The sequence below is a fragment of the Malus sylvestris genome, chromosome 14, assembly GCF_916048215.2.
Source record: "Malus sylvestris chromosome 14, drMalSylv7.2, whole genome shotgun sequence".
Taxonomy (NCBI): Eukaryota; Viridiplantae; Streptophyta; class Magnoliopsida; order Rosales; family Rosaceae; genus Malus; species Malus sylvestris.
In genome coordinates, this window is record NC_062273.1 from 2,151,615 (window position 1) to 2,290,729 (window position 139,115).

At 37.8% G+C, this 139,115-nt stretch overlaps 10 protein-coding genes and 1 pseudogene across 15 annotated transcripts; 5 read left to right on the forward strand and 6 right to left on the reverse strand.

The window, feature by feature from the left end:
• Positions 1-3,596: 3,596 nt before the first annotated feature.
• LOC126600715 (uncharacterized) lies at positions 3,597-4,979 on the reverse strand. Its single transcript, XM_050267349.1, has one exon. It carries the CDS (start codon positions 4,859-4,861, stop codon positions 3,989-3,991), a length of 873 nt encoding a protein of 290 aa, XP_050123306.1. The 5' UTR covers positions 4,862-4,979; the 3' UTR covers positions 3,597-3,988.
• Positions 4,980-7,766: 2,787 nt separating this feature from the next.
• Positions 7,767-8,690, reverse strand: LOC126600376 (uncharacterized). The gene is made up of 3 exons (XM_050266965.1): positions 8,466-8,690; positions 8,151-8,423; positions 7,767-8,093 (listed from the first exon to the last, which is right to left on the reverse strand). Exons 1-3 carry the CDS (start codon positions 8,688-8,690, stop codon positions 7,767-7,769), a joined length of 825 nt encoding a protein of 274 aa, XP_050122922.1.
• A 21,579-nt stretch (positions 8,691-30,269) lies between these two features.
• Positions 30,270-31,767, forward strand: LOC126600710 (uncharacterized). The gene has a single exon (XM_050267343.1). The coding sequence runs from the start codon at positions 30,394-30,396 to the stop codon at positions 31,582-31,584; it is 1,191 nt and encodes a 396-aa protein (XP_050123300.1). The 5' UTR covers positions 30,270-30,393; the 3' UTR covers positions 31,585-31,767.
• A 2,240-nt stretch (positions 31,768-34,007) lies between these two features.
• LOC126600712 (F-box/kelch-repeat protein At1g57790-like) lies at positions 34,008-36,998 on the forward strand. Its single transcript, XM_050267346.1, has 2 exons — positions 34,008-34,131; positions 35,675-36,998. The coding sequence occupies exons 1-2, from the start codon at positions 34,103-34,105 to the stop codon at positions 36,774-36,776; spliced, it is 1,131 nt and encodes a 376-aa protein (XP_050123303.1). The 5' UTR covers positions 34,008-34,102; the 3' UTR covers positions 36,777-36,998.
• Positions 36,999-37,227: 229 nt separating this feature from the next.
• Positions 37,228-49,361, reverse strand: LOC126600709 (heterogeneous nuclear ribonucleoprotein Q-like). 3 transcript variants are annotated; one of them, XM_050267342.1, is made up of 9 exons: positions 49,302-49,361; positions 40,080-40,548; positions 39,888-40,004; positions 39,533-39,673; positions 39,192-39,365; positions 38,463-38,670; positions 38,193-38,374; positions 37,808-37,893; positions 37,228-37,603 (listed from the first exon to the last, which is right to left on the reverse strand). In XM_050267342.1, the coding sequence occupies exons 2-9, from the start codon at positions 40,512-40,514 to the stop codon at positions 37,468-37,470; spliced, it is 1,479 nt and encodes a 492-aa protein (XP_050123299.1). In that variant the 5' UTR covers positions 40,515-40,548; positions 49,302-49,361; the 3' UTR covers positions 37,228-37,467. The 3 variants fall into 3 exon arrangements, with proteins under 3 accessions (XP_050123299.1, XP_050123297.1, XP_050123298.1); XM_050267340.1 differs by lacking the exon at positions 49,302-49,361 and adding an exon at positions 41,616-41,782; XM_050267341.1 differs by lacking the exon at positions 49,302-49,361 and adding an exon at positions 41,616-41,765 and having other exon boundaries at positions 40,080-40,663.
• On the reverse strand, positions 42,669-45,029 carry LOC126600719 (replication protein A 14 kDa subunit B-like). Its single transcript, XM_050267352.1, has 3 exons — positions 44,689-45,029; positions 43,547-43,805; positions 42,669-42,958 (listed from the first exon to the last, which is right to left on the reverse strand). The coding sequence occupies exons 2-3, from the start codon at positions 43,800-43,802 to the stop codon at positions 42,894-42,896; spliced, it is 321 nt and encodes a 106-aa protein (XP_050123309.1). The 5' UTR covers positions 43,803-43,805; positions 44,689-45,029; the 3' UTR covers positions 42,669-42,893.
• A 7,384-nt stretch (positions 49,362-56,745) lies between the features above and the next one.
• Positions 56,746-58,130, forward strand: LOC126600377 (F-box/LRR-repeat protein At3g58900-like; annotated as a pseudogene).
• Positions 58,131-58,770: 640 nt separating this feature from the next.
• LOC126600800 (putative F-box/LRR-repeat protein At3g59170) lies at positions 58,771-62,011 on the forward strand. The gene is made up of 4 exons (XM_050267457.1): positions 58,771-58,932; positions 59,604-60,664; positions 61,042-61,221; positions 61,605-62,011. Exons 2-4 carry the CDS (start codon positions 59,645-59,647, stop codon positions 61,899-61,901), a joined length of 1,497 nt encoding a protein of 498 aa, XP_050123414.1. The 5' UTR covers positions 58,771-58,932; positions 59,604-59,644; the 3' UTR covers positions 61,902-62,011.
• A 13,008-nt stretch (positions 62,012-75,019) lies between these two features.
• Positions 75,020-84,803, forward strand: LOC126600290 (E3 ubiquitin-protein ligase RGLG1-like). Of its 3 annotated transcripts, none has more exons than XM_050266875.1 (13): positions 75,020-75,358; positions 76,560-76,755; positions 76,875-76,959; positions 77,043-77,186; positions 77,278-77,391; positions 77,494-77,591; positions 77,746-77,792; positions 82,913-83,018; positions 83,122-83,249; positions 83,466-83,520; positions 84,120-84,176; positions 84,256-84,352; positions 84,529-84,803. In XM_050266875.1, the coding sequence occupies exons 2-12, from the start codon at positions 76,621-76,623 to the stop codon at positions 84,346-84,348; spliced, it is 1,062 nt and encodes a 353-aa protein (XP_050122832.1). In that variant the 5' UTR covers positions 75,020-75,358; positions 76,560-76,620; the 3' UTR covers positions 84,349-84,352; positions 84,529-84,803. The 3 variants fall into 3 exon arrangements, with proteins under 3 accessions (XP_050122832.1, XP_050122833.1, XP_050122831.1); XM_050266876.1 differs by lacking the exon at positions 75,020-75,358 and adding an exon at positions 75,373-75,431; XM_050266874.1 differs by lacking the exon at positions 75,020-75,358 and adding an exon at positions 75,803-75,929.
• Positions 84,804-93,207: 8,404 nt separating this feature from the next.
• On the reverse strand, positions 93,208-94,665 carry LOC126600378 (UPF0481 protein At3g47200-like). Its single transcript, XM_050266966.1, has one exon. It carries the CDS (start codon positions 94,663-94,665, stop codon positions 93,208-93,210), a length of 1,458 nt encoding a protein of 485 aa, XP_050122923.1.
• An 18,799-nt stretch (positions 94,666-113,464) lies between these two features.
• LOC126598783 (UPF0481 protein At3g47200-like) lies at positions 113,465-115,902 on the reverse strand. Of its 2 annotated transcripts, XM_050265139.1 has the most exons (3): positions 114,359-115,902; positions 114,043-114,264; positions 113,465-113,891 (listed from the first exon to the last, which is right to left on the reverse strand). In XM_050265139.1, the coding sequence occupies exon 1, from the start codon at positions 115,789-115,791 to the stop codon at positions 114,415-114,417; it is 1,377 nt and encodes a 458-aa protein (XP_050121096.1). In that variant the 5' UTR covers positions 115,792-115,902; the 3' UTR covers positions 113,465-113,891; positions 114,043-114,264; positions 114,359-114,414. The 2 variants fall into 2 exon arrangements, with proteins under 2 accessions (XP_050121096.1, XP_050121095.1); XM_050265138.1 differs by having other exon boundaries at positions 114,043-115,902.
• Between the last annotated feature and the right edge of the window lie 23,213 nt (positions 115,903-139,115).

Genomic DNA, 139,115 nt, shown 5'->3' on the forward strand with positions numbered 1-139,115 from the left:
AAAAATATTAGCCAAAATAAAAAATATTTGAGGCATTTAATCAAAGAAATTGATGAATACTTTATTCTATGATATACGAATTAAGACTTACAAATGATTTCGAATTGAATTTGATTTTTGTAAGGATGATATATGAATTAAGACTTACAAAATAGAGTGTTCAGATCCTTAAAATTCAATATAGAATGTGTCCTACAACTAGGAAAAGGATCCGGCACAATCGTGATCGTTCATCATACATTGTGTGGTCAGTTTTCGTTAGGTATTATTTATATTTATATTTAATTTTAAATTTTAAATTTTGAAATAATTTATAACCGCACAATATATGATGAACTATCATACATTGTGTGATCAGTTTTCGTTAGGTATTATTTACATTTATATTTAATTTTAAATTTTAAATTTTGAAATAATCTATAACCGCACAATATATGATGAACTATTACAATCGCTAGATTCCTAATATCCTTAAGAAAAAAATCAATCCTTAGAAAAAAGATCATCGATGATCCTTTTCCCTACAACTAATCCCTATTTTTTTGAATAAAATGAAAATCCCTTCCGAGTCCAGCGGTGGATTTTATGATTGGGTCAATTGACCATCCCTTTCGATTTGATTGCAAACAAGACGTGATGCAGTACTAATACGACTAACTGGGAATTCATCAAGCTGACGACGACTTATTTCATTCTTTTCCGGAATATACGCTTTAATTTTGTAATGAAATTAAGGAATTATAGATTCGTTAATCATCTGTATTTATCATTAAATTAGCATGCTTGCAAAAGATTAAATAATCAAAGAAAAACAGTTGATAATATAAACTGGTACTGTATTTTAGAACTAAACCCTAAACCCTAAACCATAAAAATAGCTGCCGTGGATGTTATAAAATTAAATTCTTTTGTTATTGGTACTCTTAAAATATGAGCTTAATTTTACTTTAAAAAGTTTGAAGGTTCTTTTATCCAAAATTGTCTCTGATATTGTTATAACTCTTTACTTTGGTCCTTAAGATTTAAAATTGATAAAAGTGTTCACTGAGATTTTTTGCCGTCAATCATGTTGGTCATTCTGTAAAAAAAAATCTCCGTTAAATTAAATAAGTCACCAGTTTAAGGGGAAGGGATGATTTAAAAAAAAATACACTTAATTTAACGGAGATTTCTAACATAATCAAAATGATTGACGGTGGACAATTTCAGGAACCACTCATATCAATTGTAAATCTCAATTACCAAAGTAAGGAATTATGTCAATCTCATGGATAATTTTGAATAAAAAAATAAAATTTGAAAATACCAACTAAAATCTACCGATACTTTTGTTCTTAGTCTTCAAATACATGCGAAGTCCGAATTTTCACTCTCTAATATATTAAATTAAATAAATAAAAACCTTATAAAACTGTGTTGCATAGCTGAGTTTTTAATTAGTTTTTGGATCAAGTTTTAATATTCAACAGGAATGTAATGCATTTGGCTATATAGGTTGCCGGGCAAGGTGGACATTTTCAATGAGAGTGATCAATCATCTAGTCAATGTTCCAAAGGATTCACATCATGGATCCTCTTTCAAAGTCAAGAACGCCTAATTCAACCGTAAAACAAAGACCTGATGATGCACATATCTAGTCTTTTTTTTTTTTAATTTCAAAATCATCAAAATTATATAACTTTCATGGTCAAACAAAAGGATTAGTGATATGTCTATAAATCTAAAATTTATGATCAACAAGATCCAACGTGTCACAAGAAACTGCATGATCATAACCTGAAAGCGATGCGGCGATTTAACTCTTGGATTTTCGTAAATTTCAAACTTGAGTCTTGTAGTTGTTAATTAAGATTTTACGATCAAACACCTGAATTTCAAAAGGGTGGTTATATTCACAAGCCATTTTTACTTTTCACACACTCCTCTCAATTTCGACCGTCGAATCAAATGAATTGAAGAATATCAAAATACAAAAATTAATAAGGGTTTGTGAGAGGTAAAGTGTTGAAATGTACTACCCTTTAAAGGACCAGGATCCTCTCCTGAGCTAAGGATGAGGATCCTCCTCATCAATGAGTGTGGGCCGTTGGATGAACATTCAACGGCTACAAACAGGAGGATCTCTTTAAAGTTATAATAATTGTAACCGTTGAATTTTCATCCAATGGCCCACATCACTTGATAAGGAGGATCCTCATCCTTAGCTCAGGAGAGGATCCTGGTCCCCCTTTAAAAAACCGAGCTAGATCTCATAAGATAAAGGCTACATATGTCATACAAATGTCACATAAGGAGCTATCGTCGTGCTACGAAAGCAAAAGCTTGTTTATGCAACTTTAAGCGTTTACCTGTCTATATTAGTGTTTGACAAAATGCTCATCAGACGTTTTCTCGAGTTTCTTTTCAATATTTCATTTTATGATGTTTTCCTTTAATTTGATGATAATGAGATGACATCAGTACAATGTTTGATTTTATGGCACTTGTAGGTTCCACTTCCCTATTTTTTTTCCTTCTTAAGGATTGGCTTGGTATTGTTGTGTTTTGAAAAAAAAAACTACTTTTACTATACTATGAGAATAAGCTTATTTTTGATGCTTTACGTTTTCAGCTTTTTTCACTCAAAACTATGAAAATAAACTGTTTTTAAGAGTTTACCAAACACATTTTTAAGCTCAACTTTTTTTATACCCATTTTTTTTTATAAAAGCACGTCAATAACAAACTAGTACTAAAAGGAGTGACCTTAGATTGATCCTCAATTATATTACATTTATTATTTTGAAAAGATGGTATACCAAATTCGGAAAAGTAAGAACTCCATTTCTACTGTGGTAGGCCAAAACTCGTTCTCCGCCGTCCACTGTCAAACCCCATGTGGTCAATGCATCGCTGCTCATGTTTGGATTTTTCCATGTGCCCTAATCTGTTAAATTACATGTAAAATCAAATTAATTAGCCGTAGCGAAAGTGTTTGGTTGGCTACAATGACATCTCCTGCCCAACTCACCAAAAGCAAGTGCATAACCACATTGACATGAGCGGATCGGATGTGTGTATGCAGGGGCGGAAGTATATTGGATCAAGGTTGTCCTAGAATTATTTGGAGTTAAAAAATATACAGGTAAAGGTCTTTTGAGGATCATCTGAATGTTTGGTACGAGGTCTTTTGAGGATCATCTGAATGTTTGGTACGAGTTTTTTTTTACCCATCAAGTGCTTGATTTAATGTTTATTGTTTGCTATGGTTGTCTTGACAGGTTATATCGACAATCCTCGACAAATACTCTCAATATTACTCATTAGGTTGTTTCGGGATATGACGATATCTGTGGATTTGTGTGTATAATGATTTAGCTAATGAAAACAAGCCCACTAAGTGTTTGTAGAAATGGGACAATGAATAAACTAAAAATTATTTTTGTTTGCGCCATGCTTTTATTTAGAAAACTTGGACCTTTAACCGTGCAACCCCCTAAAATTTGAATCTTGAATTCGCCACTATGCGTATGTACTCTTTCCTTTGCATTTGTGTTTATATTATCAGTTTGGGAAGAATATTGCATCGACTGTTTGACGATAGAAAATGCTAATATTGTACCCAAATTATGGTTCTCCAAAACATTATTATCCAAAATTACAAGCAAATTTACAACTGCTCACTCCAAAAACATATCTATTTACACAACCTCACATACTCTAGTGAAGTGGAAAAAAAAAAAAAAACACACACACACACACAAAAAGCGTTGTAGCAAAATGACTGTTTTACCTCTAACCCCGGTGCGGAGGGAAACCGTTATTCAACGTGCCACGTCATTTCAACCGCAATTTAAATAGGAGAAAGCGGGTCCCACTCAGACTACCAATCGCGACCGTAACACACTTGCTGCCTGCTTCCTCGTGACAGTGGGGCCCAGGGGATCCCCATCGGATCAAGAAACCACGATTCCTTTTTCCTTCAAGTTTTCCAAGACGCCCGCCAAATTACGCAACGTCGACACCGACTTCGCCCGCCCACGCCTCGGACCTCCGACCCGAAACGAACCTCTTCATGCCGCCCAAACCAGGCGGTTCGCTCTCCACGCTGTATCTCGGCGTCGAGTCGATAGACAGCGCGTCGAAATCGTCCGCCGCCGCCCTGTCCCGAGCTCTCGACGTCGACATCACACTGCTGTTTCTCGGCGGCGAGTCTTCCGCGAACGGCGATTTCGCCGATTTCTCCCGGTGTCCTCCGTGCCTAAAAATCGCCCGAAAACTCGCAAAGAAACCGAGTTTTCGTCTCTCCGCCACCGGCTTAACGGACTTCTCCATGGACGTCTCGGCCGACGATCCGTGCCGATTCCTGAACCGACGCTTTCTATCCCTCTTCGATCTCACCCTCCCCATACACGAGACCTTAGGAGACGATGGCTCGATCATCGGAGCGTCCGATTTCCCGACGGATCCAGTCCGTTTCGGGAACAGTCTCGTGTTTCCGGCCTTGGAGTGCCGCCGGTTCTTCTGGTCGGCGTAGTTGTGCTTCTGCGGCTTCGGAAGCCCGATGATCGCCGCCTTCGACTTCAAGTTCTTCGAAAACCTCTGTGAGTTCGAATTCGAGTGCGACGCGTTGGAGTTTCCTTTGGTGGAGTCTTTGCGCTCGTAGAAAGCGTTGCGGTCGAACCAGTCGTACTCTGCGTCTTTCGAGAGCCAGAAGGATTCCGGCGGTAAATCCGGCGCAACTTGCGGTTCATCGGCATCTTCTTCCGGCCGGTCGTGTCCAGCAGTGGCGGCGTCAGCCTGCGTCTCGCAGGCGATTTTCCGATCCATTGAGCCTCCCGCACACGCCGAAACTAGGGTTTCCAAATCGACTTGTGGCATATCGCAGAAAAAAAAAATGTTTATGAAAACTTACAGAGAGAAGGAGAGAGAGGGTGATGAGGAAGTTGTGAGAGGAGGAAGAAGGATTTATAAAGGTGTGTTGTTTATGGACCTCAAAGTCTTCGAAGTCTCCGATGAGAAGTAATATAATTTCCTTTTTATTATTTTTTATTTGTTATAATTTTTTTTACTATTCATTTATTTATTTTGTTTGACTCGTGCTGCGTGGTTTCGTTTTGAGAAAATTCGTTTTCGAAATGAGTCATGTTTTTTGTTTGAGCTATATTATCTACATTAAGGAGAAGTAAGAGATTTAATCTCATAATGAATTAGTAATAATGTCGTTTAAATTCGTTTCTGACAAGAATTGAACCTACAAATGAAGAGAAGTATCAATAGATAATTTTAATTTAAAGGTTTTAAATGTTAAACAACTTAAAAGAAAGCAAAATCATTTTATTTTTTATTTTTTATTAAGTTATCAAATATTTTTAATTGTTAAATATCAACATATATAAAATTATAACTAATATGTATTTGATTCTTACATGTCGAGGACATGAGATGAGCGGGGACTCTTTTGAAAAGGTAAAAAAGAATAAACTTTTCGTAGTTCGAAGACGGATGATACAAAACGCTGATTGCTTTACGCACTCGTTGATTATTTCTTTCTTTCGTTGGTGTCTCTCTAATTAATATTTGTTTTCCTTTCCTTTTGTTAGTTCTTTTTTACTCGGCTTTTACAACGGCTTGGCTTGCAATTTCACTATAAAACACTAGAAATTTCTACAAGTCCAAAAATCATATTTGTCAAAAGCAAAATATACACAGAAAATAACTGAAAGCGCTTTTTAAATTATCAAATACAAAATAATTTGAATTAGTGACTCCAAATTGGAATTTTCGTGTTTTTCTTTGACTCTAATTTGGATAAATACACTTTGTTCGCCATGTCATTCTACTGAAGCATTAGCCACTGTTTTATTGTTGGTATTTATCTATGTGACATTTTCATGTAAGCTCATAAGATATCTATTTGTTGTATGCATAGTGCTACCCATACACTCTTTTTTACTTCTCACACTCCTTTTAATTTTCGACCGTCAGATCGAATGAAGTGAAGAATATAAATAATAAAAAAATATCAAAGGTGTGTGAAATGTAAAAATGAGTATGTGAATAGTACTACCCTTGTTATATATGTCTTTTCACTTTTTGTGTTTTTTATTTGTATATGAACAACATATATTAGAAAACACGATAACAAATATGTCTGTTTGTAAGTTCAACTAACACCACTCGTTCTTATAATATATTAATTTCTCATAATCTAGTAATAAAATGAGAAATGACAAAAGAAATGCATCATATCGTAGACTTTATGTTCATTCGATAAAGTGACAAAAATTGAGAAGAACCACATTGTGGTTTGTAAACAAAGTTAAGATTAAGACTGATCGAGTATGAAGTGTTGCATCAATTTTAACCTATTATGAACACTTACTACAGAAATTTGGGTGGCCGAGAAAAATAATTGTAAGTTAGGAAGATAAAATTTCTCTAATAAAAAATAAAATAAAATAGATTTCTGTATGTCTCAACCTAATTGACGACCAAATCCAACAAGAAATACGCCCAAATCCAATTGAAAAGATCATATTATTCCATGACAACTTGCTGCGCTAATACTTTATTTGACTGCTCCCAATGATCCAGGTCAGGTGTCCCAATATGCATGCCGATCTCCGATAAATTGGTACCAAAGTTTTAAACGATCTCTAAATTAAATAATTTTTTTTATAAATATGATTTTTAAATGATAATAAAGAGAATTAACAATTTGATTATTGTCGATGTAAATTTTTGTTGTCTTCAGTTTTGACGAAAATGTACCTGTAAAACAATCAACACATTTGATCAAAGACCTAAGCCTCACGTGCCCACGAGGTGGGAGGTTAGGTTAACGGATCTCTGATGTCTAAATTAGTTTCTCTGAGAGAGTAAAGTGTTTAGGGCTCTCCAAAATTGGTAGAATATGAGGTATTTATAAGGCTAGGGCCGGCCATATAGTGTTTAATGGAGAGATATTCTCTAATTATTCCCAAGATATTAAATAGGAAATAATATCTTGAGATAATGGTGTAATTGATTGGAGTTATTCTTCAAGTAGGAATGCATTAAAGATATGATTTGGGTATTTAATCCTTATCTTTAATTCATTGCCAATGACAGGTGAGCTGTGAACAGTTGTATTCAACTGCTGAGTCCTTCAAGGATGTGAGCTGCATGTGGGAGCATTTGAGAAGCTTGCCCATTTATTGAGGGCAATCTTGTTTTTCTTTGAATAAAAGTCCACGTGTCGCCTCTAGAATATTTGAGATTATTTTAGGCTCCACAATTATAAAAGTTCTCTTGTCTTTCTTTCATGTGCAGGGGTCCTGCACTTAGCATCTTTTCCGGTTAGAGACCTGGGATCCCGCATAATTGAATCCTTTAGTTGGCTAAGTCTATTCTAGGGGAATGATTATCGTGGCCAATTCTGGGAGTCATCCGGCGCAGATAGTCGATGAATTTAGGAGGAACTAAGCAGTCGTAAAACCCATCCACGTCTAGATATTCCGGAGTAGCTTACCCTCTTATACTGGAGAGCATACCCGTATGGGTGTCGGGGAATTAGTTTACCCTCTCGTGCTGGAGAGCTAACCCAGATGAGTGTTAGGGAATTAGTTTACCCTCTTGCAATAGAGAGCATATCCATATGGGTGTCGGGGAATTAGTTTACCTTCTTGCGCTGGAGAGCTTACGCCATGTTTATAGGGCAGCGCGTCTTTTGCTTGTCATAAGAGTATGATAGTTTGTTTATGCATTTGGCCCAGGCAGCTAGACTGTCGACATACTGGTCACACTAGCCTTCCTTCACGAGCTGCTCAAGGTACCTCCTCCATGTAGTGCAGTCGTTGGTTATATGCCCAAGACCTCTGTGGAATATGCAATATTTGGTCCTGTCCATCTTATAGGTGTCGTCTTTTACGGGTGGCGGTGACTTAAACCATGGCTTGTCCTTGAGGTCGCGGAGGATCTGGTTGATTGTGACTGAGAACTTGGTGTATGTCTTGGGCACTTTGCCTCCATTCGCTGGGGATTGGTCCATGCGTCTGTCTACTGGCTTGCTTTTGTTATTGAGCGATTTATCGTTTGCCTTCTTCTGAGTCGGTTCCGCGTCTTTACGCGGCTGCTCAGACAGCTTCTAGTAGCGTTTTTCTTCATCCCAGAGGGAATGCTTTTTTACCAAAGCATAATAGTTTGTTAGGGACAGGTTTTCGCCCATAATCAATTCTCCGAAAAGCGGGTGATCTGTTGAGAGCCCCTTTCGGAAAGTTGAGCATACGATGCTGTTATCCCATCCGACAATCTTTGCCTTCTCCATCTTGAATCTTTTGCCGTAAGTGCGGAGTGACTCATTCTGGTCCTTCTTCATGTTGAAGAGGTGGTCAGATTTCTTTTTGATCGAATGGTAGGACGAATATTCCTTAGTGAAAGCCAAGGAAAGTTCGTTGAAGTTCTGAATTGAGCATGGCGGCAGGGTGTGGAACCAATCTTATGCCTTGCATTTGAGTATTGTGGCAAAGATCTTGCACATGAGAGCGTCATTGTTGGTGTAGAGGGCCATGACACTTTGGTAGTGCATCAAGTGTCTATCCGGATCTTCATCTCCATTGAACAAAGTGAAATGTGGCAGGTTGAACTTCCACGGTGGCTCCTTCTGCTCGATCTCGTATGTAAATGGTGACCTGCTCAGGTTGGCCACGTCTCCATCTACGGAGGGCATCGTTGGTAGTGTCAATGCGCTAGAATCTGCGTAGCTGGTTTGTTACGAGCCTTTGTACTTCCTCATGGATTTGAGCCTGGTAGGGCAGCGGAGCCTTCAGCTGCCTCCGGTGTTGACCTACCGGTCCACGTTGCTTTTCGACTCGTCCTGCTCATCTGTGTCGCCGTTGCGGTGCACGTGGTTCATGCTGCTGTGCTGTTCGTCCTCGTGCCTGGCAAGGGCTGCTAATAGAACTCGAGCTGGACTGCTTACGTGCTTTTCTCTGGGCGTCATGTAGCTGCCTATTCTGTTGCCTGGTAATATGATCTCCTTGTGGGCCTAGCCTCGTGTGGACCCTTCGCTTGGAATGTCCTGAGCGCTCATCGAAGTGTGGACCCAACCTCAAATGCACACTGACTCGTGAGCCGAGTCGGGAATAAACACTTCTTTACCCATCTAGGCTGTAGAAGACGTTTCCCCGAGGGCCCAAACGAAAGTGTACACTACCTGAATGCATGGTTCATGGTGGGATGAGCGATTCTTTGTTAGGACATAGCTGGAAAGAGTCACGTTCTTTTGCCATTGTTCTGCTTCAGGACACCTCGTATGGGGTGCGTTGCATCTCGATGCGCTCGAGGAGTTGGTTCACCAAGGTGGTTTGCTGCATGAGGGCGTTCGTCAAATTGGTGACTTGCTGGGGCAGATGGTGTTAGCCATTTGGATTAGAAGAGCTTGGATGATGGGCGTCTCCATTTGTGGTGGAAGTATAATGGATCGCAGGTACAAAATTAGGGCTTAAAGCTGGCATTCATGCAGAAAAATGGGGTGTAAGTAACCCTGAATCGATCGCGGGATCGGTGGTCCGATCTGGATTGCTAGAGGTGGCTTTGGAATGGATTGGGTTACAGGTTGGGTTATCAGAACGGGGTGCAGGGCGCGTTTGGCCAACGCCTGCTCGCCTTGGGCCTGCATTATCGTTGGCTCTCCTGGCCATTGAGCTGCTTGGCTGGCAGCAGCTGCTACGTTCTGGGCTCGGGTTTGGGCCTGCTGTGTAGTAAAGTCTGTCGCTACATTGGGCTATGCCTTCTGCTATGGGCCTGTCATGGCAGTTGCCAAGTTTTGGGCCTCCTACCCATGAGCTTGGAAGTGGACTTGGGCCTCCTACCTAGGGTTTGGTGGGAGTGGTGCCGTGGCTGTTGGGTCACGATAATGATGGTGGTGGAGCGGCTCCGCGATAGTAGGGCTCATCTTGCCGTCTCATTAAGCCTTGAGGATCTCTGTTGTGGGGCTATGTCATTGTCTCCACTCTCCGGTCCAAATCCTTCCATGTATGGGGTTCCGTTCGTCTTAGATTTCTGAATTTCCTACCATTGTATCCTTTCTCCATTGATCAAGAAATTTTTCTAGGAAAAATTAATTGATACGACATGTGAGAAATTCAATGTAACAGAAAATTCAAGAAACTAACGTGAGAGGCTTATACGAGTGTTTTGAATCAGCTCTCAATGAAAGCACCAATTTGTCGATGCATGTTTCTGCCGTCTTCAGTCTTGACGAAAATGCACCTGCAAAACAATCAACAACTTTGATCAGAGACCTAAGCCTTACGCACCCACGAGGTAGGGGGAGGGTTAGGTTTGTTGATGCACAAAACCGGAGGTTTTGGAACAACGAAAGTCCGACCGTGAATCTGCATGAAATGTAAATAACACAAGATGTATCATGGTTCACCCCAAGGTTTGGGCTACGTCCACACTGATTGTATTTCTTTGAGAGTATTTGCGAGGGATAGAGTGTGAGAGCTTTGCTCTAGATAGGAGAGGCTTCGAGTTTGTAAGGGTGAGAAAGCCCTTTTATAGAATAAGGGCTCCTTCCCTAATTACATATTTGCCCCTTCCTTTATTACATAATTACATTTAAGTCCTTCGAGTATTTATACGAGGTCTACATACGAGGCCCTGAATATGGTATAAACAGTAGTCCCCCAAGTCTTCAGTCAAGAGAGTCTTTTGGCTGGAGACTTGAAATTCAGTCCATGTGTGGGCCGAAGTAACTAGATGCTGTCTTGAACTGATGCTCGATATGAGGCAGTGCTCAATCTGAAATGACGCTCAATTAGAAGTAGCACACGCTGCGAGGCTGCTCAGCTCGTGCTTATGTTGCCTTGGTTGGCTCGGCTTGCGGCGTTTGAAGGTGAGGGAGTCCTTTTTATAGAATAAGGGCTCGCTCCTCAATACATGAATGATGGGCTAGAGTTGATGCTCACGGCAAGGCGGTTGCTCAGTAGACGACGATGCTCTCTAATGATGGTAAGGGAGACCCTTTTATAAAATAAGGGCTTGCTCCTCAGTATATGAATAATGGGTTAGGAGTGATGCTCGTGGCGAGGCGGTTGCTCAGCTGGCGGCAATGCTCTCTAACGAAGGTGAGGGAGTCCCTTTTATAGAGTAAGGGCTCGCTCCTCAATACATAAGTGATGGGTGTTTTCTAATGAAAGTGAAGGAGTCTCTTTTATAGAATAATGGCTCGTTCCTTAGTACATAAATAATGGACTAAGTCCCCCAAATATTTTTCATGAGGCCCAATATATGGTGTATAGTGTAGTCCCCCAAGTCTTCAATCAATAGAGTCTGTTGGCTGGAAACTTCAAATTGAATCCATGTATGGGCTGAAGTGGCGGTTGTTCGGAGGTGGTATTTGTATACCTTGCACTGCAGCTTTGTAAGTGAAACTTTGAAACTAGAGCTCTGTAAATGAAGCTTTTGAAGCTAGAGCTTTTGTAAATGAAGCTTTTGAAGCTAGAGCTCTATAAATGAAGCTTTTGAAGTTGATTGACATGAGTGGTACTCATGAATGTTTATGTTGATTGACATGAGTGATGCTCATGGATGTTGTCATGAGGGATGCTCATGAATGTTAACATGAGTGATGCTCATGTATGTTGACATGAATGATGGTCATGAATGTTTATGTATGATTGTCATGAGTGATGCTCATGAATGTTTATGTATGAATGACATGAGTAATGTTCATGTATAATTTGGAGTATTGGGCGTACTTTTGATTACCTGGTTGGTGGCATGAAGGAGAATACGAGGTTATACATTTCATCACCTGGTTGGTGGCATGAATGGCTAGTTGCCAAATGATATTAGAGTACGGGTTGTACATTTCATCACCTGGTTGGTGGTAATAGCGGCAGGTTGCCGAATAATTTTGGAGTACTGGGTGTACTTTTGATCACCTGGTTGGTGGTAATAGTGGTGGGTTGCCGAATATTTGTGGAGTATTGGGCGTACTTTTGATCACTTGGTTGGTGGTAATAATGGCGGGTTGCCGAATATTTGTGGAGTATTGGGCGTACTTTTGATGACCTGATTAGTGCGATTTCGGGCTTATAGGCCTTCGTCCTCTACACAACATTCCAGCCCATTTATTTTGGGCTTTGCCGTTTTTTTTAATTACCTTCTGAGGGGGTTTATACATATGTCTGCAAAAGATAAGAAAAATAAATTACATCATTCAAAAATAAATAAAGCAGTCATTGGGGATCAGACGTGCTGTCATCTATGTGCGGACCCCTTTCCAGTGAGACTGATGCCATTGCCTAAAATTTCAGAAACCCCACTTTACTCCACTGTTTCCGCCAATGTGGCTAAAAATCCTCATCCTTTTTCTTTTTCTTTTCCTCCTCCTTTTTTTTTTTTTTATTCTTTTCCTCCTCATTTTTCTTTTTCTTTAACATGGTTTTGTCTATGAAGAGTGGGAACATACACTCCTTCATGATGAGAGTCTTTATCTTTTTCAAAAGTTGATGCCTTTTTGAATGGTTCCAGCTACCACATTCGAGAGCATCTTCAGAGATTGTCATCAATTTTGGGGCTATATGAACGTGCCTGGTGGATGGATTATAAATCATGGTGGACATGTGGTTGCTGACAGTGACGAGTGGGACCCCGGTAGCTGTCATCGTCAGTAGCCATTGCAAGTGTAGGGGATCGTCCTATCCGTGGCCTTGGGTCCCAGGTTGGACAGAGAAATGGAGAGATCGCCGGAGAAATTGTTCGAAAATAGCATCGGCTTAAGGAGCTGACCATTCACATAGATATCCAGCGAAATGTTGCGGTTGAAGTTGTTTATGGAGACGTCTACCCATCCGAGCTTCGAGTTCTTCCCCAAGTTCTGGGGAAAGTTACCGTTGAAGGTTCTCGGGGAAGCTTACCAAGTTCATCATCAAGTGTAAGGTAGTAAGCTTTCAACTCACGGTCCGTTTCGTTGTTCATCCGCTGACCAGTCAGTAATGGCGCAGAAGCAGGAACCCCACCCACAGGAGGAGACGACCCAGGAGGCTGTCGAGACGGAAAAGATGAAGGCTAGCCAACGGGCGCTCGACGCTGCTACTGCCTCTTCACCTTCCACCCGCTTCTTGTTCTTCTTTATCGTCCATGCCTTAGGATCACGTGTTGTTCGCCGACTCAGCCGATGGAGCGTCGGCGGGAGCACCCCCTGGCGTCTCAGAAGGCGGTGCAGACTGAGTTAGCATCTGGGTTTTGCTGAAAATGTCAGTTTCAATCCTCACGGGCATGTTCTCACTATTGCTACTGCAGCCGTTTATTTTATTTTATTTTATTTATTTTTTTAGCCGTATCCTCCACTAGTCGCATTTTCTTTGCTTTGGGCTCCTCTGTTACCTCATCCTCTGATATAGTCATGTTGCCCACCGAAGGAGACCAGGGAAGGGGACAGTTTCAAAGGACACTTTATGGCGGAAGCAAAAAAATCGGTTTTGACAAATTGAAAGCTAAATGATTACCAAGAAAGAGCGGTTGACCCTTTCGATTTCAACGAAGCACGACAGACTCGAGCATGCCGGAGTTCTAACTTCTACCCGGAGATGATTCATGGCTGCGTAGAATGCTGTACACAAACATTTTACAAACTCCAAAAGCTTATTGAGACTGCATGTAACTTTGGAAGGAGACATGCATGCATATGTGTAGTAGTAATCAACCCTCATTCTTTTGCTTATTCTTCACAAATCCATGCTTCATTTTCCTCCGTGCCCTTGCCACAAACTCCTTCGTTACCGCCCTCGTCGGCCTTGCGCTCGGCTTTTGGTCCCTCGTAATCGCATGGGCTGCAGATCCCTTCCCGGCAAGATCACCGAAAGGTGAGGGTGGGGTCCATCTCATTCTTGACCTTGATGAGGGTGTCGAGCACCTTGGGCCCACACAACAGGGATCATCATCTTCATTGTCACCTTGGGCTTTGGCAGCCATGGCTGATCTCCGATCCATCAGAGATATTTTCTACCCAAAGACCCTATGTTGTAAGAGCTATATGGTGTAACTCGTGTTTGATTTTTTGGGTATTATATAGAAGTGTAGGTGTTTAGGAAAGCTAGCTAAAGCTTCTCCTTTATATTTAGACTAAAAATGAATTCTTTCTCTGCAGATGGATGGATTGGCTTTTTCTCAGCTTGGTTGTGTTTCTTTGAGAAAGAGAGAGCGACTGTGTTTCTTTAAGCTAGAGAAAGAGATCATGAGTAAAGAGAGAGTCTGCGAAGGTTTTCTGGAAAAGCCAAAGAGTGAGGTTTTTGGGTTGTGTAGATTCACGATGGACAGTAGTGAGGTTGTGAAGGTTTCACGATGGTGAGATGAAAAATTGAAAGAAAACAGACATAGCTTTTCGTGTCGATTTCCCACAGACGGCGCCAAATGTTGATGCACAAAACCAGAGATCTTGGAACAACGTAAATCTGACCGTGAATCTGCATGAAATGTAAATAGCACAAGATGTATCGTGGTTCACCCCAAGGTTTAGGCTACGTCCACACTGATTGTATTTCTCTGAGAGTATTTGCGAGGGAGAGAGTGTGAGAGCTTTGCTCTAGATAGGAGAAGCTTAGTGTTTGTGAGGGTGAAGAGGCCCTTTTATAGAATAAGGGCTCCTCCCCTAATTACATATTTGCCCCTTCCTTTATTACATAATTACATTTAAGTCCCTCGAGTATTTATACGAGGTCTAAATATGAGGCCCTAAATATGGTATAAACAAGGTTAACGGATATCCGATGCCTAAGTTAGTTTCTCTGAGAGAGTAAAGTGTTTAGGGCTTTTTTTAGGGTTGCAAAAAGCTCTCCAAAATTGGTAGAATATGGGGTATTTATAGGGCTAGGGCTGGCCATATAGTGTTTAATGGAGAGATATTCTCTAATTATTACCAAGATGTTAAATAGGAAATAATATCTTGAGATAATGATGTAATTATCCTAATTTAATTAAATTAGGATTATTTACTTGATTGGAGTTATTCTTCAAGTAGGAATGTATTAAAGATAGGATTTGGGTAATTAATCATTATCTTTAATTCCTTGCCAATGGTAGGTGAGTTGTGGGCAGTTGTGTTTAGTTGTTGAGTCCTCCAAGGATGTGAGCTGCGCGTGGGAGCATCTGAGAAGCCTGCCAATTTATTGAGGGCAATCGTGTTTCTTTGAATAAAAGTCCACGTGTCGCATCTAAAATATTTGAGATTATTTTAGGCTCCACAATTATGATGTTCGGAAAGTAATAGTTCATCAATCGTAAGTAGGGAGACAAGTAAGTCCCTATAAAAAAAACACAAGTATTACTTTATTTAAATACTAAAATACAGCCATCACACTGTAACGTAGTGTTTTATTTTATGATGACATGATATTACTACAATTTACGAACATAAAGTAATTAAGTAGTATGCTAAAAAGGTTGCCAATTGGTTACTCATTATTAAACTACCTTTAGAAAATACTACTTCATCGAGTGATATTATCTACACTAGAAGAGAGGGAGTGGCCGCTAAGCCTCATAGTAGGCTAGCAATAATATGGTTCAAAATTGTCTTTGGCAAAATCGGACTTATAACCTCTTACTTACAAGTAAAAAGAAATATCACTAAACTGTCGTATTAAGCGGCAGTTGGTCACTGAGTTTATACTAATAAAAAAATAAGAAAAACTAATGAAAATGGCTTGAAAATTTTGAATTTTAACGATAAGGACAAAATAAAGGGTTAAGTGAATAGTACCATGATTGACTTTTTAGTATAAAAATGTGGTTTTTCGTTAAAATGAACAGTACCGGGAGCTTTTAGTTAAAGTTTCCTAAAAAAATAACCAAAGTATACAATATTAGGGTTTAGGGCGAGAATCCGACCAAACTAACTGTTGCCACTAATATAGATTTACATAAGAATTTACAAATCACGTACTAACAAGAACTCCAAGTAGCGATTAGTCAACAAATTTAGAAAGAAGAGGAATAATGTCTGCACATTGTTTTTCACCTCTTGTATTTGTTTTTTTCTCTTTCCTCGTCTTTTTTCTTCCCCGTTTATGAGAACTGATTAAATAAGAAGCAAATATAACAAAAATATGCAAAAGGTAAAAACGAAGATGAAAAATCATTCCCGGCCATAGAAGTAATATCAATATTTACATCTATCTCATGGGATCATCAGCTAATTAATCGCTTTAGAAGATTGAGAGGCAGCTGGTTGGTCAATTTTGTGCCCTTGATTATATTTATATATTATGGCCTATATATATATTGGAAGACAAATGGCATGCTTCGATGTCCTTAAATCAGGGGAAACAAAATTATTAGTAGCATTAACTTGCAGGCATGCAGCAGCAATATGCGTGATTGCATGTGATATGATGGGTTGCTATGTCTCCTAACATGATTTGGCTTGCAATGTCAAAGATAAAGGATTGGTACAGAGGAAGAGGAAGAAGACAGAGAGAAGCAAGAGAGATTTTAGAGAAAGAGTTTAGAGAGAAATAGGTTTTGTATTGATTCCCTAAACGAAGATTACACATACTGTTTATATAGAAATCCTAACCACTTTAACCAAATACTAACTACCTAACTATATTACTAACTGTATTACATTTTTACCCTTAATACTCCCCCTCAATCTCAACTGAGGTAACCCAGTTTGAGATTGGAAGAACAACTGCAATTACTGTTTATGAAACCCAGAACAACTGCAACCAACTGCAACTTGATTCTGCAAATATGGAAATTATCTTGAGCCATGCTGAATAACTAGTTTGTTATAATTGCAGAGCAGCAGTGAACATCAATCTTCCCCAAATATATTCACTGACTCACTGCCCCAAACTCAATCTGCAAGCTCAGTAGGAAGCACATCCAAAAGTCTAATATTCCTCTACCTTGTGCAGGAGCTTCAATCAAAGAATAGCCTCTTATAAAATTGTAACACACCCTAAGGCCGGTTATAACAATTTCATACGGGATTACCCTTCGTGGGATTTACCGGCAACAACTTCATTTAACATTGGCTTCGGCCTTTTAAAAACAGACAAATAACAAACTATAGTGTGGCATCGGCCTTAACTATAGCACCACGGGATCGCCCTTTGTGGATTTTACCAAAAAACAACTTCTTTGAATAATGGCATCGGCCTTCACAATTTCAACAACTGAAAATCAACATCTATGTAGGATTACCCTTCATGGTATTTACCTACTCAAAACACGGGATTACCCTTCGTGGGATTTACCGTTAACAACTTCTTCAAACTTCATCTATAACCGGACTTACTGTAGATTCATGCTAACAATTGAGTTGGTTAGACTCGACATTATAGGCTGTGAAAAGAAATATACTGCACAAACTCCTGCACTTGGACAAGAATTATCCCCAGGTTGCCTGGCATTATCCATTGACAAGGATACTGAAGCAAAATTCTTAATTGATTCAATCATACCAGAGCAACTCAACAAATGCTACTCAATATACGTAACAAATTCACCAACTTTCTGACTTCGACCTTCTTCAATTATCAACTTCATAAAACTCATAAACTTCAACAATTTACAAATTTCTGAACAAGCAACTTCATAAATTTCTTCAATTCCCAACCACTGCAATCAGTCTTAATCATATACGCAAACCCCGAAACAGATCATATAAAATTCACTCCAACACTGCATAAAATTTCATTGACCTAAAAACACAAACACCTTCTGTGCAGAATTGAAAAACCAAAGAAATGTAACGACCTGATTCCAACAGTGCCACCAGAAAAGATTACAGCAAGAGTACCCATCCAAGAACAGCAACTAGACTCCAAGAACTTCAAGAACCATACCCAAATCCAATGCAAATTCAGTGAAACATTATGAAAGGAAGAAGCAAAGAACCATACCATAATCTGCAGAAAGAGCAGAGAGTGAGACCTTTCTGCTCAAACTAAAACTCTGAAAGCTGAATCGTTTCTTTCCCAAGAGAGACGGAGAGGTTTTGATTACGGACTCGTATCTTGTTCTTGCCCACAAAGTATTCCACGAAACCACATTCTTCTCAGGCATCAATCGAAACAAAGAATCCGCGGTTTCGAAAACGTTAATCCGGTCATAAGCCGATATCATAATATTCCAAGAAGCAACACTTCTCTCAGTCATTTCGTCGAACACGCACCGGGCAAGTCTCACAAACCCACACTGACAGTACACAAAAAACAACGAATTCTGCACATACAAATCACGATCGAACCCCAACTTCAAAACCCGGCAATGAATTTCCCAGAACTTCAACTCTCCCGAGCGCCAATCGACATATTCCTTCGGAACCATTCTTCAACTTTCCACTAGTCTCCATATCTCAAATCCTAACCGCACTAAAATGCACTGAGAACCTGAGACACCTTTTGGCTCAAAAGCCCAAATCAGAAAATCAAACCCAAAATTCCAAGACTCACAGAAAAACAAACCCATAAACAAATCAACCTAGAAGATGGACGGGAGCGGAGAGCTTCAGTTCTTGGAGGTGGCGTCGGTGGAGAATATCACAAATAACCAGCGCGAATGGCCTCTCTGTCTACAATCAGCAATCTGGTGTCGGAACGAGAGAAAAGTCATCGAGATCCCAACAATCGCAGAAAAATCAACACAAAAACAATCGCGGAAGCAACGAACATCTAATGAAGATTTGGAAAGAAACTAAGCTAGAAACAGATGAAAAATAATGAGAAATAGAACCACCAGAATCAAAGGCGTAAGCCTGATGGCTCTGATACCATGTTAACTACATTGCAAAGATAAAGGATTGGTACAGAGGAAGAGGAAGAAGACAGAGAGAAGCAAGAGAGATTTTAGAGAAAGAGTTTAGAGAGAAATAGGTTTTGTATTGACTCCCTAAATGAAGATTACACATACTGTTTATATAGAAATCCTAACCACTTTAACCAAATACTAACTACCTAACTATATTACTAATTGTATTACATTTTTACCCTTAATAGCAATGTCTCATATGATCACGCACTGACATATGAGAGTCCATCCATGCATGTCGCAGGCCGGCTCCTTAGTCGACATTCTCTCCGTATTTCTGTGTCCGTAATCTAAGGAATCAGAAATCTTGGTCGTTGAAGAGAGAGAAAGAGAGATCTGGTTGGGCCAGTGAAATGAACTAATAAGGATTGTATAATTGAAAATGAATGGTCCAGTTTTCTGTCAACTCCGGACACAAAGATCTGGAGAGGTCTTAGCCCCTTTTCTCTCACTACTGTAGATTCATTTTCTCTGTGTACATACCCACATACACACATACATACGTAAATACACATATATATATATATATTGCACATATGAATATATGTTTATATATATAATTTCGGAGAGAAAACAAGAATGGTGAAATAAGTCGAACACTAGCCTAACTGTGGAGATTAGTGCTTAATCTCATTAGTGTGGTACTGCTGGCTGAAAATTTTCTGATACTTAACTTAGCAAGGAGCGATTAAGATGTTAGTGAGCAGTGTCTTAAGGTAGTAAATGATGATTACCAACAAAAGGGAATCGTTGTTTCTATTTTATAAAGGGGAGGTGGGAGGACATTCTTAAACTTGGCCAATGTGAAATTTATGAGGTTCGCTAGGTTAGAGGAAAATCTCTCATTGGTTATGAGAATAGTCAATAGGTGTGGTTGCCACGTGTTGTGGCGCTCACTTGGTTGGGATTAATCTAAGTGTTTCAGCATGAATGCTCCTTAGACATGGTGCCTTAGCTAGGTAACATGCATTCGGATTGATCATATATATATATATATATGTGGTACAAACAATTGAAGATATACTATTCGCACCTAAAAGATTACGTGATATATATATATATATATATATATGTGGTACAAACAATTGAAGATATACTATTCGCACCTAAAAGATTACGTGATATATTTCTTTAGTTCATTTGATTACACAAATTTGAGAGAAAATATCCTTCGAAGATGATCTAATTTCTCGTTATAATAATAAAAAAAAAACTAAACAAATCTTAGGCATAGTCAAAACTCAAAAGTAAAGCACTAAACAGTTTCCCAAAAAAAAAGAAAAAAGTAAAGCACTAAACTGCACTTTTAAGGGTAGTGGCCATAAAAAGGTTTCTAGATGATCACATTGAAATTTGAAGATATGAATCCCATACCTTTCGAAAAGGACGGGAGAAAGAATTAAGGAAAGGAACATGCAAGCTGGCTGGAGCCTGGGACCTGCATGCGGTGCGAAACCTAGGCTAAGACTCGTGTGACATTTCGTTAACTACTTCGTCAACACAAGAAAATATATCATATAGCATCATTCTTACTTAAACAAAATAATTGACAAACCAAAAGGGAAAAACGATTGTGACCTCGATTGCTCAAATTCAATCATGCATGTTTCAAATTCATCATCTTGATTATGGTTGATGCACAAATGTGAACAAACTTAGATCTGATCGTAAAATCACACAAACATACAAAAACAAATATATATTGTGGGTCGCTCAAAGTTAGGCTACGTCCACATTGGTCCAGGTCCGTTTCCACTACATAATCGGGTTCATTGCATAAATGGTACATGGAGGCTTGAGCCTTTGAGAGGGTAAAATAGCTAGAATTTAGGCTACAATGAGAGAATCTCTCAAAATTGAGGATAAGGGAGTCCTTTTCTAGGACAATGGTTTCATGCTATTTAACATAGTTGATGGGCTAAGTAAATAGTGAGAGCCAATTATATGGCACAACAATTATTAAAGTTTTTTATTTTGATTTTTGGGACATCTCCAATACGCATAAAAAAAATTTGGCCTCAAGTCTTAAAAATTAAAACATTCTAATCGTCTAACATTTTAAGTCATTACATTGGTGAAGAAATCCAAAAACCCTACGTAATATTCCGATCTGACTTGTTTAATCTTTAATAGTTTGAGTTCGATAATTTTTACATGGTATTAAGATTTAAGAGTGCAGGGAATCCATCCATTTGTTAGGCAACACCTGAAACTGCATTTGCATTATGCTCAACATCTCTGAATTCTGGTGATTAATGAAGTTTAATTAATGGATAAACTTGGTTGAGAAATTTCACGACTTCTACACAAATTCCCTTTTTGTTTGGTGAACTGGAAGTGCATTATTAGAGAAAACGGCAAAGGTTAGAAACTTGTTAAATACTTAGCTAGATAAACACACACTTTATGCTTGTTTCATATTTTTTCATTATGTTCCAATACTTTATAATCTACATATCATTCTGTTTTGCAGTTTATATATCTCATTGAAATAATGTATTTTCTAAGTATAAACAGACATTTATTTATACAATACATAATAAATTTACTTAAATCAACATGGTTCGCCTAGGCCCTCGCCTATGACTTGTCTAGCCCGTCACTCAACTAGCCCCTAACGTCTTTTTAAACCTTGACTGCATTGACAAAGAAACTCTTTTATCTAATGGGTTAGTAGACATTTAAAGAGACAAAAGGTTGTAAATTGATACAATTCCAAAACCTCATAATGTGTTATTTGAGAAAATTGAAACCACATCACGTGTTCAAAAATTACTTTTATAACCTGAGTGTAAAATGTAGTTAGCCCTATAAATTTATACCGTAATACATAAGAGAGTGGATATTGTCGAACATTTTGTTTTGCTTTGATTTTTTTTAAGCATTGACATTGCTGGATTCATTTTGTCAACCCTAGAGAAAGTAACTTAATACATAGAAAACCAAAAGTAAAGCACTGGACAGCACTTTTAAGGGCAATGGTTAATCGCATCAAGCTTTATTTTAGTTGCCCTACCATAAAAAGGTTTCTAGATGATCAACTTGGAATTTGAAGATGTATATTTCATACCTTTTCGAAAAGGAGGGGAGAAAGAATTAAGGAAATGAACAAGAAGCTAGCAGCTGGAGCCTGGGACCTGCATGCAGTGAGAAACCTAAGCTAAGACTCGTGTGACATTTCGTTAACTCCTTTGCCCTCTTTGAACAATTAAAGTTAAAGTGTACTTAATCAACACAAGAAAATATATCATATAGCATCATTCTGCCTTAAACAAGATAATGGACAAACCAAAAGGGAAAACGATTGATTGTGACCTCGATTGCTCAAATTCAATCATGCATGTTTCAAGTTCACCACCTTGATTCTGGTTGATGCATAAATGTGAACTCCCTTAGATCTGATCGTAAAATTACACTAGTGTACAAAAACCCAATATACATCGTGATTCACTCGAAGTTGGGCTACATCCATGTTGGTTTAGTTATCATTTCCACTACATAATCGGGTTCATTACATGCGGTACATGGAGGCTGGAGCATTTGACAGGGTAATAGTTAGAGTTTAGGCTACAATGAGAGGATCTCCCTAAATTGAGGGTAAGGGGGTCCGCTAACCCTTTGTTTTTGTGCCCCCTTAAGGAGTTAGAAACAAGGTGTATGATTCCGGCGTTGAGGCATTCCTGTATCGGTAGCTTCGAGTATTTTCTCTTATATATGATCTCTTCCTTTGTAATCGCACTTTTAAATAATATTTGTTTCCCCATATTCTTGATTAGTGGTATGCTCTGAACATGCCCATGCATTCTCATATTTTTAATGTTTAAAGTTACATATTTATTTAGGTTTGATCTTTTTTCAGCATAAATTTGCATGCATGTTGTCAGTGGCAAAGCCATGAATTGTCAGGGGGAGGGGCGAAATTTAAAGGGTTTGAAGTCCTGAAAAAATGTGGACATCCATTCAAGGTCTAAGTCTAGGGTTTGCAAGGAAATTATGTGAACTAACTGGAATATTAGTAGGAGAATTTGCATTAACTGAATTATTCGAAGGAGGATTTGGACATGGCCTAACGCTTAGGCAAGGACTTAGGCGAACTAGGTGGATTTGAATAAATTTATTATATGTCGTATAAACAAGTGTCTATTTATTATATAGCATGTAATATCTAAAAACATTGACTATAAAACATATAATATATAAAAATATTGACAAATTTTCTTTATTACTTTGTTGTATTTGATGATTGGAGATAAAAATTCAAATGATTACAAGTTTGTAATACTTTACAAAATATTTTAAAAGTTCGTATGAATTTTTAGTGAATTTGAAGATAAATAATAGTGTCAATAAAGTGGCTAAAAAAATATTGAAAAAGTTGGCAAATTAATCAAAAAATCTCAAATATAAACCAACACATTAAGTAGCTAGCTATGTGGACCATACTGGTTACAATAGTTTAAAAAACAAATCAAAGTAGGTAATTTTGAAGGGAAAATTAATGAAAATGACTTGAAAACTTTGAGTTTTAATCATAATGACAAACAGGTGTTGTAAGTGAATAGTATCAGGAGTGACTTTTTAGAGTAAAAATGTCCTTAACGTTAAAAGTGAACAGTATCAAGATTGTTTCGTTAAGACTCTCAATTTTGAAATGGCATGTGGGGTGGGGTGGGGTGGGATGGGTGAGAGAGAGTCTCTCTTCTTCCTCTCTTTCTTCTTTGTTACTTTTTAGAAGCTGCAAAATGCAAGGCTTGGGTATTTTGAAAAAAGAAAAAGAAAAAAAAGAGTTTGCATGCACGAAACCCAGAAAACCATAGAGGTGGAACCACCATCCTGGGCTTGATGTGCGATGAGGGGAAGGGCGGCCGCCCCTCCTTGCCCCTATGTGGCTTCACCCATGCATGTTTTACATGTTGTTTGCATATGCATGGTAGGATGACTTTCGTCACCCTCGAGTGTCGGCCAGCTCGTGTCCATCCTGATGTCCAGATGACATTAGGATCGGGGCATGTTATCCTTTTATGACAATAGTTTTATGCTATTTTACATAGTTGATGGGCTAAATAGTGAGACCCATTTATATGGTACAACAATTATTAAAGTTTTAATTTTTAATTTTTAGGACATCTTCAATACGCACCAAAAAAATTTAGACTCAAGTCTTACAAATTAAAATACTCTAATCGTTTAAGATTGTAAGTCTTTGCATTGGTGAAGAAATCCAAAAAAAAAAAAACTCAACCTCACCACCTTAACTTTTTAAACTTAAGCACAAGAATATAAGTCTTGCATTAACTGGAGCTAGACCTTACTTTTTTGTCTTAGCTATTTTGTTACTATATATAGTATAGAATTCCAGATTGAGAATTTCTAAGCGTTACATTGAAGTACATAATATTCCAAACTTATTTGTTTAATAGTTTGAGTTCGAGAATTTTTACCTGGTGTTAAGAGAGCAGACAATCCATCCATGTGTTAGGCAACACCTGAAACTGCATTGCATGATGCTCAAACTCTCTGAATTTTGGTGATTTATGACGTTTAAGTAATGGATAAAATTGGTTGAAAATTTACACGAACTCTACACAGATTCTCCTTTTTTTTTAGTGAACTGGATGTGCATTACTCGGACAAACGCCGAGGGTTACAAAGAAAGTCCATACAAAGGAGTAACCAATGAGAAAAACCGACAATTCCTAGAGAGAAAAAACTATAAGGAGGATACCAGGACGTCTCTGAGGTTTTGGGGATCCTGTGCAAAATTTGTAAAAGGGGTCCTCCTTATGATAGTTTTAAGTTTTAAAAAAGTATAACAATATATTGATACTAGAAAACATTCACTTAAATTAAAACAAAATTAAAACAAAGTTACTTAGTACTACGGTTTAGTAGTATTCTTCTTCACTTGTAAGTGAGAGGTCTTATATTAAATTTTCGCCAAAGGCAAATTTAAACCACATTATTGTTAGCCTATTATCAATCTTAGCCCACTTCCCCACCCTTTTAGTGTATATAATATCATTTGTTTAAAAAGAAAAAAATCAAAACAAACTTTAGCACTCACTGATTGCATATTTACAAACGTCCTTAATGATAAGTAAAAAGAGCTACAAACATAACCTTCACTAAATAATCAATAGCAGTTTTATCTTAAACAACCAAACATGATGGAAAAAAAAACATCAAACCTTTAAAGTTTCATTTGAATGTATAATGTTGTTAGATAATAAAATTAAGAAACTACCGCTTTTCATGGTGTTATTATTGACACTCAAAATATCTCATTGTACTCCAAATTTTTACATTTAGAAAGAGAAAAAAAACTCTTATAAGGAGTGCACAATGAGATTTAAAGTGCTAATAAAAATAAATTTTTAAATATAAAACATTAGTACATGATGTTAGATGGCAAAAATTTAGGGACCTCTTCAAATTTAGAGCTGTGTGCGACTGCACCTTTCACTCTCCCTTAACACCACCTCTAAGGGATACAAGGAGATAGACGTTGTAGCTGCAACGTAGGCTGTCTCACCTCAGGCTCCACTATTTTTGCATTATGTTCCAATACTTTATAATCTACATATCATTATGTTTTGCAGTTTATATCTCTTATTGAAATTATGTATTTTCCAAATATAAGCAGACACTATGTATTTTCCAAATATAAGCAGACCCTTATTTATACAATACATAATAAATTTACTTAAATCAACATAGTTCGCCTAGGCCTTCGCCTATGACTTGTCTAGCCCGTCACTACACTAGCCCCTAACGTCTTTTTAAACCTTGACTGCATTGACAAAGAAACTCTATAATCTAATGGGTTAGTAGACATTTAAAGAGACAAAAAGTTGTAAATTGATACAATTCCAAAACCTCATAGTGTGTTATTTGAGAAAATTGAAACCACATAACGCGGTCCGAAAATTACTTTAATAAACTATGTGTAAAATGTCGTTAGCCCTATAAATTATACCGTAATACATAAGAGAGTGGATATTGTCGAACATTTTGTTTTGCTTTGATTTTTTTTAAGCATTGACATTGCCGGATTCATTTTGTCAACCCTAGAGAAAGTAACTTAATACATAGAAAACCAAAAGTAAAGCACTGGACAGCACTTTTAAGGGCAATGGTTAATCGCATCAAGCTTTATTTTAGTTGCCCTACCATAAAAAGGTTTCTAGATGATCAACTTGGAATTTGAAGATGTATATTTCATACCTTTTCAAAAAGGAGGGGAGAAAGAATTAAGGAAATGAACAAGAAGCTAGCAGCTGGAGCCTGGGACCTGCATGCAGTGAGAAACCTAAGCTAAGACTCGTGTGACATTTCGTTTACTCCTTTGCCCTCTTTAAACAATTAAAGTTAAAGTGTACTTAATCAACACAAGAAAATATATCATATAGCATCATTCTGCCTTAAACAAGATAATGGACAAACCAAAAGGGAAAACGATTGATTGTGACATCGATTGCTCAAATTCAATCATGCATGTTTCAAATTCACCACCTTGATTCTGGTTGATGCATAAATGTGAACTCCCTTAGATCTGATCGTAAAATTACACAAGTGTACAAAAACACAATATACATTGTGGTTCACTCGATGTTGGGCTACGTCCATGTTGGTTTAGTTATCATTTCCACTACATAATCGGGTTCATTACATACGGTACATGGAGGCTGGAGCATTTGACAGGGTAATAGTTAGAGTTTACGCTACAATGAGAGGATCTCCCTAAATTGAGGGTAAGCGGGTCCGCTCACCCTTTGTTTTTGCGCCTCCTTAAGGATTTAGAAATGAGTTGTACAATTCCGGCATTGAGGCATTCCTGTATCGGTAGCTTTGAGTCTTCTCTCTTATATTGGATCTCTTCCTTTGTAATTGCACTTTTAAAAATTATTCATTCCGCCGTATTCTTGATTAGTGGTATGCTCTAAACATGTCCCTGCATTCTCATATTTTTAATGTTTAAAGTTACATATTTTATTTAGGTTTGATCTTTTCGGCATAAATTTGCATGCATGTTTTCTGTGGCGAAGCTGTAACATCCCACATCGCCCAGGGGAGTGATCCTTAAATATATATTCTCATCCCTACCTAGCACGAGGCCTTTTGGGAGCTCACTGGCTTCGGGTTCTGTAGGAACTCCAAAGTTAAGCGAGAAGAGGCCAGAGCACTCCCAGGATGGGTGACCCACTGGGAAGTTGCTTGTGATTTCCCAAAAACAAAACCGTGAGAGAATGGTAAGCCCAAAGCGGACAATATCGTGCTACAATGGTGAAACGGGCTAGGGATGTGTGGTGGACCCGGGCCGGGATGTGACAGAAGCCATGTATTGTCAGGGGGAGTGAGGGGTGAAATTTAAAAGGTTTAAAGTACCAAAAATATGTGGACATCCATTTAAGGTCTAAGTCCAGGGTTTGCAAGGAAATTATGTGAACTACCCGGAATATTTGTAGGAGAATTTGCATTAATTGAAATATTCGAAGGAGGATTTGGACATGCACGAAATTTATTCAAATCCACCTAGCCTGCATAAATTTATTCAAATGCAAGGCTTGGGTATTTTGAAAAAAAAAAGAAAAAAAGAGTTTGCATGATCGAAACCTAGAAAACCATAGGGGCGGAACCACTGTCCTGGGCTTGATGTGCGATGAGGGGAAGGGCGGCCACCCCTCCTTGCCCCTATGTGGCTTCACCCATGCATGTTTTACATGTTGTTTGCATATGCATGGTAGGATGGCTTTCGGCATCCTCGAGTGTCGGCCAACTCGTGTCCATCCTGATGTCCAGATGACGTTAGGATCGGGGCATGTTATCCTTTTATGACAATAGTTTTATGCTATTTTACATAGTTGATGGGCTAAATAGCGAGACCCATTTATATGGTACAACAATTATTAAAGTTTTAATTTTTAATTTTTAGGAAATCTTCAATACGCACCAAAAAAATTTAGACTCAAGTCTTAAAAATTAAAATACTCTAATCGTTTAAGATTGTAAGTCTTTGCATTGGTGAATAAATACTCAACCTCACCACCTTAACTTTTTAAACTAAAGCACGAGACTATAAGTCTTGCATTAATTGGAGCTGGACCTTACTTTTTTTTTGTTAGCTATTTTGTTACTATAGATAGTATAGAATTCCAGATCGAGAATTTCTAAGCGCTACATTGTAGTACATAATATTCCGAACTGATTTGTTTAATAGTTTGAGTTCGAGAATTTTTAACTGGTGTTAAGAGAGCAGACAATCCATCCATGTGTTAGGCAACACCTGAAACTGCATTGCATGATGCTCAAACTCTCTGAATTCTGGTGATTTATGACGTTTAATTAATGGATAAAATTTGTTGAAAATTTACACGAACTCTACACAGATTCTCTTTTTTTTTTCAATGAACTGGATGCGCATTACCCGGACAAACGCCAAGGGTTACAAAGAAAGTCCATACAAAGGAGTAACCAATGAGAAAAATTGTAAGAAGGATACCAGATCGTCTCTGAGATTTTGGAGATCTTGTGTGAAATTTGTAAAAGGGGTCCTCCCTAAGATAGTTTTAAGTTTTAAAAAAGTAAAACAATATATTGATACGAGAAAACATTCACTTAAATTAAAACAAAGTCACTTAGTACTACGGTTTAACGGTATTCCTCTTCACTTGTAAGTGAAAGGTCTTATGTTAAATTCTCGCCAAATGCGAATTTGAATCATATTATTGTTAGCCCATTATCAAGCTTAGCCCACTCCCCCACCCTTTTAGAGTATATAATATTGTTTGTTCAAAAAAAAAAAAAAATCAAAACAAGCTTTAGCACTCAATGATTGCATATTTACAGATGTCCTTAATGATAAGTAAAAAGAGCTACAAACATAACCTTCACTAAATAATCAAAAGCAGTTTTATCTTAAATAGCCAAACATGAAGAAAAAAAATAATATCAAACCTCTAACTTTAAAGTTTCACTTGAATGTATAACGTTGTTATATAATAAAATTAAGAAACTACCGCTTTTCAGGGTGTTATTATTAACACTCAAAATATCTCATTGTACTCCAAGTTTTTATATTTAGAAAGAAAGAAAAAAAAAATACTCTTATAAGGAATGCACAATGCAATTTAAAATGCTAATAAAAACAATTTTTTAAATATATAACATTATTACATGATGTTAGATAACAAAAATTTAGAGGCCCTTCAAATTTAGAATCATGTGCGAATACACCCTTCGATCTCCCTTAACATCCCCTCTGAGGATACAAGGAGATAGACGCTGCAGCTGCAACGTAGGCTGTCTCCCCCATGGATACCCTAAAAAAACCTTAAATAATAAGAAAGCAAAGCAAGCCGTCCTTGTTGACGATGTGCACAAGCAAAGATGAGACCGTTCACCCAAGATATTTTTGTAAAATATACTCTACACTCCACTCCAGCTCCTAACTATGAATTCACCTCAGTGGCATTTTATCCAAATCTTTCAATTCCTAGACAATCTTACTAACTTTTTTTTTTTGGTAGGAAATCAATGTAACAACCCTCTAGGGAACAGTTTGGCTAATCACTCGCGTTAGTGGCTGTTTTTAATACAAACGATATGTGGGAAGAGAAATCAAACACAACATGTTGATTCACAAGTTATGCCACTTTGCTAGGGTAATATATATCTGTCCTTTTGTATTCAAGTTCAAATCACCATCTTGTTTACTTTTAAAAAATCACTCTCTCATTAAATTAGTATATTTCTAAAGAAAATATCATATTTCAAAGAAAAAAACTATGAAAATGTTGTGAAACTAATTATAAAAATGGGTAAGAGAGGGAGGAGACGACAGAGAGAAAGAAGGACTCAAGTGTATGAAGATAAATTTTCAAGGGCAAAATTAAGCGAAGCACGCCCCACTAAATTTGAACTTTGTTCTATTTACCCTCTAAACTTTCAATTTGGTTTTGAGGATAAACTTTTTGTTAGTTCCAATATTTCATCGCAACTGTTGATTTTTTGTCACAATTTTTTCGTTAATTCCATCACATGTAATGCATATGGTTAACTTTTAGGGTGTATATGTGAACATAATGTTAGTACATACTTGAAATTTTGATAACTGAGGTATGAGAACATATTAAGACGAATCGAAACTTAACATATCTGCAACAAATTTAAGGGTTCTACGTGTACAAAATAAAGAAAAATAACTTTCAATTTGAGGAAATATTTGATAAAGCTAATATGCGGTGAGACATTGGCATGAAATTAAAAGTTAAGAAGAAAAAGGTGCTGCAAGCAAAAACTTTGTGGGTCAAATACATAATTACACGAAATATAAGATATAAATTAGCAAATAACAAAAGATGACAAGGACTTACCTACAGAAATTCCTCGATGTCATTCGAATTTTCGGACCGTTGTGGCCCGTTGGCCGACAAGGTAGCCGTTGAGATTCAAAAACAACATCAAAAGAAAAACTCCCACTTCGCCTTGCCCGATCCTCAATCCAATACCCACAAACATCTTTTGCTTCAAATCGAAAGCAGAGAGACAGAGAAATCGCAGAGAGAGAGGGGGGGAGAGAGAGAGAGAGAGAGCCCCACTCGTCAATGGGCTGCGCTTCATCGAAACTGTTCAAGAAAGAAGATAACAATGGCGGCGGCGAATACGTCATCAACCACGTCGTCTCTCTCACTTCCAGCACTTACGGCGTTCTGAACCTCGAAAAAGGCCAACAACCCACCAAAGACGGCGTTGCGGAGAGCAAGAGGGCCGCGATGAAATCATCGCCGCCCCGGGAAGATCCGGAGGTTATCAACGCCTGGGAACTCATGGAGGGGCTCGAAGAAGGAATACCCATCTCGAATCCGACGAAGAAGAGCCCGAAATCGAGTGCGCTACTTCGAGGGTTTGCAGATTTCGGTTCGAGGACTCCGTTCAAGTTGTTGAGTCAGATCGGGTCGCCGATGAAATCGAAGCGATTTGGAGGGAAGGAGAATAATAAAGAGAGAGTGGTGAATGTTAATGTGTTGGGTTATAGCCCGAAACAGGTTCTGAAACCTAACAATGGCTGCGAAAATTCGTGTAAGAAGATGTTGAATTGGAGCCCTGGAGTAAAAGGGTCGCCCGTTGCGGTAAAAAGGCAGAGCTTTGGCAGCGATTTGTCGCGACGGAGGAGTTTAAGTCCCCTGTTTGATCCGGAACTGGTTGCATCTTACGAGAAGGAAATGTCTGAGGAGGAAGAGCAGATCAAGAGGATGGTTCCGCTGTCACCAAAGCCCCGTAAATTGAGAATTTCTTCCAAGGATTCGGAGTCTATGCTGCAATTATTCAAGAAAAAATGCCCACCGGGCGGCGAGAATGCAGTTGTTGTGTACACAACTACACTGAGAGGAATTAGGAAGACTTTTGAGGATTGCAACAATTTGAGGTCCATTGTGGAGTCACACCTCGTTCATGTTCTCGAGCGTGATATATCGATGGATTCTGGTTTTAAGGAGGAGATAAGGAGGCTAATGGGGACCAAGGAGGTTAAAGTTCCACTTGTATTTGTGAAGGGGAGGCTGATTGGTGGCGCCGACGAGGTGGTGAAGTTGGAGGAGGAAGGGAAGCTTGGGATTCTGTTTGATGGGATTCCGAGGGCGGTCATCGGATGCCAAGGCTGTGCCGGAATGAGATTTGTGATGTGCATGGTTTGCAATGGAAGCTGCAAAGTTTTGGATGAGGTGAAAAAGAAGATGGTGAAATGCGGCGAGTGCAATGAGAACGGTTTGATTCACTGTCCACTTTGTTGCTGCTAATTGTAATTCCACTGACAGATTTTGGTTTTTGGGTTTCGGGTTTATGAAATCTTTGGTATTCTGCCGGCAGAACAAAGATTTTTGTTTTGACTAGTGGGATTCTAAAGTATGTTTTAGGCCCCTTTTGCTGCTGGGTTTGTACTTAAAGATTTTTTTTAACTTAAAGACTGATGTGATTTTTTACACGCTTGTTTTAGAAGTTGAAATCCTGCTTTGTAAGTTTATTTCTTCTTTTGTTAATTTATGATAAATTGCATGAATTGTGTATAGCTTCCAGTTTTGTAAGTTGAAATCCTGCGGTGTTGGATTTTTCGGGTTGATTTCTACAGCAGCATAACTTGGAGTGATGAATTCAGTTGTCATGTTAGGAGTCCAATTCTCCTAAAAATATATATGAATTCCCTAATCCTTATTCCATAACAAGGTTTAGGAGAATTGGACTCTTGACATGATAAAATCCATCCTTCAAGTTATGCTGCCATAGACGAGAACCGAATATCTGCTTGGATAGAAATTAACCCTGTAACTTGCCTTTTTCACCCCACCAGAAAAATCCGACACCTCAGGCTCCACTACTACATCAACATTCGGAGGAGAATCCACGGAAACTTTGAATATCTGTAGGTCCTTTCGTCTGCCTTTGAAGGTCACCGTTAGATAAAATGACAAATGTCCGCTCATAGCTCCAATGCCGATGAACGGGTAGTTAAGAAAGCATGGAGGAACAGGTACATGACTGCAATGTCCTTTCGTCTGTCATATGGTGGTGCTTCAGTTTTACCAGACCGAACGCGAATGGTTTTCCGTTGTTGTCCTTGGTGTTTGCTGCATAAGAATCGAAAATTGATAACTTGTTAGACAACCGCTAGACAAGTAGACCGCAAAAGTTTGATTTGTTAGGAAATTGGCCAATAACTTTATCAAGGTAACGAACTTAACCTGTTGTCATTAAGGCGGAAAATATTTCTGCAGGGCTCGAATGCACACGCCATTGAAGCACCTGTTGAGCTTTTTAGAACTGCTGCAACCCCCGCGACATGAGAACACGCCATTGAAGTACCCCGAATGCACATTGTACGAAAGTGCATTGACCGCTTGATTTTTACTCGGTGGCGATGCTGCTAAAATGTTAAACTCCTGGTGCAGTGATGCCATGGCTGCATAAAGAGAGCAAATCCTCAAACCAAACTAAGAATTTCCAACAAAACTTGACAAAACAGTGTGTCACACACTATTACATATGAACCTAAGAAACGTGAAAAATAATTAAATTGCGAACCTTAAATTCAGATCCATGAACTGCATGTGACCCTTTACCACAATGTGGAAAGGTGTTGAGCCCTTGTATTATGGCATGGGTTCAAACTTCGTCGATGGCTAATTTAACAAAATTTATCGTTTGACAAAAAAAAAAAATCAGATTCATGAACTGAAGAAGCTAGGTAGTAGATCAAATATAGTATTTCTGCAAATTATGAAATATCCATAAAAGTAATCAAATGAAGTGAGTTTTTTTATTTTTTTTTACATAGCAATATATTTACATCACGTGGTAACGAAATAAAATATCTTCGAACTTACTATTTACAATATTTGACCTTAGATTTTTTTTTTTTTTTTTATAAACGATAGATTTTGTTAGATTAATCACCGATATGGTTTGAATTAGACGTTAGATTTTTCACTCACAACTTTTTAGTATAACAGAATATCATTAGGCAGTAGTACTACGTGACAAAAAAAAAGTGATTTTTAACTTTCATGAATTATGATTTTATACTGTGGAGTGAGAAACATAACACTAGCGTCATTCCATCTCTATAATAATGATGTCATTAATCACACGTCACTATCAGTCCAATGACGTAAACTAGGAGTGATTTATTACGTAGCTTAGTTCAAATTTTCGGAGTACGATTTTCCCCCTTCCAAACCCTCTCGCTTTCCTTCCCCATCTCTTTCTCTTTCCTCTTTGTCTTTCTCTTTATAAACAAAAGTTAAAATAAGATGTCGATATAGTTTAATCATGATCATTCACATAGAAGTGAAAAATTTAGAAAAAGAATCCTACTCCCAAATTTTCACCTTCTGCATGAAAAACGGTTGCAGTCAGTTTGTTGTGTAGTAAACTAATTCTGACAGTCAACAGCACCCAGACAAAAATGAACCGCACACGCACGCAAACAGTAACACGGCATCCGGTTCCAGTGATTACACTGCAGTTTCATTCACCTACAAACCCCTCCAAGTTACCTCACGAGCTACAGCCATTAGAAAACTGCCACACAATATATTTTTAAAAAAAATTCATCATTTCACTTGCTTATTCGCTGTATTCACTGTAAAGTTGTGGTGACGCATGCACTTGATTTGGCTTGACCGACCAGCTCACACGTGTTGTTTTCTATGCAAGTAGTGACGGGAGTGATAATATAACACCTCCGTCTCTCCTCCCTCAAACTCTCTCTCCCCTCTCTCTCTCTCTCTCTCTCTAAACAGCAGTGCAATTGGGTTCGCCATGGCCGGAAGAAAGAGGAAGCTGAAATCGTAAGATTTGTTTTCTCAATTCTCTTTTACTCAGTGAAAGCATTTCGTAATTTGCATGTTTCATTTCATTGTTTTTTCACTCTGGATTTAGGAAATGGGTGTGAGGATTTTAGGAATTTGGATCAATTTAGGGGTTATGATTGAAAAGCAATGATTTTCAAGTCAAGAATTAGGTTTAATTGTTGAGAATTGAAGTCAATTGTGAGAATTTTGATGGGGTTTTGGGGGAAGGGTTTTTGTGTGTGGCTAAAGTTTGTGAATTTAGGGTTTTGGAGAAATTAGGGTTTTATAGTAGAATGTCAATAAGCTCTTTGGATAGGAATTAGTTTGAATTTGTTTAAAATTGGATTCAAGAGTCAAAATTGAAAATTTCGACCGGGTTGTTAAATGGGTTAAAAGTTATAACCCTAGCCATTGCTAGATCATAGTGTCTTTTGGGAATGTAATACTATCAAGAAATAAAGGGTAGGCTTTAATTGTGGAAAAATGTTAAATTGGATGAATTCAGAGCAATCTCATGGTTTTCGGTTTCATGTTGTGCATATTTTAATTTCTTGATAACTTTGGGCATCCAAGGTAAGGGTTTTTAGTGGTTCTTGTGTGATCATATTTTCCTTTCTATATGAGCTCATTATGTCTTAGGTTCATTAATTGCTTGTTTGCCTATCTTGCTTAAGCAAAAGTACCAGTACGATCTTGTACGTTACCCAAAAAGAATGGGTAAAGAATATGATAGTTGATTAGTTACAACCAGGTTTATCTCTTGTTCTGTTGTGGTTATTGTGTGTTTAATTGTTGGATTCGCACGATCCGTACGTTACCCGAAAAAAAAGTGATGGTTAGTAACAACCAGGTTGTTACTCTTTGTTTTAATTGTCAAATTCGCACGATCTGTATGTTATCCGAAAAGTATGTGATCGTTGATTAGTTACAACCAGGTTTTTGTATTGTCTGATGTGGGAATTGTGTTTATTTGTCGGATTTGTACGTATGTTACCGGTAAATGAATATGGTAGTTGATTAGTTACAACCAGGTTTTTCTCTTGTCGTTTGTGGGGATTTTTTTTTATTTGTCGGATTCGTATGTTACCTGGAAATGAATATGATAGTGTTGACAAGAAACGGTAGCGGGGGAAATGAATATGATAGTTGATTAGTTACAATTATGTTTTTCTCTCAACGGTTGTGGGGGCCAGTACAACTATTGATTTCTTTTGTGTTTCTCGGTAGTACTTTTAACCATAATCATATGTTATCGAAGGGGTCCAATTTTTAGTAATTCCGAAATGACTTCATACTCTTTTGTTTTGGGATGGGTGTGAATGTGGTGTGTGGCTGTTTTGACGGGTTAGGGGGAAGGGTTGTGTTTCGCATTTGGTTTGGCGGTTACATGCCAAAGAATTCGGATTAATAATAGAATGTTGATTTATTGCTAGCTGTGTCTTACTTTTATGGAAATAATTATTTTTCCTTTAGCGTTTCCTTATAGCGTCTTAGCTCATATCTGTGTTTCGTTTAACTTATATGAATTTATGATGTATAGGTTAGCTGAAACAATCACAAATAGTAACAGAAAAGCAAGCAAGATGAAAAAGGATAAACTGGAGCTGCAGACTTGGTCTGACCTTCCTGCCGAACTTTTGGAACTCATTGTGTCTACTTTAACTCTGCGGGATAACATTCGCGTATCTGTTGTATGCAAGAGATGGCACTCAGCTGCCATTTCTGTGCGGGTGGTCAACCAATCACCACTGCTTATGTACTTTCCCAGATTTGGTGACCTATATGAATTCTATGATCCATCGCAGCGCAAAATCTACTCCTTGGAGTTACCTGAGCTGACTGGGTCTAGGATTTGCTACACTAAAGACGGTTGGCTACTGTTATACAGACCTAGATCTCACCGCGTGTTCTTCTTTAATCCCTTCAATCGCAAGATAATAAAGGTACCAAGATTCGAGTTGACTTATCAGATAGTTGCATTCTCTTGTGCCCCAACTTCTGCCAGCTGCATACTGTTTACGGTGAAACACATCAGCCCCACAGTTGTTGCTATTAGCACTTGTCGTCCTGGGGAAAGAGAGTGGACTACTGTTAATTTCCAAAACCGGTTGCCCTTTGTGAGTAGCATTTGGAACAAGCTTGTTTTCTGCAACGGACTCTTTTATTGTCTGAGCCTCACCGGTTGGCTAGGGGTATTCAACCCCGAAGAACGCACTTGGAGTGTTCTTGCCGTTCCTCCACCCAAGTGCCCGGAGAACTTTTTTGCCAAAAATTGGTGGAAAGGTAAGTTTATGGCTGAGCATGAGGGAAACATATTAGTTATATATACATGTTCAAGTGAAAACCCGATTATATTTAAGCTGGATCAGATGAACATGGTTTGGGAAGAAATGATGACCCTCGATGGCCTGACACTGTTTGCGAGTTTCTTGTCATCTCATTCAAGAATTGACCTGCCTGGAATCATGAGAAACAGCGTCTACTTCTCGAAAGTTCGTTTCTACGGAAGGTGTTGCATATCCTACTCCCTCGACTCTTGTAGATACCATCCTCGCAAGGAGTGTCATGACTGGGGAGAGCAAGATCCTTTTAAGAAGATTTGGATTGAAGCACCTCAAGACTTCTCAACCTTAAATTGGTGAAAGTTGTAGCGAATAATTCGCGTCTGCGCGATCAATTGGATGTTGTGCTATAGATACTTCATGTGTAACAAGTTGTTTATGGGGTCAATTATACTCCTTTAAGAACTCATTCAAATTTGAACTGTTCCTTTCTTTCTGTGTAAGTGATCCTTAAGTTACATGAACATATTCAGACAGTATGTACAAATGCTTCATTTTCTAAGTTCTTAAAACTTTAGCCTACCTCTATGTTTTAGGACGCCAGAATCCAGCAGGGAAACTGAGTTGCACAATGCTGAGTTCGGCAGGTGGGGTGCTCGTTTACTACCCTGAAGTTTTGTTTGACATGGTTTTCTTCGGAAGGTAAGCATCTAATCCAACCAGAAATTCGACAAGCTGGAGCTAGAATTCGAAAAGCAATCAAACCACGGTTGTCTTTGAAACCGCAGTTCTTTTACGCGAAAGTGCAACGAAATTCAACAGCACAAATTTCATAGTTTAACTAAACATAGTTTAAGCATACTGCACGGACATCGGTTCTAAGCAGTTATTTCTTTAACATGAATCAACTACATTTGATTTTGTTTTACAACTTATAACGAATTGCACAACCCCAATTGTGTACATTCCTTCACACGCCCAAAGTCCTGATTGTCAATCCGATATGCTGTCTTCTTTTCCATTCTGGAAACAAGAGGCAGAACTCAATAATTTAATACGGGTTGTAGCGATGACGGCCGCGGCTGTTCTCACCGCTTCGCCTTCCACCACTTGAGCTGCCACTGCCACCGCTTCTTCCACCTCTGGACTGCGGTGGAGGCGTCTGTGGTTGTACTCCGGGCTGTTGCCTAGAAAAAGAAATGCAGAAGTTCAACTTCGGAAGCAAAGTAAATATGAACTTGAAACAAACAGAGTACATTTCATATGGAAGAGACGCTGGATTGAAATGCAAGATCAGCAGGCAAACAATACAAGACTGATTTGTACAAGCCCGCAAATCGACTATGAGATGGTACATGCGGCGAACAAGTACCAAAAGAAACGTTACTTACAGGACATATCCAATCCTTCCATCAGGCAAAAGCATAGGCATCATTGCCATGCCAGCAGGAGTTGGTCCCCTACCATATATCAGTGGCTGCAAGAAATTGAGACCTATATCAGCGAACATATCCAGAGAGAGTTTGCTATAGACATAGGAAGTATCGTAGAAAGTTAAATGAGCAATTTTTAACTTTTTGAAGTTTGTCTCACAGGAGAGACGTGTAGTTTTTGTTGTCAAAATTGTTACATAAACAAAGATACTTTAAACTTGTGACTAACTTTATTACAAGACAAACGAAATATCCTTGTATGCTCAACATGTTATCAAGTTTACAGACAGACAGCCCTATTTGTTTATTTTATGCCATGATAACACTATAATTTAAATCTTACTTGTCCAAATCCCGGACCGCTGTATCCAGCACCTAAGCCACCACCGTATGGACTACCCCCTACCATGCCATACCCCAGACGTGGTGGGTAGGTTGGAAGTAAGGCCGACTTCTGATGATTTGATGATCCAGAAGACTTCTGATCTGATTGTGGCTTTGCAAGAGAACACTCCAAAACTTGACCTATGAAACAAAAGATTATGAATTAAGATTCTCTCCTGAAAATTTTGGTTTAACTATTGAGACTAGTAAAAGAGCATAAGAAAGCTACCATCAATTTCATATTTTTCAGTGTTCTTCAATGCCTTCATGGCACATGCCCTTTCCGCAAAGTGCACGAAACCAAATCTGCTCTTTTCCTGTCCCGCTTTGGCGGGCGGGAGAACCACCTTTGTTATCTTTCCATGATGTTCAAACAGATCCTTCAGCTGATCCTGAGTAATGTCTTTTGGTAAATTTTTGACATACACAGCCTTAACCTGTATCAATCAAAACAAAGATGTCATGACTTGAGCAACATCCACAAGTGCATGTAATAATACAAAGGGAAAAGAACTCTACACGTGTAATGTTGCACATAGAAGAAAGAGGTCTAGTGCAGTGGAGATCATGGATTGGAGTATTCAGATAGAAAAAGCAAAAGGAAGCCGAAAGGCAAGCATTATCAATTCAAAATTGTTTTCAATTTCAAACTGTAAAGGAGAACATGTAACAGTAATCTGAAGCCAATTAATCCCCATATACATCTAACTAAATATACTATATTCTTTTTCAAATAAAATTTAAAGGGGTCAACTCTAGGCACCCATGTATAAAGACCAAGCGAGCATATATACATCCGAGAAGCAACCTCCCACAACCAGGAAAGATATTTAGGAACCGTGATAAAATGTTGTGGGAAGAAAGTATATATATAAGAGCCTAAATAAAATATAAGAAAGCCAAAAACAGAACTATACAATAGCAGACTTGTGTGTGAAAAAAGGCAGCGACAGCTAACCTGAGAAGCAGCAGAGGATTCTGTATTTTTAGGATCAGCCCAGCTCACAGTTGGAGCATTTGTGTCAAGCTTAAATTTTGGGGTGGACATCTTTTGTCTTGAGTATTCTGCGCAGGCATGATTATAATACTCAATAAACGCGAATCCACGATTTCGGCTGGAATTCTGTGGGTCCTGTATAAAGAAGATTCAACGGAAAACTGAATTAGATCAAGAAACAAGGAAAATCATCAAGAAGACAGTTAGGATCTGGAAATGATAGGAAACTGGGGTTAACTAAAATGAAATATAGAACGAAACAAAAATAAGCAAAACAAAAGATTACAGAATATATCTCAAACCTTCAACAATTCCACAGAAATGACTCCTGGGCCAATATCTGTTACAGCCTTCTTCATATCTTCCTCTCCCCAACTTCTTGGAACATTTCCGATGAACAACCTATGCTTTGCTTGAGATGTTGAACATTTAATCCTTTTTCCCTAGAAAAGGAAGCCAGCAGAAAAGTTAGTGTTGCAAGAAACGTAAACCTTAGTTCCACTTTCCATTATAGGTAAGGAAACCAAGTAATTTATCTCAAAAAGAAAAGTGTGAAAGAAAGTGGATGCAGAAATTATTAGCACCACAAACCTGAGTTGATAATTTACAAAAGCAATGCTAGGGGAAAATAAGTGACCAAAAGTGAGTTCAGATTACCTTTAACTCTGAATTATTCAGTTCCTCGATGGCCTTAGAAGCCAATTCCTTGTTTCTGAAGGTTACAAAAGCATAACCTTTGGCCTCACCTGAATCTTTTCCCTTCATTATTCTAACCTGTGAACATAAATAGATTTCTATGAGCCTAAATGTACAAGATGCGCGCAGAGCTTTACAATCAACATGTCTTACCTCAGTCACTTCCCCAATAGATTCACAAAATCCCCTCAAATCCTCTTCGGATGCATCATGAGGAATGCCACCAAGATACACCTCTGACCCATGTGGAGGACGTGCAAGAAGCTCAGCATGCTTCGTTTTCTCCTCCTCATCCTCTGCACCAGCAACTGTCATCTCTTCATCACCATCTGAGCTTTTCTGTCCATCAGATTTTGTAGCAGGTTGCTTATTTTCTTCCTCTTCCTCAATCTCCTCTTCTGGATCTTCTTCTTCCTCTTCCTCCTCTTCTTCCACCTCAACTTCCTCCTCCTCCTCTACTTCTTCATACTCAACCTCCTCTTCTATTGTTTCCTCAGGATCATTGTCTCCATCCAGGTCCACCCGCTCATCAGATTCTACATGCCTTTCAGATGCATCCCCAGAAATATTTGTCCTTGTTTTCGGCATCTTATATATCTAGAATGACAAGCTTGCAAGGCAACTGTGAAGAAAGCACAGTAGCCAGAAGCATTCCCAGAAGAAAGAATACAGATATGGAAAGGTGGAAACAACATGAGAGGCCAAACGAAGTTGCAGAGAAAGAATTTCGAAAGAATCTGTGCCATGAGGTATGGGTTCAAGGACTTCCAAAGTCAATGATTTTCAATTAAGGGGTCATTATAAAGTAACAATAGTAATAGAGACAGGCAACAGAAGAATTCTGCATGATTTATCAAGGGGATGATGATGCTCAGCAGGCGAAATAAACAATGAAGCAGTGAATTTCTCGAATATTTAGATATCGACATTCGACAGTAAATGGATGGTGTAATTGTTTAAATATCTATCTGGAGAGTTTCATGCCCAAAGAGACAAAAAATAAAAAGGAAAAAATATGAATAAGAAATCAAACATATAGCAGAAATCATAGATATGATAACATATTGAACATCACAGCTGAAACAGTATGGGGCCGACATGTTACGAAGAATTGAAAATTTTCAAGCATTCGCTTTGATTAAAAACCGCATTTAGATATTAATAAAGCAAGATTATACTGAACTGAAGCTTGAGAAAAGGATGGAACCAAATCCCATCCCTTTTTTCATTCTATACAAGCGACATTAGGCGACCGGGGAATTCAACCCGGGACGTCAGGCTCAAGGGCGAATGCTATTAACCGACTGAACTACAGAGCCCCTTGCTCAATCCCATCCAATTAAAAACCAACTAAATGCCTCAAATTCTAGAACTTTTAAACAATACCAACCACCCCAAAAGTGACCCCAATTTCCCCAAACCTAGCCAACCAACCAAACATTTGATTCGTTTCGATTCCAACCCTTTCTCGGAAATTTTTTTACTTTCGGATTCCCCCTTTATATTTCTACACAAAATAACACTACCCAAGTGAACAAAAACCATTAATTTTCATTTCAGAGATCCATATTATGAAACTAGAACAGAAAATTGAACATTTCAACGAAAATAATCCCCAAAAATATAAAAAAAAAAATTGGAGAAAAAATCCAATGAAAAACAAAGTAAAATTGGAAAGAGAGGAAGTACCTGAGCCGGTGCTTCGAACAGTTAATTCAACTGTGGGACCAATTTGTTCAATCTCGGAAACCCTAATTCGGTGCTCTGAGCTTTTTTACTAGTCTCGAACCCAACCAACGAACACGAAAAAGGAATAGCTTTTGAGGTTTGCGTGTCGTCTTGCGAGCTACCGACGTAGATATTCAAAAGTTATTGGACTATGTGATCTTTTTGATATTGGGCCGCATTTTTGGGTTTCGGCCCGTAAATTTTGTGACATGAACAACTTTTGGGCTTCCAGCCCATTATTTCACAACGAAGCCTTCTTTCATCTCCCTTGCCAAGATCAATCATTACATTTGAATGATTAAACGATTTCTGATTGGAGGGATTATATTTTTTTAGGAATAAAAGTTACATGAAGATAAAGAAATTGAACGATGCAATTATATAATTTCTATAGTAAAGTCTAAAGATATGTTATACGCAAAAGGTGGGATAACATATTGTTCCATAGGAATGCAAATATTATCCATTTATTATTTGTTTTGCAGTTTAGATTGACAACAAATTAATAACACCCGTCCTACATGCACAAGGACATAGTCCAAGAGTTCGTTTGGAAGCGTTTTTAAAATAGTTGAAAACACTTCTCGTGAAGTATTTTTGGTACTAATTCTTAGTAAGAATACAATTGAATCTTGAAAAATACACATTCAGAAAACAATTCAAGTTTTCTAATTCCCAAAAACATTTTCGATAAAAACACTTTCAGTTATTTTAAAAACACATTCAAACGAGTCCTATTATGGTGTTAGAATTCCGGGCATATAATCCCCTCAACACGAATGGATCAGCCTAAATCATTTTCCATCAGAAATGATCACGGATTCACACATGAAATGAATAACACAGAAACTACCAAGTCCTCAATCAATTAGACAACCCAGCTCCCATTTTTCTGGCACAGATCAGGCAAATTTACCGCTCAAGGCATCAAAAAATATGAAGTCGAAGTAAAAAATGAAGAGTAAAAGCATTGGATCTGCAAAACATGAAATAAAAAACTCAAACACAGCAATCTCGCGGATAATGAGTCGCATGAACTTTGAAGGTTTAGCAAAATAGATTGCAGGTACATTCAAAAAGGTTTGAATATTTGAGACTTCTGCAAATGTCGAATAGCCAAGATCTTAATCACTTCACTGCCATAAAATTCGACAAACTGCCATAGATAGTACTAAAACTACGTGACCAACTACATTAAAAGGAAGCCCTTTCCCGCTTACAACGCAATCTTGTTGTAACTCAGATGAACAACTGTTTATATTCTCCATTTGCAAGCTGACAGAGCTGATTGTAAGAAGATGTGTCTGCCAGTAGGATAAGAAAAAATTGAATTATATCAGAACCAGCAAAAGAACATGGACTACTACCCAAACAATTAAGCACTAAATAGACCAATAAGATGAACACTGATATGAAAACCGAAGAAGGGTTACATTTCGGGTTTCTTATTGATATAACCAATTCTGAAGAATCTGAACGTAGTTCTCATTGCTTCCAAAAGATTAAACACCACAGTTTGATAACACACGGCTTTTGGGACGCTCAAGTAACGCAAGCATTCTATAGAAGTTTGAAGCAAAATAACCAGTTTGAAGATTTAACATAACCCGTGATTAAATTGGGAACTCACTTTTTATGGTTGACACGCAAGTTTAATTGCTACAGATTCAACTTAGGCAGAAACTGTATATTTCGGGTTCCTAAAAGTGCCAATAAAATGAACTGTTTTCTGGCAACTTTAAGCTGAAACCCCTTCCTACAGATTCAACTTCACCCAATCCCAAATCCAAGCAAAATAAACTTCTGACAGTAACAATTACAAAAGAGGTGCCATTACAAAATAGTGTGAACCATACGTAGAAATTGAAGAACATAGAGAAAAAAAGGCATACCAATTGTCTCTCCAAAGTTGTTCCATATCTCAGCATGGATGGACTTATCACTGTCAGCAATGCCTATGACCTCAACAAATTTTGTAAGAGGAACCGGCGGGTTGCCCTTCACAACTAGCTCCTTTCCATCAGTAGATTTTCCAATGACAGTTCCACCCTCAGTTCGCACCACCTGAATCAGTGCCCGAGCCCGCCTTCCAACATACAGTCGCAACAACTCTGCATTGAAAAAAACTGCCGGATTTGATGTATCCATATCCTGCAAATCAAATCAAAGGTTTATTTGCTCAGAAGACATGATGCAAAATCATCTCCAATTTTACAAAAAGCAAAAACCCTATCGTTGCAATTAGATGGTGCAGAGAAAACCCCTAAGCTGCTATAAAGTAGTTAAGGGGCTCGTTTGAGAGTAGGGGTGGGTTCGGTTCCGTTCGGTTCAGTTTTTGGCCGAAACCAGAAACCAAACCGAAGTTACTGTTTGGTTCAGTTTTTCCTTGGGTTTTTTGGGTTCGATTTTTTTGGGTTCGGTTTCAGTCCAGTTCGGTTTTTTCTATGAAATTTTTTTTTATTTTTTATTCAGAACATGAATCTTTTATCCAACACAACAAAAATAAACTAAAAACTTGGATTGAATCAGATGGAAAGAAACAAACACATAATCTGCAACCCATACTTTCTTTGGTCTCTGTCCAATTTATGTTCCTTCCGATTATCATTCTTCCAACATAGATTCACGCATAATCACATAAACGAATCAAAGCCACTAAAATTTATACAAATACATTCAGCCGTGATGGCTAACATGCTTGAAATCTATAAATTACATGATGCTATGAATCCAACACACAATTGACGCAAAATCAAAATAGTAAAATGAAATACTAATACATTTAACCTTTAAATACCATCAAGCTGATTCAACTTAATTGCTCTCTGCAGCACTCCAACCGATTTTGATCTTTGAGAAAAATACCCATGTTTCGGATCATATAATGTTGAATGAATGAAAACTCTATGGCATCTTCACGAATAGCACAAAATCTAAATATTGAAACTCATACACTAGCAGCAAATCAATAACCCAAAATCCCTAAATCTAGAAAACCCTAAGTTACTCTTCCTAAATCCCTAAAATTGAATACCTTTTGATTGAAGATTTGGCTTCGACAAGAACCGTTAGGTGGTGTCGGAGTTTAGAGAAGAAGCTGGTGGTGGTGGTCGGAGTCGACTTCACATGAGCTGAAGGAGGAAGCTCAGCTATCGAGATTCGAGAGGGAGTCTGAGAATCGACTGTGAATCGACGATCAAGATTTGAGAGGGAGGACTGAGTTGTGGTCGCGACGGCTGTGATGGGGTGACGATGGTGGTGAATCGATGATAGTCTCGTCTGGATTTGGCTATGTCGTCGAGGAAAGATGGGAAATTGGGGGAAAAGATGAGTTGAGTGGGACAGGAGGTTAGGTCAATACGGGAAGCAAATCCCTAGATGTAGATGGTAAGGTGTGGCACATTTGGGCTTAAAAGTTTAGAGTTGTTAAACAGTTAAAGGCCTTTTTTTTAATATTTTGGCAACACATTGGGCTTTAGCACATTTGGATTTAAAAAATAATACCCAAAACAGATAATTAAATAAATAAAATATAAAAAAAATTATTAATTTAATTAATTTGGTTTGGTCAATTTTTTTGTTCTTGGTTCGGTGTTTGTTTCGGTTTTCAGTTTTTTGAACCCACCCATATTGAGAGCACTTATCCTCGACGCTTTTGTTAGAAGTGTTTTTATTATAAACATATAAAAAAGAATTATTAAAAAACTAAGCAATTGGAAGTGCTTCCTTAAGAGCAGGTGTTCTTCAAAAACCACTAAAGAGTCGGAATTTTCCACCCAAAACGAAGTTAGAAGTGTTTTTGGCATCATAAAACATTGTTAGCCCTTTCGTACCAAAATCCCAAACAAGCCCAAAATCTTGTTGCAAAAATGCATGTTGTACATACATTTCTTATAACATTTCAAAAGAAAATTCATTTTAATTTGCTTTTCCGGCATTCTTCTTACTTCATCACTCTCATGTGGATGTTAAACTGAAATCATTTGAATATTTTCTTTTTTGGGTAAAATTTGCTTTCGATTTTGAAAAACAAAAAATCGTAAGTAAACCCTAATATAAACAGAATCAACATGAAATTATTTTAAACGAATTACTTAGATCAAGAACATCAACACACTACTCAATCAAATTTCATAAAAAGAAAAAGCAAAAAAAAAGAGCAAACTTAACGCAGCAAATCAGCACTTGAAACAACAATCAGAATCGAAATTGACAACAAAACAAAATTTACACTAAAAATTAATAGAAAATCGAACAAAATAAAAGCACATTTAAGCACTGCGTTTGGTTACTGAGAAACCAAATTGAAAGAGAAATTAACTTTCCCTTCTTGGCAGTTTCTCCGTAAAAGCAAAACAGTGCACTTTGCATTTGAGAGAGAGCTAGGGATTCAAGATCTTACTTGACAGTGGGAACGGATTGCCGGAGAATCACTTCGAAAGATAGAAGTAGGTTTGGAAGGTTGAGCGAAAAAAAGGGTGAGATTCCAAGCGCGGCAAAAGTGAAATGGCGAAAGGATTTTGGAGTGTGTGGGGGTTTTATTGAAGTGAGCCTGAGAAAATTTTCAATAGGTCAGGAACATGACTCAGTACATTTTTTACAGTTTCATGACCATGTGTCCACCCTTTAGGCCAACTCCAACCCATGGCCTAAAACCTATAATTTCCCTTACATTACCCCCAATCCATTCCAACCCAAGTTTTAATTTGGGTCTAAAACCTAAAACCTTAAAAAAAAAAAGCCAGAAACTGGCCAGGATTTAGCCCAAAAAATAGTGTGGACCCCACCAGCACGAGTGAAACTCGGCGCTGGAGCGACAGAAGCCCCCAAGAGACGCGTGCACGCGAGTGACATGCCAAGGCAGAGACCGTCATCCTCATCTTCTTCCACCTCAACTTCCTCATCCTCCTCTACCTTTTCATACTTAACCTCTTATTCTATTGTTTCCTCAGGATCATTGTCTCCATCCAGGTCCATCCGCTTATTAAATTCTACATGCCTTTCAGATGCATCCCCATAAATATTTGTCCTTGTTTTCGGCAACTTATATATCTACAATGACAAGCTTGCAAGGCAACTGTGAAGAAAGCACAGTAGCCAAAAGCATTCACTGAAGAAAGAATACAGATATGGAAAGTAGTGAATTTCTCGAATATTTAGATATCGACATTCGACAGTAAATGGATGGTGTAATTGTTTAAATATCTATCTGGAGAGTTTCATGCCCAAAGAGAAAAAAAAAATAAAAAGGAAAGAATATGAATAAGAAATCAAACAAAATATAGCAGAAATCATATATATGATAACATATTGAACATCACAACTGAAACAGTATGAGGCTGACATTTTACAAAACATTGAAAATTTTCAGTTCTAGCATTCCCTTCGATTAAAATCCGCACTTATATATTAACAAAGCAAGATTCTACCGAACTAAAGCTTGAGAAAATGATGAAACCAAATCTCAACCTTTTTTTTTTTTATTCCATACAAGCGATAGGCGACTGAGGCATTGAACTCGGGATCTTAGGCTCAATTGCGAATGCTATTAACCGACTGAGCTATAGAGCCCCTTACTCAATCCTATCCAATTAAAAACCAACTAAATGCCTTAAATTCTAGAACTTTTAAACAGTACCAACCACCTCAAAAGTGTCCCCAATTTCCCCAAACCTAGCCAACCAACCAAACAATTGATTCGTTTTGATTCCAACCCTTTCTCGGAATTTGTTTTACTTTCGGATACCCTCTTTATATTTGTTAACCTTAAAAACTACTAAGCCTACGTGGCGCGCAGCCCGAGTAGCTAATGAGCTAACTACGTCATTCGATTGTATGCGGGGCGTGCCAACTTGTCGGCCGAGGAGTGAAATATGTTGATGTTACGTTGAGCACACGGCTGACTTCTCAATCTTGCAACTGCGACCGAGGAAGGAACACTCTCAGCCTTTGGGTTCTAGAGCTTGAAGACAAAGCTACTAGTTCTGCAAAGTTCACAAAACGTCAGCACCGGATTTAGTCACAGTGATTATATTCGTTAAAGTATAAGCAAGGTATAAAATATCGATGATATCGAAAATATCGGTAGTCCAAAAACACGAAAATTTCGATAGAAATATCGGGATATTATCAATATCGATAAAAATTGAATAAAAACCACGGAAATTGTAAGAAAAACTTGGAAATTTTTATTGAAACTTTGCAGGATGTTTATTTAGTCAATTATCTATTAGTTTATCACAAAAAATTGGAAGGAAATGCATTGCATGATAGATATAGCTGATTTAAGTTGATTATATAGCGAGCTGGCAAACATTGTGAGTGTAGAAAATATGTAGTAATTAATGAAAGAAATTTAAACACACCATAATCATTTATATATAATGAATTAGTACAATATTTTACACGTGATACATTGCATGGTAAGATACATGAGTGACTTAGCAAGGTCTAAAATATCGATGATATCGGAAATATCGGTAGTCCAAAAAAATATCAGTAGTCCAAAAACACGGAAATTTCGATGGAAATATCGAGATATTATGGATATTTTAGACCATGAGTATAAGCACGCCGAATCGACACCAGACTATATGGGCACAAGTACTCAAAACAAATGTACATCTTGATTGTGAAAGTGGTTTGGCCATCAGAATGCCGAACTCTAAAACCTACTTGTGAATAACTAATCATAAATAACTCAACGTTTAATGTGCCGAGCCCAATAATTCGTAACACTTCACTTCGCCGAGAAGGCTAATGAAATGACATCTACCAATAAGAACTCGAAAATCCTTCTCGACCAAGACTTGGATAGATAACCTGTCGGCCTTGACGTAGTGCTGTTTATCCAAATTGAAGGTGCTCCACGGTCGGCTGATTTTACGGCAACAGTGTTGTTTATCCAAACTGAAGATGTTCACCGGTTATCTTCACAATATTGTTTATCCAAACTGAAGATGTTCACCGGTTATCTTTACAGTGTTGTTTATCCAAACTGAAGATGTGTCGGCGAAAAAAGAAAATAAAAATCTCAAGGTTGTTGAGAGGTTTCGCGAAAGCGAGGGTTTGCGCAGGGCAGTTTGTGTGTTGAATTTGATGGGGTTTTAATGATGTCCTCCTCCCTCTATTTATAGTAGTCAAACTGCTTCCGATCGAATCACAATCATACTCGGACTAGAACTCCTTTCCCCGATGTAACCTTATCTCGGCCACTCCTACTCTTACTAGGACTTTGAACTCAACCCCTTATCAGGCCGCATTCAATCCCAAACTTCTACATCATTATCCTGTCGAAACTCCTTCTCGTATCAGGATTCAACCACCCATGGACTTCTAATAGGACACGGCCGGCCTTGGCTATGTGGCCCATAAGCCGGATGACCCCCAATGACTCATAAGCACGGCCTCTGGGCCGAGAACAATTCTAAACTCAACCCAAACCAATATTTTGGGCCCAAACATATTTCTACACAAAATAACACTACCCAAGTGAACAAAAACCATTCATTTGCATTTTCAAGGATCCAAATTAGAAAACTAGAACAGAAAATTGAATATTTCAGCGAAAATAATCCCCAAAATATATATAAAAATTGGAGGAAAAATCTAATGAAAAACAATGTAAATTTGATAGAGAGGAAGTACCTGAGCCGGTGCTTCGAACAATTAATTCAACTGTGGAACCAATTTGTTCAATCTCGGAAACCCTAATTCGGAGCTCTGAGCTTTCTTACTTAGCTCGAACCCAACGAACGGAAACAAATAGGGAATAGCTTTTGAGGTTTAAGTGTCGTCTAGGGAACTTCCAACATAGATATTCAAAAGTTATTGGATCTCTGATATTGGGACGTAGTTTATCGATTTCGAAAAACAAACAATAAACCCTAATATAAACAGATTTAACATGAAATAATTTTAAAAGAATTACTGAGATTAAGAACATCAGCACCCTGCTCAATTGAGTTTCATAAAAAAAAAAAAAAGCAAAGGCAAACTCAACGCATCAAATCAGCACTTGAAACAACAATTGCAAGGGAAATTCACAACAAAACAAAATTTACACCGAAAATTAATAGAAAATCAAACAAAAATAAAAGCACATTTAATCGTTGCATTTGGTTACTGAGAAACCAAATTGAAGGAGAAATTAACTTTCCCTTATGGCAGTTTCTCTGTGAGAGCCAAACAATGCGCTTTGCATTCGAGAGATAGTTAGGGGTTTGAAATCTTACTTGACGGCGGCAACGGATCGGCTAGAGAATTGCGTCGAAAGAGAGAAGTAGATTTGGAAGGATGAGCAACAGAAAGGGCAGGATTCCAAGAACGGTAAAAGTGAAATGATGAAAGGGTTTGGGAATATGTGAGGGTTTTGTTGGAGTGAACCCGAGAAACTTTTCAATAAGTCGAAAACATGATCCAGGATACTTTTTACGGTCTCTTGACCATGCCTCGACCCTTAAGAGAAATTAGGTGGAAACTGGGACCGACACATATTTTAGTCTCACCCTACTTTGAGTCTTTGACTGTAGAAAAAAAACAAAAGAATTTTATTAATTAAAAAGGTAATAACACAACTTTCCCTTTTTAAAATTTTAAAAGATAATTATCTTCTCTCATTGTCATTTACCTTTTTACCTTTGATTCGTTTAGTTAATTGTCTTGGACATATCGAACTCTTATATATCATAATCCTGACTCATTTTGTCACCTTATTCATTACTTAAGATTCTTTTTCTTCTCAGCTTCGCAATGTGCTTCTGACTAAACTTCTGAAGTTTCTTGTGTTTTGCAAGTTTGAAATGAGGCGTTCGGTATTGAATAATCCTTGAGGTAAGCACATATATCCCTATCAAATTAGTCCTAATTACTTGATTTCATGAATCTTGTTTACCATTTTATTTTTAGTAATATCAAAAGATTTGAAATTTCATTTAGGAGTGTTCAAATTTTGAATCAATTCACTCAAACCCACAAATCAAATGCAATTCAATGTTATCTATTTTCTATCGGTTTTTATAGGCTTAAATCCCTACATTTGAAAACCGACATGATTAGATCAGATAATCAATTTCTTGAGAAAATCCAATCAACTGTGGAACCAATTTGTTCAATCTTGGAAACCCTAATTTATTTCCTCATAAGACATGATGCACAATCATCTCCAATTTTACAAAAAGCAAAAACCCTATCCTTGCAATTAGATGGTGCAGAGAAAACCCCTAAACTGCTATAAAGTAGTTAAAGGGCTTGATTGAGAGCACTTCTCCTCGACGCTTCTTTTAGAAGTGCTTTTATTATAAACATATAAAAAAAGAATTATTGAAAAACTAAGCACTTGGAAGTGCTTCCTCAAGAGCAAGTGATTCTTCAAAAAACCACTAAAGAGTCGGAAGGCGGTTTTCCACCCAAAACGAAGTTAGAAGTGCTTTTCGCATCATAGAACACTTTTAGCCATTCCGTAACAAAATCCCAAACAAGCCCGAAATCTTGTTGCAAAAATGCATGTTGTACATACATTACTTGTAACATTTCAAAAGAAAATTTATATTAATTTATTTTCCGGCATTCTTCTTACCTCATCACTTTCATGTGGATGTTAAATTGAAATCATTTGAATATTTTCTTTCTTTTTTGGGTAAAATTCGCTTTCGATTTCGAAAATAAAAAAAATCATAAGTAAACCCTAATATAAACAGAATCAACATGAAATTATTTTAAAAGAATTACTTAGATCAAGAACATCAACACCCTACTCAATCGAATTTCATAAAAAAATAAAAATAAAAAGAAGACGAAGAAAAAAAAAAGCTAACTCAGCGCAACAAATCAGCACTTGAAACAATAATCGCAATCAAAATTAACAACAAATCAAAATTTACACTAAAAATTAATAGAAAATCGAACAAAAATAAAAGCACATTTAATCGCTGCATTTGGTTGCTGAGAAACCAAATTGAAAGAGAAATTAAATTTCCCTTCCAGCAGTTTCTCCAGGAGAGCCAAACGGTGCGCTTTGCATTCGAGAGACAGTTAGGGATTCAAGATCTTACTTGACGGCGGGAACGGATTGGCCGGAGAATCGCATCGAAAGAGATAAGTAGGTTTGGAAGGTTGAGCGATAGAAAGGGTGGGATTCCAAGCGCGGCAAAAGTGAAATGACTAAAGGGTTTTGGAGTGTGTGAAGGTTTTAAGTCAGAAACACGGTCCATGACATTTTTTACTGTCTATTGACCATGCGTCCACCCTTAAGAGAAATTAGGTGGAAACTAGGACCGACACATACTGTAGTCTCACCCCACTTTGAGTCTTTGACTGTAGAAAAAAGCAAAATAATAACTGCTTGGGCGTGGGAGTTCCAGTATGGCTCGAGGGTAATTTTGTCATTTTCGCCCAAAAGTACATGTGTCACCTCCATAATTTTCTTGATTATTTTTAACTCCACAAGATCGGCCGGAGAATCACGTTGAAAGAGAGAAATAAGTTTGGAAGGTTGAGCGACATAAAGGGCTAGATTCCAAGCGCGGCAAAAGTGAAATGACGAAAGGGTTTGGGAGTGGAGTATCTATGAAATCTAGCTAAAATTTGACCTTAATTTCAAAAATATCATATATAGCCAAGAATGAACTTCAAAAGACTTAAATGCCCTCATCTTGTATGAGCTCCTAGAATTTGTCTCTCCGTACCCAGTCATGCAGATGCAATTTTTTATATTCTTTCAATTTTTTTCATGTCCTTTTTCATATTTAGGGTTTTGATTATTTCCATATATCTCAATCCAATAAGTAGAAAAAAAAATGGAAAAAGAACATGTCTACCTCAAAAAAAATTGAATTAGACATATGGAAATAATCAAAACCTTGAAAATGAATTAGACAAGTTGATTGCTCAATCTCTTTTTCAACTTAAATGCCCTCATCTTGTAAGCCATCAACTTGTCTAATTCATTTATTAATTGACAACACCTAAAACTGTATATTCTTGCATAATAATCAATTGATATTTTTTGAAAATTTCATAGACCTTCAACCTCTGCATATTTTCAAAATAGAATTTTTCATGTCTTCTTTTGGATGGAAATCTCTATTATATGGTTCTATGGTATTATGCATACATAATATTAATTTGGGGAACACACACTTTTGCATCAATCTAATTGTTGTTTCAATTGCTCCCCATAAATTCTAATAAAGCAATTTCTATTACAATATACTTATAATGTGTTCTAGTTTCACAATGATGCAGTCGACATACATTCATGGTGTTCGGCTTGTTCGACCAAGCATGCAATATCCCCATGTGCCACTCCCCTCTTCTTGAACAACGATGAATAAAATTTAAAAGATTGTTCGCTTTTAGTTTTAGTTGTAATTAGGTTTTAATTTTGAGGGCAATTGGATATATTTAAGTAGAATTTTGGATACATTAGAAATTCTTTATAAAAACTGATATTTATGAATTTAAAGGCTAAATTTTGGTTATTAATGATAAAAACTCTTTGGAGTGTGTGAGGGTTTAATTGGAGTGAGTCTGAAAAACTTTTAAGTAGGTTAGGAACACGACTCAGTTCAATTTTTACGATGTCATGACCATGCGTCCACCCTTTAGAGAAATGAGGTGGAAACTAGGACCGACACATATGGTTGTCTCACCCCACTTTGAGTCTTTGACTGTAGAAAAAAGAAAAAGAATAACTAGCAAAAGAATTTTACTAATTAAAAAGCTAATAACACAACTTTCCCTTTTTAAAATTTAAAAAAAAAAAAAAGTATCTTCTCTCATTGTCATTTACCTTTTTACCTTTTATTTGTTTGGTTAATTGTCTTGGACGTATCAAACTCTTATATATCATAATCCTGACTCATTTTGTCACCTTATTCATTACTTAAGATTCTTGTTCTTCTCAGCTTTGCAACGTTCTTCTAACTAAACTTCTGACGTTTCCTGTATTTTGCATGTTCGAAATGAGGCGTTTGGTGTTGAATAATCCTTGAGGTAAGCACATATATCCCTATCAAATTAGTCCTAATTACTTGATTTCATGAATCTTGTTTACCAATTTATTTTTAGTAATATCGGAAGATTTGAAATTTCATTTAGGAGTGTTCAAAATTTGAATCAATTCACACAAACCCACAAATCAAATGCAATGCAATTCAGTCTTATCTATTTTTATTGGTTTCTATAGGTTTAAATCCCTACATTTGAAAACCGACATGATTAGATCAGATGATCGATTTCTTGTGAAGATCCAATCAAATCTTTCCTTGTTCTTTTTAGGAAATGTGTTTTTGCTCTTATAAGTCTTTTTTTATTTGTTTGTAAAAACCCTTATAAGTCTTTCAAATATTTTCTTAGTATAGCGATAGCAACCAGGGTTGATGAGTTAGATAGTTATTTGTTAAGAGAGGGGAAATCAGTGAGGATCGAACCTGCACTAGGGTACTTAGGAATGATTGTTTTTCCATCATTGCGGTAAAACTTCATCCGCAATCTTTGAAATTGAATAAACTTGAATTATTAAGTCTTTGTGTGATTATGGTATGTTTACTTAACATGAATGAAAAAAAGTAAAAAATCGGGGAACTTAAGAATATGGGAAGTAAGGAAAAGGGAAGTAAGAAACCTACGCTTATCAATGATGGTCTATGATTCTAGCATTTGTAGCCTATGCCCATGCTCGTGACATTTCGTTTTACCTTATTATCATTTTTGTTGATCTTTCTATCTTTGTGGATTTTAGTTTCGTCCCCCGCGTGTATTTATTTTTTTTTTATTTTGTTGTGCTATTATTATTAATAAAAAAAGGGTGGGGGAGGGACGAACATGGGGTTTCTAGGTGATGGTCCTTACCCCTAGGGGCGAAGCCAGGATTTCTCGGGGGGAGGGGCGAACTTAAAAGAATGCAAGGTTAAAGAAAAATGGCAACAACTAAATCTTTTTATATAGTAATGTCTTCCATAATTAATCAATACAAACAAATTACAATTGTTGCTGGCGATGTTTTATGTCATGAAAACGTCGCATAATAGGCTCATTATCAATAAAAACAAATACATCTTTCTCAATGTAAATAAGCATGCTATCACTCAACCATTGATCTTCCATTGTGCCCCCCCATAAAAGCAGTGTCTCACTAATCATTAGATATTAATATTTTCAGGGCCATGGAAGGCAAGCTTAAATCCAGTGCCCTAGTGTGGAATCAAAGAGAGAGTGTAAACATTGGTCATTATAACCTTTTCTGCACAACTCACAAATGAAGCTTTATTGAACAAACAAGCCAACATGATTTTTCGATATGCTTAAACTTTCAGTAGCAAAATCCCAAGAAAAGCAAGTGGAACTTAGATGCATAGTATGTGTCTTTCCACTACTTGTCACACCATAAGCAAAAATGGTACCTGCATTTTCAATACTCAAGCCGTAAGAAATGGAAAATTAACAAGAGAATTGTACGTAACTTAATTTATTTGTTTTCAACTAAAGCTAATAGAATTTCCACCACCATCGATGTTTCATTATATAAATTATACACATTCTTACAGAAACAATATCAACGTTTCTCATTAGGCATTAACGAATTCTCCATTGTAGTCTACAAGAGAAGTATGTCATACCATTGACACCTTCCATGGCAGCTTTGACAACAGGTTTAGCGGCAACTTCGTACACCTCTTGCGAATTGGCATGTTGTCCAAAAACTCTATTTGCCACAACAAAACCATCCCCAAATCCAATCAGTTTTCAAAACCCTGTAACTACGTTAAATGCAAATTAATTCCAACACATTTTCTTTTGCATTTTCCATAAACTAACCGAAATCGAAATTAACTCCACATCAAAATTTCCAAATTCAAAATAACAATATATACTAACTAATATATTACCAAATGCATAGGGTGTAGCTGGATTATACTCATTCCTCACAATCTTATCGCCGTCTGCGTACCAAGTGACCTCATCCCCTCTCTAAAGTGAGTCTGTGAGACTGTGAGAGTAAACGGCGGCTCGGCTGGAGTGAGCCTGTGAGATGGCTCCGTTCCGTTCCGTCCGTTGGCTGCTGGGTTTGGGGGGGGGGGAGAGCTTTGCTGCTCTCTGTGTGTAATTGGCCTTGAGAAAGGCTGAGAGAGAAGAGAGGCTGAATGGGGGACACGCGGTCCCCCCACCACCATATATATACTTTTTTTCTTTCAAACAAACGAAAGACGTCGTTTCGTTTAAGTTAAATTTTTTTGTTACCTGGATTTAAAACAAAACAGAATGGTTCATCTCTGCTGCTGTGTAGCAGAACCAGTTTGAAGGAACAAAGACAGGGAGCTGGGTTTTCCGGCGGGAGGGGAGAGGCTAAACCAGCGTTGGGGCTGTGTTTTCCGGAGAGGGGAGTGGCGGCCGCCACTCCTTGCCCTCACTTGGCTTCGCCACTGCTTACCCATTCGAGAAAAGATAAGTGTCTCACACACAACCATTGCCAAAAAGCTAACATCGCCTTATCTTTCTCCATTTCACTTAAAAAAGATTAGATAATCTATAGATGTTTAACCAACAAGAACAATGAGAGAAGAATCAGGAAACTTAGGATTTAGGAATATAGGAAGAAAGGAAAGGGAGTCGGATCAACTAGTTTCCCTATTTTTTAACATATGATATAATCTACACTAAGGGGTGAGGGAGTGGACAAAGCCTCAAAAGGAACTAGTCATAATAATGTGTTGGATTTTACCTTTGGCGAGAATTGAATTTAGGAGTTGGTTGGGTTCATTTTAGTTTAGTTTTTAGCCAAAATCTAACACTAAACTGAAATTACTATTGAGTTTGGTTCATTTTGATAAAAGGGAAAACCGAACAGTTTCAATTCAGTTTTTTTCGATTTTGTCCACTTCAGTTTCGGTTTTTCCAATATTTTTTTTTAAAATTAAAAGTTAGAGAGAAAATGAAGAGAAAAAAAATCTAAGGAATTAAGAATTGGGCTTGGATTGAAATCAGGCCAACAGCTAGCTAACTTCGAATTGGGCTTGAAAAATGAATACTCTACATAAATAAATATACAAAATATAAAACAACTAAAATTTTCTAAATGCTTGCAGGATCGATGCTGTTAATGTCATATATTTACGTAACTTTGTTTCATGTGTTGCTTCTTGTAGGTAAGGTTACTGTTACACAAACAATGGAGCCACAGTATCATGGAACTCATCACTAAGTCATTGGCAACTGCAAGTATACTAGTTCTCCAGCTCAAGGAGCTTTTAATACTAAGAGATTAATGGACAGATTCAGTAATCTTCAAGAGGAAATGGTTCATCATATTCTATCCTTCCTCACTCAAAGAGACCTCGCTCGAGTGGGCTGTGTGTCCAATAGACGTAGACAGTTTCAGCTGTCAACTCCATCATTGAATTTCGACGCAATGCCCTATGCTCATTTTACGTGGGGTAGGTTGAGGTTGTTGAATTATTTTGACAGGTTCTTGATCCAACGCGGGAATAATCATATACAGCGCTTTCGTGTTTATTGGGTCTTTACAGGCCACTTGGTAGGCAACTGTGATGATTATTTTCGAGTCATCACTTGGATCCATAATGCTGCAAGGTGTAACGTTGAAGTGCTTGATCTTGACTTCCATATCCATGATGATAGGATAATAGCAGTAGAATTGCCAATCTGCTTCTTTCGTTGCCAATCTTTGAAGTCACTAATGGTGGACTTGAAGTTTAGCATTCTTAAAACCCCATCCCTGGCTTGTTCCACCACTCTCCGAAGCTTGAAGTTGAAAAATCTTACGATCAACGAGGAATTTTGTTAATGGATCTCATGTTCCTGTAAATGCCTCAAGGAATTATGGCTTGAACTTGTTCATGGGTCACAAATTATCACCATCAAAAGCTCGTCTTTGGAATCGTTGCATTTTTCATCCTGCTATTTTTACTATGGTTCTCAATATGTTGGCTGTGACATCTTATATCTTAGCCTCTCAGGTGAAAAGCTCGAAGACATACATTTGGAGTGGAAGGCTGTGTCCAGCAACCATTTGATAATATAGACGCTCCAAAACTTTCCGACCCTTGCTTCTTAGGATAGTGGAAGTTACCATGGTAAGTGAAACCACGTTTACTCACATTTACTTTTACCTCTCTCCCTCTCTCTCTCTCTCTAAGAAATTCTCATTTGGTTTGCATGCATGTTAACTTTCTTCAGGCAAGCGGGTTTAGTAGGAGATTCTGGAAATCCCAAAACCTGGCTTGTATTAATCAGCTTGAAGAGGTAACAATTGAGCTTCCTTATGGAGGCAATGAATTGGAGTTTGCAAGGTATACCTTTGAGGAAGCCAAGAATTTGAAGAAAATGGTCATACTTTATTTACCCAATCAATCAACTCTTATGAGGACGGTAAATGAAAGGGAGATGAATTCTGCAACAGTTGTCTTTAAGGAAAGGCAGGGAATGCCTGAACTCCGCCGTTTGGTTCTGCGTTAGCTGGGTTGAGTAAAGTGACCGGTAGAGATGCTTGGTTTAAATCTCATTTCACAAGGATTTATTTATGAGTTAATGTTGAAACCTAAGCCTTGATGTTGATATGTTGTATGACATTTTCTGTTCGTTGAAATTACTCAACTCTTGATAGATATTGGTCTTTGGGCTTCAACCCTCCTTGTCACTTAATAAAAAGAGTTTTCATTGGCCTTTGATAAGACTACAGTTCAAACCCAATACTTTGGAACCGAAGAAGAGCACCAAAAGAATTGCAATACCCAATTAGATAATGACAAGCGGATAGTTTAGGAAATTTTCTTTTAACCGAGCTTTTGATGTTCGTTTTTTATCTATACTACGTATTAATAGAACACAATTCGTTAGTAAAAACCAATGAAAATATCATTATAATAAAAGAAAGAAAATATCATAAACAAAACGTCATGTATATTAAGTAATTTCGTACAAAAATTTACTTTTTTTTTCTTTCTTCACTCATATGTCATCAAAGCATGCTTCTTACTTTAAAAAATTATTTAAAATACTTTAAAATTCTAATTTGACTATACTTTTCAAGTCTTTTAAAATTCTAATTTTAAAGTCTATTAATAAATTCTATCAAATTCTAATTTTATTTAAAATGTAAAGTGTATTCAACAATACCCGAACATTTTAAGGTTTTACTGTTTCTTTTACTTTTGAGCAAAACACCAAAATCAGATCGACTGGCGGGCCGCTGAGAGAGACGCCATTCTCCGCCGTCTGGAAACCACCCTCCGCCGTCTGGACGTCACCGGATGTGTAGGTACGAATTGATTTCCGATCCTTCAACCCCCAAAATTGCATGCCATTTTTTATTCCATTTCTCCGTTTTCGCTTTCGAAATTCTTCAGCTTTACTCATCCGAAGCTATTAAGTACTTCGATCAGGTTTTTTATTCTTTTATTGTCTTTTTTTTTTTAACAAATTTTTGTTGGTAATTGTTAATATTGGGAGATTTTGAATTCGAATGGGAAAAGATGCAATCTTTTGCTGAGAATTTTCTGGGTTCGTTAACCTACAGCAAACCCATGAGGGTTAGTTGCAGATAATTCAATTTTCATAAAATATATGTATATATAAAGTTTAACTCTTTGATATTGAATGTAACAGATGGTATGTCGGTCGTTTCCTAATGTATTGCAGTTTAGTTGTCGTAGCGGGTCTCATATTTACCACTCAAAGATACAATTTGAAAATTGATAAAATTATGTTCATGTTAGAAATAAATGTAGAGTTTAAATTAGCAGACGGAGTGGCAAAAAGAAATGATGCCTATGCACCTTGGTGCGAGTTTGATTCCCACTTATCCTCTCCCCTAACAACTAACTATTTAACCCACTAACGCTATCGTTCGTAAAATACAATGGTCTTAGTTTTGTACTGTTGATGTCGTATATTTACGTAGTTGTATTCTCATGTTCTTAATCCTTGCAGGTCTAAGTTATTATTAGAAAAGCGAAAGGAAAACAAGTATCATGGAACATAAGAGTAAGTTATTGGCAACTACAAGTTCAGAGGCTCAAGGAGCTTGTCCTGAGCGCACGAACGATAGATTTAGTAGTATGCCAGATGAAGTTGCACATCGAATTCTTTCATTACTCTCTATATTGGATCTCATTCGGTTTGGCACTGTATCCAAAAGATGTAGGGAACTTCATTTGTCAACACCCTCTTTGAACTTTGATGAATTTAACAACTGGAATAAATCATCTTACAGTAAGCAATTTAAGCTGTTGAATTCTTTGGATAGGTTCTTGGTTCTTCGTAGGGACAGTAAATTACAACAGTTTCGTATTCGTTGGAGTCTTGCTTATGGAAAAGGTGCAAGTCTATATAACGAGCTTTACCGAGTGGTCACATGGATTCATATGGCAGTAAGGTGCAATGTTGAAGTACTTGATCTTGAGTTGGGGATACCTGAGACGACTGAACTAGAGTTACCATCTTGCATCTTTCTTTGTGGATCTTTGAGGTCTTTATCGGTGCACTGCAATAAAATTCTTACAGTGCCCTCCTCGGTTCACTCCACCAATCTCCAATACTTAAGGTTGACAAATGTTACAATAGATGAGGGGTTTTGCAAATGGATCTCGTGTTCTTGCAAATCGATTAAGGAATTACACCTTGAACATGTCCGAGTAGAAAATATCACCATTGAAAGCTCGTCCTTGGAATCATTTAGTTTTGTGTTTTCCTCTCACAGTGACCTCTGTCATCTTAGTATCTCATGTGAGAAACTCGAAGCTATGCGTATAAACTGGAGATTTGATTCGCCTAGCAGCAGATCCTTCAAAGTTTTTGCTCCAAATCTTAAGTATTTGAAATGGACTGGGAGTTTGTTGAATAACCAAAATATTGGGAATTTTATGTGCTTAGAAACGGCTGAAATTTTTCTGAACCATGAGGCAGATAACAATGACTTTGGCAATGTACTTGAGCTTCTTTGCAGTATCCGCAGGGTTAAAGTCCTTCTTCTAAGCGGAGAGACAGCCAAGGTAAAACTTTAGAGAGATTCTTTTTTAGCTAAAACATGATGGTTTGCACTATGAATTTGTGTAGATTATGTCATTTTTGGATCTTTGAAAGGATGTTGCAAGGAATGTATCTTCACTATGATTCTATACCATGGAAATAGTAGGGATGTTTAGTTTATGTTTCTGAAACTTAGAAACCAAAACCAAGTGTGGCATAGTGGAATGAAAAATTATACTGGTGTGGAAAGTTTTATTTTTGAAATCAATGCATGAATTCTGGAAATGGGTCGCCCTTGGCTCAAGCCGCTCAACTTTGTTTGTCTTTTTTACTTATAGTGTTCTGGATGCTCTGCATTTTCTATTTCAAGACTCTGCCTCTCATGTTTATAATATTGCAGGTTCTGTTGAGGGAAGGTTCTATGCCTGCACTGTTTGATGATATATCTTACCTGGGTGTGCATATTGAGAGCTTGGTTGATGACATGGTCCCAACAATGGTCTCTCTTCTGAGAGGAATGCCCAATTTGAAAACTTTGTATGTAAAGTGTGACCCATCCTTTCTCATCCAGAAACCTAAAGTAAGTTATACTCTCTCTCTCTCTCTCTCTCTCTCTCTCTCTCTCTCTCTCTCTCATACACACACGAATACAACGTAGTTTACTATGTGATGTGTCCCAGCAATGGTAACTAAAATTAGTTGTTCCAAGGGTTTAGGATATTGGTCCATCGCAAAAATATTGATCTTGGTCTCTTCTAAGATTGTTTTTGTGATCTAAGTAATGTTATCTTTAGAGCTTCAATTATTGTTTCCAGAGCGATGTATAACCCTAATCATATGTAGGTAGTGCAGTTCAAGAGGAATGTCAAGTTATTTACTCAATATCTTTGTCACGCCTCATCTCGGGTTGGGGATGTAACAATCTATAATAAATTTTAATTTATTTGCTCGTTTCCGGTACAGGCATGTGGATTTAATAGGGAATTCTGGAAATCTCAAAACTTGGCTTTTATTGATCATCTTAAGGAGGCAACAATAGAGCTTTCTAGCGGGAACAATGGAATGGAGTTAGTGAGGTATATGCTCGAGGATGCTAAGAATTTGAAGGAAATGGTCATACTTCATTCGCCCGAGCATTCGACTCTTTTTCAGGTGGTAAATGAAAGTAAGCGGAAATCTGCTGCCAGAGTTGTCTTTCAGGAATACAAAGCAAATGAAAAGAGGGAATTAGGCAGGTTTAATATTTATGTAAAGAAATAATGTGTTGTGACTTCAAAACCATAGTCCGGATGTTGATGGATGCAGTTTGGTTGTAGTCTTACTGTGTTGTGCTTGTTAAGCTTAATAAGTACCAAGGTTTTTCGTTACTATTCCATGTATGTTATTGTATAATATTGCGATTATCTTTTACTAGGTTAACAATAGTTTTTTGGTTTCAACGGAGACCTATCGGTCGGCGATTAGGGGCGGAAACTCTCATACAGGCGATTGAGGAGAGAAAACGCTTGGCCTTTTGTTTTGGGATCTGTTGAAGGATCGATATTACACGAAACATATCTTGGCTATGGGATTATAACATGCCGATAACCGGAATAGCTAATTTGGTATTCTTAAAGTACAAAGTTGGTAATGCCCGTGTGCAGGGTAGGGTGGAGGGTAGATGGGCGGAGGATAGGGACGAACTTCGCGTATATGACAAATGAATTTCGAAGCATGATATGGGCTTGAATATATGAATAATTGATGATTATGCATGCTTCTTGGAAGGGTTTTAGGGTGGTCGTACTTTTTAAAGAATCGGCCTTTATAATATTGCAGGCTCTGTTCAAGGAAGTTTCCATGCCTGCGCCGGTCGATAACATTTCTTACTTGGGGTTTGCGCGTAACAAGCTTGAGTGATGGCCTAGTCTCAGTCAATGGCGGAGTCAAGAATTATTCGGTGGGTGAGCTAAGTTCAAATTATTTTTACAAAATCAAATGCTTAATTTTTTTTTTGTTCACTACATAAAGTTATGTAATAAACCTGAAACTCTATAGTTTTTATTCTAGACTTCTAGTCTTTAAAATTTCAAATGAATAAAGTAAAACAAGTATAGAAGTTTTAAGTTATTACTATTAAATTTAGTATTGGTTAAATTAATTTTATTTTATACTTACTAACACTAACAGCTCTTAGAATTAGGGCTGGTTTGGTATTGCTGTGCTTTGAAAAAAAGCTGCTGTGAGAATAAGCGGCTCTGCTGTGAGAATAAGCGGCTGTGAAATAAAGCCAGTAGAGTGTTTGGTAAACTTTTTTGGGAAAGTGCTTTTGGAAAAAAAAAAAGCAGGATGATAGTGTGTCTTTTCATTAAAGGAGCACTGTAGCTCCGTGTGCTTTGAAAAAACAGGTTTTTTTTTAAAGCAGCAAATAGCAGCTTCAGCTTTTCCTTTGATTTTCAGCTTATTCTAACAGCAGCTTCCAAAATAAACCCTTTTTTTTCAGTTTACCAAACACAAAAATGACCCTCAGTTTTTTTTCACAGTGGTTTTTTTTAAAATCACCTCAATCCCAAACGGGGCCTTAGACTTTTCATTTGATAGATGGGCTGCAACAATTAAAAATCATGAAATAGCCCAAATGATTAGTATTTTTTAAGCCTAAAGAACTAAAACTTTCCCTATGCTATAGTCCACCGGAGTCTTGTACTTGGTTCCGTCGGTGGTCCCAGCATTGGTATCACTTCTGACGGATCCTTTTTTTTGGGATCCGTGATCGTAGCTGTTCATCGTATATCGTGCGGTTAATTTTCGTTAGGTATTATTTATATTTAATTTTAAATTTTAAATTTTAAATAATTCCTGACCTCACGATGAATAATCACGATCACAGAATTTTCAAGATCCCTAGAAAATGGATCTGGGCGATGATACGTTTCTTTCTAATTTGAATGTATACATTGCACAGTCTACCCACCTCACTCTCACATAAACCTAAAGTTAAAAGTTGAAGTTGGTTCTCTCTCTCTTTCTCTCTCACACACGCACGTGCGCACACACCAAAACAAATGTAGACTGGTACAGTTCAGGGGACTAGCACTTTCTTGCTTTATAGCTTATATTCGTATTACTATTTTTCCGGTATTTTTGGAATGTTTTTTGTTCTGATGTTTTGGTTTTTGTGTTTTCAGACACGCGGATGTAATAGGAAATTCTGGAAATTCCAAAATTTGAATTTTACTGTTCAACCAAAGGAGGTAACAATAGAAAAGAGATTCTCTCCGGATCTCTTCCACCAAGGTCACCGGATCAAGTGATCTGTACCTTTGAAATTTCATCTAACGGTAAAAAATTATTATAGCTTTTAAGGGATCAAAACAGGTGGGTTGTTGATAAAAATTTAAAGGTTCGGATCACTTAATTCGGTGACCTTATTGGAAGAGATTTGGATAGGATATATTTCCGTAACAATAGAGCTTTCCAATGGGTTTAACGCCATGGAGTTAGCAAGGTATATTCTTGAGCAAGCTCATCGTTTGGAGAAAACGTTTATATTTTATATGATTGAGAATGAATCCTACATTGATGAGATGATGGACCTTGCATGGACTTATAATTAAGTTAGGCTGCTCCCTATATTGCTTATTGGTTTTATGGTGGAACCTCAACGTTCTTCATGGTATCAGAGTAGGTTGTTCTATGTGTGAAGCTCAACAACCACATGCGCTCCACGTCACCCGAGTTGTGTTGTTCACATGTTAGGCTTGAAAATTCGTTACACATGAGGGGCATGTTAAGAATGAATCTCACATTGATGAGATGATGGACGTCACCCAAATTGCGTTGCCCATGTTGATAAGCTCGTATTTATATATATATTACATCAAATTCACTTGTCTTTTCTTAGTTAGTTCCTTATATTTTTGAGCTATTTACTTTGTTTTTGTGTTTTGTGGGATTTGTCAAGCAAATAAAAGAAAAATAGCACAAGTAGGATTTTTAGTAACAAATTCGTCAAAACTGCCTGTGCAGATCAGCTGACTTTGGAAGCAAGTTGCGAACAACTCAAAATGAATTAGAGAATGAGCCTTATATTCTTGGAAACCTACGGATGTCTATTTTCTGGAGCATTTCGCAGATTATTAATATCATTTTTCTAAAACAAGTTATGGCCGTTTTAACATTGAAAGGTTACCAAGAGGCTGAGCAGTTTGTAACTGCAATGAAAACACCAACAGCCAAAACTAATGCAGCCAAGAACAAGTCAGCTGACACTTCTTCAAATATAAAAGGGAATGAAATTAAAGATGAGGATTAAGAGGGAATAATTGGCATAAAGGCTACCTAAAGTGTTACAATTGTTTTACCACATTTCCTCTCACTTATTGTCATCACTAAATGGCTATTAGTAGGTGAGTTAAGGAGAAGAAAATGATGCAGCAAGAATGGGTTTAAAAGTAGCATTGGGGAAGGAAGGAAGGGAGGAGGAGGCCTCGGTCGATTTCTTTCGGTTCTATCTTCTCAAACTCATGTCTATCTTTTGTTTTAACTTAAGGATTGTGCGTAACTAAATTTTTAGTAGTTAGGGGCTGTTTTGAAGCCCCGAATATGATTGCAATTTTATTATGACATTTTGTTGAATTACTTTTATGAATGGATGAAAATTGGTTCACTATTTGTCTCATTGATGAATTTTTTATTTGTTTTCTATGGATGCATACGTAGTAAGCATATCTAGGATTCTAATGCTATGAATATGTGTGTGCCTGCCCTTGTCGAATGAGGACCTACATATATTCTAGAGTAGTACTTGTTAATTGCGATTAACATGTGAACCAATTTCTAGGATAAGTAAGACAACGCCAGTACTTACGATGCCTTGTGATGACTCAAACTCTTTTCGTTCTTAATGATTTCTATTTGTTAAATCTATGAACACGTCATTCTAGATTGCATGCTAGGGACTAAGTTAAGTTGAAAACGTCATTCTCTTAACATACTACGTAAGAAAGAGTAATAGGTTGAGTTCTAACATTGAGCCAACTTGAGCATCTTCATCCGGAAATAAAAGGAATTTGAATGAAACATAACATGTTTGCATGATTATTTGGTGGTGGATAGCAATACCCCTAACTCGTTTTTCTTAATTTGTGAGCTACTTAATATCTGTTTCTGTCCTGTTTTTGTTCGATTTAATTTAAATAGAAAATCAACTCTAAAAATCCCAAAAATTTGTAGAAGTGTAGCTCTGTGTGCTAGTGTTTGCTTATAAAATTTCGTAGACTTTAGATTAGTGTAAGTCAGTCTAATAATTATTTTTCGGTGGCTGGTCAGTAGGGACAACAACCGGTTTTTTTGACATTTTAAGTAGTTAGATAAAACAATCTTCTGCGGGAAAGACCCTTATTTTCATATGCTACAATTGACAAATCTTAGCTTTAATAAGGAAAATCAATAGGACATTTGTGTGCTACTTTGTGGTGTGCTTTTAATCCTATCACATGTGTCAAGCTTGAAAATTCTCTCCACATGAGGGGGTGTGTTGAGAATGAATTCCACATTGATGAGAGGAATGACCTTGCATGAACTTATAAGTAAGTTGAACTATTCCCCATATTACTAATTGGTTTGATTGTGAAACCTCGATTTTTTTCACTATTCGCCCCTCTGGTCATGTCATAAAAAGATCAAAGCAAGAAAGTCTCCGCTACCAAAATTGCCTCACACTTAATGTGCAAAATATTCAAATTAGACATTCCTTCAAGAAGAGAGGTCACTCTGGAGAATAAGTTATTACTCAAGCTTGTAGTATGTGTAAGTAACAAAGGTAATGAAATAGTTTCCGCGATGAACTTTGCACCCTCCTAAATAATTGAGCCTGCAATATTAAAAACAGTAATGAAGTTGAAACTTGTTAAGAGTATCAATTTTATATTAGGGAAATGAGAGACTTTAGATGTGCTTATACGTAATTGGGATACTCCCCATATTGACAATTAGTTTTATGGTGAAACTTCGACTTTCTTCATTGTATAGAGCATATTGCGCCTCATGTGAAGCTCAACAACAGCATGTAAGGAGGCGTGTTTAAAGTGAATCCTACATCCTAGAAAAGTGGGGCCTTACTTGTGCTTATAAGTAAATTGACTACTCCCAACTTTTTTCATAACCTAAGAGCTACATTCTTGCGTTTGGTACACTTACAAATTTGATATCGAGTCGAAATTGATTTATCAAAACATAAATTGTGGTTTGACCCCCTGGACTCTTACTCCATTTGAAATTGACCTCCTGAACTATTTGTTTTGGTAAATTAACCCCTTGAAATATTTGACATAAGCTAATTAACCCTTTGTCATTAGATTCCGTGTATTATTCTGTCGAATTCAAGGGAAAAGTAGTCTTTTTATCATCAATCCTTACATGTCACTTATAACCACCAATAAAATTATGACATGTGGACTTAATAATGTGTAATGATAATATGAAATGGTCCTTATGTAAACATTTCGTTACTTTATGTTTCTTATTATGCTATAAGTTTTTGAATTATTCCGTGTCCACGTGTCATTATTTTATTGATAGTTATAATTGACAAGTAAGAATTGATGATGAAAAGACTAATTTGTCCTTGAATTTAACGGAATAATGGACGGAATCTGCTGCAATGGGTTAAGTGGCTGATTTTAAATAGTTCAGGGAGCTAATTTACCAAAAAAATAATTCAAGGGTCAATTTCAACTAGAGTGATAGTTTAGGAGGTTAAACTGCAATTTATCCTTTTATCAAATTATGCACATAGCAGTTGAGAAAAAGGGTGTGCAGTCTAGTCCTAGAAACCAAGTCAGGAATAGCTCTTGTTGTTGAATGCTGTCTTTTATTGGACAAAGGCTTAACTGTTAACAGGGAAGACATGTTTAATTAGGCCTCATTTGGCAGCTCGGACTGTACTGACTATTTATGTCGGATAGGATAAATAGCCACCGGATAGTACTGACTAAATTAGTCGGACGTTTGGTGCAGTATCGGATTAATGACCGTATTATTTATACTGTGTTTGGTTTTATACCGGATAGGCTAAATCAAACTTAAAATTAAATTAAACTTATAAAAATAAAAATAAAATCTGAAACCATCCATTCTTCTTCTCTGTTCTCTCCGTCGGACCCTTCAAACGCCCTCCCTCTCTCTCCCTTCTTCTTCCCCGCCTGCCTGCACATTTGGTGAGCAACCATGAGTCATCAGATCCACATCAACCCAAATCAAGATGCAACAAACGAAACAAACTAACGATTTGTTGACAAGGTTACCTCCTGCACTGCAGCATCGCAAGTGGAATGGACTGGCGGCGGTTTGACAGAGAGAATGAGAGTAGTTTGTTGGCGTTTTGAGAAGAGAGGTTTCCCAGACACCATGCCGGGCAAGAGAGTGCATGCTTCTTTGCAAGACCCAGTTGCAGGGGAGGACAACGACGTCAACGGGGAGGACGACGATGGCGACGGGGAGGACGACGATGGTGAGAGAAGGTGACGAGGGGGGGGGAGGACAACGACGCCTAGAGAGAGAGACAGAGAGAGAGAGAGAGAGAGAGGGGGCCGAGAGAAGGCGAGAGAAAGAAAGGGCCGACTAATAATCCCGGCCTTTTGGTTGGTTTTATTAGTCCGATGTATACCGTACTAAATAAGCACACCGGTTAATTTAATCCGGTGCTTATTTAGTACGAGTAAACGCCAAACACCCGCGTCCGTATAATTAGTCCTATCCGATCCTCTATCCGATCTGCCAAACAGGGCCTTAGGTGTTTATTTTTGTGCCTTTTGGTGGGATTGGATCCTCTCCGGATCCGAATGGAAGGATCCGGAAGATCCTTTAATCCTATTCATTCAAAATAAAATTGAACGGTCAGAAAACATCTAGGCAGCCTTGACGCCATTCCAATTGAGAAGCAATAGCTATGGCAGAGACGGCCATGGAATTCTCTGCACCGAGATGCAACGTCGATGGTGTTGATGGCAAGAGGCTTGAGAGGGTCGCCGATGTGGAGAAGGCAACGGTGTCGACGAGATCGTAGTTGGGATTAGGGATGAGCAAATACCCATTGGTTATGGGTAACCGCGGTTATCCGCCCATTTAAATTAAACGGTTACGGTTATGAGTAACCGTTTAGATAAATAAACGGTTATGGGTATAACCGTTTACCCGCGAAATTTAAATGGGCGGTTATGAGTATTAACCATGGTTATAAACGGGTAACCGTTTACCCATTTATTTTATATATGTAAAACTAACACAAACCATGTTCTCGATCTAATAATACTTAGCACCCAATAAATTAGCAAGGAATTCATCGGTCATTCTCTCAATAACACTACTACAGGAATGATGATTCTCATCATCAAGGAATTGGTCAAATTAATTTAAATTCCTTGCGGGTAACCGTGAAATTGACATAAATGCTTTGATAGAAATGTCTTCTAAACAATTTTTGTAACCCAATAATACTTAGCAAATATTATATTTACCTTCATTGGTAACAATTAAAAATATCGTCCGTAAACTATTATTTCAATTATTGGAATGGTATAAGGACTTAAAAAATTAAAATATGGAAATGTATGATGAATGTACTTATAACGGTGTTTAATTGTCAAAAAAAAATTTATGACAATTTTTTTTTAATTTTCAAGTTGTTAAAAAACATGTAGACGGGTGAAAAAAAGGTAATGGTAAAAAAAAAAGATAAACGGGTTAAAAAGGATAAATGGGTAAACGGGTATTAAACGGTTACGGTTAAATGTGTATGCGGTTATGGGTATGGTTAACCGTTTATAAACGGTTATGGGTATGAGTATAACCGTTTAGGCAATTACCCAACGGGTAAATGGTTATGCGGGTATGAGTATAAACGGTTATGGGTAAATTAACCGCGGTTACCCGCCCGCATAACCATTGCCCATCCCTAGTTGGGATCGATGACTTTGCGGTCCTATTTTGGAAGCAAGGTTGCGTACGTGGCTTTGTGGCCCTATTCGAGGAAGGGGAAGAAGCTGCGATGGCTCTGCTAGAGGCAAACCTTGCCAGCAATCTTTGGGATTCGGAGGATCCGGCGAGGATCATTTTCCCCTTTCGGTGACTAGTCACAAAAAGAATTTGAATCCTGAAATTCAACTGTTATTGATGTTAAAAAAAGAGAATTGTTATTAGCACTCTTAAAATCTCATTTGGTATTCTAAAATTTTTTATAATTAGAAAGAAAAAATATATTTATAAGGAATGTACAATGAGATTTTTGAAGTGCTAATAACAGTTTTCTAATAACAGTTTTCTAAAGAAAAAGTCGTTATGTGTAAAAAGCAGAAGGAAAATTTGTATGGAGATTAGTGTAACTGTGCAAGATGACATTTTGAAATGCAAGTAAAAATATTAATAAAGTTGCCTTGATTTTTAACCAAAATAAAAATAATAATTTGTTGAAAAAAGAGTATTTTACATTTATTAAAGAAAGGTTGGCTTTGTTCAAAGTGATTTTTTATTTTTTTTAAGAAAATAAAAAGTCATGAAAGTGGTGGCATCACTGCCGTGCTTGCCAACATCTACAATCCTTCTACTAAAAATAAAAAAACGAGGCAAAAGAAAATGTGTTTAGCATTTCTATTTGGTGTAAGAACTCTCTTCTTATTCATTTGTTCATTTGGATCAACTCACAAGAACCCAAAATGTTTTGTTGTTCGCTCGAAATTGGACTACGTCGATGTTTGATGTTGTTTTTGTTTGTGGGTTACATTTATATAGAGTTTAGAGAGTATATAATGTCACGCCCCAGACCTAGGATCAGTAAAAAAAGTAACCGTGTGCCCAGTGCGCAAATAAAAAAAATAACGAAAATAAAACTTGTCTTATATTAATAACTCCAAAACCCGTTACAGGGTTTACCAAGTAAAAAATAAAAAAAATAAAAATTTAAAACCCTTAATTTCCTCGTCTAGCATTTGTCTTGCCAAACAACTCATCAGGTGAGGAGCGAGCAACAACCACTGTTGCCCAATGAGTGCTTATATCAAATCATCATTTTACGTGTTAATTATATCCTTCATCAAATATGTAACTCACCACGTGACCTCTAATGACATTTCTACCCTAATCCCTGTGTGCAGTTTGCATTTATCAATCGGAATAACGCAATACTAAAGTTCTCATGCTCCATGAACATTTTCAAATAATCCACATATCACCATATATAATAACTCTAAAAACATTTCAACAAATCTAACATGCTTGACTTGAAAATAGATAAAGATCTGAAATAGAGAAACCCCACGATAGTTCGTGGTTTTCGTTTATCAGAAATAAGAAATTTTACAACACATTATATAAACCACTTACCTCGATCGATAGCAAGAACCTCGACAAAACAAACCCCACTAAAAATCTCCAATTAACATTAAACTCTCTAACCCTATACTCTCCTTCTTATTCTCCCCATCTTTTCGCTACGTAATGCATGCATTGCATGCTATCTTCATTGATAACCTAAAATAAATCATGATGATCCAATACAAAGTCTGCAAATCCCTTTTATTGTAGGAGAATGGCGACAACAGCATAATTCCTATTGGATGAATGTGGCGGCTCCAATCTCAACCAAGTTGCTCATCAAATTCTTTATTTAGCTTTCTTTCTATAGGATCACACTCTTGCCGTCTTGCCGCTCCTAACCGCAATGGTGTAGCCATGTTAAGGGCTACCTTGAGCTATAGCCCAGGTAGTTTTTCGTAAAAAATTAAAATTTTACATGTAATTTTTATTAATTTTTGAATGTAACTCATTATATATTTAGTAATTAATCTTAATCCATATAAAATTATATAATATAGTTTACAAATCATTTTTTTTTGTTACATTCTTTTTCTTATCGCTTCTTGTACATGTAAAAATGTGGATTTGTTTGAATTTTAACGTGGATTTGTTTAATAACGAAAATTCTCGGCTCACCTTGTGAAATTTTCTTAAGTTAGAGCATACTCTAAAAAATATAGTATCAAGCTTCTTTGTTTATAAAGATTAAATCTTTAAACTAGCCCATACGGTGAAAATTTCCTAGCTCTGCTATTGCCTAACCGGACCACGTTTTCCTATTATTTTTATGAGTGATGATGGACCCACCTTTTTAAAATTACCTGAGCTTGAATTTCTTTCTCCTCAATAAAAATGAAATGAAGGTCCATAATTGCTAGAGATAAAATGGCTGACATAAGGATTTTACAGATTCCTATTGCTAAAATGATCAAAATCAAATAATGACGACATCACACATCGATCAATTTCTCAAAATCAAATATCGATGACATCACACATTGATCAATCTATCTAATATTCACGAAATATCAACAAAATCTTGAAAAGTAATTATTTCAACCATTTGAATTTGTATTTTCATCATTTTCCAATTTCTCAAAAATATAACCTTAGGAAATAGAGAGCCCAAAACTGGAAAGAGATCATCTTCGGATCTTTTCCTCCAAAGTCCAAGGATCAAGTGATCCGGGCCTTTGAAATTTGATCAAACGACTAAAAATTATTATAGATTTTAAATTTTCTTTCTAACTTATCTGTTTTTCGCTGTTTGATCAAATTTTAAAATCCCGGATCACTTGATCCCTGGGTTTTGGAGAGAGAAATTCGGAGATGATCTCTTTCCTCCAAACACACAAGTTGTAGGCCCACCCAACCAATTTCTCCATCTTTGTTTGATGGGTGGGACTCACATAGTTTTTATAAAAAAGTTTAAATTATTTTAATCTTAAAGGAATTTTATTTTTTTCTCTTAAACTACGGATAAGTGATATTCCTCTTCACTTGCAAGTAAGATATTTTAGATTCGATTTTTGTCAAATGTAAATTTGAACCATATTATAGCTAGCTCATTGTGAGGTAAAACTCACCCCCTTCCCATTAGTGTAGATAATATTGATTGTTAATAAAAAAATATTATTTTATTTTATTAAAAAAAAGTTATTAACAAAAAAAAAAGGAATTTTTAATTTTTTTTTCTTTTTGCCTATGTGACGTATTTGTGACATACACTTCAACATAAATGTAGGTTTTAAGTTTGCCACATCACTATTTAAGGTCAAGTTAACGAATCCATTAATAGGTATACAACTAGGGGCGGGCAAACGAGCCTTATATTTAATACACGAAACGGATTGGGGTAGGGCGGGTCTAAGTATATGGTGGGGTGGGACGGTTCCAATTTCTGAGTATACACGAGCCCTCAGCCAGGACCGTATACACATGCATTCATTCATTCTTTCACACACACACACACACACACACACAGGGTCTCTGCAATTCCTCTTTCGGTTTCTCCGGTTCTCCTCTGTCCTCAATCGTCTTCGTTGATCTTGACCTTCTTCGTCAATTCTTAAACTTGGAGACTGTCCTCCTTCTCGATATCTCTCTCCCAGATCGTCTTCGTTGATTCTTAAACTCGGAGACTCTCCTCCTCTTGATCTATCTCTCCCATATCATCTTAATCGGTTCTTAAACTCAGAGACTTTCCTCCCTTTCGATCTCTCTCTCCTAGACTGACCAACTCTCGATCCCCCAGACTGACCAAATTCTCGATATCTGAGCTCCATCCTCAGCTCCTCTCAACTGCGACCACCATGACGATCCATCTCAAAGCCAAATCTTCAAACAAAAAGTATTCAAATATGACGATCCATCTTGAAATTTCCAGTGTGTAATACCTGCTGTTGTATAAAGCTCGCTCATATCAAAATTGAATTGTTTTGTTTATTTATTTATTTTTATCTAGGTTGAAGATTGCATTATTATGTATGTGTTTTTTGGGTTCTTGCTAATTTCGTAGTTGATTGGATTTATGGGTTGTTGTTTGCAAGAATTTGAGTTGAAACATGCGTATAGGGCCTTGGGAACTTGAAATTTCTTGAAGCTTCGTAGATCCGTTCGCTGCTTGTTGTAGGTTAAGAGAAAGCACAACAGGGAAAAGTACCCGTGGACTCGTAGGAATTGGCTTGTTTTAAACAGGCCGAGTTAGGTCCGATTCCAACTCTTATTTTATTTTACCCGGCTCGGTCCTTCCCGTTTCATTTTCCAACAGGTCCAGTCCGGTTTTTTCAATTTTGGGCCAGGCCCGGCTAGTGCCCACCTCTATATATGACATTGAAATGAAATAATAAATAAATGTATGAGATTGAAATGTTTTAAAATATTGTATAAAGTGCCGTTGAACACAAATCTCTACTAATTAATAAAACATTCATTGTCAATCAAAATCCTATGAAATTACCAGTTTAACCCTCTAATTAAACAAACATAAATAAGAACTATAGGGCATAAATGTCATTTCACACAACCAAATTTTGCTGTTTTTTTTTCCAAAGCCTCACCTACATATAATTTTAACATATCTCTAATTAAAAAAAAAAAAAAACTTCTCACTCTCACATTCTCTATCACTCTCTTCCTCTCTCTTTCTATTTTGAAAACAAAAAAAAAATATTTTCTCATACACTTTGTGTGCCCATATGCTAGTATAAAGAAGTAGAATGCACTCTACCTTATCTTTTTACTTATTTAATATATCTATATCCTAGATTTTTTTTGTCGTTAATTTTTTTTTTTTTTTTTTGAGAGGAAACACACTTCATTGAACAAGACAGGATCAACAAAGCAGCAGCATCAGGTGACCTACAACATCAGTTTTAACTACCTATATTATAAATATCATTTGCTTTTGATATACTCTTCAAAATTAATTGTATTGAGTTAACCTTTCTGTGCCGCCTTTCACAAAAAACAAAACAAACCTTTCTGTACCGCTTTTTTACCCGATAAGTAATGAACTTCCCTTTTTACCCCTCAAGACCAAAAACAGAAACGGCTGCCGCCGGCTCGGACAACCCGATTACTCCCCCTCGACTGATATGACTTCTCTCTCTCTCTCTCTCTCTCTCTCTCTCTCTCCCCTCTATCTCAGTTTCTCTCTCTATCTTCCAGGGCCGAAAGCACTTAAAGGAAAAATGAATCCCAGTTTATACTGAACCTGCCGCTTAATTACCCGTTGCCGAAGTATTTCTCTCTCCACTAATGCCTTGTCCTAGGAGGATAGAGAGAGAAACCGATCCGGAGGGCAGAAAGAGAGAGAAGGAGGGAGAAAAATTCCAGATCTGGGGATGTGGAGTGTGTTGCCGGAATCGGAGCTGACGCGGCCAAACCCCTCCCCCCGCCCTCCTGACCGCCACCCAATGCAGACAACAGAGCGAGAGCCAACAGAACGAGAGCCCCCTTCCTCTCTCTCTTTCGTTGGCGGAGGACATGAACGACAGCGTCGCAGGAAGGGAGGTGCCGCGGGGGAGGTGGGCACCGGCCGACGGTGAACTTCTTCGCAAAGGTTTTTCTTGTACGTGCTCTATATATTGGAATGCGTAATTTACGATGACAGGAATTTACACGTGTCATCATTTAAAAGGAAGGATAGTGGGCCCGAAGATCTGTCCCCTGCTTTTGCAACACCGTGAAAGCGTGCATATTGTCTACATTGCCCCGACGGACAAAAATTCGAAACCACGAAAGAGGACATAACAGGGTTTTGGGTTCAACTCTCATTACTTTTCCATTTCCACCCTTTTTCGTTTTTTTGGCGGGCGTGTTCGGTGTTCCATCACACTCGATCGTTAACTGCCGTTTTTGGCTGATTAGTCCAAGTGAAAAAGGTATATATTTATCGCTTCAAATTTTTCTACTTATAGAAATTAAGATTGAGCAAATCACAGATCGAAGATCGAGGTGATGAATTCTATGTTTTGATTTACTTGGGATACTGAAAGATCGATGTTCTTATAGGATATGTGATTGAATGATATGCTGTATATTCTGCAGTGATTTTGTTTTTTTTGGGAAGCTAAAGCTTACACTTATGCTGTTTCTTTATGATTTGTAATAAAAATTCAAACTTTTAAACCATAGATGAGGTTCTGTTGAAATTCGGACAGATCTTGACTTTGGTTCGCAGCTGTAGGCTACCCGGAAAACCGTCCTGGCTCCGACTTTGGCCACCTGGAAAAGCATCCTAACTGGCTTTATGATAAAGCCGCATCCTGACTGCCCTTATCTACAGGCCACGTAGTTCTGAGTCATCTCATCGGTTAAGTCGCTAATTGGAGATTACGTAACTGTGAAGGCACATGTTATGTCACCGAATAGAAAAAAACATGAATCAATCATATCCAACACTACCTTTGGTGTTTGGTTTGCAAGAAAATTACAAATTTTCAAGGAGATTTTGTAAGCTTCCTTTATCTGGAATTCCATATGATCAGTCTGTATGTGTGTGAGTGTGTTCTTGCAGTTTGGATTCAAGGGTTTTTGTTTTTTGGGGTTTTGTGGTGGGTTCTGCATTGTGAGGTGACGGGAAGGGTACTTCGTCTGAAATTGGAGTGTGTGTATACGTGACTTCTTGTTTGGATACAAGGTTTTCCTTTTCTTGGTTTTGTGGTGCGTTCTGCATTGTGAAGTGACAGGAAGAGTTTTCTAAAATTGGGGAATTTCTGTGAACATGTAAAGTTAATTGGGGGGGGGGGGGGGCATTTCAAGGCCACCGATACGGGGGCAAAATTCATTTCGTTCACAGGCTGGTTGACAGAGTAATCCTATACATGATCTTAGGATTATGGTACTTGGTTGTCTACTATGTTGCTAATTGGAGATTACTTAACTGAGAAGGACATGTCTGTCATTGAATAGAATCTGCAATTCAATATCCTTAGGAATCTGTCAATTTTTTGAAAATTTTGGGATCCAATCTTGAACATGTTTTAGCCTAAAATTAGTCAAATGTTCGTCAATGCTTGTGTTTGTGTGTATTGCAGCTTTTGATTCAAGTTTTTCATCTTTCTGGGTTTTGATTTGTGGTAGGTTCCTCCTGCATTGTGATTGCTGGTCTAGAATTGGAGAATTTCTGTTGAGAGTTGAGGTAATGGGTGGATGCATTTCAACAATGCAGGGGAGGGCGAAGTCGTCTCAATCAAGGCCTTCTTCAAAGAGTGGATATCCTCAAGCCCATTTGCCAGCTTCTGAAGAAACTCAGAGCTATTACAATTCCCTGATTGAGGTAAGACTGGCACTGTCATGCAGTATTTTCTGCAAGCTTTCCTTTGTCGTTGAGATTTCCTTACCTACCACAAATGTTCAGTTTTTCTGACTCAAATGTGTTTATTTTTCTGATTGCAGGTGACTCGGGCTCTTGAACATGCTGGTCTCGAGTCTTCCAATCTTATTGTGGGTATAGATTTCACAAAGAGCAATGAGTGGACAGGTTAAGCCTTCAATCTCTTGAAATATATGTACTATGCTGTGTGTTGCAGCAGTGAAACATGCTGAAATTTGTTCTGTAAATAGGTGGAAGGTCATTTAACACAAGAAGCTTGCACCACATTGGGGATTGTGGTCCAAATCCCTATGAACAGGCGATATCCACTATTGGAAAAATCTTGGCTGATTTCGATGAGGATAACTTAATTCCATGTTTTGGCTTTGGAGATGGTAATTATTAAATGATTACTTACCTTTTGTTTCTCAATGATTTTATTCTTTGGAACATCGGGTTGAGAAACACTGTTTTTCTAACTTTCAGAGACAACCCATGATGAAGATGTCTTCAGTTTTTATCCGGATGACAGACTTTGCAACGGATTTGAGGAAGTATTGACAACCTACAGGAAAATTGTTCCTTTTCTACAACTTGCAGGTTTTACTGTTGCATTGCATCCTAGGTATTTATTCTTCTTATTGTTCAAGAAGTCTTCATATTCTCTAATTAGTCATTCTTCGTAATTCTTATTTCTGGCAGGTCCAACTTCATTTGCACCTATAATTCAAATGGCCATGTCTATCGTTGAGAAGAGTGGTGGCCAATTCCATGTCCTGTTGATAATTACGAGCGGTCAGGTATTTTGCCTAAATATCGTTTTCTTTAGTTGAATATGCAACAAGAGGGCCAGTCATGCTACAAATCAACTTGTTTTTAGCTTCAAAACACATGCTTGCTTTCTGCATTTTATGATTTGTGACTAACTTGAAGTGTTGATAATATGTGACAAAGCTTGGTGTGCAGAAGCAGAAGACAATTGATGCCATTGTTGAAGCAAGGTGAGTAGTAAACTTTGTCTTAATAATAATTTTTTGTTCGCCCTGTTAGTGTGTAAATTGTGATCTGATGTGGCAGTTGGTTTCTAGCTCATATTGCTAGGATTGTGTGTATGCTTTCTTATTAAGTCTCATAGGTCTTAAACAAGTGAGTGTATATGTGTCTTTATCTCATAGGATGTAAGATGGATGGCTAGGATTGGTTGGATGTAATTTGAATACTGCCAAGTTTAAATTGTAATTGCAATTAAGAGGAGAGAGACTTTTCCTCTCTCACTCTCGGTGGAATGAAACAGTGAAAACATTTGCAGAGTCATATTCTCTGCACTCTTCATCTCTTTCTCTCACTGCATCATCTTCTTCATTGGTGTAAACAGGTTTTATTCCATAATACAGAACGTACATGTGAGTCACAGCTCACAGGGAAGGTTAAAATTCGTTTTAACACTAACATGGCCTCAGAGCCTTGTTAGGTCTGATTTATTGGGCGTAGATTTTATGAGGGTTTGTTCTAGCAACATTTCGTTGCAGAGAAAGTTAGTGAGAGTGAGATCTTAATCTAACATGGTTGGATCTGGTGGAGGAGAGCTTCGCGCTCCGATATTCAACATAGAGAACTTCGATTTCTGGCAAATTTGAATGAAAACAATTTTTCGATCTCACGAGATGTGGAGCATTGTTGAGATGGGTTTTCTACCTCCAGCGAAGGAGGAGGGTGAGATAGCAGAGGTGGAGATGAAATTGCATCGTGAAAATTTGGTCAAGGATGCGAGGGCTTTTGGAATCATTCAAGGAGCAGTGTCGGACCAAAATTTTCCACGGATTGCAACTCTAGAAACTGCGAAGGCAGCTTGGGATATTCTGAAGCAAGGGTTCGTAGGAGATAAACAGGTACGATCTGTGAAATTACAAGGTCTTCGTCGTGATTTTGAATATACTCGTATAGGTGAAAGTGAATCTCTAGCTGCATATTTAGCTAGGTTGTTTGATTTGATAAATCAGATGAAAAGTATGGTGAAGATCTTAGTAATCAAAGAATTGTGCAAAAGTTGTTGATCAGTTTATCTAAATCATATGATAGTATTGCTTCTGTTATTGAAAATACTAAAGATATTGATGTAATTGATGCACAAGATGTGGTTGCCATCCTGAAAGGGTATGAATTGAGATTAACTAGGCATGAAGAGAATAGCACTGAACGTGCATTTTCTAGCTTAGATATTTCATCTAAGAACAATAAAGTTGGTAATCAGTTTACCAATAATGGTGGATCGAAATCTCAGAAGAATTTCAAGTTCAAAGGGAAGCAGTGGACTAACAGGTTCACTCCGGGTGTCAGGAATGAAGCAAATAACTCTGGAGGTGCTTGTAAATATTGTAATAAACTTCACTATGGAGAATGTTGGTTAAAAGGGAAGATTAAATGTCACAAGTGTGGGAAACTTGGTCATATTGCCAGAGTTTGTAATCTCAACAAGAATGTCCAGCAAGGAAATTTTACAAACAAAGTGGTAGAACAAAAGAACTTTGCAAATAAGATGGGAGAACCTGGAAATCTGTTTATGGTTAAGCAATCAGCTGAAGTGAAGGCTGTGAGTGATGCCTGGTATATAGATAGTGCGTGCAGTAACCATATGACTTCCAGAGAGGAGTTACTTGTGGAAATTGATAGAAGTATTAAGGCAAAAGTGCAAGTTGGCATATGAGTTCTTGTTGATGTGAAAGGCAAAGGAACCTTAGTCATTGACACTGATAAAGGGAAAAGGTACATAAGATAAGTTATGTTGGTACCTGGAATTGCAGAGAACCTACTCAGTGTTGGGCAGATGACTGAACATGGGTATTTTCTGGTATTTGGTGATTATAAGGTGGATATTTTTTATGACAGAACTCTGACAAATTTAGTGGTTAGTGTGAAGCAAAAGGGGAATATATGCTTTCCATTTGTGTTCAAATCAAACAATCACTTGGTATTGAAAACCAATGTGCATCAGAGTAGTACAATGTGGCATAAACGGTTTGGTCACCTGAATTATAGGAGTCTGTAACAATTGCAGGAGCATGATATGGTTCTTGGGTTACCTGAAATGCATGACAGTGAAGGTGTATGTCAGGGATGTGCATTTGGTAAGAATCATAGAGTGTCATTTCCAAGGGAGTCAGTTTGGAGAGCAAGAATGCCATTGGAACTCATACACTCAGATGTGTGTGGCCCTATGCAAACACCAATCATGAGTGGAAATAGATAATTTTTTACATTCATTGATGATTATTTGAGGATGTGCTGGATATATCTCTTGAGACACAAGTCAGATGTCTTTCATGTATTCAAGAAATTCAAAGCTATGGTGGAACTTCAAAGTGGCTTTTCTGTGAAGAAATTGAGAATAGATAGAGGAGGAGAATTCATCTAAAATGAGTTTGAACAGTTTTGTGAAGCTTTGGGTTTGGAGAGGCAGCTTACTGTTGCATACTCTCCACAACAGAATGGAGTTGCAGAGAGGAAAAACAGAACTATAGTGGAGATGGCAAAGTGTATGCTTCATGAGAAAGGTCTTCCTTATAGTCTTTGGGGTGAAGTTGTGGTTACATCTGTCTATTTGCTCAACAGATGTCCTACAAAAGCATTGGAAAATGTGACACCTTTTGATAAATTCAGTGGAAGAAAACCTGGAATTTAACACTTGAGAGTGTTTGGCTCATTAGGTTATTATCTTATTCCAGGAAATCTGAGACATAAGTTGGATGAAACAAGTGTCATTGGTATTTTTATTGGATATGGCACTTGTGAAAAGGGGTACAGATTACTTAATCCTGAAACTTAGAAAGTAATCCTTTCAAGAGATGTTATTTTTGATGAAAATGGTAAATGGGATTGGGATAAACAGAAGATCAAAGAAGTGTACATTCCATTTGTTGCAAGTGAATCTCCAGAGATGAAAGAAGCTGATGAGGATTCTGATTTCATGGAACAAGTTGTTATTGAAGGTTCTCAGACTCAAATTACAAATTTTCCATTCATTGAGTCAGGAAGTGCTAGTGACTCAATTTCTACACGTCAGGTTGATCATACTCCTCTGAGATATAGAAATTTGAGTGAAATCTATGAAAGATGTCATGTGTGTATTGTTGAACCAGAATCCTATTATGAAGCTGCACAGGATGAAGCATGGAAGAAAGCCATGGAAGATGAAATTAGCATGATTGAGAAAAATAAGACTTGGGAATTAGTGAAAAGACCATTTGATAAACCTGTGATTGGTGTGAAATGGGTGTACAAAACTAAATTGAATCTGGATGGATCAGTTTGAAAGAACAAGGCTAGGCTTGTTGCAAAAGGCTATGCACAAAAGTCCGGAATTGATTATAATGAAACATTTGCACCTGTTGCAAGGTTGGATACAATCAGAACATTAATTGCACTGGCAGCAAAGAACAAATGGAAGCTGTTTCAATTGGATGTAAAATCGGCATTCTTGAATGGTGTGCTAGAAGAGGAAGTGTATATGGATCAACCAGATGGGTTTATTGTACAAGGAGAGCAAGATAAGGTCAACAGGTTACATAAAGCACTGTATGGTCTGAAGCAGGCACCAAGGGCCTGGTATGGTGAAATAGACTCATATCTTACACTCTGTGGGTTTAAGAAAAGCACCAGCGAAGCAACTTTGTATACCAAGTGGAGGAAAGATTCAGAAATGATTATAGTAACCATTTATGTTGATGATATAATATACACTGGAAGTTATCAGGAATTGATGGATGTTTTTAAATCTGATATGATGCTCAAATATGAGATGACTGACCTTGGACTCCTACATCACTTTCTTGGTATGGGAGTAATGCAAACTGAGGAATATATTTTCATTCATCAGAGAAAGTATGCTTCCTCTCTACTGAAGAAATTTGGACTTCAAGATTGTAAGTCAGTGAGTACTCCATTGGTTCCAGGTGATAAATTGAGAAAAGAAGATGGAAGTGGGACTGCAGATGAAGCTCAATATAGACAAATTGTAGGCAGTTTGCTGTATCTCACAGCAACTAAACCTGATATAATGTATGCTGCATGTCTGCTATCACGGTTTATGCACTGTCCAACCAACAAGCACTTTGGGACATCAAAGAGAGTACGAAGATATGTTCGAGGAACTCTTGATTTTGGCTTGGAATACAAGAAAGGTGAAAGGGCAATCGTAGTGGGATTTTGTGACAGTGACTGGAGCGGTTCTGAAAATGATATGAAAAGTACATATGGGTATGCCTTTATGTTTGGCAGTGGAGTTTTCTCTTGGTCTTCAGTCAAGAAACAATGTGTTGCGTTATCCACAGCTGAAGCAGAGTACATTAGTGCATCTGAAGCAACTGCACAGGCTACTTGGTTGAGATTTGTTTTGGAGGACTTTGGTGAAATGCAAACAGTTGCAACACCAATGAATTGTGACAATACTTCAGCCATAGCTATCACTAAAAATCCTATCTTTCATCAGAAGACAAAGCACATCAACAGGAGATACCATTTCATAAAGGAAGCACTGCAGCAAGGAGTAATTGAGCTGTTGCACTATCCTACGAAAGAGCAAATTGCTGATATTTTTACAAAGGCATTGGCAAGGGAACAATTCAATTATCTGAGGGAACTTCTTGGAGTTAAATCATTCCACAATTTAAAGGGGGCTGTTAGTGTGTAAATTGTGATCTGATGTGGCAGTTGGTTTCTAGCTCATATTGCTAGGATTATGTGTATGCTTTCTTATTATGTCTCATAGGTCTTAAACAAGTGAGTGTATATGTGTCTTCATCTCATAGGATGTAAGATGGATGGCTAGGATTGGTTGGATGTAATTTGAATATTGCCAAGTTTAAATTGTAATTGCAATTAAGAGGAGAGAGACTTTTCCTCTCTCACTCTCGGTGGAATGAAACAGTGAAAACATTTGCAGAGTCATATTCTCTGCACTCTTCATCTCTTTCTCTCACTGCATCATCTTCTTCATTGGTGTAAATAGGTTTTATTCCATAATACAGAATGTACCTGTGAGTCACAGCTCACAAGGAAGGTTAAAATTCGTTTTAACATTAACATGCCCAACCATTTTTGATTTGGTATGCTTCTTTTATCGCAGCAAGTTCCCTTTATCAATTATATTAGTTGGTGTTGGTGATGGACCCTGGGACATCATGAAGAGACTTGGTGACTCTACTCGTAGTCGGGCATTTGATAATCTCCATGTAAGAGCTTAGACTTTCATTAATTCTTGTTTCTTACTCATGATTTTGGCTTATTGATTATTGGAAAATACTGAATAGGAAAGCACATCTCTTTTGTTTGTAGTTTGTGAATTTTATGGACATTGTGACAAAGAATGTGCCACCTTCACAAAAGAAGGCCGAATTTACACAAGCAACTCTGATGAAAATTCCTTCTCAGTATAACGCAACAAGAAACTTATCTATGTCAGGGTACTAGTGTTCTCGATATTTCTCATCTGTTAAAACATTTGATTACCTGTTGACACCATTCTTCATGTGTAATTTCTTCTTTTAAAACAGGCAGTGGTTGGAATGGCAATTTTACCAAATGGTTGCCCTCGCAATGTCCTCTATATTTCTTATCGTGAAAAGCTGTTGATTACCTGTTGACATCATTTTCATATATATTTTCTTTTAAATGGACAGTGGTCAGACTTTTAAGAGGGCTCCACCTGCTGTAAATTCTACCAATGAGAATGAGGTATGCAGACTTTTAAGCTGACACATCTAAATTTTGTTCACAGTTCTTCTAAAGAAACTGGTACTGGTATTATCAAGGGAATTTGGATTCGGAGGTGAAAAACGTCATATTGCACATCAGAAGTTCATTTTAATATATGTAGATATATTTTGATGTATTTATGAAAGGGGTACTCATGAACAATAAAGTATAATAACCTAAACTTAAATGTGGTAACTGAGTATTTACTACGTAGATGTTTATAGTTTTGTGGTTGCTACTTTTGAGTTGAATTCAAAACCCTGTAAGACAGGCATCACATGAGATTAAGCTTAGGTCTATTGTTGCTGCCGGTCTTTTGTGTACGGCATAGTTTGACTGGTTTTTTTATTGTTCTGTTCTGTACAGTCCTTGTATTGTAACCTAAATTTGAAAGTGGTAACTAAGAGTATTTAGTGCTTTGATGATTGTAATTTTGTAATTGTGACTCTTGTGTTGAATTTGAAACCCTTGAAGCTTTTATGTGCATTTTTTATGGGTAATTTCGTGTGTTTGCAACTTTATGTTACGATGATTCTACGATTTATTACCAGAATAACATTTTGCATGGTCTTGTACAGGATTGTACATTGTGCGTCGGTAATTCAGTGAACATGGTCTTGTATTGCGGGCATCAGGTGCTTTTTTAGTTGAGTTTTCAGTACAGATATGTTGTGATTGCTGAGAAGACATTGATTTTTCTTCCCCTCGGTGCAGATATGTAGCAAATGCAAACCAAAGATTTATCATTGTCCATGGTGTCGGATTCCTGTGGGCACCGAAGATCACAAATTGATTTTAGGGATCTGAAAAGGTTTAATTGTCTACCATCTATTGTTATATGCATATGCAATTGCTTGCTTCTTTCTTTTACTTACTGTGTTTTCAAGTGTTCATTTACATGCTGTTGAACAGTTTTATTGGCTATATATTAATCGGCGAGAACATTGTTGCTATTATTTTCCTTATGCAAATCATCTTTTGGTGCAGACATGTTTCAAATGCAGGCGAGCCCTTCAGTTATTGCCAGTATGCAGAAGCAGCCATTTACAAGATCATTTTTTGTAATTGAATTGTTGCAGAAACTACACGAAAGTCAAATAGTATGTAGTTGGAGTCTTGGAGACCGATGCAAGAGGAATGTTTGTGTCGATAATAGACAACACCTTGTAACCTCCAAGATCGGATGTAATTTGGGTGTATAGAATCAAGTACATGGCAAATGATTTTACATAGAGATACAAAGCAGGGTTGGTTGCTATAAAGTATCATCAATATGATTGCTTGTTGCTATTTGATTGCTTCTGTCATTTCCTACCCAATTTGGCTGGTTTATTAATCAAATTTGAAATTGAAGAGATTGATCGTAAAAGAAACTGAAGAAGTTGAGGTTTCGTCATAAAACTAAATTTGGAACATAGCGAGTGGATCAACTTCTTATAAACATGTGTAAGGTTCCTTCCTTGATGTAGGACTCACTCTCAACATGCTTCGTCACGTGTAGCAGCCTAACATGTATACTGTGGTCGAGAAAGGTGTAACCTGTTAGGATATTATGGAAGAAGTTAAGGTTTCACTATAAAACAATTAACAATATAAAGAGTAGTCCAACTCAATATGACACGTAGACCCGGCAATTTCTGACACGACACGAAAATAACGGGTTTCGGTTCAACATGATAACTTATCGGGTCATTATCGGGTGACCCGTTAAGAATCCGTTAATAACGGGTATACACGCGGGTAACACGTGGGTAACCCGTTTCGACCCGTTAAGAAAAAATTTATTTTGATCATTTTAAAGTTTAATTACTAAAAGATTTATTATACAATAGCCATATTAATATGTACAATATATTCTATATTAAATATATAGTTTTGTATTATTATTCTATATAAGTTTTAAAAAAAGAGTTTTAGTCATTATTTATTTTTATTATGAGAGTTCCTTATTATCATTACTAAGATAAATTTTACTTAACATATTGTTGTCCAAAATTAAAATAAACTAATATAGTATTTGTATAGGCAAGAACTAAGAAGACATACATACAACAACAACAACAACAACAACAACAACAAAGCCTTTTCCCACTAAGTGGGGTCGGCTATATGAATCCTAGAACGCCATTGCGCTCGGTTTTGTGTCATGTCCTCCGTTAGATCCAAGTACTCTAAGTCTTTTCTTAGAGTCTCTTCCAAAGTTTTCCTAGGTCTTCCTCTACCCCTTCGGCCCTGAACCTCTGTCCCGTAGTCACATCTTCGAACCGGAGCGTCAGTCGGCCTTCTTTGCACATGTCCAAATCACCGGAGCTGATTTTCTCTCATCTTTCCTACAATTTCGGCTACTCCTACTTTACCTCGAATATCCTCATTCCCAATCTTATCCTTTCTCGTGTGCCCACACATCCCACGAAGCATCCTCATCTCCGCTACACCCATTTTGTGTACGTGTTGATGCTTCACCGCCCAACATTCTGTGCCATACAACATCGCTGGCCTTATTGCCGTCCTATAAAATTTTCCCTTGAGCTTCAGTGGCCTACGACGGTCACACAACACGCCGGATGCACTCTTACACTTCATCCATCCAACTCGTATTCTATGGTTGAGATCTCCATCTAATTCTCCGTTCTCTTGCAAGATAGATCCTAGGTAGCGAAAACGGTCGCTTTTTGTAATCTTCGCTAGATTGCTCCGGTCATTAGTGTGGATAAGTATATAAATGGATAGAGATAGGAAAGCAAACACAAGATGTACGTGGTTCACCCAGATTGGCTACGTCCACGGAATAGAAGAGTGCTCATTAATTGTGAAGGGTTTACACAAGTACATAGGTTCAAGCTCTACTTTAGTGAGTACAAGTGAATGATTTAGTACAAATGACATTAGGAAATATTGTGGGAGAATGATCTCGTAATCACGAAACTTCTAAGTATCGGAGTGTGGTGTTGTCTTGACTTGCCTTATCTGTCTCATAGGTAGATGTGGCATCTTCTCTGGAAGTACTCTTCCTCCATCCAGGGGTGGTATCTTTAACTGGTGGAGATGCACAAGGTAATGTATCAATTTCACTTGAAGCTTACTTGTAGTTCCAGGCTTGGTCAAGCGCGATACAAACCATGTAGTAGGAGTCCCCCAAGCTGAGCTAATGGGTCTGCTGAAAGAGGTGACAGACAAGGTAAGCAATCAGAGCTCCGACTGATTGTTCACCTTCTCCCCATCTTGCAGCAGCATGAAGGATAAAGAGAAGAAAAATGAGAAGAGATGATATGAGATACTTTTGCTTTTGAAGAAGTAACTTTCCACAGGCTTATTCTTGAACTGAGCTGGAGGGTTTTCTGGTTTCCTCCAGAGTATAAGGCCGACTGAAGAATTTGAGGGTCAAAACAAGTCCATCAAATCTAGAGTACGTTCCACCCTGCTGATATGGGATACTTTTGCTTTTGACAGAGTAATGGATGTATCGGCACGTGTGCTGTTACGCTTGTCTCCACATGCTTCCTTGTATCCTTCGCACTTGCCCTATCTGTTCCTCAAGCAGATGCGGAATCTTCCCTGGAAACATAAGATGTTGAAGATGAGTACTCGAGAGCAATGCCAGGTAAGTAATCAGGTAAGGGGTTCCAGGCAGTCAGTTCCTGGCTGGAAGCTTGATTCCAAGTGCTGACTGATTGCTCTCTTTCTCCTTGTCTTGCAGGTAAAAACAAGGCCAAAGGAAAAGACAGGGAAAAAGCATGATATGGGATACTCTTGCTTTTAACCCTGATGATATGAGATATTCTTGCTCTAGTATAGCTTGTTTGCAGAGGTATTATCGGGGGGAAAGAAAGCTGAATATTTCGAAAGGCTTCGTTGGGAGTGCCCTCTCAGATATGATGAAGGGTTGAGCATTTTTGCAGGTCTGCCTGTCCGTTGGGGATGGAGGTCGACATATATAGGAGTCTCCCTAACAACAAGTAGTAATGCTATTCCTTTACCCTGCTTGGTCATAGCACGGTAGTGGGAGCTGCCAGTTTCACATGTTTTAACTCTGTCAGAGCACTTTGAAAAAGTGGTCTGTGGTATCTGGCTCTCGAGATTCGGAGAACGATGCCTCTTCGATTTTTGAGAAAGCAATCATGCTGGGGGTCTAGCTCTCGAGATTCGGAGAGCAGTGTATCTTCGATTTTTGAGGAAGTAATCTTGTTGGGAGTGTTTTCTCGAATGTGAGTAAAGGTTGGGCATGTTTGCTAGTCTACCTTGCCACGAAGCACAGAGGTTGACACACAGGGACTTTCCAATTATCCAGCAGTGGTACTGTTCCTTTACCCTTGTGGGTAATAATAAGGTAGCTAGACCTTCAAAATTTATGTGTCTAAACTTTGTTAGTGCTGTTTCTTTGCTATTCTTTTACCTTTCTTGGTCAGAGCGATGTAGTGGGAGCTGCAAGCTTCACGTGCTCAACTTTGGCAGAGAACTTTGGCAAAGTTATCTGTGGTACCCATGAGCTATTGTTGCGTGTGGGAAGTGGGTGATTGAACAGTAAGATTCATGTGCTTTCTACTTCACCAGAAGTCTTCGACAGAATGCCCATAATTTCTGCAAAGCTGAGTGTGCGTGTGACAGGTGCTGACAAGGCTAGAAAAGTAGGTGCCTATTCGATTTCTGAGATCGGCCCTCGTGGTCTTTGAGCAGCCCAGCTTTTGAGAAAGCGAGCGCCTCTTCGATTGATTCGGAGAACGATGCCTCATCGATTTTTGAGAAAGCAATCATGCTGGGGGTCTGGCTCTCGAAGATTCGGGGAGCAGTGTCTCTTCGATTTTTAAGAAAGTAATCATGTTGGGAGTCTGGCTCTCGAGATTCGGAGGGCGGTGCCTCTTCGATTTTGGAGCAAGCAATCTTGTTGGGAGTGTTTTCTCGAATGTGAGTAAAGGTTGGGCATGTTTGCTAGTCTACCTTGCCACGAAGCACAGAGGTTGACACACAGGGACTTTCCAATTATCCAGCAATGGTACTGTTCCTTTACCCTCTCTTTGATTTTTAAGAAAGTAGTCATGTTGGAAGTCTGGCTCTCGAGATTCGGAGGACGGTGCCTCTTCGATTTTGGAGCAAGCAATCTTATTGGGAGTGTTTTCTCGAATGTGAGTAAAGGTTGGGCATGTTTGCTAGGCTACCTTGCCATGAAGCACAGAGGTTGACACACAGGGACTTTCCAATTATCCAGCAGTGGTACTGTTCCTTTACCCTTGTGGGTAATAATATGGTAGCTAGACCTTCAAAATTTATGGGTCTAAACTTTGTTAGTGTTGTTTCTTTGCTATTCTTTTACCCTTATTGGTCAGAGTGATGTAGTGGGAGCTGCAAGCTTCACGTGCTCAACTTTGGCAGAGAACTTTGGCAAAGTTATCTGTGGTACCCATGAGCTATTGTTGCGTGTGGGAAGTGGGTGATTGAACAGTAAGATTCATGTGTTTTCTACTTCCCCAGAAGTCTTCGACAGAATGCCCATAATTTTCGCAAAGCTGAGTGTGCGTGTGACAGGTGCTGACAAGGCTGGAAAAGTAGGTGCCTCTTCGATTTCTGAGATCGGCCCTCGTGGTCTCTGGGGAGCCCAGCTTTTGAGAAAGCGAGCGCCTCTTCGATTTCTGAGATCGGCCTTCGTGGTCTTTGAGCAGCCCAACTTTTGAGAAAGCAAACGCCTCTTCGATTTCTGAGATCAACCCTCGTGATCTCTAAGCAGCCCAGCTTTTGAGAAAGCAAACGCCTCTTCGATTTCTGAGCAGGCGCCTCTTCGATTTCTGAAGCTCCGTCGAGTGCAGATTTTTATAGGGGCTGGCATTAAGTTCCAAAGCACACTTGAATCTCCACCAGTAGAAGCTTCATTCTTGCACTTCTAAGATCTTGATTTGTCCGACCTCTTCTCTCTTCAACACCTTTGAAAATGTCTGGCCCCTCCGACCGTCGTTTTGACTTGAACCTTGTTGAAGAGGCAGCCTCGCCTTCTCCAGACAACATATGGCGCCCATCCTTCGTCTCCCCTACTGGTCCTCTTACCGTTGGGGATTCCGTGATGAAGAATGATATGACCGCTGCGGTGGTGGCCAGGAACCTTCTCACTCCCAAAGATAACAGACTACTTTCCAAACGGTCTGATGAGTTAGCTGTTAAGGATTCGCTGGCTCTCAGTGTTCAGTGTGCAGGTTCTGTGTCTAATATGGCCCAACGCCTATTTGCTCGAACCCGCCAAGTTGAATCATTGGCGGCTGAAGTGATGAGTCTCAAACAGGAGATTAGAGGACTCAAGCATGAGAATAAACAGTTGCACCGGCTCGCACATGACTATGCTACAAACATGAAGAGGAAGCTTGACCAGATGAAGGAAACTGATGGTCAGGTTTTACTTGATCATCAAAGATTTGTGGATTTGTTCCAAAGGCATTTATTGCCTTCGTCTTCTGGGGCTGTACCGCGTAATGAAGCTCCGAATGATCAACCTCTGATGCCTCCTCCTTCTAGGGGTCTGTCCAGTACTGAGGCTCCAAATGATCCCCCTCTGGTGCCTTCTCTTTCTGGGGCTCTACCGACTGCTGAGACTTCTCCTAAGCAACCTTTGTGAAGGCTCCCTCTTGTGTGTTTATTTTGACTTATGTATATGTCCATATTTGTAGCTTATCGGGGATATCAATAAATAAGCTTTCCTTCATTTCAACGTATTGTGTTAATTACACCAAAGCCTTCTTCGCTAAGTTCTTTGAATTTTCTTTTGTTGAAGCTTGTATGTTGAAGCTTTCTGAGTGGAGCATGTAGGTTGGGGTAGTGTTCCCTTAATTTCCCGAGTGAGGAAAACTTCTCGGTTGGAGACTTGGAAAATCCAAGTCACTGAGTGGGATCGGCTATATAAATCTTAGAACGCCATTGTGCTCGATCCTGTGTCATGTCCTTCGTTAGATCCAAGTACTCTAAGTCTTTTCTTAGATATTATATTTTTCATTTGATTATTTATTGGTTTAAAATATATTTTCCTTAATGGGTAACGGGTCGGGTCATATTACCTGTTAATATTATCGGGTCGATTTCGGGTCGGGTCATTTTACTCGTTTATTTTAATGGATGTTACACGACACAACCTGTTAAGATATCGGGTATGACATGAAAATGACACGAACACGAAAAACACGACACGAATGCCAGATCACGAAAGATCTTTTACTTTCCTTGTATAGAATGCACTCTCGACATAACTCATTTTGTAAGTAAGCTCAACATTATATTTATCCCTTTAGGCAAAAGCCCCAATGGGCTTGGTTTGATGAAATTGTGCCCGGCTTTATTCTGTCTTGGCCTTGATGCCTATATTGCACGCTTTATTGATTAAACATTAAACATGATTAGTTACCATAGTCTTGGTCTATGGGGATTATATTCTTTGTCACTGGAAACTTTACAGCCTCTTGTCCAAATATACTTCCAAAGTTTAGGGCTGTTTGGTACCCTATTTTACAAACAAAACTAAAAAACATTTAAGGATCCATACGGTATTGTTTTACAAAATAATTTTTGGACAACTATTTTATAAAACAAAACGACAAATAAGATTTTGCATTATCACATCAGATAGTTTAATCTAAGAATGATTTTTTGAAATGAAAGCATTAAAAACGCGTCTAGTATCAAAATCTAAAATGTCAAACAAAAAAAGTATTAAATTTGTGTTTGATAGTAATGTTTTTGTAAAACAATTAAAATGGCGGCGGCGGCGGTGGTGGTAAAGATGATGGTTGCTATGATAGTGGTGTTGGTAGCAATGGTGATTGAAGTGCTGGTAGTAATGGTGACAATAGAGATGTTAGTAGTGGTGGAATATTGGTGGTGGCAATAACGAGGTAGGGGTGTGGTGGTTGCGGCAACTATGGCAGAGGCTAATGTGTTAACAATGGCCGTGAGGGATGGTTTCAAAAATGGTGTTTGAGAGGTGGCGAGGATTGTGGAAGTGGTAGTGATCATAATGAGGGTGATGGCGGTGGTGGTGGTGATGGAGGTTGTAGCGTTGAGACAATGAAAGGGTGGAGGCAGGTGGTGGTGGCTCTGGTGGTGATAGTGATGACAGTTAATAATATGGTAGTAGCGGTGGCGGTGGCGGCGATAGTGAGACGGTGGAGGTGGTGATGGCGGTGGAGGATGGGGTGGCAGTCAGGGGCAATGGTGGTGTGGTGGTGACAGTGGTGAAATGGTGAAGGTGGGTGGTCGTGGTCATGGAGTTAGAAATGTGCCCTAATCATGAGATGATATTTTACAACATTTCAAATATTAAATTGATTCAGTTTAATCCAAAGGCAAAAATTATTGTTTATAGCTCTCTCATTAAATGTTATACACTTAAACAATAAGCCCAAGAAATAAGCAATGGAGGGCATGTAATCTAAAAGAAGTTAGATTTCATGAGACATTTCTCTCCCATACATAGATCCTAAATGTTTTTTTTTTTATTATTATTTTTTATCATAGGGCAATCTGATAAAATTAGTACATACTATATATATTATGTCTTCTCTTCAGATATTAGTCTCGAGTCATGAGTATAAAAGATACAAGGGCAATTACGTAGGTGCTCAATAGAAGATGAGTTCACTAAACGCAATTAAACATGAGTTCTCGAACTCATGTCATATGAGAACTCACTCATTGAGATAATGCAAAATAGTCATTTGATCCAAGCACCATAGTTGTCTTATGGAGATGTCTTTGACCATTTTGACGATATGTCATAACCACATGGTTTCTTCTAGGCATTATCGAAGTCCTAGACTTATTTATGAAACCATGTGAGTGTAAAATAAGAGATTTCTAACCTTCTAACTTAGAAGGAGAGTATTATGATTCAGGAGTCTTTGATCATAGCACATAATGTGATTTAGGAAGCACGTTCTAGATCACGTTTTGGGAATCATATAGAAAAGAGAATTAATTAGATAGTAGACATGAATAAACTACCAACCAAACAATGTGATTAAGAATATTAATTTTATTGATGTACAAATTTGAGTTAATCTTAAGTCAACATAAAGTGTGATGAAATGCCATTCGCAAAGGCGGTTTGATCGAGAGTAGGCGGGCAGAAATAAAGAACAAAACGAGCATTTCCTGCCATCCTTATGACAAAAGATTAAAGAATGCATTCCTTATCACAACACACAAATGACAAAAGGGTCTAGGCCGTATCACACTCACATGGTAACCACCGAAATAATCCAAAGACAGGAACAAAACGAGCAATTCCTGCCACCCTTATGACAGTCTTATCCTACTGAAAAACTCAAATTTTCACTTTAATTTTTGATAACTTAATAAGCACATATACAACACATACAAGTGGTGTCACAATGCCATATACATATGAAGATTTTTTTTTTTTTTAAAATCACACTAATTCATGATTTTTTATAGGAGTAATGTAAATTTCATTAATAACATAAAAACATACATAAAGCTGACACCTAAAACATAAGTGACTATAAAAAAAATTACCCAGATAAAACCACGTGAGAAAATTCCTGTGAAAGAAAAAGAGTCACACATACCACCACAACACACAAATAACAAACAAATAACCAAAGGCTCTAGGCCGTATCACACACACCCACAAGGTTCCCTGCGGATAATCCAAAGACAAGAACAAAACGAGCGGCTTTACCCACATGCATTCGTGCAATTCTTACTACGGTCGTTTATGTAGCTCAAGATAGACATGGCAGTTTGGCCCCCGGTTAAAAAAAGAAGGACGATGGCGTAGAGAACTGAGATGAAGGACCATGGCTTGCTAAAATAAGTTCGGATGAAAGTAGCCCAATGGCTGCTGTAATATGCCTCCACATCTCTGAATTGCTTGGAGAGGTAGCATTCCCTTATGTTGAAGACAGCCTTTTCCCCCAACTTTTTGAACAGCTCCGCTACGTTGTGGTCGTTGTATAAGAAGCCACTAGTGATGATCCCATCAGAACACAGGAGTGTGACGTCTCTAGGTGAAGTGATGAGGTTGCTCATGAAAGCAATATAGGTGGTGAACCACGTAGGATTGTTTTGGTAGCATTGTTCCCAGGCCATGCAGTTGATGAAGAGGGTAGTGGTGAAGTCGTTAATTGCTATAGGTGGGATTTGTAGTACCTTACATATGCTACCTTGGAAATTGATGTTCAAGAAGCTGTCCGCTCTTTGTGGCTTGAAGTTGATCCCGGAGGATCTTAGTTGTACGGTACACTGGATTGACTCGGAGGATGGACGGTACTTTGGAGAAGGGTCATTTGGATTTTTTTGTTTTTTGGTTTTATTGGTCGATGGATCATTTGGATTTGTACTTTGTTTTTGGGGACAGAAGCTCGAGTAAACCAAGTCAAGTAAGTGCTTGGGGTCCTCTGACGGTTGTGACTTTTTAAGCACGTCAATAGGTCGATGCAACAAATTATTGAACAAATTCAACGCAAGAAGGACTAGAGAATAGCCCTTTGCTTTCTCTTGAAGTTGATTCGTGGAGACAAAGTGTAATTTTTGGAGGACGGAGAAAGGGATTTGATTTTCAAGCTTGAGGAGGTCCCTAGTGACAATTGGAATCAACCATGGCCTGCTTAAGATGGGATCGTTTTTCTCCATGGGATCTTCCGTATTCATACGATGAAAAAGCTCAATGATAAAGCACCCATCAAGCACCATCATTTCAACAAATTCATCTCCCTTCAACTCGGAGAAGAACTTACAACGATGATCTTTGGAGTAGCAACTTCTTGTGCTTTCATCGATAGCTCTCATGGCTTCCAAGTAGTCTTTTTTGTTACGCTTTGTTCGATCAAGTAAGGCAGCTAGATACAAATGCTTGGTGCTCTCAAATTCCGATTGGCTTCTCTTGTCGCAGTGCCATGGCCCAACGAAGACCATTTCAGGCTCAGTGGCTTTCCGACTGATTTCAGCGAGGCTGGCAGGAACTTTGTATATGGACACCGAGTTCCCATCCCTTGTTCTGGGAATTTCTTCTTTTTCATTCTCCGGGTGCCCTTCTGAATTGCTACCCTCGGGAATTATTTCTTCCCCTCGGTGCCCTCGCGCAGTAGCTGCAGGGCTAGGCTCGGAAGGTCCGGTTTCAATATTGCCAGGCATACTCTCACACACACTGAACAAGGGATGGCTAGCTAATTTAGTCGAAATATTAAAGAGATGTTCACCAAGTATCAATCCCTTTCTTTCTTCTTTTTTCTAATGCTGTGAAATTTGAACAAATCTTGGGTGGTAAGTTATACAGGCTAAGCTATGACGCTTTATACATAATTAGATAAAAATTGTATAGTTGTATAATGGAGATCAATTTCCGTTGAGCTTCCATTTCTCTTGTAGCAAGTCAATTTCTCCTCCATATAATATTTGCAAGGGCCAGGAGGAAAGTGTTCCGTAAGTAAACTGATGGAATAATTTAGATTAAGGAATACAGTGCTCTTTCATTGTGCTTGAAAAAGTTGAGGTTTAACCACAAAACTAATTGGCTATTATTTTGAGGGTCACATGTAAAAGTTCATAAACATTTCTTAGACATATATAATTACCTTACAAATTAAACCATAGTGTTATCATTCATAATTTATAGAACAAATAACAATACAAGTTACACTTGTCCACGACACGTTTTCATATTTCGAAAACGCTAGCTTTATTATCAATGGAATAAAAAACGTTGCTCTTAGTATAAAAAACCATGCTATCACTTAACCACTGATCTCCTATTCGGTTACATAATGGGCTTTTCACAATATTCGCAGGGGAAAAGACTATCTCCAGTGAAGCAGTAGCAACCGGTAAAATCAAAGTCAATAGAATTAGCAAATACACTTGATTATATACTATGTTCTCCCCGTCTTCACCACTTTTTATTGCAAGACTACTAATTCCTTTTAATTGAGAAAATTCATTACTTGAACGCATAGCACAAATAACGCCCAAATTGATATATTTAAAAAAATAATAATAATAAGAGTGGCAACTTCTCTTTGAAGCATTTTATCAAGTAGTTTGAGGGCATGTATGAAAGACACTCTAACCTTCAAAGGGGCAGCACCCGAGTCATCCATTAAGATTCACCGGAATTCAAGGATTCAACTGACCCCGCTTAACCCTTAATGGATCCACCCGTGAATGTGAGGAGCAACCCAGTTACTTATAAACATATGCAAAGTCCATTCTTTCTCCATGTGAGATTGATACTCAACAATACTTCCTTGAGTTTTCAAAATTAACTACAAGAGAATCATGCATGCTTTCAATTAACGTATGGAAAATTGATTATCATTTCACAGTCAAATCACCTTGAATGATATTAGGGAAATACTATGGCGGACTTGGATTCTCTGCCCTCCCATTTCGGTGCCCTCCTCGTGCCCTCCTGTTTTGTGTGGTCACGGTTAATCCATGCTAACATTTTATATTGTTTTTTATAAAAATAATAAGACCAAAAAAAAATAGTAATATAAAATATTGACGTGGCTTAACCGTGACCACACAAACAGGAGGGCACGGGAAGGGCACCGAATTGGGAGGGCAGAGAATCCAAGTCCTACTATGGCAGCCTTTGTTTTAATAAAATTACATTATAATAATTAAAGTTTATCATCTACGTCATATAATAATGGTAAGGTTATAGAATGATTTATTACATTGCACTAACGATGATTGTTACACCATGAACATTTTGTTACATTATATGTGCAAATAATTATTAGTAGATGTCATAGAATTATCCGGCCTTGACCTGTAAATCTGCTAACGTAAAACGAGGAGTTAAAGCTTGAAACAAGGAGTTAAGAATAATTACTTATTCATTCTAATTCAATCCTTTATGCCAAATGAGGTCTATATGTCTGATTTTTTTTTTTCTTATCATTCTTACTTTAATTAATGTTTTGTTTATCACGCACAACGTTATTTCATGATTCACCCCAAAGTTGTCACAATGCCCAGAAAGTGTTTTCATCTTCAGTCTTAATCGCATGATTTTATTTCTCTTGAAAAGTACATATAACTGGTTTACAGTTAGAAAGAAAAGTACGAAATGAAAAATGATATATATATATATGGAAATTGCAGGAATTGTCCCTTAACTTAATTCAATTGAAATTATGATCTCTTAACAAAAAATTCATGATAATTGGTCTCTTAACTCATCAATGCGTGTAGCTATAACCCTTTATGTCAACTTCGTTAGAACTTTCGTTAAAATGAATCACGTTCGACACATGTGAGGATAAAACAATGGGCAAATATGGAAAATCAAATAAGAAAAATTGTAGTAATGGTCCCTCAACTTTAACCAAATTGGAGAAATTGTCTCTCAACTTTAGCCCAATTGGAGCAATGGTCCGTTAACTTTAATCCAAATGTAGAAATGGTCATTCCCACATGACTCATTTGACAGAATTTTTGACAGAGTTGACGACAACGACCATAGTTGTACGTTTTGATGAGCTAAGGGACCGATGATCATAGATTTTTAGTTGTGGAACCATTACTTCAATGGGGTTAAAATTGAAGGATCATTGCTACAATTTTCTATATATATATATATATACACACGTATATTGTTAGCGCCAATCAACATAATTGTTTTAGTATGTAATTAGGATTCTTTAATTCTCTTGTACCATAAGTGTAGCCTTGTATAACATAACAGATTCAAAATCAAATTTGTCTTAGTATGAGAGCAGGTTTCGACCTGTCTCTTCTTCCAAACCCTAGCCGCAGGCGTGAAATTCTTGTTGTCTTCGAACCTGAAAATCAAAATACTAGTCTCGAGACAGAAGACTCAACCCAAAAACTAAATTCTAAATCTCAAATCCGATGCTACAATGGCTGAGGAAAAGGTTGTTAACCTGATCATGGGTTGCCTTTTATTAAGAGTACAAGTCAGCAATACAGTTAGAAATATAGTTAGCAAGTTTGTTAGTATTTTGTTAGAGTTGTTAGGCTTACTAGTATAAAAACAAAGTGTGTAATCTTCATTCTTTTAATTAATACAAATCTTATTTCTCTCTCTAAACCTTCTCTCTCAAACTCTTTGTATTCATCCTTCTGTAATCATCTTTCTTCTTGATTTTCTCTTCAATTCACAAGCATTGCAATGTAGTTAACATGGTATCAGAGCCACCAGGCTCACGCGGATTGTGGTTGTTCCATTCTTTATTACATTTCATCTTCTGGTTTTATTCTCTTCAGATTTTCATCAAAAATTCCGTCAAGTTCTTCGATGCTTCCGCGATCATCCTGTAACTTCTAGGTTGATTTTTAGTTCTTGAATTCGGGAATTCTTTGTTCTTTCATCAAATTTTTGGGTAATCTTTTTGTATTTCATTTGTTGGGATCTCATTTGGCGAGTGCTACTACCATTGAGTTCCAAGAAGCTATCAGTGGATCACTTTTTGCAATTGCATTGATCTTAGCATGTGTGGTGATATAATTGGAGTTTGGAGATTTCTCCACCGATCTCGACGATGTTGTATTTGTCCTTCGAATGCTACAGCACCACCCCAATGCCCAATTTTCTCTCAACAACGTCAAGATCACATCATGGTTCTTCATCTTTAATGCGTAATCTGTAATTTCAAAGATGAATTGTTTCTGGGTTTTTCATCTGTCCCGTTCAGGTTTTCATAATCAAGGTGTAAATTGGATGCAATTGTCAAGTGCATTCTTGCACGTTATGTGTTTGTCGAAATGCCCAGCTCAAAAGTCTCATGTGAAGGTTAAGTTTTTCCGCAAGGTGATATATTTGGAGTTTGGGTATGATTTCGTTCTAAATTCTTGGTTCAATTTCACTTTCTTGAGGATTTGTCCATGTGAATTCTTGGTTCATTCTAAATTCTGGCAAATATGGAATTGTTCTTTCTGGTTAATTTTTGTAGTAGTGTACTCTAAAATTTTTCCATTTTGCTTGGGAAGTGAAAGTTGTCGCACGAAGCCATTAGTAATTGAAATCTGTGTTGCTTTCTTTGTCACCTATTCCAATTTTCTGGATTCATGATTGGGCTAGTGATGCAAGTAGATATCCATGGTAATTTCGCACACCAAGTGTTCGACGATTTGCTTCAACCATGTTTTGTTGTCTGTACTTCACTTGCTTATTCATTATTGAGTGATTCTTGAGACTTTTGGTGATTATGAAGAGGAGAAAATTGATTGGATATATGGGTGTCTTTTACTTTGAAGAAGTGAAAATGGATGTGGATATCATGGAAATAGTAGAATCCGATGTTGAATTCGAATTAATGAGTCAGGCACTTGAAGGCCATCAAAGTATTCACACATAACGGATAACTATTCTTTGTATCCGATCAGTTTCACAGTTGGTTTTTTGTGCTCAAGCTATACCACTACAGATTTCCAAGCTCTTTGGAAGTGAAGTTAATCTCTGACAGAACACAAAACAGTCTATAATATCAAGTCTAACAAGCTTAGTTGCAGCATGTATCTACTGTAAGTTTGGTTATACGATGAAGTTTGAAGAAGTTGTTAACCGTAAATCCCACGAAGGGTAATTCTGTGATGTGAGTAGGTAAATCCCATGAAGGGTAATCCTACATAGATGTTGATTTTTGTTGTTGAAATTGTGAAAGTCGATACCATTGTTAAGAGCAAGGTTCTAAAAGTCGCTAGGCGCTAGTCGGGCGGCGGGCTAGGGCCTAGCGCCTAGGCGGACTAGGCGGATTTAAGTAAATCTATCATATTTCAGGTAAATAAGTGTCTTCTTCTACTTGAAATATATATAATTTCATCATAAACTACAAAATAGAATGCATATATATCATGAAGTATTGGAACATAATGAAAACATGTGAAATAAGGATATAATGTTTGTTCATTCAAGTATGCAACAAGTCTCTTACAATTTATTGGAAAAAAAAACAAAATGCAAAATGAAAGTTATGTATTTTCTATCTAAGTGAGTTGCAACCTAGGCGGGTCTAGGTGGTCTAGGCGATGGGCTGGGGCCTAGGCATTAATCGGGGCGGTGGGCTGGGGCTTAGCGCCTAGGCGGGGATTTTTAGAACAGTGGTTAAGAGTAGTTGCATATTGGTAAAATCCACAAAGGGCGATCCCGTGGTACTATAGTTAAAGCCGATGCCACACTATAGTTTGTTAATTTTCTGTTTTGAAGGCCGAAGCCAATGTTAAATGATGTTGTTGACGGTAAATCCCACGAAGGGTAATCCCATAAGAAATTATGATAATCGGCATGAGGGTGTGTTACAACTTTATAAGAAGGATGTTCTTTGTGAAGTTCATGTCAGAGGTAGAGAAATATTGGACTTTTGGATATGTGCAGCATAGTTCATGGAATTGACATCTTGACCACCGACCTGTTTTGCAAGGACTCAGAAGGTTTTCTACCTTATGATGAAAAGGATTGCCAGGAGGATTATAGCGCATGGCATTAGAAAAAGTCAGCCTGACATTGCCCGCAAACTCTTTAGCGTTGAAGTACAAATAATTCTGCAACTTTGATATTACCGTGTCCAAATCCATAGGATGAGAGATGATGCGAAAGTAATCATGGATTCTCAGCTTTGATTTTCCCATATTCAAGATAGCAATTTAGCTTTGCGGTTATATCAGCAACTTTATGTACATATACATGAGTCAAAATAAACAAACAAGAGGGAGCATTCACAAAGGTTGCTTAGGATAAGTCTCAGCAGTCGGTAGAGTCCCAGAAAGAGAAGGTACCGGAGGGGGATCATTCGGAGCCTCAGTACTGGACAGAACCCTAGAAGGAGGAGGCATCGGAGGTTGATCATTTGGAGCTGCATTACGCGATACAGCCCTAGAAGACGAAGGCAATAAATGCCTTTGGAACAAACCCACAAACCTCTGATGATCAAGTAAAATCTGACCATCAGATTCTTTCATCTGGTCAAGCTTCCTCTTCATGTTTGTAGCATAGTCATGTGCGAGCCGGTGCAACTGTTTATTCTCATGCTTGAGCCATCTAATCTCCTGTTTGAGACTCATCACCTCAGCCGCCAATGATTCAACTTGGCGGGTTCGAGCAAATAGGCGTTGGGCCATATTAGACACAGAACCTGCATACTGAACACTGAGAGCCAGAGAATCTTTAACAGCCAACTCATCAAACCGTTTGGAAAGTAGTCTGTTTTCTTTGGGAGTGAGAAGGTTCCTGGCCACCACCGCAACGGTCATATCATTTTTCATCACGGAATCCCCAACGGTAAGAGGACCAATAGGGGATAAGAAGGATGGGCGCCATATGTTGTCTGGAGAAGGCGTGGCTGCCTCTTCAACAAGGTTCAAGTCAAAACGACAATTGGAGGGGCCAGACATTTTTAAAGGTGTTGAAAAGAGAAGAGGTCGGACAAATCAAGATCTTAGAAGTGCAAGAAGGGAGCTTCTACTGGTGGAGATTCAAGTGTGCTTTGGAACTTAATGCCAGCCTCTATAAAAATCTGCACTCGACGGAGCTTCAAAAATCGAAGAGGCGCCTGCTCAGAAATTGAAGAGGCGTTTGCTTTCTTAAAAGCTGGGCTGCTTAGAGGCAACGAGGGCCGATCTCAGAAATCGAAAAGGCGTTTACTTTCTCAAAAGTTGTGCTGCTCAAAGACCACGACAGTTGATCTCAGAAATCGAAAAGGCATTTGCTTTCTTAAAAGCCGGGCTGCTCAAAGACCCGACGGTCGATCTCAGAAATCGAAGAGGCGCTTGCTTTCTCAAAAGTTGGGCTGCTCAGAGACCACGAGGGCCGATCTCAGAAATCGAAGAGGCACCTGTTTTTTCAGCTTCGTCAGCACCTGTCACATGCACACTCAGCTTTGCGGAAATTATGGGCATTCTGTCGAAGATTTCTGGTGAAGTAGTAAGCACGTCAATCTTACTGTTCAATCATCCACTTTCCACACGCAACATTAGCTCATGGGTACCACAGATAACTTTGCCAAAGATCTCTGACAAAGTTTAGACACGTGAAGTTTGCAGCTCCCACTACATCGCTATGACCAAGAAGGGTAAAAGAATAGCAAAGAAACAGCACTAACAAAGTTTAGACACATAAATTTTGAAGGTCTAGCTACCATATTATTACCCACAAGGGTAAAGGAACAGCACCACTGCTGGATAATTGGAAAGTCCCTGTGTGTCAACCTCTATGCTCCGTGGCAAGGTAGACTAGCAAACATGTCCAACCTTTACTCACATTCGAGAAAACTCCCAACAAGATTGCTTGCTCCAAAATCGAAGAGGCACCGTCCTCTAAATCTCAAGAGCCAGACTCCCAACATGATTACTTTCTCAAAAATCGAAGAGACGCCGCTCTCCGAATCTCGAGAGCCAGACTCCCAGTAGGATTGCTTTCTCAAAAATCGAAGAGGCACCGTTCTCTGAATCTTGAGAGCCAGATTCCTGACAGGATTGCTTGTTTGAAAACCGAAGAGGCACCACTTTCTTAACTTTGAGAGCCATATCTCATTGGATAAAGCTTGTCTGTAATCTTCACACGCAACATCAGCTTTCCAGATACCACATACCATTTTTTCAAAGTGCTCTGACATAGTTAAAACACGTGAAGCTGGCAGCTCCCACTACCGTGCTATGACCAAGCATGGTAAAGGAATAACATTACTACTAGTTGTTAGGGAGACTCCTATATATGTCGACCTCCATCCTCAACGGACAGGCAGACCTGCAAAAATGCTCAACCCTTCCTCATATATGAGAGGGCATTCCCAACGAAGCCTCTCGAAATACTCAACTTTCTTTCCCCCCCCCCCCCCGATAATACCTCTACAAACAAGCTACACCAGAGCAAGAATATCTCATATCATAAGGGTTAAAAGCAAGAGTATCCCATATCATGTTTTTCCCTGTCTTTTCCTTTGGCCTTGTTCTCACCTGCAAGACAAGGAGAAAGAGAGCAATCAGTCACTACTTGGAATCAAGCTTCCAGTCAGAAACTGACTGCCTGGAGCCCCTTACCTGATTACTTACCTGGCATTGCTCTCGGGTACTCATCTTCAACATCTTATGCTTCCAGAGAAGATACCACATCTACCTGAGGAACAGATAGAGCAAGTGAGAAGGATACAAGGAAGCATGTGGAGAGAAGCGTAACAGAATACGTGCCGATATAACCACTACTTTGTCAACAGCAAAAGTATCCCATATCAGTAGGGTCGAACGTACTCTAGATTTAATGGACTTGTTTTGACCCTCAAATTCTTCAGTCGGCCTTATACTCTGGAAGAAACCAGAAAACCCTCCAGCCCAGTTCAAGAATACGCCTGTGGAAAGTTACTTCTTCAAAAGAAAAAGTATCTCATATCATATCTTTTTCTTTTTCTTTTCTTTATCCTTCATGCTGCCTGCAAGATAGGGAGAATGAGAACAATCAGCCGGAACTCGAAATCAAACTTCTAATCTGGGACCGATTGCTTGGAGCTTTGATTGCTTACCTTGTCTGTCACCTCTTTCAGCAGATCCCCTAGCTCGGGGACTTGGGGGACTCCTACTACATGATTTGTATCGCGCTTGACCAAGCCTGAAACTACAAGTCAGCTTCAAGTGAAATTGATACATTACCTTGTGCATCTCCACCAGTTAAAGATACCACCCATGGAAGGAGGAAGAGTACTTCCAGAGAAGATGCCACATCTACCTATGAGACAGATAAGGCAAGTGAAGACGATACCACACTTCGGTACTTAGAAGTTTGTGATTACGAGATCATTCTCCCACAATATTTCCTAATGTCATTTGTACTAAATTATTCACTTGTACTCACTAAAGGAGAGCTTGAACCTATGTACTTGTGTAAACCTTTCACAATTAATGAAAACTCCTCTATTCCGTGGACGTAGCCAATCTGGGTGAACCACGTACATCTTGTGTTTGCTTCCCTGTCCCTATCCATTTACATACTTATCCACACTAATGACCGGAGCAATCTAGCGAAGATCACAAACTTAATACTTTCTATTGTACTAAAGTCCTCACTGATTTTGTGCATCAACAATCCTTAAGTCCTTACCTTTTGTGTTGGTAATGGATGAGTTAACAGGACATATTCAAGATGATATTCCTTGGTGTATGCTTTTCGCAAATGATATAGTGTTGATAGATGAAACTCAGGAAGGGGCAAATGCGAAGCTTAACCTTTGGAGAGAAGTGTTGGAATCTAAAGGTCTTCGCCTAAGCCGATCAAAGACAGAATATACGGAGTGCAAGTTCAGTGCAAATGGAGGCCAAAATGAGTTAGGGGTAAGGATTGGAAATCAGGAAATACCAAAGAGCGACCGTTTTCGCTACCTAGGATCTATCTTGCAAAAGAACGGAGAATTAGATGGAGATATCAACCATAGAATACAAGCTGGATGGATGAAGTGGAAGAGTGCATCCGGTGTGTTGTGTGACCGTCGTAGGCCACTGAAGCTTAAGGGAAAATTTTATAGGACGGCAATAAGGCCGGAGATGCTGTATGACACAGAATGTTGAGCGGTGAAGCATCAACACGTACACAAAATGGGTGTAGTGGAGATGAGGATGCTTCGTTGGATGTGTGGGCACACGAGAAAAGATAAGATTAGGAATGAGGATATCCGAGGTAAAGTAGGAGTAGCCAAAATTGAAGGAAAGATGAGAGAAAATCGGTTACGGTGGTTTGGACATGTGCAAAGAAGGCCCACTGACGCTCCAGTTCGAAGATGTGACTACGGGATAGAGGTTCAGGGCCGAAGGGGTAGAGAAAGACCTAGGAAAACTTTGGAAGATACCCTAAGAAAAGACTTAGAGTACTTGGATCTAACGGAGGACATGACACAAAACCGAGCGCAATGGCGTTCTAGGATTCATATAGCCGACCCCACTTAGTGGGAAAAGGCTTTGTTGTTGTTGTTGTTGATTATTTCAGCAACTTCCAGTCACTAGTCTTTATGTGCAACATAATCAAGTTGGAAGGTGTTTACAACAGTAAGGTCACTTGCTCTATAACTCAGATGGGAATGGTTTGATATGGAACAATGTGGTATACATGAAGATATTATGACTTGAAATGAATTTGAGGTGGATGAAGAGGGATTGCAAGATTGTCTATGGTTTTGCAAATGGTTCAAATCTGTGTTCTGTTTTTCTGGGTTTCATAATAGTGATTGCAGATGTTCTTCCAATCTCAAACTGGGTTTCCCCAGTTGAGATTAAGGGGGAGTATTAAGGGTACAAGTCAGCAATACAGTTAGAAATATAGTTAGCAAGTTTGTTAGTATTTTGTTAGAGTTGTTAGGTTTACTAGTATAAAAACAAAGTGTGTGATCTTCATTCTTTTAATTAATACAAATCTTATTTCTCTCTCTAAACTCTCTCTCTCTCAAACTCTCTGTATTCATCCTTCTGTAATCATCTTTCTTCTTGATGTTCTCTTCAATTCCCAAACATTGCAATGTAGTTAACACCTTTTAGGTTCAAGTTGAATGATATAAACTACAAAGTCTGGTTGAGGATGATGGAGGTCCATGTTGTAGGCTTGAACAAGGTTGAATAAATGAATGGACAGACCCCGGTGGTTGATGAGACGAATCCTGGCTTACTGATGACCTAATTGTACGAGGTTGACTGCTGAAGACCATATAGTTGCATTTGCTTGGGTTCTTCATTGAATTGCGGACAGCCAAGGACATTTGGGGTAAGTGTTACCCAATTGTTCCATGACAGGGCTGATGAATCTCAGTACTATAAGTTGTGATGCAACGCAACGAGGACAAAGCATAATGGGCGCCTAGTAAATCTCTACTATGTAGAGTTGAAAAATGTGTGGCAAGATATGGTTAAAAGACGTCTATATAAGGCAGTATATGCCGCTGATTTGAAGACCGGAAAGACGATCTCCAAAAAGATCTTCTGTATGATTTTCTTACAGAACTCGATGATGTGTTTGATCCAATTCGGAGCAGTCTTCTATGGATAAAGCCATTCTTAGGGATTAAAGAGTGCTTCAATACCATTAAGTGTGAAGCACAACCATGCTTGGCCACAAGAATGCTTATAGTAGTCCATCAATGGCTAAGGTCATCAAGTCTCTTTCAATAGGAACTCCATGTTCCTTGGAGGATTTGGATGAAGCTAAGAAGGATAAGCTTCAGTGAAGTCATTGCAATGGAACTCGTCACACAAAAGAAACGTGTTTCGAAATCCATGGCTACTCGGATGGGTTCCTGGAAAGAAGGAAGCAGGACAAAGGAAATGTTCACAAACGCTTAGCACAAGCCAAGCTCCCAGAAACTGAGCTAGGAGTTGCATTTTTAGCTGCCATCCATATCTGTGAACTCTTGTGGCATCAGAACTCACGGAGATATAATTCAAACTCAAAGAGCCTATGATTTTATTTTGTGATAATCAAGCAGCACGAGAGATAACTAATAATCTGGTACAACATGATTAGACTAAACAAGTTGAGGTGGATTGACATTTTATCAAGGACAAGCTGGATGTTCAGTTAGAGAACATTTTATTCTTGAGGATGGAAGAGCAACTAACAGATGTTCTAACTCATGGAGTTTCTGCTAAAGTGTTTCATGACTAACTTGACAAATTGGGCTTATGAGATATCTATGCACCAACTTGAGCGAAAGTGTTGGTGTGAGTCAACAGAACAATTTTAGTATGTAATTAGGATTCCTTAATTGCCTCTAGTACCATAAGTCTCTGTGTGTGTGTGTGTGTGTGTGTGTGTGTGTGTGTGTGTGGATCTATGACACAACTGTTTGTACACAATTTTTGGCACATATTTTTGTGGGCGCAATCCGTAATGTATTTCAATGATCCCAAATGTATATCTTTTAGATCTTCCCTAAAAAAATCATGTCTACTAAAATTCACCTAGATCCGAACCATATCTGAAACCATATGACCATTGGATTAAAAGTTTAAGGTTTCTTTGTATAACCGTATTCGTCAATTTCCTTCACTACTTAATAGTTTTGTATTTATCTAACTTTTGCAAGAATGAATAATGAATGATGTTCTAAAGATAGACAGTTTGGATAGTTAAAATACATTAAGGAGTGGACCCACAAAAGCTTATGTCCAAGTTGTGTAAAATAAATAGTCTCACAGATCCATCCCTGTATGTATATGGGGACCTACTTCGTAATGTATTTCAATGATCCGAACCATCTATATTTTAGATTTTCCTCAAAGATCATGTCTACCGAAAATCATCCAAATCTGAAATCATATGAAGTTTGGATTAAAGACTTAGGGTTTCTCTGTAGCACCGTATTTGTCCATTTTCTTAACTCTATTGAGAGATGAATAACTTAACAACATTCAAAACCTATATTTTTCTATATATATATATATATATATATATCCCATTTTACTTGAGAGTTCTTATCGTTATGTATATTATTCATACATGGGACAGAAAACCATATTGACGAGTCGTATTGACAAAATAATAAGTTGTGACAAAAAAAAGAACTTAAAATGATCTAGAATAAGCTGTTTAAGCTTAGCTGTTAAGTGACTAACGACGGCAAAGTGTCATGAACAATGAACTGGAACATGTGAAACCAGAAATTGTAGCCTTCTGCCATTTCACCCAAAATCTTGTACAAAATAATTGTCATATTTTAAGTCCAAGGACTAAGAAAGATTCACACGAAATTAAAGAATTAATAACTTATAAATTACGACACAACCAAATTCAAAAATGGGGTGTTGGGATGCTTGACACCTAATTATATATCCCAGTTTTAAAATTAAACCTAAGTTTAAATTATAATTAAAGACTTAATCGTGTCCAACGTTAAATCTAGCTATTTTTTTCCATAAGCAGTTGAAACGACCAACTATAACAAAAGAAAACAAAAACATAGTATAGCAGTTCTCATTCTGTCAAGAGTGCCATGCATATATATGCAAGTAAAACTGTAACAAAAAACTTAAATATCTGCTAGTATTCGCTCCCCTCCCTCGCACACGCACACCTTATACCATGTTAATTTTTTTTATTAATCTGATCCAAAACTATTAAAATAGGCTTATTATATTAGCACCCAATAAATTGTTGAATAAAACCTACATACTTAATACATCCTACATTTACTTTTTCAATTAAAAATTATTTTAATACATCCCACTTCATTCCCCATAATACCCTCACACCCCACATTCTTAATATACACCTTACATTTTCTACATACACCCCACATTTTTGATATACCCCACATTTCTCAAATCTTATAACACTCATTTTTAATTTTGCCGAATGATTTCAAACTATCTGAACGTTAGTTTGCCAAATGATTTCAAATTGAATGATTTGAAAAAATGTTTAGGTTTATTTGAACGTTTTTCAATAACAATAATAATGATTTCAAATCTTTCGAAACACCGATTTCGTGTTTCATTCGTCAAAAATAATTTTTCTCAATCAACATGTTTGTAGTTTCATTGCTTAGGATTTTATTCAACAATGGAGGGTGGGAGGGATTTTTGATAGTTGAAGTAGATAAATAATACATTAAAAGTGATTTTGGGTGTATTTATAAATTTTTTATTATTTTTTAAACCTAATAAGGTCAAAATTGTCATTGCATAGTAGAGTAAATAAGTCATTAATATTAAATTTTAATGTGGGGTGCATTCAACATTTTATGGGGTGCTAATATAGAAAGCCTTAAAATATAATATTTTCCTTGTGAGAAAATATATACTTTCGAATATTTTCCAAAAGTATTATACAACGATATTACCAACTAGTTTTATGGTCTAACGGTATCCTTCTTCATTTATAAGTGAAATGTCTCAAGTTCAACTCAAATATATAGTGACAACTTATTATATTTGTGTTGAGTTTGATATGGCCTAAACCCAATTCTCTCCACCTTTTAGAATATCGTTCCATACAAAAACAATTTATTGAGATAGGGGATTTCGTCTAAACAACAAAATTGGTTAACTATAGTTAGGTATCAAACTCATGATATAAGTGAGTCGAACGTTAAACATTCCACTTACTAGTAAATGAAATATACATGTGGATGCAATTTGTTTCCTTCTCCTTCTTTGACAAAATTGCACATACAAAACAATTAACACATTTGGTCAAAGCTAAGAGCATCACGCGTCCACGATGAATGGGGGGGCTTTGGCCGAAGAACCTCCGATGTCAAAGTTAGAAATTAGAGAGAAAAAGTGTTTAGCGAATTTTTGGGCCTTTTGCAAGAGTCTAAACCTTTCTCTTTGTTTTATGAAAATGGGAGCCTCTTTATAGGGTTTGGGCCTTTTGCAAGAGTCTAAACCTTTCTTTATTTACTCTTATGCCATTTTTATTATTATAGTTGGGTCCACAATGATGTTGACATTTATGTCTATAAATACATTATTTTACATGATGATATTCAACTTATGCTAATTTGCTACCAGCTCTTCATGCTTTCATCATGTTGTCGATGTTATGCAGTTCTTCTTCTGTCAAATTGTATTTTCCAAAATCCTGATTTACAATCAAATTTACTAAAATCTTTACTCTCTTGGATTTTATTTATAAGCTCATCTTTATTTGGTAACTTATAATTATCTTCATATGTATTATCATTTAATCTTTTATAATTATAAACTATTTTAGCCTTACCTCTCTTAAGATCTGAATGTTTTCTCACTATGAATGCTGATGATCTATGTCTAGACTTAGAGGGTCTAATTACTTTTAAATTTAACAACTCTTTTATTTGCTGCTCAAATTCTTGTTTGTCTATTAAACTACGAGGCATATCAGCTGTCTTAATGGTTAAATCTGGATTAATTATATCTAATTTTGCTAATATTTTATTTTACTCCAATGTAAATGTGGGTCTTCTTCTATGATTCTAGTTTGTTCTGCTAATTGTAATAATTTTTCTAAATTTTTTGATTTATCTAATTGTAATATTTCTATACAGGTTCCTTCATTTAAATTCGAATACTCATGTTCAAATATTTCTTCATCAAACTCTTCTATATTATTATGCTCATCATTTTCTTTTGAATTTTCTAAATAATAACTATCTTGGCTACTAGACTCTTCCATATTTATACTTTTGTATACTTCTACAGTATTACTTTGATCAATTATTGTAATGCCTCCTTTAAAAAATATTATGTGAGGATTCATAAATAAAAAACCTTGTAAACTTTTCAAAAAATTTAAACCTAAAATGAATGGATATGATCCTACTGGTGAAATAAATGTTAATGGTAAATTAAATTGTTGTTTTTCTACTTTAATAGACTCATTATTAATACAATGTGTTAAATAAACTGGTCTCTCATCAAACTGTGTTATTCTCACTAGTTTTGCTAATTTTTGGCGCTTTATATTTTCTAATCCAAGGTTTGCCACTTCTTTTTCTAAATTGTTTTGGAATATATTTTCTCTTCCTATATGATCTTGAAGGTCTTATGCTGAAATTCTTATGCTGTTTGTATGGTTTGTGTGACCTATATTTCTTTTTATATATTTTCTTATGCTTATTTTTCTTATGACAACCATACTGTTATGGTAAATCTATATTTTTACAACTCATGTAAAATTGTTTCCTAATTTGTCTCTTAGCTTTTATTTGACTACACTATTGTCTAAGTGTATCATATACATGTTGAATTCTAGGTCCTATTGCAATATCATTTTTCTTTGGATGCTTTTGCCATTCGTTCCAAATCTTTTCACCTATTGGTCCTTTTATTTTTGTCATATAAGTAAATCATATGTCTTATATTTTTCTAAATATTGTTCTTCATCTAAATGATCAATATCTTCTATAAGCTTATTTACAATATAATCAAAATTTTGCTCAACTAAATTAATATCTAAATTGTCAAAAGCCATATGAATACTCTCATTTTCGATCTCACTCTCATCCTCTTATATTTTTTCTAATTGCTTGTAATTACTAAACCCAATTGTTGCTTGACCTGTACTAATTTCATATATTTGTACTTTATCAGTTTGTCTATTTCTTACTACTTGTAAATTAGGTAATGTCCACTGAGTTCTTTCTAGAAAACTATTATCTACCAGTTTTGCTTCTATCATATTTACATGTTTACCACCAAATGTTTGAACTAAATTTTGAAATTCTAAATTAAACTTATGATTATATCTATCAGATACTTTACCAATATACATTAAGCTAATTCACAAATTTTTATACTCTCCTTTCATATTATAATTTTTTGTTCTTATGCTCACTTTAATATATTTACTAAATTCATTAATTGTCATAATATAATTTGGAATACATCCTATGACTGCTAAGTTTGAACTTAAGTTTACTTCAGTTGTTGCTATTACTGCTTGTTGGTGATTATCCCATCTATCATCATATATGTATACTAATGCTTTTGTGCCTACTTGTACTCTGGTTAATCCTGTTATTCCAATTAATATTGTTCCTATTTGAATTTGACTGAAATGTGATTTTGTCAAATAAGTAACTGTTTTTTTACTAATTAAATTAAGTGTAACTTCTTTATCAATACAACTAACTTCATGTTGACTGATGCTACTTACAATTCTGATTCTGTTTTCAAATAAACCTAATTGATGTAAATTATATTTATTTTTCTATGTTCTCTCAAAATCTCTTCTAATAAATTTTTGTGCTTCTTCTTCATTTGGATAAATATCTTCAACTCTAACTACTTCTTTTCCTTTTCTCCTAAAAAGTTCCATTTTCTGTTATCAAAAGGATTTATCTTAGGTCTTCTAATATGATTATTTGTACTTAAAGTTAAATTTTCTAATTTTTCTAGCAAAGATGGTGGAAGTGATGAAGATGCTTTATGTAAAACTTGATTTATTTCTACTATTTGTTCTTCAACTTGATCTAATTTCTCAGCCAAATTTAAAACTAATTGAATAATTAAATTATTTTGCCTAATGGGAATATTACTACTGGCTACTTGTGTTGAAAAATCTGTTAAACTTACTGGTTCTTTATCTAGCTTACTAATTTCTTTCAAAGCTTGGATATATTTTCAGCTAGTTCTAGAATCGGTCATTAAATTAATAATTTATCTATTTTATTATGCAACTTATCTACTTGTTCACTCAACTCTTTTTGCACTAATTGAATTTGTTGACTTCTAATTTTAACTACTTAACTATTTCTAATGATTTTAGTTCTACTTACTTAGGCTTACTATCTATGAGGTCAATAAGCTCTTTTATCTCTCTTTTGCTAGGAAACATTTGAATATTTTTATTATTATCTTCTAACTGAGATGTAATATAGTCTAAATTTTGTTTAATTATTTTTATGGAATTTTTCTGAAAATGCTCTAACAACTGGTTTAACAAATGACCACTTGACTAATAATAAGATCTACAATACTACTCGCTTGTAGATTTTCTTCACTAAGCAAAATATGATTATGCTTTCTCAATGGAAAATAACAAACTAAACTATTTTGGTCTAAGGTTATTTTTCTTTTTTGTGGTTCACTAATTTATAAATTAAGATAATCTATCATAAACTACAGTATACCTTTCTTCAGAGTAACGACTAACTGGTTTCTTAGAAGCTCTCTTTCTTCTCTCAAGGTCTCTAAAACTTGATATGTTGCTCTTTTTGCTTCATAACTTTATGCTGCATTTCTGTGTTGTTATATTTACTAATAAATGAAGAATATTCAAGATAACCAAAATAAAACTTTTGCTTCTTCAAAGTATTGCTAATTTTTTTGGATATATATGCTAATCTTTTCTTTATGCTAATTATAGTTGGGTGTCTGGGACAATAAATACTTGGTGGTTGTGGTTGACAAGGTCTACAAGGACAATAATATCGGTTGTTCATACAAAATAAACAAGTGTGATATCAGTTGTGTTAATGACTTCCGTTCTAAAGGTACTTTACTATTATAATTATACTATTAAAATGCTAAACTTGACTCTGATACCAGATTCGCACAGCAGGCCCGGTTAAATAATCGGATGGCTATTATAATAACTAGACATAAAACCTTGCACATGGAACTCGACATGTTTCAGCATGACGGCCACTCATAGTACAAGTATAAGGCCTTAACGGCTGAACTTAGAGGTGCCCTGGTTAATGTCCAGTTATTTGTATGGCAAGCATTCAACTATAACAGAGTGCTCGAACAAAGTATGATCGTCAGTTTAGCAGGTTAATAATATAACTACAATAGTGTTTCCCTGTTTTGGACTAGAAGTCTAATCAAACAAACACACTAAATAAAGAAAAGAAAACTTAAGACTTGGAGATTGCTTGAATATGTGCACTTGAACTTTTATTGATATATAAAATGTTTACAAAGATAATTGTTTACAAGAAAGTGTTTTCAAGGATGCTATGAAGGTTACGGGTGAAGATGGCATGAGTGAGAGTATGGTGTTCAGGTGTTGAGATGTTGAGAGGTGTCGTGTTGAGGTTGAGAGGTGTTGAGGTGCGTTTACAATGAATGGAACTCCACTTATATATACTGAATGATGATACAACGGTATAAAAATTTACAAATGGATGGTGTGGACATCTCTTTGCTACTTGTCACTTTGCTTCTACTGTTGCTAAAAATATCAGCACTGTTTCTGAAACGTGTCTGACTCTTGCTTTGTTTGATAAATGCATGTGAATTTGCTTGTCTCATTTTGCTTTGCATGTGAACTTGATTGTCTTTTGCTTTGCATGTGAACCTGCTGCATAGTTTTTTCTCCTGGAGTTTTTATATTTGTTTTGATGAAGAGCATGTGACTTTTGATGGATGTTGGAGATTGGGATACTTTTGGTTTTTTCTATCAGAAGGTTTTCAAGGGCAACATTGCCATTTTTGAAATTATTTGTCCTTAAGGTTACATGAAAGTTTTCTAAAGTGTTTCCATTAGTTTACCTAAGTATTTTGCATACTAACATTTGTTTTTTAAAATACATGCAAGACAACAAATTTTACAAGACATTAAACAAATTTCGACAATACAAATGAATCCTATCACAAAATTAAAAAATATACACTCAATTTAGGGACATTGGCCTTACCACTCAATATGCATTTATACATAAAATAAATTGGAGCATTGACCGCTAAATTATGACTTAAGTTTCAATTTGATCCTCAAACTATTTATAAGAGCCTAAAGGCCCGCTTGGTATTATACTCAAATCCAGAGTTTTAAACTCAAAAACACTTTTTGAGTGTCAGGTTGAAATTTCTTGTTTGATTGATTCATTCTCAAGCACACAACTCAAAAGCACTTTCAGACATTTTTTTTTTTCCTTGCTTTCTTCTTCCTCTGTTCTGCACATTCATACCACATGGATACGCCACTGGTGTTGATTGACCTAAAACCAAAATCCATTAAAGATAATAAAAATTGTCATTTTACGTTTCAAAAAGAAGATGCAATTCTTTAGCTAAGCGGTTTTCTTTAAACACAATATTTGAATTGAATTGATTGATTTTCCTAAATGAATGAATGCATACCATACTTACCATCAAGAGTCCATGGCATATGATCTTTCAATATATGCCTTGATGTGCATGCCTTCAATACTTGGACTCAGAATCTAGGGCACGCGCCGCACGCCCAAAACTAGAACTGATCTATCACAGACCAGTTTTTATAAAGGTCGATGACTAAACGAAGTTCTATAAATCGCCCACAATGTTATGAGCAAGACTTTCTTCAAAATCTTGAGTAGCCAAAGGAGCTCCCTTTACCAAAATATTGAAGAGATTTTACAGGTCCAGCAAATCAAGCAGACAAATCACGTATCTTCAAATATCACTAGTGTTCTTTCTCCTCTACCTTGTCAAAATTTCAATATACATACTCGGCGCATGCAATTTTCTCTTCATGTTCTTTTAATTTTTGTAGTAGCTCATGATAGCCATAGCAGTTTGGGCACCTACGAGGACAAGGAGGATGAAGGCGGAAAAAACTGAAATGAAGGACCATGGCCTGCTAAAATAGGTCCGCATGAGAGTAGCCCAGTGGCTGCTGTAGTAGGACTCCACATCTCTGAATTGCTCGGAAAGGTAGCAATCTCTTATTTCTAAGCCAACATTTTCCCCCAACTTTCTGAACAGCTCAGCTACGCTTTGGTCGTTCAGTGAGAAGCCGGTACTGATGATCCCATCGGAACATAGTACCTTGACATCTCTAGTAGAAGTCAGGAGACAGCTCATGAAAATAATATAAGTGCTGAACCATGTACCTGTGTATTGGCTACATTGTTCTAAGGCCAAGCAATTGATGATGAAAGTAGTGGTGAAGTCATTGATGGTTAAAGGTGGGATATCTAGAACCCAATTTTGGAAATTGATCTCCAAGAAGCTGTCCGCTGCTTTGCGTGCCTTGAACTTGATCCCTGAGGATCGTAGTTCTGTGGTACACTGGATTGACTTGAAGGATGGATGGCATAACTTTTGAGAAGAGTACTGATCATTTGAAGTGCCTTGGAGGGGAAGGAAGGTTAAGTGAAACAAGTCAAGCAAGTGCTCGGCCTCCATCATTCTTGAGTTTTTAAGGACTTCAGGAGGCCTAGGCAATGAGTTACTGAAGAACTTAACCGCAAGAAGGCTTAGTGGATCCCCACCTTTACGATGATCCGATGAGATGTCGTATAATCTTTCGAGGACGAAGAAAGGGAGTTGATTTTCAAGCTTGAGGAGGTCCCTCATGAGAATTGGAATCAACCATGGCATGGCTAAGATGGGGTTGCCATCCCGATCATTTTCATCAACAACGTGATCATCGCCACTACTTTCACAAACATATCGAAAAAGCTCAATGATAAAGCACCCATCAAGAACCATCATCTCAACAAATTCACTAACGCTCAACTCCTGGTGGTCGGAATAGCAACTTCTCGTGCTTTCCTCCAACCTGCTCATGGCTCCTATGTAGTCTTTTAGGTCGCGCTTTGTTTGCCAAAGGAGGCCGTCAAGAAACCACCATTTGTAGCTCTCGAATTCCGATAATTCCTTTTTGCCGCGGTGGTATGGCCCGATGGAGACGATTTCAGGCTGAATGGATTTCGGGCTGATTCCGGTGAGGCCGGGAGGAACTTTGTATATGCACACAGATCTCCTATTTTTTGTTGTTGGAACTCCTCGTCTGTTTTGCTCAAGACGGCTTCGCATAGCAGCTACAGATTCGTCGATATCAATCACCACTTCTTCTGCAGTACAATTTTGCTCTGCTACTACTTTGATACCGTCACTGCAAGCCATCTCCATCTCTCTCTCTCTACAAGTTTGTGAATATGAAAACTTGGGTGCAACGATACCTTATGCATATAGATTAGACTATTATTAGAGATTAAACCTTCTGCACCCGATGCAACGATACTTTATGCACACAGATTAAAGACTATATTATTAAAGATCAAATCTTCTCCACTTATTTTGTATGTGACTTTTCTATAACCTCTATCATTAATTGAGACGTTATTTAATATTATAAAGAAAGGTGCATTATTGTGGACTAGTGGGAACTCAATGTCATGACTCATTATCTTTGCAAGCACGCGGAAGTTTTACAAAGTTGTCCGACGTATTATTTAAAAGGAAAATTAATGAAAATGACTTGAAAACTTTAATTTTTAACAATAAGGACAAAATAAAGGGTAAAGTGAATAGTATCAGGTTTGACTTTTTAGTATAAAATTGTGGTTTTTCGTTAAAATAAATAGTACCGCGAACTTTTCATTAAAACTCTCTTATTTAAATTATAGTATACTGCTACTCTCATGGCTTTTTCTTAATGCTTTCAAGACTAATTGCAAAAGGTCCGACAAATAAAAAATTTAATTACAAAAGGTCCCAACAGGAAACTAGAAGAGTAGGCGAAATTACCGGCTTGATTAACGTATATATTGGTGAGAATATAATGCCCCAAAAACCTAAGGGTCAAGAAAACAAATATATTATAACAATTTGTATATGGATGGATTATTAGTGTATTTTAAATATAAAAACGAATAATCTTTACACCTATTCTCTATGTCTTTTTCGTTGTGTATATATTTATTTATGTCGATTAATATTGTCTTCAAACTTCCTTTTGAATCTGTGATACGTGTGTAGGTTATTACCACAGGTCCACAAGCTTTAAATAATGGAGAATGTTAATGAGACAAAATTTAGAAATAAAATTTACAAACTAAATAATGTGTCACTAACATGAATGAGCGCGTTTATCAACGCTTAAGTAATAAATCAATCATTAACTTTCATGTCTTTTAGTTTTTAAAATTTTATCTATAAATTTAATCTTCCTAACATTACCTTTAAATAATTGTAAAGTTCCGTAAGCTTGAATCAGTTCTAAAGCGATCACATAATGACAGCAAGTCAGATGAAAAATGATCTGGACCGGCCTTCACATACATTCGGGGGTTTCGTAAGGTAAAGGATCTTAATCTTACATTTTGTTTTATATACCAGCGATGCTGGGAGAGGGATAATCCAAAACTCGAAATCTGGGGGTAAGGATAAATGCATGCTTACATGCCCTTGCACCTTCACTGTTTGATGATGATTAACTTATTTAAAGCAAGACGGAACTGGATTTGAAATTGGGGTGGGTAAGAACTACCAGTTGTATTTATACATAAAAAAGACGAAGATAATCTTGCGTCAAACCAGACCACATCTTGATTAGTTTAGTTTGGTTCGGTTTGGTAAGGAAACGACCTAAACAAGCCACACCGGTACACTTGGCTTGGTTTACACTATGGACAATCATGTTTCATCTCATAGATATAGGGTTGGGATCAAGAAACAAATTTTTTTTTTTCACTCTTTTTGAGCATTTAGATTACATAGCATACAAAGGTCTGAATTAAGGATGATGTTGTAGAAAGTTAAAGAAAGAAAGAAAGAATAATGTTGTAGAATTATTAGAGAGACGGGCCAAAAATTCACTTTTAATAACACTGATACTATCTCTAATTTGGTAATTATCACTTGTACAATCCGTCAAGTGTGTAATTTTATCACAAAAGGTTTCGATATTACTTGGAGTGAAGTTAAGATATTTACGTTCTTTTTTTAAAGATACGGTCAATGTGAGATATTTTAACAGCTCCCCTCATGTGGGACCCAATTAATGGTTCGTAGGAGATAACAACCGCAGTTGAGGGGAAGATGTATCTGCTGGGTTTTTCCTTAGTCTTTCCCCTTCCCTTTCTTCTCGCTCGGTCTTTTCTTACACTATTATTTCAAGAAAAGCTGATTTGCTCTTTCTCCAACTCTTCTATTTTTTTGCCTGCCCAAGTTCATTTCCAGGAGATTTACACCTTTCACAATTGTGCTTGTTTAGAAATTTAGCCATTGTTGGACGTACAAAAGAGTTCTCAAATAGAGTTGGTGGGGGGTGCGGTGGCTAGGGTCTAGCTGGGGGTGGAGGATGAGGGATGCCAAATAGAGTTGGTGGCAGGTGCGGTGGCTAGGGTCTAGGTGGGGGTGGCAGGTGCGGTGGCTAGGGTCTAGGTGGGGGTGAAGGACGAGGGATGCCAAATAGAGTTGGTGGCAGGTGCGGTGGCTAAGGTCTAGGTGGGGGTGAAGGACGAGGGAGCTCAAGGCGGGATCAAGGCCCACTTTTAATTTTTTTTTAATTTTAGAAAAAAAAAATTTAATTAATTTTTCTTAATTTTTTTTTTTACATCTACATCAGCATAAATGTGGAACCGCAATTACTACATCACCATTTATTGGTTAACTTAACATAAATTCTAACAGATGTGTGAAATTGAAATCAAATAATAAGTAATGTATGAAAGAAAAATTTAAAGATGTATGAAGTTGCAATTGATCCTAAACCTGAGTGGGTAAAATGTAATTTACTCACTTTTATTAATAATGACACACCCCGACCTGAATTTTAGTAGGCAGCAAAATCGAGGCGTGCTGACCATCACCCAGATAGGTGATGAAGCCATGATAATATGTGTGGAACCAAAAATATTCACCAGGCGACACGTGGACTTTTGAACGAAAGAGGACAAAAATACTCTTGAGGCATACCGGGATTCCTACGCGCAAATAGTGGGTAATCATCCTCAACCAATTCAAAAATGCTCCAGAAGAGGTAACCAATTCCAAATTATCTTATTTTAGGTAATTATTTCCAAAACTTAATTTCCCTAATATATTATTTAGTTAATTAATTATCTAAATAATATATTCTTCCCATATCTCCTAAAATCATCCCTTAATTACCAATTTGAAACATCCACTCAAACCTAAAAAATGGCATAGGGCCGGCTACCCCATTCAAAATCTATTCCATCACCTTTTTTCTACCTTTTCCACCTTTCTTTCCCTTTTAAATTAGCCAATCAATACCATAAATAATAAAATATCTCCTTTCATATTTAATTAGCCAATTAATTGGCTAATTAAACCAAAAATAAAACCCAAAACTCCCATCTAGGAGCCGGCCACATTCCCTCTCTTTTTCCTTATCTTTTCATACTTCCTCCACTTCATTAGCCAAATAATGATAACCATTCAATTTAGTAACTTCCCATTTATTTCTATTGTATTTTATTAGCCAATAAAGTGGCTAATAAAACCAAAAAATTCACCCAAAAGCACACAAAGGGGCCGGCCCTTTTCTTGAAAATGTGGACCAATTTGGTCCTATAAATAGTCACCCATTTCTACCAAACACTCATTCCAAACCTCTTGCAAAAATTCCAAAACACTCTAAACACTATTTCTCTCTAAATTTCTAACTTTGGCATCGGAGGTTCTTCGGCCAAAGCCCCCCCCATTCATCGTGGGCGCGTGAGGCTTTTGGCCTTAACCTAAGGTGCTAGTTGTTTTGTAGGTGCAAAATCGTCCAAGATCGAAGAGAAGAAAATTTGCATCCACAAATTGGTGCTTTCATTAAGAGTTGAAATCCATACTCGTAGAAGACTCTCGTACAAAAAGGTTTTTTCTTTATTTTCTAGTCCATTTGAATATTTTTCATACGTTCTTATTATTAGAATTTTCTACTTGCAAAGGTTCTTTGATAAAACGTATAAGAAAAATATAATGACTAGAAGTTTAGAAAATTCCGCAAGTAAAAATTCTAGTATTCAAGAAATGGGACTGCGGAGATCCATGAGGCAAAATGCGACAAGAAGGGGAGCGGCATCATCACCACGAGCTTCCACCATGGGAACTACCGTGATGGCTACCTCGGTAGCCACCCGCGGCGAGGTCCATGGTGCCTTCACCACAGCCACCATGGGAACCACCACGGGGGCTACTCCGGTAGCCGCTCGTGGCGAGGTCCATGGAGCCTTCACCACCGCCGCCATGGGAACCACCACGGTGGCTACTTCGGTAGCCGCTCGTGGCGAGGTCCATGGAGCCTTCACCACCGCCGCCATGGGAACCACCACGGTGGCTACTTCGGTAGCCACTCGTGGCGAGGTCCATGGAGCCTTCACCACGGCCCGAGCCGTGCCATCCAAGTTTACGTGGACCAAAGCCCAAGCCTCGCATTCACATGCACCGCGCATTGAGCAGCCTGCTCCCGTGATCCAGCCAGCTTTTGTAGCCCAGCCTGCTCCCGTGATCCAGCCTGCTCTTATAGCCCAGCCTGCTCCAACGATCCAGCCTGCCCCAGTGATCCAGCCTGCCCCCGCAGCCCAGCCTGTTTTCATGGTTTCCCAAGCTGCTCAAGTCCGCCCGAGACAATCTCAACCATCCGGACCAATCATCGAGGCTGAGGTGTTTTCACCACATTTCTCCGCATATTTGACATTCCCCAACTCAAATCTCGCACTTGGAGTCAACCACCCTTTCATTGTTCAAGGAGGTGCATTCCATCCAAGTTCTTCCAATCCGAATGGCGAACAAAACTTGTCCCGACAAGTCATAGAATTGACGAGCGCCCTTGCACAACAAACTACCTTGGTGAATCAACTTTTACAACGTACTGAGATGCATCGCGCCCACGATGAAGTTTCCCGAAGTAGAACAAGGGTAGACAAGGAGCCTTTTAAACAGCGTCCTGGAAAGCAACCATTCAACCCATCACAAGTCGAGCATTCAGACAGTGCACACTCTCGATTGGGCCCCTGAAATAGCGTATACTCCCGTCTTAGCGCGCGGAGGAGCGTGTACTCTCGGTTAGGCCCACGAGCAAGTATACATTCACGGTTGGGGCCACACTTTGATAATCAACATGGGCAACCTACCAGGCAAAGCATTCATTCGCGATTAGGCTCACAAGGAGTATCCTCCACATCACATCGGAGCAGGCAACCTGACAAACGGAAGGAAACGATCGTTCAATCTGGCTCTAGTTCAACCGGTAGCCTGCAAAGAAATCCCTCGCCTGCTAGGAATCTATCTCATCCATTGCAGCCACAGCATAGACGAACCGACTGAGAAGAAGAGCAGCTTAGACCGGTAGAAAAAGACCAAGGGCAGCCAAAAGCTCCGCTACCCCAACAAAAGCAAATCCAAGAAGAGGTAGAAAGGCTTTTCAATGAGCGGATGCGTGATTTTCGGCGCAACGAAATGGTTGATGAGGCACTAAGGCGAGATATGACCAACATGAGCAGGTCACCTTTCGCGGATGAGATCGAGCAGGCAGAGCCTCCGCGCAAGTTTAGCATGCCGCACTTCACATCTTTCAAAGGAGATGGGGATCCCGAAAGACACTTGAAGCATTACCGAAATGCGATGGTCCTTTATCGGAATAATGACGCCCTTATGTGCAAAATATTCGCCACTACTTTACAAGGCGAGGCACAAGATTGGTTTCATACCTTGCCGGCACGATCCATCCAGAATTTTGATGATCTTTCCTTGGTCTTCACCAAAGAATACTCATCTTATCGATCGATCAAGAAGAAGTCCGATCACCTATTCAACGTAAAGAAAAACCCAAAAGAGTCGCTTCGCGATTACGTGAAGAGATTCAAAGCAGAGAAGGCGAAGATCGTCGGATGCGACAACTCGATAGCAAGTGCAGCCTTCCAAAAAGGACTACCAGCAGACCACCCACTGTTTGGAGAAATGATCATGAAAGAAGACCTAACTCTAGCAGATTCCTTTGCTCTGGCAGAAAAGCATGCGCTTTGGGACGAGGCTCGACAAGCAGAAAAGGCTCCCGAACAACCTCGAAAAGAGTTGGCAGCTACTCAAAAGAAGGATGAAAAACAACCCAACAAGGGCAGGCAGGAGTTCAAGCGCAGGGACCGACCCACGACCAAAGAAGGCTCGATGACCAACAACTATTCTAAGTTCTCAATTCCGATTCATCAAATCCTTCGTGACGTCAAGAATGAACCATGGTTCAAGTTGCCGAAGCAGTCAAAAGGAGATACTTCCAAGTTGGACCACACTAAGTATTGTGCATTCCACCGAGGTCCCAGTCACACAACCAACGATTGCTACACTTGGAAGAACTACCTAGAGAAACTCGTGAAAGAAGGCAAAGTCGATAGATATTTGGACAAGCCAGCTGAGCAGCAAAAAAGGAATGTAGACGGAGATGAGGAGCCACCAACTAAGACGATTCGAATCAATGGCATTTTCGCTGAGTCTGAGCACTTAGGGGCTACTAATAACTCCAAAAAGAGGAAGATCTAGCAGGCCTTACTAATCTCACAAGTTCATGCAGTCGATACCCAACCTGGACCTATCATTGGCTTCACGGAGCAGGATGCAGAAGGAGTCGACTTCCCACACGACGATGCATTAGTAGTATCTGTCCAACTAGCCCATGCTATAGTCGACAGGATGATGGTTGACAATGGAAGTGCGGTCAACCTACTTCAACTTTCAGTCATTCAGAAGATGGGCTTGGAAAGTACAATCATACGTCGGGCAGAGGTACTTACTGGATTCAACGGACACACCTCAACTGCCATCGGCCATATCATACTTAACGTAAAAACACCGCCAGTCGTCTCAAAGCAAACATTCACGATTGTAAGCGACCCATCTCCCTACAATGGGATTCTTGGGAGACCTTGGTTGATCAAGCTGGATGCTGTCACTTCCGTCAAGTATCAAAAAATCAGATTTCGCATCCCGGGAGGAGGAGTCGAAGAGATCAAGTCTGACCAGGCCTCATCCCGACGATGCACTGTGCAAATGTTAAAAGAAACAAAGAAGAAGACCTTTACCCCCATAGAGGTTACCGAAGTCCAAAAGGGCAAAGAAATTGCCAAATAGCAATTACAGCAGGTGGATCGAGAAGATGGCACCCAAGCAGACAAGATAGGATGGAAACCCGAAGAGGACGCTGAAGACATCATTCTTGATCCCCAGCAGCCGGAAAAGACGGCTAAAATTGGCTCACGACTAAGCCCAGACGAGAAGGAAGAACTCACAATTTTCCTTAGGAAAAACCGAGATATCTTCGCATGGTCACCATCCGACATGCCCGGTATTGATCCCAAAGTGGCCTGCCACAAGCTGCACGTCGATCCAACTGCCAAACCGGTAATTCAAAAAAGAAGACATTTCACTCCCGAACGAGTAGCGATCATCGAGGCAGAAATCGACAAACTATTGGAGGCCGGTTTCATAGAAGAGGTAGCACACTCGGCATGGCTTGCTAATGTCGTACTAGTTATGAAGAAAGAGAAGGGCAAATGGAGGGTTTGCGTAGACTACACCGACCTCAACAAAGCATGCCCAAAAGACCATTATCCTGTCCCCCGGATTGATCTATTAGTAGATTCAACTTCTGGAAACTAGTTACTTAGTTTCTTAGACGCATACTCCGGCTACAACCAAATAGCCATGCATGAGCCCGACAAGGAGAAAACTGCGTTCGTGATAGAGCGAGGCACTTACTGTTACAAGGTCATGCCTTTTGGCCTCAAGAATGCGGGAGCCACTTACCAAAGGCTAGTAAATATGATGTTCAAAAAGCAAATCGGGGTAACCATGGAGGTCTATGTCGACGATATCATGGTAAAGGGCAAGCAGCGATCAGATCACATTCGCAATTTAGCAGAAACTTTCAATATCCTTAGAAGGTACAAGATGAAGCTCAACCCCACCAAGTGCATGTTTGGAGTATCTTCAGGTCGATTCTTTGGGTACTTAGTAACCCAACGAGGAATTGAAGCACATCCCAAGCAAATCCAAGCAATCATAGAGATGAAATCTCCAACTACCTTGAAGGAAATCTAAAGCTTGACCGGACGAGCAGCCGTCCTCAATCGCTTCCTCTCACGATCCACCGATCGATGCAAACCCTTTTTCAAAGCTATCAAGAGGGCACAAAGAAACAAATGGGATGAAGAATGCGAAAAAGCTTTCCAAGACTTGAAGAATTATCTCACATCACCTCCCTTACTATCCAAGCCGGAAGCAGCGGAGGATTTATATATTTATTTGGCAGTTTCCGAGGTAGCAGTGAGCTCTGCTCTCATACGAGAAGAGTTGGGGGCCCAACTGCCGGTATTCTACACTTCTAAAGCTCTTCTCGATGCAGAAACAAGATATCCGAAGATTGAAAAATTAATTTTGGCGTTAGTTGTTGTGGCTCGGAAGCTCAGACCCTACTTTCAAGCTCATACAGTCATTGTTATGACTCAATATCCCTTACGATCAATATTACATGGTCCGGACGCTTCTCAACGAGTGATGAAATGGGCATTGGAACTTGGCTAATATGGTTTAGTTTTCCAACCTCGCACAGCGATAAAGGCCCAAGCTTTGGCAGATTTCGTGGCAGAATTCACACCTAGCCTAGGCAACGCAACAGTGCGGCCCAACGACGCCCCAGAAGCAACCGAGAGTACCTTAGCCACACTTACTCCATCCAATAAAGATTTCTGGAACTTGCATGTCGACGGTGCATCCAACTATAAAGGCTCGGGAGCAGGTGTAGTTCTTGTTACTCCAGATGGCTCAATGCTCGAGCAGGCGATCACTCTAGGTTTCAAAGCATCCAATAATGAAGCAGAGTACGAGGCTCTACTAGCAGGCCTCCGAATGGCAAAAGACTTGGCAGTGAAGAAACTCGCAATTCATTCTGATTCCCAACTAATCACCAGCCAGGCTACTGGGGAATACACGGCAAAACACCCAAGGATGGTACAATACCTAGAGAAAGTACGCCAACAGCTTGAAGCATTTCAGACTTACACTCTCACTCAAGTTCCGCGGGCAGACAATGCACATGCAGATGCACTAGCTGGTTTAGGCTCCGCCCTTGACCACCAATTCAAACGCTCCATTCCGGTGGAATATCTAGACAAGCCAAGCATAGAGATGGAGTCGATAGCCGAAGTGTCACAGGTTAGTGTAACTCCCACTTGGCAAAGTTCAATTATAGACTACTTGGTCAACGGCACATTACCCACAGAAAGATTGGAGTCAAGGAAGCTCCAAATTAAGTCGGCACGCTACTATATGTGGAATGGCATTCTCGTCTGAAGATCCTACACCGGACCACATCTCCGCTGCCTGGCACCTCCCGATGACTTGAAGGTTCTAAGCTCAATCCACGAAGGCGTTTGTGGGAATTACTCTGGAGGTCGATCCTTAGCCCAAAAGGCTCTTAACGCAGGCTATTACTGGCCTACCATGCACCAAGATGCTAAGGAGTTAGTACAAAAATGCGACCGTTGCCAACGCTACAAACCAGTACCAGCACTACCCGCTAGTGAGCTACACCCGCAAACGAGTCCTTGGCCATTCATGTAGTGGGCAATCGACCTGGTAGGGCCTATGCCGCCTGCTACGGGGGGCAGATGCATGATGATCGTGGCAACCGACTATTTCACCAAATGGGTAGAAGCAGAACCCATGACAACCACGACTCAGACGGACATAGAGCGATTTATATGGAGGAACATCATTTACCGATTTGGAATCCCTCAGTCCATCGTCACTGACAACGGTCCTCAATTTGTGGGAAAAGATTTGCAAAGTTTTTTCAAAAATACGGCATCAAACAACACATGTCCACACCAAGATATCCTCAAGGCAATGGGCAGGCTGAAGCATCCAACAAGACGATTCTCGACTGCCTCAAGAAATCCCTCACCGACAAAAAGGGAAAATGGCCAGATGAGCTCCCAGGATGTTTATGGGCATATCGCACCACCAAAAGACGAGCAACCGGTGAAACTCCTTTCTCTTTGGCGTTTGGTTCGGAGGCAATCATACCTCCCAACATCATCGTGCCAAGCATCAACACTCTATTGCCAAACGTTGAACGGAACAGTAAAGAAATGGCCACAGATTTAGATCTGGCAGAAGAAAGGCGCGAACAAACCATCACCCGCATCGCAGCCTACCAGCAGCAGCTCATTTCCAGCTACAACAAAAGGGCCAAGATCCGGCAGTTCCAACCCGGAGACCTAGTCATAAGAAAAGCTTTCATCACTGCCCGCAGAGAAGGCTTGAAAAAAATGGACCCCATCTGGGAAGGTCCTTACAAGATCAACAGAGTCGGCGGTAAAGGCAGTTATACTCTTGCTACCATGAATGATAAAGAGATCGAGAAGCAATGGAACGCCTACAATTTGAGGAAATACCATGTGTGACTTCACACTATATCAAGACCCGAAGACTCGAGCATCTCAACGGGCACCACCTCGTAAACCGAGGACTATCCAATCATCATGCAGTTTTTGCAACCAAGTTATTTGCTCATTTTATTTTTCAATAAAGAATTCAAAAGTAATTTGCAATTTGGCTTTAATATATGTCTACAACAACTTATTTCTTTCGGCACTTCAAAAGAAAATTACACCCCCCAAGGGACCAACTGTGCTCTCCAAGGAGGGAGGATAAACTCAACACTCCGAATATCCAGACGTGGATGAGCTTGGCTGCCCTAGAATAACTAGGTGCATGATGGCTTGTGCCGAGATTCCTAAAAGTAGCCACAATGGTCTGTTTCAAGGCTTAGCTAGTTGAAGGATTATGGGTCTATCGGCTTAATCCGCAGGGAACCGGGCCCTAGAGACGGAGAGGGCACATTATGCAGCACACCCAATGGGCGGCTGCCCTGGAAACCTAAAGCTGCTACCGAGTGCACTAAGGTAGCCTACGGATTTCCAGAAGACTGCCTACGGCTTGCCCTTCGAGCAGTAGAACCACGCTAGACTTATGCAACCGCACATTATTATGAAAGGTTAAACAAGTTAGCGTGCACACACGAAGATTTTATCCACTGCCGACATGCTACGTAGTTGATAAGCTTCACCTCTGTCAAACGCAGAATAATCTACACCAAGTCCTAAAGTGTTGTGGTACTTGCTACACAGCCTACGGAATTGGAAAGATCCAAGGTTGAATAGCCAAGTGGTTACGCGGATTCGTCTGCTTCTGTAAGTAAGGCATCCGGCTGCCAACCCTATGGTTAATAACTTTGCAAAAGTTCTACATCAACACCTACGGCTGCATAGGCTATGTGGGCTTGTCTGCTTATAGAAAAGTAGCACGCCTGCCACTGGCTTATAAGGTCTAAAGGTTAGGGTAAAAAAAAAAAATATATATATATATATATATATATATATATAATAAGGATGGGAAAAGCAAAAGAAGCAAGTTTATTAAATTTTATAGCAAAATTGATAAACAACAAGCAAATACCGAAGGAGTTCAAGAAAAAGCAACAAAGGAAAGAAAAGGAAACCCTAAAAGCTACCTAGAAGACTACTCTTCAGTAGTTTAGACATCTCCAAACTTCTCGGTCATTACACCTTCAGCAGCCTTGGTGTTCTCAGCAGCGGCATCATCCGAATCTTTACCCTCGACTGCTCCAGCTTGGGTATCAACTCCTCCAACTATTTCACCGATAGAAGACTCAAAGGTAAAATCGAGCAAGTCTTCTGGAGAAATAGAGAAGGTCTCGAAGTCTTTACCGGAAAACTCAAAGTCAGACGGCCGCCCATAGAGATGATCTACATAGCCCAGCTTGTAGAAATCGGTTTGGTTCTGAATAAGCGAAGCCTCGAAACCATCTTTCTCACTCTTCAACTGCTCATTCTCCTCAAGCAGGCAAGCACGAACCCGCTGCAACTCCTCAATTTCCTTCTTCAGATTGTCGTTGGTCTTCAAAACACCTTGAAGTTCCGACACTTGAGGCTCAAGCCTGTCAACAACCTCTTTGAAGTGGATCGCTTGGTTGTAAGTAGCAATCAATTCTTCATCCTTTGCATAAGCAGCAGAGCGAAGTTCAGATATGGAACGCTCAAGATCTTGAATCTGAGGTATGTAACGCTCGATTTCCTTCTCTGCACTTTCATTCTTTGTTTGGATCGCATCAAACCTAGTCTTCAAATCCATGATCTCCTGGTGAGCGGCCTTAAGCTGCAGAGAAGTGGGGGCAGAAGTATTAGATTCCTTCAAAGCAGCAAGCTCATATTCCAATTTTTTTATTTTTTCGACCGATGAATAAGCTTCGGCAGCCATAGTTCTTGCCATCTCTTTAGCAGCCTTGGTGTCCTCTTGGTTAAGAAACATAGACTCGGCTGCCAGAATTGTTGTTTTCTGCATCATGGCTAGCAGAGCAGTTTTCCTATACTCGGGTGTGTGCTTTGCAAAAAGACTCGGACCAACAATCTCTTTGACGCCATCAACAAACTGGGCACATACATCCATGTCTTCAAGAAGATCTGGTTTCAAAAGCGCACAAATCTTAGCAGCCTCCCCAGAAACGGCCTTGGCGGATTCTTCAAGCCTGCCTGAGCGAGCAGTTTCATTCTTATCAGCAGACGAGTTGGTTGCAGCAGCGGAAGAAGCAGTTTTCGGCGCCACTTTAGCAGACAGGGGCACCTTATCACTCTTCATAGTAGCAAGTCTCTTCAAGGGTAAGTCAGGTTTAGTCCCGGATGGACGTTTCGGCACAAACTTCGGTACCAAAGGCACGGAAGAACTTTTACGCTGAGCAATTTTTCCAGCAATCGAGCTAGCAGCTTTCGAAGCAATAGGCGTTACCGGCACAAATGTAGCAGTTCGTTCTTTCTCGCCCTTAGAGGAAGTCAGGTCAATCACAATCTTTGGAGCAGCCGGAGAATCCCCACGAGCAGTCTTCGTTTTCTTCTCAGCATGCATCTCTTGAGCAGGCGGGGAATGTTTCTTTTTCCCACCTTCATTGGTAGTAGGCTCCACCACAGTGATAGGACGAGCCATCGCGTCTGCCTTGATCCGTTTTATTTCTTCTTCTGGGGGTAGTCCACATTTTTCCCTACGAAGAGGACTAAGCAGCCAACGCCACTCACGATACTCGGAAGGAATACCCATAGCGACATGCACTTTTTTCATATCTGGAGAAACCCTAGGAGTTGAGCCAAATTCCGAATCTACAAAAAAAAAAAAAAAAAAACAGAAGACAATCAGAAAATTGAAGAATGATTTGGCACTAAAGCAAAGCAGCCGAAAAGACTAAGCAGTCTGCTTACCAGATATGAAGACCGTTGATACACGCAGCTCGGGAGAAGAATCAGATTCCCATTCTCCACTTATCTCCAAAGTCTCTTTGGCCCAATCATGATCTCCTTTACTCGAATTATCAAAAAGCTTATGACGGATTCGCAGTTGTCCAACTCCATCAATACGACCTATGTCAAAGAAATACCAAAATTCGTTGGTGGTTAGTCCCAAGTCAAAGAATTGGTTCAAATTGTGGAACCCCACCATCACTCGGACCGCATTCGGGGAACATTGGGCAGGCGCACATTTCATAGAGCAAAGCACTTCTTGGAAGAAACGCGGCATAGGGAAAGTAAACCCTAACACAAAATAGTAAGGATGGAACTTGATAGTTCTCCGAGTTCCACTGCATGGTTCTCGGCTGCTACCATCTTTAACTCGTCTCACACGCACTCCCGACGGAATGGCATGCCAATACGTTTCAAGAAAATCTCTAAACAAATTGTCGGAGCTAATCTTGATGTGAGCAGCTTTGAAGTAGCCAATCTTGCTCAAAGACCCGCCTTGACGGTACAGCGGGGGCACACCATCATCATTCTTACGGCTCGAGGAAGACATGCTTGAAAATTCTACAAAAGTACAAGGAAGATTTGTTAGAGAGTTGTTTAAAAAAAAAACAAAACAAAACAGCTCTCGGCAAAAAAAAAAAAAAAAAAAAAAAAAAAAGCAAAACAGCTCTCGGAAAAAAAAAAAAAAAAAAAAAAAAAAGTTGAAAGCCGCAGCCGCAGGAACCAGCCAAATTGCCAAGCCCCACAGCTTGGCTAATCATCCATTCACCATAGCCCAGCAAGAAAAACCAAAATAAAAAATCAAGAAGACAAGAAAATCAATTTCTTCTTACCTGGAAGCAACGAAGAGCGATCCTTTACACGGACAAGACGTAGAAGATTGTTAGAGGAGAGGGAACAAATATCCTCTAAGCTCTCTTTTTCTCTTGTAAGGATGAATAAGTTTCTCTCTAAAAAAGTTGATTTAACAATCCACTTAAGGTGGACTTAAATAAGCTTTGGGGAAATTTATTTCCTTTTCCTAGAAGGATTTAATTTCCTATTGAAAGAGAGAATCAACAACAAAATAGGAAACAGTTCAGAATTTCCTAAAGCAAAAAAATCTCTACACCTATTGCCCTTTTCTACAAACAACTCAACAGGTGTGGGGGCATTTGTGGAACCAAAAATATTCACCAGGCGACACGTGGATTTTTGAACGAAAGAGGACAAAAATACCCTTGAGGCATACCGGGATTCCTACGCGCAAATAGTGGGTAATCATCCTCAACCAATTCAAAAATGCTCCAGAAGAGGTAACCAATTCCAAATTATCTTATTTTAGGTAATTATTTCCAAAACTTAATTTCCCTAATATATTATTTAGTTAATTAATTATCTAAATAATATATTCTTCCCATATCTCCTAAAATCATCCCTTAATTACCAATTTGAAACATCCACTCAAACCTAAAAAATGGCATAGGGCCGGCTACCCCATTCAAAATCTATTCCATCACCTTTTTTCTACCTTTTCCACCTTTCTTTCCCTTTTAAATTAGCCAATCAATACCATAAATAATAAAATATCTCCTTTCATATTTAATTAGCCAATTAATTGGCTAATTAAACCAAAAATAAAACCCAAAACTCCCATCTAGGAGCCGGCCACATTCCCTCTCTTTTTCCTTATCTTTTCATACTTCCTCCACTTCATTAGCCAAATAATGATAACCATTCAATTTAGTAACTTCCCATTTATTTCTATTGTATTTTATTAGCCAATAAAGTGGCTAATAAAACCAAAAAATTCACCCAAAAGCACACAAAGGGGCCGGCCCTTTTCTTGAAAATGTGGACCAATTTGGTCCTATAAATAGTCACCCATTTCTACCAAACACTCATTCCAAACCTCTTGCAAAAATTCCAAAACACTCTAAACACTATTTCTCTCTAAATTTCTAACTTTGGCATCGGAGGTTCTTCGGCCAAAGCCCCCCCATTCATCGTGGGCGCGTGAGGCTTTTGGCCTTAACCTAAGGTGCTAGTTGTTTTGTAGGTGCAAAATCGTCCAAGATCGAAGAGGAGAAAATTTGCATCCACAATATGCATGAAAGTATAACTAAAATTATCAACTAAGTAAATTTACCGAAAATTTGGTAGAATTTTCTTTAAAATAGGGATAAGAAACTAAAATACTTGCAAAAAGTCACATTCATATCAAACACATCCTCGTAGGGCCGCACTTAGTGGGTCTCCAGTCCTCAATTATATACACAATAATAGTTCATAGCACAATTGTCTAATATCCGTTTACAGATAACGCTGAGCAGATAACATACTCGATAAGGATGTGTCAACGCCTAAAAGGATTCCTTGACGTTAAAGATGCTCACATCAACTGCTACTGATTTCGGTTTACACTTAGAACTAATTGATACATATATACTAAACTAATACTTTCTGGTGGCAACATACAATATCATCCACTAGCAATAACTAGTGGAAGCTGGATAATATAATCATGTCATTGCCGAGTAATCTCGAGGCAATGGCAAGCTGAGAAAGTAATTGTGTAATCATGTCATTACTGAGTAATCTCAAAGTAATGACAAACTCATAGTATAACTATAGTACCCCAATACACGTGGAAGTTGATATATAATCATCTACTAGCCGTAGCTAGTGGAAGTTGGAAATATAATCATCCCTTAACCGTAGCTAGTGGAAGCTGAAAATATAATCATGTTATTGCTGAGTAACCTCGAGGCAATGACAAGCTAGAAGGACATGTCCACAATGGGGACAAGCTGGTTATACTCATACATGTGCACGCTGTGTCTTATGGCCATGGACTTGTACAATACTCTAAGTCTGTATAGGTGTATGTGTACCATAAGATAAGTAGTAATGAATCCAACATTCATAAAATTCTTATCGTCATCATAAATCATAACTCATAAATCTAATAAAGTATGTACCAAGGTCGAATCATAAAATATCACATCCCGAACTTGGAGGTATGATACACCATTTAATTTTATATAATCTTATATATAGTTGCATCTAACTTTCGAGCTAGACTGCCTATATACTCCGTAAAGAAATCGAGCCAATCGTAGTTGACCCTCCATAAGAGAAATTCAACATACGCTACTTAGATCCATTTCCCTATCCCATTTCCAAAGTTAACAATCATGCAATACTAGAATACTTCCATTTTATAATTTCCCCAACAAGTCTAACATGAATAAAATTAGCCAACGCACTACAAGAAAACATGGCTTTTGTGACGACCAACATTTGTCACATAAATATGAAAAATCGTCACATTTGACTATATGTGACAAAATTTCAGCATCACAATTAGCGTCACCTATACAGCATCACCGATAGTTTAAGTGACGAATATTGGAGTCCCTACATACTTTCCTTTTACGTGACACTTCTTCCGTCACTTATTATTCTAATATGTGACGAAATTAGCGTCACAAAATACAAAAATCAATGACCTATGTTTTTCGTCTCATATCAGATTTAAAAGTGATGCCTTTTGGGTCACTCAATATGATCCCAAAATTATATAATTACACCAAGTGATGCTGAAAGCATCACATATTCTTTTGACGGGTGAAGCGGCTTATGTCACATATGTTATAATCAAATAACTATTTAGGAATAATATTTGAGGAATTCATTACTTATTTGTGTTTCGTAATCTAGAATAGCAACTCATAACAATTATAAGGTAATACTTCCCATTTTCATTAATCAACAATTAAACTACATAAGTTCGTATCTGTTCAACAACTATACATCCAACAAAATAACATAAACATCCCAAAATCAATCTAACCCATGGTGACCTATCTTAATAATAGCAATTTGTGAAGAAGGGTACCAAGGCCTATACATGGACCGTTTAAGGTACTAATTAACAAAAGAAAAGTCTAAGACACATTGAGGTGCTAACAAAATGGTCTACCATGTGCATACTTAACTAATAATAAAAGACATAACTATCGAAATCATTCTTCTTCCGAGTCATGTTCTTCCAATTCAGGATAAACATTTTCACTAGATGAGTTATTACCATTAGATTCCTTCAAGTTGTTGTTGGTCTGCCCCTGACTTGCAGCCAAAAAAGCCTTAATTTTTTTATGCCAAGGTTTCTTCATCATTTTGTAAATACAACTGAGCTCTCAATTGTTCATTTTCCTATTGCAATTTGAGGAAACCATCTGATAGAATCTTGATCTGATCTCTCATATCAGTTAACTCACAACTTGGAGCCATAGAAGAAACACAACTAAAGGTATCCGTACGAGGGAAAAGACCTACACTGTTAACAGATTTTCCCTTCCTTCTAAAGTTCTCAGCCAAGATTCCAAATTCATCTTCCAATAGTACTTGTGTGGAATCGAATATAGTACCCTCAGGCGCTTCTTGGTTTACCTTCTCCCTAACTTCATCCTTTTTTTTTCTTCATGTTATCCTTTCATATTAAAATACAAACAAATAAGTTTCTTTTGTTTCAAACAAATCAACCACAATATGCTTAAGAAAACACCACTTAAATACTTGGATGTAATCCTGAACTGATGCATAAGCAAACCATTGGGTATAAACTGTCTTTACATATGATTTTGTAGTTTATGCTTCAATGTGTTTTACATAGGATTAGGCAACATACAACGTATAACCTTTACAGTAGTTTCTGTTTGAATGTATGTTAGGTATAACCGTTGACTTTATTTGTGTTTCCTAAGTTGTATCATGTCAAATTTGATTTTTTTTTAATCTCCATCTCCCTTAAAATGACACAAATGATAAGTTCATGAATGATTTACATATTTGTCCCGGGCAACATCGTTTATCCACTGGCCGTTCTTGTCTTTATGGAGAGCCCCCTAATTGTCAATCACAAATAATGGATTTCCCTTCTGCTCAATAATGCAAAAACATGCATTAGAATATGTAAATTCCATAATGAGTATAATAAGTAATTTAATTTCATTACCATCTGGGCCTTCCTAGCATGTTAGATAAATGGCATTGCCCCTCCTTTGTGATGATACTTCTGTTTCTTCCTATTATCAGCATTTTACTTTGAAAGCTCCTACATTACACATTTGGTACATAACATACAAAAGAAAATTTAGTTAGCTATACATATGTACAATTTGGAAAGTTCCAAGCTCTCAAACTTGTCATATATAACGTCATGTATTTCAGTTGTACATATTCATTCACCTTAGAGGGCTATCTCACCTCACCTTCTATATATATTCTCTCGGTCAACAATGTTAGAAACATCACAAGCTAAGGAGAGCTAAACATATAAACACCAAGCTAAAGGAAATTGAATGGAAGATACTCTTTCTTCTACCAAGGGCATTAGGCTAACACAGTTAGTCATATGAGTATATGATAACCATTTTAAAACATTAAATTTTAACTCCAAATTACCTAAGTGTCAAGAAGTAACAATCAATTTAACCATAAGGTGAAATTCATTAATGCATGTTAGGATATTTTTATTTCATATATGGTTATCGAAACTATTAGATGATATAGGGTGACTGATGCTGCATATGATTGATGTTGCCTACATATGGGGTGACTGATTATTAGACGAAATGGGGTGACTGATGCTGCATATGACTGATGTTGCATATGACTGATGCTACATACATATGAGGTGACTGATGCTGCATGCTAACTGATTATTAAATGATATGGGGTGACTAATGTTGCATACTGACTGATTATTAGATGATATGGGGTGACTAATGTTGCATATGACTGATGCTGCATACATATGGGGTGACTGAGGCTGCATACTGACTGATTATTAGACGATATGGGGTGACTGATGTTGCATATGACTGATGCTGCATACTGACTGATTATTAGACGATATGGGGTGCCTAATGCTGCATATTGACTGATTATTAGACGATATGGGGTGACTAATGTTGCATATGATTGATACTGCATACTGACTAATTATTAGACGATATGAGGTGACTGATGCTGCATAACTGATGATGCATATGACTGATGCTACATATGGATATTAGACGATATGGGGTGACTGATGCTGCATAACTGATGATGCATATGACTAATGCTACATATAGATATTAGACGACATGGGGTGACTGATGCTGCTAGATTTTATGTTTCCTTTTTCCATGGGATTATGTATTAAGTCTAATCCCTTAATTTGAGGAAGATTGACATCTAGATGACTTGTTGATAGTTGTGTGCTAGCTACTTGTTGCACTCCCTTAATTTAAGGAATGACAACTTTAGGGTTTACCGGGTTAGTAGGATTTGTCAAGGTAGGGTTGCTTGTAACCTTCTACCTCATTATATATCCCCTTTTGTACATTCAATCAATCTATGAAAAATACATTCAAACAAACTTAAAATTTCCACATAAATAGAGGTTATATTACCTTTGCCATATTCCTAATTCTAACCTAATTAAATAGGTATTTGAGCAGATTTGAAAATTACAAGTAAAAAAGTGTGTGGCTGTATAGCCAAGTAAGCTAAGATACATAAATCCTATCCTAACAAAATATAAATGTTATAGACAAACAACATGAGATCTTAATCACGCTCAAAGAAACAAAATTCATTTAAAACAAATAGTTGAAACACTAATCAGCGGCCTGCAAAATGACACTAAGCAGATGAGTTCCATAAGAACAAATCAGATGAATAAAGCCACCAACTACAAGACAGGGAAAATCTCAATAAATAAAGGGAAAATATGAAACAAAAAGTAACAAAGCCAAGATCCAGAAATTTTAGCCATAAATATTGAATTTAAAGAACGAACACGAAAAATGTCTATGTATTTCTTTGTAAGGATTAACCAGCCTACAACTAAAATGAAAATGAAGAAGCATATAAGGTAAGAGCTAGAATGCAAGAGTTATAACTAGAAACACTGTGTTCGAAGAACACGACAAGTCACAATTTCACATTGGAAAATTAAGCAGATAACAACCAAAATGAAAATGAAGCATAAAAGGTTAGAGGTTCTTACTATAAAAATTGAATTTGTAGAACACGACAAGAAGTCTTCATGTTGAAAGAATTGGTTTCTAACTTGGATTTATACTAGAAAAGATTATATAGAATACATACCAAAAAGAGTGTAGTATTGTAAACATTATCACATAACCAATCTCAATGACCCTTTGGTCTCCCATTCCATATGATATCATTTGGAAGCTTAGCTTGTCAACATATTCAATAATCTTCGGATGGGATAAGTCCACAACAAATAATACCTATTGTTAAGCATAAATATATGCAAGTGAGTGCTTGAAATTACAATGAATCAATTGAATTAAATTCAAAACTCACAAGCATTCTTGCAGTTTCTTCTTTTCTGAAGCTAGGACCTTAAACCATCTCTCATAGCAACTTCTCTTGCAGTTTCTTCTTTTTTTTCAAGGCGAACCTAGTCTTGCCTCTAGACAACACCTCTCTCAAGAAAGACAACACGCAACTTAATGGTTACAGACTTCCAACATTTGAACAAAAACAAAAAACAAAAAGATAACACTTAGTCAGGGGACTAAGAAAAAATATAAAAACATATATCAACCACCAAGACCAAAATTTTGACTCCAAAGAGTAAAGAAGAATCAAGATTGGAACAGAAAAATCACTGCTAGTATAACTCTCCCTGAAGCAGAGAACAATGCACCAGCAATATGATCTTTAGCGAAAGAAAATCAAAATCTGGGGAACAATTAAAGAAAAAAAATCCATAAACAATTAAAGAAATATAGAGAAATAAAGTACTTTGTTGTCAACTGAAAGAACTTGAGAAAAAATCGAACTTCTCTTTCCCCAATTTGATATTGTTATGTCAGAGAGATAAGAGAGTTAGTGAACGAGAATCAAAGGGTGGGAGAATGGCTGAGGGAGGGAGACAAATGAGAGGTGGTATTTGCCGTCGCTGGCAACCACCAAGTAGCTGGTCGTCAAAGTTAGGGTGAAGGAGTAGATGAAATAGTGTTGAAGACTGGGAAGAAATGAGAATAAATGGATAGGTTTTGTTATTTGGGGGTTTTGATACTTGCATCTATATTTTTTATTTTTAATTCAATATTATATGTGAGGAATGGCCAGGTGGCCTTCCCTCTTCTTATGTGATAAATTTAACATTGCGTCACTTATTAAAATTTCGTTTGGCGGTAAACTTTCCCGCCCACTTTTTTGTGGCGAATCCAAAAGTATAAGTGACGCAAAATATTTTGGTGTCCTGCAAAAATGTTAAAGTGACAATTTTTAAAGTAGCGTCACTTGTTTTACCTATATGTGATGAATTTTCACACGTCACAAAAAATTCGGTCACTTAATCCATGTTTTCTTGTAGTGACGTAATGGTGAGAATATGAAAATCTTAACATCAATTAAATAAAAAAAATTATAATTGTCTTACTAAACTGTATTCTATTTCAGACAAAAGGCTATACTTAGAAAGATAGGAACGAATGCTTACATACATGCTCAAATGGGGAAAATTCGCGAACCCATTACAAGCAATTTCGAAACCCCAAATGGAGCAAACCAAGTGAATTTGACCAAACAACAAAAAGGGTTAGTTGCTAAACTAAAGCAACCCAGCACCTAATAACCAAAGAGATAAAAAAAACAATTTCTAATTACAATTTTATAAGCCCTAATTTAGAAGGATATGAACAACACAAATATTTATCAGCACCACCATGAAAAACAATGAAGATATTTATTTGGGGGAACATCATATTAACATATCAAACTACAACAGTATATTGGCAGATAATAAAATAAACTGAAAATATGAGTACACCCCTTGAAATTCAATTTTCTTTAATTAAAACCCATCATGATAAATTTCTCTAACAAAAATCCAATGACTAAGCTCCAACTAAGCAATATCCATAATTAAGTTTGACTTGGCAAAATTTGTATTTTTAGATGTCTAAATTACCCCTAATAACACTTACTTTGTGTCTCTCACTTATTATCTACATTTATTTTACATTATTTCATTCAATTAAATGTTCAAATACCTTATGGGGATTTGGAAAAAATTTTAAATGTCATGATTCCTATGTATTTAATAGTAAAAATTTGCATGATACCAATGTTCCTTGTATAGTTGTTTTCACATGATGCTAAGGTAAATTAGTATATCCCACAATATAAAAAAGTTATTTTATTCAAAATTATCAATATTTTAAATGTAACTTAGGTAAATTATTTTGCACAACATATATAACAATATAAGTTCCTAGTAAATTATGTAATGATCCATGCAAAATAATTTACCTACAAAATAAATAAATATTTTTTATTCAAAATTAATTAAATACCAATATTTTGCAAAAAAATAATATAAAACAATTTAGCTACATGCAAAATAATTTACCTACAAAATAAAAGAATGTCAATTGATTGCACACTCTATATAATAATAACAAAATGTGGCTAGTATATATGTAATATCACATGAAAAATAATTTACCTACAAAATAAATAAATGCTTTTAGCCAATTGATTCAAATTAATTAATTACATATTATTTTACATAAAAATATAGATAAATTATTTGTATGCATATATATAATTTTAACAAAATGTGTCTAATACATACATGCAAAATAATTTACCTACAATGATTGTCAAACAAATAAAAAAAATTAAACATATGATGGTAAGAGAAGTATAAAGTAGATAATTTCATAATAATAAGGCACTTATTTCTCACAATTATGGTGAATAATTAAATTTATTAACATAATTAGAGTTTTGTGGCACAATTGTAAATAGTTTGAAAATAATAGGTATTTATTTGTTTACATGGCAGTCTACTTCAAATTTGGGTTTTATTTGGATGTTTAAAATGAGATGAGTTTTTGTCAAGAAAATAAGTGTTGCATAGGTTTATATCTAAAGAACCCTAAAATAAAATATGAAATTAATTAGCAGAGGCATTAAACCTTAAACATAAGGAAAGTTGGATTCAAGATAGGAATATGGATTACCTGCTTAAAAGTGATCTGAGATTTAGAGAAAGGAGGTTCTAGAGAGAGATATGGTGGAGAAGTATGGGTGGCGGCGGTATGCTGTGTGACTATG

Coding starts and splice junctions, on each gene's coding strand:
- LOC126600715 (XM_050267349.1), bottom strand. CDS start 4,861: ATGCCACAAGTCGATTTGGAAACCCTAGTTTCGGCGTGTGCGGGAGGC.
- LOC126600376 (XM_050266965.1), bottom strand. CDS start 8,690: ATGCCCTCCGTAGATGGAGACGTGGCCAACCTGAGCAGGTCACCATTT. Junction 8,424..8,465: donor CCACAATACTCAAATGCAAG/GCATAAGATTGG, acceptor TGCTCAATTCAG/AACTTCAACGAACTTTCCTT. Junction 8,094..8,150: donor TAACAAACTATTATGCTTTG/GTAAAAAAGCAT, acceptor CTGTCTGAGCAG/CCGCGTAAAGACGCGGAACC.
- LOC126600710 (XM_050267343.1), top strand. CDS start 30,394: ATGGGCTGCGCTTCATCGAAACTGTTCAAGAAAGAAGATAACAATGGC.
- LOC126600712 (XM_050267346.1), top strand. CDS start 34,103: ATGGCCGGAAGAAAGAGGAAGCTGAAATC. Junction 34,132..35,674: donor AGAAAGAGGAAGCTGAAATC/GTAAGATTTGTT, acceptor TATGATGTATAG/GTTAGCTGAAACAATCACAA.
- LOC126600709 (XM_050267342.1), bottom strand. CDS start 40,514: ATGCCGAAAACAAGGACAAATATTTCTGGGGATGCATCTGAAAGGCAT. Junction 39,366..39,532: donor TTTCTGTGGAATTGTTGAAG/GTTTGAGATATA, acceptor TTCTTTATACAG/GACCCACAGAATTCCAGCCG. Junction 37,604..37,807: donor GGAAGGATTGGATATGTCCT/GTAAGTAACGTT, acceptor TTCTTTTTCTAG/GCAACAGCCCGGAGTACAAC.
- LOC126600719 (XM_050267352.1), bottom strand. CDS start 43,802: ATGGATACATCAAATCCGGCAGTTTTTTTCAATGCAGAGTTGTTGCGA. Junction 42,959..43,546: donor CAACTTTGGAGAGACAATTG/GTATGCCTTTTT, acceptor TCCTACTGGCAG/ACACATCTTCTTACAATCAG.
- LOC126600800 (XM_050267457.1), top strand. CDS start 59,645: ATGGAACATAAGAGTAAGTTATTGGCAACTACAAGTTCAGAGGCTCAA. Junction 60,665..61,041: donor TAAGCGGAGAGACAGCCAAG/GTAAAACTTTAG, acceptor ATAATATTGCAG/GTTCTGTTGAGGGAAGGTTC. Junction 61,222..61,604: donor TTCTCATCCAGAAACCTAAA/GTAAGTTATACT, acceptor TTTCCGGTACAG/GCATGTGGATTTAATAGGGA.
- LOC126600290 (XM_050266874.1), top strand. CDS start 75,835: ATGTCACCGAATAGAAAAAAACATGAATCAATCATATCCAACACTACC. Junction 76,960..77,042: donor AAAGAGCAATGAGTGGACAG/GTTAAGCCTTCA, acceptor TTCTGTAAATAG/GTGGAAGGTCATTTAACACA. Junction 83,019..83,121: donor GGGCATTTGATAATCTCCAT/GTAAGAGCTTAG, acceptor TTTTGTTTGTAG/TTTGTGAATTTTATGGACAT.
- LOC126600378 (XM_050266966.1), bottom strand. CDS start 94,665: ATGCCTGGCAATATTGAAACCGGACCTTCCGAGCCTAGCCCTGCAGCT.
- LOC126598783 (XM_050265139.1), bottom strand. CDS start 115,791: ATGGAGATGGCTTGCAGTGACGGTATCAAAGTAGTAGCAGAGCAAAAT.